The sequence below is a fragment of the Heterocephalus glaber genome, unplaced genomic scaffold (assembly GCF_053883595.1).
Source record: "Heterocephalus glaber isolate CG9 unplaced genomic scaffold, H.glaber_assembly_v1.0 deba00001532, whole genome shotgun sequence".
In the NCBI taxonomy this organism is placed as follows: domain Eukaryota; kingdom Metazoa; phylum Chordata; class Mammalia; order Rodentia; family Bathyergidae; genus Heterocephalus; species Heterocephalus glaber.
In genome coordinates this window covers 21,447,106-21,591,284 of record NW_028258330.1, presented here as the reverse complement: position 1 = coordinate 21,591,284, position 144,179 = coordinate 21,447,106, and the positions used below count along the sequence as shown (strand labels likewise).

Below are 144,179 nucleotides of genomic sequence, written 5' to 3'. Positions count from 1 at the left end.
TCCCTGATTGCATGATGCTATGAACTGAGAGAAGAACTGTAAGTTTACCAGCAGCTTTTCCATGAAAAAAGAAAGGCTTCCCACATTAAATTGTAAGACTTGTTCTGATTTGGGGAACACAACTCTGAGAAGAGAAAGGAAGATACCTTAGAACCAAGGAAATACATTTCTAATCATGTCATCAAAGTAGTGGTTTGGTGGGGAGGAGGCTAATAAAATATTTTAGTTTTAAAAAGTATTTTATTTATTCGCTTATTTTTTAAATTTATTTGCAGCAATAAAATCCAGAGCTCTGTGTACGCCAGGCATGTGCTCTACCACTGAGGACCAGCTCCAGACTTCAAAAATATCTTTTGAAAGAAGGACAAGGATATAAGCAACCTTATTGCTCTCAAACCTGGATGTCAGAGGAATCCAGCCATCCCACCTGACCCATTCTGGGTACTTGAAAATAAGTAGACCCTGTCCCGAGATCAGTGACCAAGAATCCAGAGATGCTGGGACCTGGAAATCTGTGTTTAAATTGACACGGCAAGTCCTGAGAATTGCATTGGGAAAAAACTTCCTCATGCACCCTCCCCCTCCATCATATAGGTGAGGAATCTGTGGTCCCCAGAGAAGAGTAGTGACCAGGACCCTCCTACCTGATGGTGTGAGCAGTCTTCGCCCATCTTCCCAGTGGCAGCTCTGTGCCTGGCTTTGCTTGTCAGCCTGGAGTTGTCCCTACCCTATCTCCCTAAGGGAAATAGCCCCTGTGCCTCATTGTAAGACTAAATATTTGTGTTTCTCTGAGTACTATATTCTAGTGCCAGCAAATAACTTTAAATAGAAAAACATGCCCAAAATTATACTGGAAAATAGAAAATAAATAGGAAGGGGTGGGCTGTCAGTGACAGGTGAGGGGCTCTGAGACTCCTGTCCCACATCCCCATGTCACTCACCTCCCGGGGCACTGCAAGGACTAGCAGAGAAAATACATGTACTGCACTTTGCACAAATCACTGAAGTATCTTTCACTGTTTGGAATCACTGGCCTGCTGCAGCTTGGAGACAATTGTGTAGATCGAGTGTTAAGGGATGCAGTGCCCCCCGAAATGACCTTTCCCAGCCAAGAGCTGCTTTGCAACATGCTGTCAGATGTCACTTCACTATAGGGATAACTTTAAGAGCACCTCTCCACCTCCTTCTCCACCCTGACCCAACTGCTCACAACTAAATGAGTAACTTTCCAAAGGCCCAATTCAGATCCTATACTTCCCAGCTTCTTCTGAAACTTTCCTAAGATCCTCATTGTCTACACCCTCTGCCTCAGAGCTCTCCAGGATAGGAGACATGTAGGAACTTAAATATCACCTTTATCTACCTTCCCTTAATCCCTGCACCCCAGCCACATGGACCTGTCTCTTGGTCCCCACATAAGGAGTCCCATTTCCTGTTTTTTCCTATTAGAAACCAAGTGTAGAGAATTAATCACATGCCTTCACTCCAGCCACACTTGTGTCACCAGAGTGAGACCCTTCCCTTATTATTATTAATAATTTGTACAGGTCCCGCGGAAGACACCGAATCAGCCCACTGAAGACAGGCAGGTCTGTGCACGCCCTGCCAAGGTGCTGAGTCGCGCGGAACACGCTGAATCAGCCTGCACCCCGGCAGCAATCCACTGTACTGCCCCCCACACCACTCCTCTGTACAGCCACCTGGTTCCACACTACAAAGACGCAGAGGACACCGGGCCACCAGATCATGGTACTGTGTACCACTGCTCCTGGTCCAGAGGAAGGGGCTTCCCGGCCACCATCCCTCCCACTGCTCCCAGCCCAGAAGAAAGGGCTTTTGGGCCACCTTCTGTCCTACCGCTCCTGGCCCAGAGGAAGGGATTTCCGGGCCACCAGCCCTCCCACCGCTCCCGGCCCAGAGGTAGGGGCTACTGAGCCACCATCCCACTGCTCCTGGACCAGAGGAAGGGGCTTCCCAGCCACCATCCCTCCCGTTGCTCCCAGCCCACAGGAAAGGGCTTTTGGGCCACCATCCCTACCGCTTCTCCCAGCCCCTGTCCCACCTCTCCAAACTCAGAGGAGGTAATCCATGCAGGCGCCAACAGGCCCCCCCAGTCGAAAGGAGAAAACATGTAAATAAGTCTCAAAACCAGATTCCCAGATCACCTACAGCAACCCCAAAGGGAAATGAGATGGAACACACTGATACTCAACCACCTGGACCCACTGAACTGGCAACAAAAGGGGATCTGGAAAAAATGAAATCAGAAATAATTTCTCAGATAACAGGAGAAATTGTGCCCCTAGTGCAAGACATGATTAATAAATCTAGAGAGGAACTCAGGAACATGATGGAATCCCAACATAGGAAACAAATGGAATCCATAAAACAGATGCAAATAGATTTCCAGGAGATGAAAAATTCCACTGAAAGTCTGCACAGCAGAAGGAGCCAATGTGAGGACAGAATTTCACATATGGAAGATAAGATTGCAATTAATGACCAGGAAAAGAAAAATTGTTTCAAAATTATAAGGGAACATGAGAAATCAATCCAGCAGCTGCTAGATGATGCAAAGAAGAATAACATAAGACTGATTGGAATCAATGAAGAAACAGGAGAGAGTACAGATGACATAAAAAAATCTCTTCACAGAAATAATGGCAGAAAACTTCCCAAGCAGGGGAAAAGAGCTTGACATACAGAAAAGTGAAGCATATAGGACTCCAACTAGCCTTCATCAAAAAGAATCCACACATAGGCATATAATTGTTAAGATTCCAGAAACTCAACAGAAGAACAAAGTTCTCCAAGCACTTAGAGAAAAGAAACAAATCACATACAAAGGAAAGCCCATCAGAATCACAGCAGACTTCTCAACACAAACCCTCAAGGTAAGAAGAGCTTGGAGTGACATATTCCAAGCCCTAAAAGAAAACAGCCTCCAACCCAGATTGGTGTACCCTCCAAAACTATCTTTCAAAACGGATGGAGAAATAAGATAATTTCATGACAAAGAGCACCTTAGGAACTTCGTGAATACCAAACCAGCACTGCAAAGAATTTTACACAATACCCTAGGAACAGACATTGAGGGTCACAACCCCAGGAAGCAAAGCAGAATGAACCCATCTGGCATGACAAGAAATTAAATGTAAAGGGGGAAAACCCAACAAAAAGAAAAAGTCATGGCAATGATAAGTCAATACGTTTCAGTTATAACCATCAACCTCAATGGTCTCAATTCACCAATCAAAAGAAATAGACTGGCAGAATGGGTCAAGAAGCAAAATCCAGCAATATGCCGCATACAAAAAACACACTTAATTCAAAAAGAAACTCATAGACTGAAAGTTAAAGGGTGGAAAACAATACTCCATGTAACAGGAACCCCCAAAAAAGCAGGAGTAGCTAACCTCTTTGCAGATCAAGTAGATTTCAGATCAACACTGATTAAGAGAGACAAAGAAGGACACTACATCCTTGAAAAGGGAACAATCCAAGAGGAAGAGATGACAATCATAAATATCTATGCACCAAACACTAGTGCGCCTAACTATATAAAACAAATATTAACGGACATGAGAAGTCATATATGCACTAATACAATTGTAGTGGGGGACCTCAACACCACACTGTCACAAATAGATAGATCAACTAGACAAAAAATGAGTAATGAAATACTAGAACTCAATCAAACTCTTGAACAAATGAATTTAACAGACATTTACAGAGTCTTCCACCCCACAAAATCAGAATACACATTCTTCTCAGCTGCACATGGGTCATTCTCCAAAATACACCACATACTCACACATAGAACATGTTTAAGTAAGTGCAAAGGAATTGAAGTTATCCCCTGTATATTATCAGACCATAGTGTGATGAAATTGGAGATCCATAGCAAAAGAAAGTGGAAAAATTTCATAAACACATGGAAATTGAACAACACACTACTGAATGACCAATGGGTCACAGAGGAAATTAAAGAAGAGATCAGACAGTTCCTTCAATTAAATGACAATGACAATACAACATATTGAAATCTATGGGACACAATGAAAGCAGCCTTACGAGGGAAATTCACAGCAGTGAATACGCATATTAGGAAAACAGAATGAACTCAATTAAACAACCTGATGCTGAACCTCAAGCTTCTAGAAAAAGAAGAACAGGACAATCCCCGAGCTCATTCAAGGGAGGAAATTATAAAGATCAGAGGAGAAATCAATGCAATGGAGACTAAGAGAATGATACAAAAAAATCAATGAAGCCAAGAGTTGGTTCTTTGAAAGAATCAACAAAATTGACAAACCCTTAGCCAACCTTGTCAGAAAAAGGACAGAAAAGGCCCAAATCCATGTAATTAGGAATGAAAGGGGTGAAATTACAACAGACCCAGCAGAAATCCAGAGGATCATCAATACCTACTTCCAGAACCTATACACCAATAAGATGGTCAACACAGAAGAAATGGACAGATTCCTAGATACATATGAAGTACCAAAGTTGAACGAAGAAGACCTAAAAATTCTGAACAACCCAATATCAACAATTGAAATTGAAAATGTAATTAAAACTTATCAACTAAGAAAAGCCCGGGCCCTGATGGCTTCACTGCTGAATTCTACAAGACATTTAGAGAGGAACTGCTGCCACTACTGTTTAAACTCTTCAATGAAATTGAAAGGCAAGCAATACTCCCAAATTCATTCCTCGAAGCAAGTATCACCTTCATCCCCAAAGCAGAGAAAGACCCGACCAAAAAGGAGTACTATAGGCCAATCTCACTAATGAACATAGATACAAAAATCCTTAATAAGATACTGGCAAACAGAATGCAGAACATCATCAAGAAGATCATACACCCTGATCAAGTGGGATTCATCCCAGGGATGCAGGGATGGTTCAATATATGCAAATCAATCAATGTAATACACTATATCAATAGAGCCAAGGACAAAAACCATATGATTATCTCCATAGATGCAGAAAAAGCATTTGACAAAATCCAACATGCATTTATGATAAAAACCCTACAAAAAATTGGAATAGATGGTCTCTAGCTCAAACTGATAGAAGCCATCTATGAAAAACCAACAGCCAGTATCATACTAAATGGTCAAAAACTGAAATCCTTCACACTAAAATCAGGAACAAGACAAGGATGTCCACTATCACCACTCTTGTTTAATATAGTTCTGGAAACATTAGCCACAGCAATTAGACAAGAGAAAGAAATAAAAGGAATAAAGATAGGTAATGAAGAAGTCAAATTGTCATTATTTGCAGATGACATGATACTCTATATAGAAGACCCCAAGAACTCCACCAAAAGTCTTCTAGATTTAATAACCAAATTCAGTCAAGTAGCTGGTTACAAGGTCAACACACAAAAATCAATAGCTTTCCTCTACACCAATGACAGACTCACGGAGAGAGAAATAGGGCAAATAATTCCTTTCACAATAGCATCCAAAAAACCTGAAACACCTGGAATCAACCTAATGAAAGAAATCAAAGACCTCTTCTCTGAAAACTATGGCACTCTGAAAAGAGAGATTGAAGATGATATCAGAAAATGGACAGACATCCCCTACTCCTGGGTAGGAAGGATTAATATAGTGAAAATGGTCATACTTCCAAAACTGCTATATAGATTTAATGCAACTCCAATTGAGATCCCAGCAACATGCTTCATGGACCTTGAGAAAACAATCCAAAAATTCATTTGGAGCAAGAAGAGACCCAGAATAGCAAAAGCAATTCTAGGTAACAGAGACATGGCAGGGGGTATCACAATCCCCAACCTGCAACTATACTACAAAACTATGGTGATAAAAACAGCATGGTACTGGCAAAGAAACAGACCTGAGGACCAGTGGAACAGATTAGAGGATGCAGAAACAATGCCAGACACACTCAGCCATCTCATCTTCGATAAAGGAGCCAAACACCCTCACTGGAAGAAAGATAGCCTCTTTAATAAATGGTGCTGGAAAAATTGGGCTTCAACTTGCCAAAGATTAAAACTAGACCTGTATCTCTCACCATGCACTAAACTAAAATCAAAATGGATTAAAGATCTAAACATTAAAATACAAACTCTGAACCAGTTGGAACAGAGGTTAGGTAGAACTCTTGAAGACATCAGTGTAGAAAAAGATTTTATGAACAAAACCTCAGTTGCCTGTGAACTAGCACAAACAATCAACAAGTGGGATCTCTTCTTATTAAAAGGCTTCTGCACAGCAAGAAAAACCACCAGCAGTGTGAAGAGACAACCCACAATGTGGGAAAAAATCTTCACCTGCTCTTCCTCAGACAAAGGTCTACTATCTCAAATCTATAAAGAACTTAAAAAGATCAGACCTCCCAAATTTAAAGACTCAATCCAAAAATGGGCATATGAAATGAACAGGCATTTCTCACACAAAGAAGTAGAAATAGTAAATAAATACATGAAAAACTGTTCAACATCACTGGTCATTCGAGAGATGCAAATGAAAACAACGCTGAGATTCCACTTCACTCCAGAAAGAATGGCTGATATCATGAAATCAACCAATAACAAATGCTGGTGGGCTGTGGGGGAAAGAGGAACCCTGTTCCACTGCTGGTGGGAGTGTAGACTGATTCAACCACTGTGGAAATCAGTATGGAGATACCTCAAAGAACTAGGACTGGAAGTCCCATTTGACCCCGCTATTCCACTGCTGGGGATCTTCCCCAAAGAATTAAAAGAATCATACCGCAGTGATGTATGTGCATCCATGTTCATAGCAGCACAGTTTGTAATAGCTAAAACTTGGAAACAGCCCAAATGCCCATCAACTGGAGACTGGATAAAGAAAATGTGGTTTTTTTTATAAAATGGAGTACTACTCAGCCATAAAATTGAGAAACTGGAGACATTTATAGCTAAGTCGATGCACATTGAGGCAATACTCTTAAGTGAAATAAATAGGACACACATGAATAAATTCCGAATAGTTTCTCTGGTGTGAGAAACTGAAAGTGCAAATCAGGACTACAATGTATAAGAGGTAATGTGAAATAGGAATAAAAGGGGCAAAGGGGAAGGAAGTGGGAGGGCTAGGGGAAAGGATAGAAGGGAATGGGATTAATATGAGAAAATGGAATAATAGGAAGAAAATCTTTGTAAATAGGGAGGACTGGAGGGGTTGAAGGGAGGGCTGGACAAGGGTGAAAAATAAGAACCAAGAGAGACTATGTAAAGGTGCAAATTTCCAATGATGAATGTCATTATATTGTATACTTAAAATGTGCCAATGAGTAGAATGAATAATGGATAGTGCAAAATAGGAAGAAAAGGTCCAAAGGCGTAAGGGTAGTGGGAGGGGCAGGGGAAAGGAAAGAAGGGAAAGGAAAAATGCTGAGAAATGGAAAAAATGGAAATAAAGTCTTTGTAAATAGAGAAGGGTGGAGGGCATGAAGGGAGGGCTAGGAATGGGGAAAAAATAAGAACCAAGATGCATTATGTAAAGGTACAATTCCCAATGAGAAATGTAATTGTGTTGTATACCTACAATGTACCAATAAAAATATTTAATAAAAAAAAAATAATTTGTACATTGTGTGTCTCCATTATTTCTCTTTCTTTCTCATTCATACTTTCATTCCTCCCCCACCCCAGCACCCCCCCCCACACAACATGTTTGACATGTCTTAAGTACGCATGCGCCTTGGGAAAAAATGCACTAGTATTTTCTGTGTGCATGATTTTAATTTACATATATGCCATTAATGTCATTGTTTCTTAGCCTTTTCACTCAACACTATGTTTTGGTTTTGTTTTTTGTTTTGTTTTTGGTACCAGGGATTGAACCCAGGACCCTGCACTTGCAAGGCAGGCCGCAGAACCACTGAGCCAAACCCCTGGCCCAACACTATGTTTTAACATCTAGCCTACATACAGGGACAACCACCACTTCCAGCTACAGAGAAGTCTACCCTGGTAAGCATCCTCCTAGCTTTAGCTCCTACTTCTAAATCCCACAGTAAAACTCTGGCCCATTTGTCATGTAAGAGAACATAAGGACACTCCTGCTTTTTGCCTGAACTAGGCAGTTGCCTTAGGAACTAGATGGATACCTTACTCAAACATACTGAAACATAAAGTGTAGAGAGATGTCTGATCATTCCAAGGGACCTACAACCTCCCTCCCAGCAACTCCAAGATCCCAGCCACCCACATTGGCAGTTCCAGGGGAGAAGAGGTCTCTGTAACAGCCATAGGTGACTCCCTAGGTCCCTTTTCTTGAGGGTATAGTCCTAGTTTTGTACTGCCTCCAACTCACCTCCCCAGTCCACATATTTTAGAGGAGGTGTTCTCTAGTCCCAGGAGTGTTATGGACTGTATTTTGTTCCCCTCCAGACTCACATTTTGAAGCCCTAAGCGACAGTATGGCTGTATTAAAAGATAGGGTCTTATTGGCATAGGAAAAAATTTTATGAAAAAATCCTCAGTAGCAGGGTACTAGCGCAAAGAATCAACAACTGGGGTGGCACCTTGTTAAAAAGCTTCTGCACTGCAAGAGAAACCACCAACAGAGCTAAGAGACAACCTACAATGTGGGGAAAAAATTTTACCAGCTGTTCCTCAGACAAAGTTCTACTATCTAGAATATATAAAGAAGTAAAAAAATCAGACCCCCCCCTGCCAAATATAAAGACCCAATTCAAAAATGGGCATCTGGGGGCCAGAGATTTAGCTCACTGGTTCTGGTGCTGGTCTCACAAGCGCAAGGTCCTGAGTTCCATCCCCAGTACCAAAAACAACAACAACAACAACAAAAATGGGCATCTGAAATGAACAGACAATTCTCAGACAAAGAAGTAAAAGCAGCAAATAAACCTATGAAAGAAATGTTCAACATCACTAGCCATTCAAGAGATGCAGATGAAAACAACACTGAGATTCCACCTCACCCCAGGAAGAATGGCTGCTATCAAGAAATCAATCAATAATAAATACTGGCGGGGGTGTGGGGAGAAAGGAACCCTTCTCCATTGTTGGTGGCAGTGCAGACTGGTGCAACCACTGTGGAAATCAGTATGGAGATACCTCAAAGAACTAGGACTAGAGGTCCATTTGACCCAGCTATTCCCTGCTGGGGATCTTCCAAAAAGAATTAAAAGAATCATACCACAGAGATATATGAACACCCATGTTTACAGTGGCACAGTTTGTAATAGCTAAAACTTGGAAACAGCCCAATTGCCCATCAACTGGAGACTGGATAAAGAAGATGTGGGGTTTTTTTATAAAATGGAATACTACTGAGCCATAAAGAACAAGAAACTAGAGACATTTATAGCTAAGTGGATGCACATTGAGGCCATACTCTTAAGTGAAATTAGTAGGACACACATGTAAATACCAAATAGTTTCTCTGGTGTGAAAAATTAAAACTATAAATAAGGATAAAAATGTATAATTGATATTGTGAAATAGGAAGAAAAGGTCTAAAGGAGTAGGGGAAGTGGGAGAGTAGGGGAAAGGAAAGGGAAAAGAAAAAAATACAAGAAAAGGAAAAAAAAGGAAACAAAGTCTTTGTAAATAGGGAAGGGTGGAGGGGTTGAAGGGAAGGCAGGGGAATGGGGAAAAAATAAGAACCAAAATACATCACATAAAGGTACAAGATACCAATGATGAATGTAACTGTATTCTATACCTAAAATGTGCTGATAAGCTTAATGGAAGAAAAGGTAGAGTCTTAGAGCAATTGAATTAAATGAGGTCAAAAGAGTGGGACTCTAATTTAATAGGATTGGTGTCCTTGTGAGAGGAAGAGACACCAAAGGATGTTCTTTCCATCTGTATGTGCTGACAGGAATCCATGTGAGCACAGGGTGAGGAAATGACCATCAACAAGCCAGGAAGAGGGGCCTCACTGGAAATCAAATCTGTGGATACCTTGATCTTGGACATCTAGCTTTTAGAACTGTGTGAAATAAATTTCTATTGTTTAAGCTACCTCATCTGCATGATTTAGTTATGGCAGCCTGAGCAGACTAATATGAGGGCTGAGCCATGATTGGTAGTGTTTCTTATCTTTTTTTCCCATTATTGCCACCTGTATTAGCTTTCTCATTGCTAGGACACAATACCTGATATCCACAACTTTAAAAAAGAGAGTTTTATTTAGTTCACATTTCAGAGAATTCAGTCTATGGTTATTTGGCTCAAAGATAGAAATATTATGGTGGAAAGACATGGGGAGGAAAGGTGCTTGCTTCATGGCAGCCAGGCAGTAGAAAGGTAGAAGATGAGCCAGGAAAGTACATACCATCCAAAAGCTTGCTCCCTGGGACACCCATCTTCTACCATGCCTCATCACCTAATAGCACATTTACTTATGAACTAAATCAGTGGATCAATCCACTGATGAATATAGTCCCCCCATGATCCAATCACCTTCCAAAACCCCTACCTCTCAACACATGAGACTTTGGGGGGGGGACAATTCTTGATCTAAACCATAACACTTCTACTACTGAAAGCAAGGATTGTGGATTGCTCCCTCAAAGTGTCTCAAAAGGGGCTACCTGGACTCCAACCCAGACAGCTTACTCATTCACCAGATGCAGGTTAACCAGGAAGATGCCCTCTGGGATGGAGCCACACTCCAGAGCCATGGCAACCCTAATACCTGATAGCAAGGTTCTCTACTGACCATATGCCCCCTCAACCTTCTGCTATAAGGCTCTTCAGCTCATCTCAGCTCATGTGCCACTTTACTTAGGTCACATCTTTAAAAAGGACTTTAGGAGTTGGGATGGTGGGTTCAATGGTGAAGGCTCTGGACCAATCAAGGGAACTGGCTACCACCATTCTGCATGGGACAGTGCTCCACAAAACCATCATGTGGTTGCACAAAGCAGTGACAGCTGTGGACAGAGCTGTAAGAGTTCTCTTGACAAAGCTGAACGAAGAAGACCTAAGAATTCTAAACAAATTCTATCAATCAATGAAATTGAAAATGTAATTAAAAACGTATCAACTAAGAAAAGCCCAGGTCCTGATGGTTTCATTGCTGAATTCTACAAAACATTTAGAGAGGAACTGCTGCCACTACAGTTTAATCTCTTAAATGAAATTGAAAGGGAAGCAATACTCCCAAATTCATTCCTGGAAGCAAGCATCACCTTCATCCCCAAAGCAGAGAAAGACCCAACCAAAAAAGAGAACTATAGGCCAATCTCACTAATGAAAATAGTTGCAAAAATCCTTAATAAGATACTGGCAAATAGAATGCAGAAGATCATCAAGAAGATCATACACCCTGATCAAGTGGGATTCATCCCAGGGATTGTAGGGATGGTTCAATATATGCAAATCAATCAATGTAATACACTATATCAATAGAGCCAAGGACAAAAACCATATGATCATCTCCATAGACGCAGAAAAAGCATTTGACAAAATCCAACATGCATTTATGATAAAAACTCTACAAAAAATTGGAATAGTTGGTCTCTACTTCAATCTGATAACAGCCATCTATGAAAAACCAACAGCCAATATCATACTAAATGGTCAAAAGCTGAAATCCTTTACACTAAAATCGGGAACAAGACAAGGATGTCCACTATCACCACACCTGTTCAGTATAGTTTTGGAAACATTGGCCACAGCAATTAGACAAGAGAAAGAAATAAAAAGAATAAAGATAGGAAATGAAGAAGTCAAATTGTCATTATTTGCAGATGACATGATACTCTATATAGAAGACCCCAAGAACTCCACCAAAAGTCTTCTAGACTTAATAACCACATTCAGTAGAGTAGCCGGATACAAGGTCAACACACAAAAATCAATAGCTTTCCTCTATACGAACAACAGACTCACTGAGACAGAAATAGGTCAAACAATTCCTTTCACAATAGCATCCAAAAAAATGAAATACCTAGGAATCAACCTAATGAAAGAAATCAAAGACCTCTTCTCTGAAAACTATGGCACTCTGAAAAGAGAGATTGAAGATGATATCAGAAAATGGACAGACATCCCCTGCTCCTGGGTAGGAAGGATCAACATAGGGAAAATGGTCATACTTCCAAAACTGCTATATAGATTTAATGCAATCCTAATTGAAATCCCAGCAGCATACTTCATGGACCTTGAGAAAAAATCCAAAAATTCATTTGGAACAAGAAGAGGCCCAGAATAGCAAAAGCAATTCTAGGTAACAGAGACATGCCAGGGGTATCACAATCCCCAACCTGCAACTATACTACAAAGCTACTGTGATAAAAACTGCATGGTACTGGCAAAGAAACAGACCTGAGGACCAGTGGAACAGATTAGAAGATGCAGAAACAACGCCAGACACACTCAGCCATCTCATCTTGGACAAAGAAGGCAAAAACCCTCACTGGAGGAAAGATAGCCTCTTTAATAAATGGTGCTGGAAAAATTGGGTTTCAGCTTCCCAAAGATTAAAACTAGACCTATATCTCTCACCATGCACTAAACTAAATTCAAAATGGATTAAAGATCTAAATATTAAAATAGAAAAGCTGAACCGGCTGGAACAGAGGTTAGGTAGAACTCTTGAAGACATTGGTGTAGGAAAAGATTTTATGAACAAAACCTCAGTTGCTCATGAACTAGCAAAATCAACAAGTGGGATCTCTTCTTATTAAAAAGCTTCTGCACAGCAAGAGAAACCACCAGCAGTGTGAGGAGACAAACCATAATGGGAAATAATTTTCACCTGCTGTTCCTCAGACAAAGGTCTACTATCTCAAATCTATAAAGAACTTAAAGCAATCAGACCTCCCAAATTGAAAGACCCAATCTGAAAATGGACATCTGAAATGAACAGACATTTCTGAGACAAAGAAGTAGAAATAGCAAATAAATACATGAAAAAATGTTCAACATCGCTGGTCATTTGAGAGATGCAAATAAAAACAATGCTGAGATTCCACCTCACTCCAGAATGAATGGCTGCTATCATGAAATCAACCAGTAACAAATGCTGGTGGGGCTGTGGGGAAAGAGGAACCCTGCTCCACTGCTGGTGGGAGTGTAGATTGGTGCCACCACTGTGGAAATCAGTATGGAGATACCTCAAAGAACTAGGACTAGAAGTCCCATTTGACCCAGCTATTCCCCTGCTGGGTATCTTCCCCAAAGAATTAAAAGAATCATACCACAGTGATATATGTGCACCCATGTTCATAGCAGCACAATTTGTAATAGCTAAAACTTGGAAACAGCCCAAATGCTCATCAACTGGAGACTGGATAAAGAAAATGTGGTTTTTTATAAAATGGAGTATTAGTCAGCCATAAAAAATGACAAGTTAGAGACATTTATAGCTAAATGGAGGCACATTGAGGCCATACTTTTAAGTGAAATAAATAGGATATACATGTGTAAATACCAAATAGTTTCTCTAGTGTGAGAAATTGAAAGTGTAAATAAGGACTAAAAGGTAAAATAGATAATGTGAAATAGGAAGAAAAGGGGCAAAGGGGAAGAAAGTGGGAGGGGTATGGGAAAGGAAAGAAGGGAATGGAATTAATATGAGAAAATGGAAAAATGGAAACAACGTCTTTGTAAATAGGGAGGGATGGAGGGGCTGAAGGGAGGGCAGGGGAAGGGGGAAAAATAAGAACCAAGAGAGATCATGTAAAAGTGCAAATTTCTAATGATGAATGTGATTATATTGTGTACCTAAAATGTACCAATAAAATACAAATTTTTTTAAAAAAGAGTTCTCAGTTGATTTTCTGATTCTTCATTTATTTCTCTCAGACCTCTGAGTTCATCCTGTGGCCCCCAATTGCTCACTGAAAATCTCCACTGGGATCACTGATAAGGGCATCTGAGTCTACACGTTCATGTCCAAAGATACTATTCTCCCTTTCTCATTCCAGCAAGTGGCAGCTCCACTCATTTATTTCTTCAGGCTGAGACCTTGGAGTTGTGCTTGGCATCTCTCTCCCTTTCGGGTCCCATGTACAACCATTGGGCATATTCTGTCTGTTCTGCCTCCAAAACACACTCTTAAGTTCTCCTTTGTACCTGCACTGTTAGCAACTGCATTAGAATGCCACCAACTCTTGACTGGATGGATCTGCAGCACCCTGACCTTCTCTCCTCTTACAGTCTTTCTTCCCTCACCAAAGCAACCTCCTTATTAGCCAGATGACCTCTTACAGTGACAGAACCGACTGTGATGCACCTGTTTTTAAGTCCTGCAAAATCCCCACCGCACCCCTGGCATAAGATCCCAGCTCTTACTCATAGCCAACAAGGTCCTTAATCTTTCTCAACTTTACCAGGTCCCCTCTCTCCCTAACTGAGGTGCTCCAAGCACCCTGGCCTTCCCTCTGTCCCTTAAACATTATCTAGTTACTTCTCACACTGGCTGTTGCACATGCTTGATTTCTGTTCTCCTGGAGCTTTGCTTGGCTAGTCCCCACCCCATCTGTTAATTTTTATCATAACATGCTATATATCCCATTGCCTTTCAGGGTCTCTGATCATTTGATTTGCTCATTTACTGGTCTGTGTCTGACTTTCTCACTAGATTGTGAGCTCAATGAGGGCACCCATGAGATACATTAGGGCTCCAAAAATACTTGGGGAAGGGAGAGTGGGGGAAAGACAGGAAGAAGAGAGAAAGAAGGAAGGGAGGAGAAAGGAAGGTCTGGCAATACTCAGAGCCTATGAACTCCCCACCAGACACTCTGTGCTTCTGCTCAAGAGGTGCTCAAGCTAGAGATTAGATCCCAAGTCTATGTCCTGCAAGCTTAGAGCTGCTCCTACAGTAGACGGACAGAATATCTAGGCAACAGGACCAAACTGGGAAATGCTCCAAGTTGCTTGAGAGAAGCAGCTATGGCTCATTCATTCTTCCACCCTTGGCATTTGTACAGTGCCCAGCACTGAACAGGACTTCTACAAATGTTTCATGAAGGATTTGAATAATGTGAAATAGAAATGGGAATTCCCTTTGCCTGAAAGAAATCTAAGAAAGGCTTGCCTCACTCTCTCCATTAAATGTGGCAAGCAGTTCCTATATTCCCTTCCACAGATCTGCTGTCACCATGAAGAAGCCCCCCGATTGACCTCCCTCAGCAGCTCTGTTCTTGCCACGTCTGCAGCCCTGGGCTGTCCAGGTGACACCAGTGGCCCAGCCATTTTAGCGGCCAGAGCATACATAACACACTCTGCAAGAGGACATTTAAGCATCTTTGCTAGCACACAGAAAATATCCCAGGGCCTCCTAATTAAAACCAAAACTGCAATTACAGTGGTGCCAAAGCATATGCACATGGTGCCACTTAAAGGAACAGATTTACAAAGTGTTAACAACTCCAAAGACAGCTCTGCCCTAGCACCAGGTGCTACAAATCATAAAAGTTAGAACCAAATGTGTCACTGGGGCTCAAGATACCAAACCAGTGAGGCCTGATGGGTGATTCTAAGAAACTTATGAAGATCATTTGAAACACATTATGCTCTCACCACAGGGTCTTTGCACTTACTGTTCCCACTACTTTTTCTTCCCTGATTCAGATCTCTGCACACACATCACCTGTTCAGACATGCTTCCTCAATCATATAAGTCTGTACCCTCCCATAATTTTCTTCATAACACTTATTATCATTTGATAGTACATACTTGTTTGTATTGGAAACTATAGCTCAATATTATTTTTATAAATTTAAAACATACGTACACAGAATTTTTATGATTTTCAGGAATATACATGTGCCAAAGAGATATCATACAATCTAGAGTGGGTGCTTCCTTAGGAGGGGGTAGGGTGAGACAGGGAATAGAAATATTGGTGCAGAAAGAAAAAGAAAAAGAAAAGAAAACAAATGAGAATAATTATACATCCAGATGACAATAGTTAGCCAATATTTGAGGGACATGAAAAATCTGAATTTTTCCTCCTATTCCTTTTTTTATTACTCCCTGAAGTTCTGTGCTTTAGAATCATTTTCTTTTGGCCTGGGCTCTCACTTCATGTTTTTAGTTTAATGAATGTCTCTGGTGATGAACTCTTTCAGCACCCCTTTTATTGTCTAAAAAGATCTTTATTTTCCTTCATTTTTCACTGGATGTAGAATTCTAGGTTAACCTTCATTTTCTTTCAGCATTTTATACATGATATTTCGTTGTATTCTGGCTTTCATCATTTGTGCTGAAGGGTCTGCTGTCAGTCCTACTGTTGCTCTTTTGTATGCAATGTGTCATTTACCTCTGGCTACTTTTAAGATGTGTCTTTGTCTTTGCTTTTCAGCAGTCTTACTATCATGTTACAATGCATAACTATCTTTGGGTTTATCCTGTTCAGGATTACAGAGCTTCTTGAGTTTGTGAGTTGATATCTTTCATCAGTTTTAGAAAAATTCTCAATTCTATTTTTTTTTCCGGTACTGGGGATCAAACTCGGGACCTTGTGCTTCCAAGGCAGGTGGCGGCACCACTGAGCTAAATCCCCGGCCCCATCAATCCTATTTCTGTAAAAATTGTTTATTCCTAATTTTCTCATCTCCTTTCTTTTTAGGACTCCAAATACGTATATTTGTAACCCACATATAAATGACACACTTGTGTTTTCTATCATTTTTTTCTATCTACTTCAGTTTGGCCATTTTATTTTAAGCTCCCTAGTCCTGCCTGCTATTATATCTAATTTGCTGTTAGCTCATCTAATGTATTTTTAATTTTAGTTATTACATTTTTCCATTGTAGTGCTACCATTTGATTCTTTTTATGTAGATTCCAATTCTTTGGTGAAATTCTCCATGTTTTCAATTATATATATATATATATATATATATATATATATATATATATAACACATTAATGTTAGTATTTTAAAATCATTATTGTGTATCTGTTTCTATTGTCTATTGTTTTCTCCTCATTTTCAGATATGTGGTTTTCATTATGGAATGAAATCATTTTAATCAAGCACCACTCATTATGCACAATGTAGAGACTCCAGATGGTACAGTCCTCCAAAAAAGGTTTGCCCTTCTCTAGGCAAAGAGTGGAACTTATCTCCTTAATCCAGCCAGTGACTTGCTGAGTCAGGATGGTGTAGTAACCCGGTGCTATGGTTTGCATAAGGGCATTGTCACCCGAAGCTCATATGTTAAAGGCCTCTTTCCCTGGGTAGTGCTGCTGGGAAGTACTGTGGACTTTTGAAAGGAAGGATCTAGGTGGAGATCCTTAGATGATTGGGAGTGTGGCCTCAAAATGGATTGTGGGACACCCTCCACCTCACTCTGGCTCAAGATATGACTGCATCCTCTGACACACACTCTCTTCATGATTTGCTGCCATCCACCCTGCCCAGACACCAGTGGGGTTTGCCCAACCTTGGACTTCGAAACCCCAAAAGTGTAAGATAAATAAGGTTTTCTCTTTATAAAGTCAGTTGCTTCTGCTACTTTATTGTAGTAATGTAAAGCTGCCTAATATACCCTGGGAAGGTCTGTCTCCCTATGGGGAGACAGCCAGTCACACACTGGACTCTTCTCAGAGGCTTTGTGCTTCAGCTTATAGCCTCCCATATCATGTGGCTGTAGATTCCACCAAGTGTCCTGAGAACCCACTGGTGGGTGCTGGAACCCCCATCTGCCAAAGGTTTCTTTGACTTCTCCCATAGTGGTCCCCTGCTGCATAAAGCCTGGGTTCTTCACAACCTGTTTTTGCTTCTAGTTGGCAAATGAAATGGCATAAAAGTGGATCCATAATTCAGTTCCCTCCTCTGCTATTCAGTTCCCTACTCTGCTTTCCTCAAATGTAGCATATTATATATTTTTCCAGTCCATGCTACTAGGCATCATTGCTATATTTCTCTAGGCAGTTCACACTTCCACTCCCCTAGGCAAGCATTTCACACCTGCTCTCACTTCCTCACATCCTCACTTCCTCTCTTTCTTTCTTTCTTTTTCTTTCTTTCTTTCTTTTCTTTCTTTCTTTCTCTTTCTTTCTGTTTTTTTGTTATTATTGTTGTTATTGTTTCTTAAACAACAGAAATTTGTTGTCTCACAGTTCTAAAGGCTGAAAGCCTGGAATTGAGGGCTTGGCAAGGGTGATTCCTTCCAAAGGTTATGTGGGACGTTCTCTGTTCTGGACCTCGATCCTTGGCTTATAGACAACTTTTCCTCATACCTCTTTACATTATCTTCCTTCAGGATTGTGTCTCTGTCCAGATTTCTTCTTTTTTAAGTTAGCGTATGTTTATAATACACAATAGTTATGCTCATATTGGGAAATTGGTACATATATGTACCATTTTCAGTCCCTTTACTCCCCTGATCCCCTTCCCATCTCCAAAATGTCTGACTTTTTGTTTACCATCATCTGTCCTTTATTATACTCTTTTACTTTAGGTTTCTCACATAAGATAAATCACGTGATACTATACATTCTTTGTCTGATTTATTTTACTTAACGTTATGGTCTCAAGTTCCATCCATTTTCCTGCAAATGACATGATTTCATTCTGCCTTGTGGCTGAATAATTATCACAATATGGCTGAATGATATATATTATATGTCATATTTTTTATTTATTCATCTGCTAATAGGCATCTAGGCTGTTTCTAGAGCTTAGCTTTTGTGAACTGTGCTGCTATAAATATGGGGGAAAACATATATATGTATTACTTTTCACTGAGCTGCATCCAAGACCCTTTTTGCATTTAAGACAGGGCCTCATTAAGAGGCCCAGGCTGGGCTTGAATTTTCAATCTTTTTGCCTCAACCTCCCAAAGTGCTGAGATTACAGGTGTGTGCCACATGCCCAGATATTTTTCTACTTACCATATTTCCAGTTCTCTATGGGTTTATCTGATAAAAGCCCCATTGTAGGCCAAGGACTATGTGCATATACCACAGGCTGAATCTACTTTATGGACACATCTTTCTGAAGCACTTTTATCATTCATAGAGAGGTTATGCTCCATTTTCTCCTTTTTTATATAATTTTGTAAGGAATTTGGCCTTGATTCTTTTCTGAGGTTTGTTTCTGTGTTAAATAAGTTTATCTGAACAATTTAGATAGTGGTTATTTAGAATAAGGTCATACTTTAGGGGAGCTCTTCCAAATTTCTAGCACCTTGTTTTGTCAGTTTTAACAATGTTCAAAAATACAGGAGCTTGCTCCTTGAGGTGTTCTGGAATCCAAGAGCACACACACCTTCCAGGTGGCTCTGACCCATTGTCGAAGGCTGAAAAGCACTGATAATAAATATACATTTAGGTATGAATGTAAAAATTTATTTAGAGTGAGAAAAGGAAATAAAAATAAATCACGGATTTTTAAAAGTTGACAAAATCCACAAGCAATACAGTCCTGGCTAACAGTCCTGACTGAGAATCAGGATGAGGAGGGCAGGAGCTGCTAGTGCCAAGGATGATTTATAGGACTAGATACTCCCTCTCATGCTGGGATTATGGAGGCCCCTCAGAATTAGACGGAACCTGGTGAGAAAGAAGAATCTTAAAGTGACTGATTTCAAACTTGATCTTTATATTTTGGCCCCTCTCCCACCTCATCCAGCCATGTAGGCCCTCCTACTTTTTAAAGATGGGCTAGGTAGCCTCCAGCCTTAGAGCCTTTGCACATCCAGTTCCCTTACCGGGTGAACTCTTCCTCCCTGGGGCTCCCTGGACTTCATTCTCTTACATCTTACAGGTGCTTATATAAATGTTATTCCACTGGGGTGCTTTCTCTGACCATTTGCCTTATTTAGTTATTCTTCAGAACATTTATCACTATTTATTTGCTTTTTTATCTTTCACCTGTCTCATTCACTGAATTTTGAATTAAATTCCATAGTGGCAGAGATTTTTATCCATCATGTCTATTGTTAGATTTCTATTCCACCCCACCCTCTTCAAAACTCCTTCTACACAGAAGCCCTTGATAAACATCTGTTGAATTAACTAATTGTCTCTGCTACCTCTATGAATAGAAGCTTATATAATAAATTACATTTGTGTGAGAAAAAGTAAGGAAAATTACATTTATCAGAATGTGTACCTGGCTTGTCAATCCTTGGTGTTAAGATAGATTGATTGTTTTTTTTAAGTTTTGCAATATGTGTCTATAATTTGCTCTGTTTTTGCTTCTAAGTTTCTGTAACATTGTGATATATGTCAAGGATCATATAAGTAAGGCCTTGGTGGCTTTACCCATTCACCCTGAAATATAAAGCTGGATCTTAATGACTCCAACATGCACAGGATAAGCCAAGGGCATCCAGCTTGATTTCACAGAGCAGTTTCAGCTTGGGAAGATAATTGAAAAGATTATCACCAGGAAATTGTTTACAGGACAGGCAAGTTCCAGAAACAGCCATTGCCTCTCCCAGCCCCCACCTGGTTTTTATTTCACATAAGCAATTTCCTAAGCAAAGAGAGGAGAGGAATCCTGTATGATTTGGAAGGCTTCTGTCACTCCAGGAATAAAGGAAGGGGGCACCTACAGAGGTCAGAGATGGCCTAGTCATTAAGAAGAGGAAATGGTCTTGAGAACTCAGGTCCCCCTTGAAGGGATAGAATGGCTACGCATTGAATGCCCAGAGGGACCAGGCAAACAACTTAAATAACAGTCAATTGGGGGACAAGGCAGACAAGCCATCCACTTCCCTCCTCAAGGGGATAGCCTTGACCAAATTTTATGAAATAGTGATTCAGGCCCAGTGTACAGATTTTCTGATTTCTCATGTCAGATTTTCTGATTTCTCATTAAAAGTCAGAAATCCAAATGTGCATATGAATCTCACAATTTTAAATGTTGGCAACACAATCAAAAATTGTAGAAGCACTATTTTCCAGTTAATATTTCCATGTAACAAACCACCCCAGCTTTAATGACGTAAAGAGACAATTTTATTATGTCCATGGCTTTCTTTGTGTCAGAAGTTTGGACAGAGCAAGTGGGGATGGCTTGACTCAGCTCCATGGTGTCTGGGGCTGCAGCTGGGAAGACTCAAAAGGCTGGCACTAAAATCATTTGGAGGCTTCTCTACTCACATTTCTGGAGCTTGAGCTGGGATGACCCGAAGGCCGGGCTCAGCTTGGAGCCCCTACACATGGCTGTCCATGTGGCCCGAGGTTTTGTGCATGACACTGGCTTCTGAAACAGCATATCCTGCTAGTGGGCACTACAGGAGAACAGGCAGACATTGGGTGGTCTTTTATGATCTGGCCTTAGGTCTCATAGTGTCACATCTTCTGTACTGTACTTGTCAAAGCAGCCACAAACCCACCTGGATTGAAAGAAAAAGGACACAGTCCATATCTCTTCATGGAAAAGCATCAGCAAATCTGCAGCAATCTAGGAAGGCACCACACACCTTGTGGTCTATGCCAAAGGGTCTGCAGCCTAGATTTGGCCAGAGTGTTGCCATCAGCATCTCCAAAGAACACAAGCAGATGGAAATCCAACTCACCTTCTGAAGGTAAGCAGCAACATCCCCAGAGCACAGACAAGGGTGTGGAGCCTAGAGCAGAGGATACCCTCTTGAGTGGGCTTCCCCTGCAGCACATGTCCATGTGGGACCTCTAGTCCAAGCCCCGTGCCATGCACCAGCATGCTGCCCACACACAGCCTCCTTTCCTCTGACCAGAGACTCAAAGCCATCCTGAGCCTCTGCCTGACTACAGAACACATACTTACATAGGCCTAACACATCCTCTTCTTCATGGACAAGAGTTCCATTTTCCCTTCCTTTACTTTTCTAGAAGAATCTTTCTTTAAAAACTTGGACCTAAGGTCTTGATCCCATCCTTATTCTAAGTGCCATAGACTGAATGTGACCTGCCCTGTAAATCCATATGTTGAAACCTAACCCCCCATATGGTGGTTGGAGGTGGGTACAGTGAGTGCTTCTATGAAAGAGACCCTGGAGGTCACCCTTGCTCCTTCCATCATGTGAGAATGCAGTGAAAGAGGATTCAACATGGCTAAAAGGAGGAGGAGTCACATTGGACCTACTCAGAGAAAAATCAACTAAAAACACAGGAAATTGGAAGAAAGAGAGGGACATACATCCTGTTGCCAAAACCAATCTGAAATAAGAGACTAGTAGATCAAATAAAACATAGGCATGGGACTACCAGCGCCTCAGACAGTGCTGAGCAAGAATCATCATACTGGGAAGTTCCCAAGAAACATGGACTGAAAAGGTTCAGCTAACTCAAGCCACACAGGATAGATTTGGGAGAGAAGGACTCTTGTCTCTTTAGTCCACCTCTGCACAAAGGACACTACAGCCTGGCAGCAGATGTCAATGTCACTGGCAAACACAGAGCCGACCAGAACTCTACTCCCTCTCTGATGGAAGGGCTGCCCGCTGCCCCACCCCCTTTTCTTTTTCTTTTTCTTTTTTTTCTTTCTTGCTTTTTTTTTTCTTTGTTGTGTGCTCCAAGGTTGGGGCCACAGCTCAGCTGAAAAAAGTGAGTTGTGACCAGCAGCTTGAGAGAAAGACATAGATGAGTACAAGATTTTAGCAACAGCAATTAACCCCCTGGAGAGGAGATCCAAGATGGAACAGAACCCAGAAGCACAGCCCTGCACCTCTACCCCCACCCTCCGTCCCATCACCCCAGAACCCCCCAACCCAACACCATATTCCCACACACACACACGCTACAAGAGCATCAGGACAGGATAGAGAAGTGCCAGTGGAGGTGAAACAGAGGAGGTTGTGCAAAGACCGAGTGACCAAGTGGAGCCAATGGTATACAGGACTGAGAACAGCCCTGGGCTGCCCCTGCCTGAGGACGCCACAGCAATCCACAGCAAGGAGACTTAGGTGGGCCAGAGAGGGACATTCGAAAAGCTGCTGGCTGAAGACTGGCCCCACCCAGCTCCCACAAGATCAAATTTGTACCCAGACTTGGTGGGGATACACAGTACAGTTCTGAGATACTATCTGCCTTGGGCACTACCATAGAAATGTGGACTCCAGAGGAATTTTCTTTTTTATTTTTTTTTCCTTTCTTTGTTGGTTTTGTTTCCACTTTCTGTCTGCGTTTTAATTTTTTTAGGTTTTTCCTTTATGTTTATCTTGTTCTACTCATCTTCTTTCTCTCTTTCCTCAACTATCTCTCTTGAGTTAATGATATTTTCATATGAATGAAAATCATCTCTTGTCTTTCTGGTTCACGTTGATATTCTTTTGCTTTATCCTTCACATTTTCTCTCCAGCTCTCTTGTGCAGTTACCTTAGGTACTAATCTTGCAACTAATCTCTTGTCCTCCAGTCTTGCCTCTACTACATTTCTCTTCATTTATCTCTGTTTTGCATCCCATCTCTCTTAAATTTCACCCCAAGAGGGTAAAATCACCCTACTGAGGGGAAACTCATTGCATATAAACTCCTTGTTTATGTTGGATTGGGTTATATAACTGTAGATCTTGCTCCTATGATTAAAAGTACAAAATTAATAGTTACCACAATTTGTCAGTTTCAAGGCTGTGCTTGAGGCTATTGATATTGCTAAGTGTACTACTTTAGCCAAGATATCCTAACTGTTGTAATTAGTTGTTCTCCTTTGTATGACAACACTGAGACTGTCTGGGACCATAACGATCAATATAGTCCAGTACCAAAGGACTGGGTGCTGAGCCAAATAGCAACTTCTGATCCTTAATAAATTGGGAAGGTAGGATCTTGGGACAGACACAAACACCAAGAAACATATATACCTAGAAGACATCTCTGAGACATAGACATTTCCTAGGGAAGCCTTGATAGTAGTGATAAAGCTGCCTGCCATAAGAAATTTATAACCATCAACACAGAAAACAAAACAAAATTTAAAAATAGAAAATATTGGGGCCGGGAGTTCAGTCCCCAGTACAAAAAGAAAGAAAGAAAGAAAATATCAAGACACAGAAGCAAAATTCAATCCCAAACCTCAAGACCACCTAGGACAAGTCCAGGAAACAATGAGATAGTGGAAATCTGAAGTCACCCACCAGAATTTTCTGAGATGATAGAAGCAGAAGGAAGAAAACAAGATACATGAGGTTATAAAGAAAATAACCCCTCATGTAAAAATACAGTGATCAAAATGAAAGCCATGCTCACTGAATCTAGAATAGATACAGATTTTGAAAAAGAGAGAGGAGTTTAGGAAAATGCTGGAAATCATGAATTCCCAACATAGGAAAGAAATAGAATTCATGAAACAGATTGAAACACATATCCAAGAGATTAAATATTCCATTGAGGGGCTGGGGATTTAGCTCAGTGGTGCCACCGCCTGCTTCACAAGCGCAAGGTTCTGAGTTTGATCCCTGGTACCAAAAGAAAAAAATTCCATTGAAAGCATACACAATAGATTGAATGAAGGTGAAGACAGAATTTTGGCACTAGAAGACAGGAATGCAGTTAACCACCATGAAAAGAAAGATATCTTTAAAATGCCAAAGAGCCATGGAAAATCAATCCAACAATTTCAAGATCATGCAAAGAACAATATTAGATTGATTGGGGTCAATGAGAGAATTGGAGATAGTGCAAATGCCGTACAAAGCCTACTGAAAGAAGTAATGACAGGAAAATTCCCAAAAATGGAAAAAGAATTTGACATTGAAATAAGTGAGGCATATAGAATTCCAATTAACCATGACCAAAATAAATCTATACCAAGTCAGATAATTATCATTATAATGCCCAGAAATTCAGCACAAAAATAGAATATTAAAAGCTGTTAGAGAAAAGAAACAAATCACCTGCAAAGGAAAGCCCATCAGAATCACAGCAGACTTCTCAATGCAAACCCTTAAGTCAAGGAGAGCTTGGAGTGAAGTGTTTCAGGTTCTGAAAGAAAGCAACCTCCAACCCAAATTGATGTTCCCTGCAAAACCATCTTTCAAATTCAATGGAGAAATAAGATACTTCTTTGACAAAGGACAATTGAAGAAATTCATGACGTCTAAACCAGCTCTACAAAATGCCCTGAAGGATATTTTAGAAAGAGATAATGAAAACCACACCTCCAAAAACACCAATAGAAAGAAGCCACCAGGCAGGGCAAGCAAGTAAACAGGGGAAAGACAGAGAATCACAGCAGGAAAATAACATGACAAGGACAAGTCAATACATTTCAGTTATACCCATCAATGTAAATGGGCTCAACTTACAAATCTGAAAAAAAAAAAAACCCAGCAGACTGGTGGCAGAATGGATCAAGAAACAAGATCCAACAGTTTGCTGCATATGAGAAACACATTTAACTCAAAAAGAAATTCATAGACTGAAAGTCAAAAGATGGAAAACAATACTCCATGCAACAGGAAACCAGAAAAAAAGCAGAGATAGCTGTACTATTTGCAGACAAAGTGGATTTCAAGCCAAGACTGATTAAGAGAGACAAAGAAGGTCACTGCATCCCTGTAAAGGGAACAATCCAAGAGGAAGATATATCAATTATAAGTATATATGCACCAAATACCAGTGCACCCGACTATTTAAAACAAATATTAATGGACATGAAAAAAATCAAATAAACACTAACACAATTGTAATGGGGTTCCCGGTACTCCACTGTCACAAATAGATCAACTAGACAAAAACATGAACAAAGAAATATAAGAACTGAACAAAACCTGTGAACAAATAGATTTAGTGGATGTCTATTGAGTGTCCCACCCCACAACATCAGAATACACATTCTTCTCAGCTGCACATGGGAAGTTCTCCAAAATAGACCACATACTAGCCTATAGAACATGCTTAAGTAAATGCAAAGGAATTGAAATCATCCTATGCATATTATCTGACCACAGTGCAATGAAATTGGAAATCAACAACAAAAGAAACCACAAAAACTGCGTAAACACATGAAAATTTAAAACACCCTGTGGAACAACCAATGGATGAAATTAAAGAAGAAATTAAACACTATGTATAATTAAATGATAATGCCAATGCAACATGCCAGAACCTATGGGAGGCAATGAAGGGAGTCCTAAGAGGAAAATTTATGGCAGTAAATTCTCATATCAGGAAAACAGAACAAACTGAAATGAACAACTTAATATTGACCTCAAACATCTAGAAAAAGAAGAACAAGTCAAGCCCAAAGCTCATACAAGGGAAGAAATTATAGAGATCAAGCAAAAATTAAAGCAACCAAGACTAATAAAACAATACAAAGAATCAATAAATTGAAGAGTTGGTTCTTTGAAAGATTAAATAAAATTGATAAACCCTCAGCCAATCTTATCAAAAAAGGAAAGAAAAGACTCAAATTCATGCAATTAAGAATGAAAAGGGTAGAGTATGTAAAGGTGCATATCTCCAATGATGAATGTCATTATATTGTATACCTAAAATGTACCAATAAAAGGATATTAAAAAAAAGAATGAAAAGGGTAAAATCACAGTGGATCTTGTAGAAATCCAGAAGACCATAAATATCTACTTCAAGAACTTGTATTCTAATAAGATGGAAAACACAGAAGAAATTGAAAGATTCCTAGATAAATGTGAAATACCAAAGCCGAATCAAGAAGACATAAAAATTCTAAATAACCTAACATTAGTCAAAAAGTTGAAAATGTAATTGAAAAATTACCAACAAAGAAAAGCCCAGGTCCTGACAGTTCCAGTGCTGAACTCTACAAGAAATTTAGAGAATATTTAATGCTACTACTCTTCAAACTCTTCAGTAGAATTGAAAAGAAAGCAATACTCCCAAAATCATTCCTGGAAGCAAGTATTACCCTGATATCAAAACCAGAGAAAGACCCAACCAAAAAAGAGAACTACAGGCCAGTCTCCCTAATGAACATAGATGCAAAAATCCTCAGTAAGAATACTGCCAAACAAAACACAGCAAATAACCAAAAAGATTATATACCATGACCAACTGGATTCATCCAAGGGATACAGGGATGGTTCAACATGTGCAAATCAATAAATGTCATATCAGCAGAGACAAAGACAAAATCACATGATTACCTCAATAGATGCAGAAAAAGCATTTGACAAAATCCAACACCCATTCATGATTTTTGAAAAGCCTACAGAAAATAGGAATAGATGGTCTTTATCTCAATCTGATAAAAGCCATCTATGAAAAACCAACAGCCAACATCATACTAAATGGTCAAAAACTGAAAGCTTTCACTCTAAACTCCGGAACAAAACAAGGATCTCCACTATCACCACTCCTATTCAATAAAGTTCTGGAAACATTAGCCAGAGCAATCAGAAAAGAGAAAGAAATGAAAGGAATTAAGATAGGAAAAGAAGAAATTAAACTATCATTATTTGCAGAAGACCCCCAGCTCAGAGGAGGAGGCTTAGGAGGCTTCCGGGCTGCCGTAGCACCACTCCCAGGGCAGAGGAGATTAGCACAGGTGCCAGCAGCTCCCCTTGTCCCGTTGAAATAAGAAGACAGGTAAGCAAGTCTCAAAACCAGACTTCCAGATCACCTACAGCAACCCCAAAGGGAAACGAGATGGAACACTGCGACTCAACCACCTGGACTCCCGGAACCAGCAACAAAAGAGGATCTGGAAAAAATGAAATCAGAAATAATTTCTCAGATAACAGAAGAGATTGTGCTCATAGTGCAAGACATAATTAATAAATCTAGAGAGGAACTGAGGATTATGATGGAATCTCAACATAGGAAACAAATGGAATCCATAAAACGGATGCAAACAGATTTCCAGGAGATTAAAAACTCCACTGAAAGTCTACACAGCAGAATGAACCAATGTGAGGACAGAATTTCAGATATAGAAGATAAGATTGCAATTAATGACCAGGAAAAGAAAAATTCCTTTAAAATTGTAAGGAACCATGAGAAATCAATCCAGCAGCTGCTAGATGATGCAAAGAAGAATAACATAAGATTGATTGGAGTCAATGAAGAAACAGGAGAGAATGCAGATAACATAAAAAAACTCTTCACAGAAGTAATGACAGAAAACTTCCCAAGCAGGGAAAAAGAACTTGACATACAGATAAGGGAGGCATATAGGACTCCAGCTAGCCTTGATCAAAAAAAAAATCTACACTTAGGGATATAATTGTTAAGATTCCAGAAACCCAACAGAAGAACAAATTTCTACAAGCAGTGACAGAAAAGAAACAAATCACATACCAAGGAAAGCCCATCAGAATCACAGCAGACTTCTCAACACAAACCTTCAAGGCAAGAAGAGCTTGGAGTGACATATTTCAAGCCCTAAAGGAAAACAGCCTCCAACCCAGAGTGATGTACCCTGTAAAACTGTCTTTCAAAATTGATGGAGAAATAAGATTCTTTCGTGACAAAGAGCACCTCAGGAACTTCATGAATACCAAACCAGCACTCCAAAAAATTTTAGACAATATCCTAGGAAAAGACAACGAGGATCACAACCCCAGGAAGCCCTGCAAAATGAATCTGTCAGGCGAGACAAGAAATTAAATAGAAAGGGGGAGAATCCAACAAAAAGAAAAAGTCATGACAATAAGTCAATACGTATCAGCTATAACCATCAATGTTAATGGTCTCAATTCACCAATCAAAAGAAATAGACTGGCAGAATGGGTCAAGAAGCAAGATCCAACAATATGCTACATACAAGAACTACCCTTAATTCAAAAAGAAACTCATAGACTGAAAGTTAAAGGGTGGAAAACAATACTCCATGTGACAGGAACCTGAAAAAAAGCATGAGTAGTTATCCTCTTTGCAGATCAAGTGGATTTCAAACCGACACTAATTCAGAGAGACAAAGAAAGACACTACATCCTATTAAAGGGAACAATCCAAGAGAAAGAAATGACAATCACTAATATCTATGCACCAAACACTAGTGCACCCAACTATATAAAACAAATACTAACGGACATGAAAAGTCATATATGCACTAATACAATAGTAGTGGGGGACCTCAACACCCCACTGTCACAAATAGATAGATCAAATAGACAAAAAATAAACAACAAAATACTAGAACTCAATCAAACTTTTGAATAAATGAACTTAACAGATGTTTACAGAGTGTTCACCCCACAAAATGAGAATACACCTTCTTTTCAGCTGCATATGGGTTGTTCTCCAAAATAGACCACACGCTCACTCATAGACCATGTTTAATTAAATGCAAAAGAATTGAAGTTATCCCCTGCATATTATCAGACCATAGTGCGATGAAATTGGAGATCAACAGCAAAAGAAACTGCAAAAACTTCATAAACACATGGAAATTGAACAACACACTTCTGAATAACCAATGGGTCACAGAGGAAATTAAAGAAGAAATCAGACAGTTCCTTCAATTAAATGACAATGACAATACAACATATCGGAATCTCTCCGCCTGCTGCACAAGCTCAAGGACCTGAGTTCGATCCCCAGTACCAAAAAAAAAAAAAAAGAAGATTAAAATAGGGCTGGGGATTTAGCTCAGTGGTTCTGGCGCCTGCCTCACAAGCACAAGGTCCTGAGTTCAATCCCTGGTACCAAAAAAATATATATCAGAATCTATGGAACACAATGAAAGCAGTCTTATGAGGGAAATTCATAGCAGTGAATACTCATATTAGGAAAACAGTGCAGAAGACATGATGCTTTACATAGAAGACCACCAAAATTCTACCCAAAGACTTCTAGATTTAATAACCAAATTCATTAACATAGCTGGACACAAAGTCAGTGCTCAAAACTCAATAGCATTCCTGTACACAAATAGCAAACTCACTGAGAGAGAAATTAGGGAAACAATATCTTTCACAATAGCAACAAATGAAATACTAAGAAATTAATATCACAAAGGAAGTAAAAGATCTTTACACTGAAAATTCCACTACTCTGGAAAAGGAGATCGAAGAGGATATCAGAAAATGGAAAAATATTACTTGTGCCTGGGTAGGAAGAATCAACATATTGAAAATGGCCATACTCCCAAAATTGTTATACAGATTTAATGCAATCCCAATCAGATCTAGAAGATCTTCAGGCTACAACAGACTAGAAGATGCAGAAAGAACCCTAAACACACTCAGCCACCTTATCTTCGACAAAAGGGCTAAACAACTTCACTGGAAGAAAGATAGCCTCTTTAATAAATGGTGCTAGAAGAACTGGCTTTCCACATGCCAAAGACTAAAACTAGACCCATGTCTCTCACCAGGCATTAAACTAAAATCAAAGTACATCAAAGATCTAAATATTAAAACAGAAACACTAAATCTGCTAAAAGAGAAAATGAGTAGAATGCTTGGGAAAATAAGAGCAGAGAAAGACTTCATGAACAATACCAAGACTACACAAAAAATATTACAAAGAATCAACAACTGGGACCTCATCTTATTAAAAGGCTTTTCCACAGCAAGAGAAATCACCACAAATGCTAGTGAGGATGTGGGGAAAGAGGAACCCTTCTCCACTATTGGTGGGAATGCAGATTGGTGCAACTGCTGTGGAAATCAGTGTGGAGATTCCTAAAAAAACTAGGATTAGGGCCGGGGATTTAGCTCAGTGGTTTTGCAGCCTGCTAAGCAAGCGCAAGGACCCGAGTTCGATCCCCAGTGCCAAAAAAAAGGTAAAAACTAGAATTAGAGGTCCTAATTAACCCAGCTACTCCCATTCTGGGTATCTTCCCAAAAGAATTAAAAGCATCATACAATGGTGATATATGTGCACCCATGTTTATAGCAGCACAGTTTGTAATAGCTAAATCTTGGAAACAACTCAAATGCCCATCAACTATGAGAGGACAAAAAGTGTGAGTTTTTTCTATAATGGAGTACTATTCAGCCATAAAGAAGGACAAACCTGAAACATTTCTAGGAAAATGGATGCACTTTGAGAATATACTCTTAAGTGAAATAAATCAAACAAATGTTTAAATATCGCATTGTCTTTGGTGTGAGAAACTGAAAGTGTGAATAAGGACTAAACAGAATAGTAGATATTGTGAATTAGGAAGAACTTGTTCAAAATTATACAGAGTGTGATATACTTTGTTAATAATTAAAATGTTTTATGCAAAAAAGTTATAGTATTACTAGAAAATGAGCTGAGAGATAGATTAGCATATGAAAATATATTCTTTTAAGATCATGATACATAGTGTGTTTATCATTGTTAAATTCTCTAATAATTCTTGTTATGAAAAAATTTTTTTCATAGAATGGCTTTTATATTTTCTTTGTTAACATCTACTTGCATTACATTAAAATAAAATTTTTTAAAAAAATAATAAACAAACAAATAAAATAAAATTTTGACAAAGAGAATGCAGTGAGACACCATCTATGAACCAAGAAGCAGTTCCCTACCAAACACCAAATCTGGCAGCATCTCAATGTTTACTCTCGGCCCCCAGAATGGTGAGAAATAAGTTTTTGCTAATTTTAAGCACCTTCTTCTAGCCCATGGTAATTTGTTAGAGCGGTCAAAACAGATCAAGACTCTAGGCAGTCTACCTCATCTTCAACAAAGGAGCCAAACCCCTTCACTGGAGGAAAGATAACCTCTTTAATAAATGGTGCTGGAAAAATTGGGTTTCAACTTCCCAAAGATTAAAACTAGACCTATATCTTTCACCATGCACTAAATTAAAATCGAAATGGATTAAAGATCTAAATATTAAAGTAGAAAAGCTGAACCGGCTGGAACAGAGGTGAGGTAGAACTCTTGAAGACATTGGTGTAGGAAAAGATTTTATTAACAAAGTCTCAGATGCCCATGAACTAGCACAAACAATCAACAACTGGGATCTCTTCTTATTAAAAGGCTTCTGCATAGCAAGAGAAACCACCAGCAGTGTGAAGAGACAACCAACCCACAATGTGGGAAAAATCTTCACCTGCTGTTCCTCAGACAAAGGTCTACTATCTAGAACCTATACAGAACTTACAAAAATCAGAGCTCCCAAATTTAAAGACCCAATCCAAAAATGGGCATCTGAAATGAACAGATATTTCTCAGACAAAGAAGTAGAAATAGCAAATAAACATATGAAAAAATGTTCAACATCACTGGTCATTTGAGAGATACAAATGAAAACAACGCTGAGATTCCATCTCACTCCAGAAAGAATGGCTGCTCTCATGAAATCAACCAATAACAAATGCTGGTGGGGCTGTGGGGAAAGAGGAACCCTGCTCCACTGCTGGTGGGAGGATAGACTGGTGCAACCACTGTGGAAATCAGTATGGAGATACCTCAAAGAACTAGGACTGGAAAGTCCCCTCTGACCCCGCTATTCCACTGCTGGGGATCTTCCCCAGAGAATTAAAAGAATCATACCACAGAGATATACGTGCACCCATGTTCATAGCAGCACTATTTGTAATAGCTAAAACTTTAAAGCAGCCCAAATGCCCATCAACTGGAGACTGGATAAAGAAAATGTGGATTTTTTAAGAAAATGGAGTACTATTCAGCCATAAAAAATGAGAAATTAGAGACATTTAAACGAATGCACATTGAGGCCATACTCTTAAGTGAAATAAACAGGACACACATGTGTAAATACCGAATAGTTTCTCTAGTGTGAGAAACTGAAAGTATAAGTAAGGACTAAAAGGTATAATAGGTAATGTGACATAGGAAGAAAAGGGCCAAAGGGGAAGGGGAAGTGATAGGGGTAGGGAAAAGGAAAGAAGGGAGTGGAATTAATATGAGAAAGTGAAAAAATAGAAACAACGTCTTTGTAAATAGGGAGGGATGGAGGGGTTGAAGGGAGGGCAGGGGAAGGGGAAAAAATAAGAACCAAGAGAGACTATGTAAAGGTGCAGATTTCCAATGATGAATGTCATTATATTGTAGACCTAAAATGTACCAGTAAAATACAATTTAAAAAAAAAGACACTAGGCAGTCTGATGTTAAGTGCTTCAGGTGGGCCCAACTATTCTGTGTAGGAAATAAGTATCTTCTTCCTTGAGGTGATCCCAAAGGATTGTGCTGGAGAAAACTTCTGGGAAACAAGCCTTGCTCATCTACAGACGAGGAGCTGGCATGGACATGGTGCCAGGCATGATGCCGGCCTTCTTGCATCTGTTCTTTTCACCTCATACTCACAGTGAGCCTGTGGAGTAGTTGTGCCCACTTAAGAGATGAACAAACTGAGTCTCACAGAACATATAGAAAAGTGGGTGTGTTCATGAATAGAACCATGTGATTGGCTCTGAAGCACAAGTGGTAATTCTATTTTTTTTCCTTCCTTCAGTACCAGGGATCGAACTCAGGACCTTGCACTTGCCAGGCAGGTGTGGCACCACTGGACTAAATCCCCAGCCCCTCTGAACCACAAATGGGCAGGACAAGAAAAGGTCAGCCTGTGTAGATGAAAGAGGTGAGTTAGGGAGAACTGTGCTCAGCCAGTTTCGACCAATTATGAGGAGACTTGCAGGCTCCATAAAGAGTCATAAACTTAATGAGTCAGGCAGTAGAAAGCCACTCAAGGTCCTTAAGATGAGGGATGACTCCAATAATCAAACCCAGTAATGATGCAAAAAAATTCTTATAGAGTTTTATTCTACAGATTTTTGTAAAGGCTTGGTGCTATTGGGAAGTGGTGGAAACTGTAAGAGGTGGGGACTTATAGGACAATTCTGTTAATTGAGGGCATGCCTTTGAAGGGAATAGTGGGTCCCTGCCCTCCTCTCTCTTTTTTTGGAGTCCTAGCCATGAGGTGAACAGCTTTGCCATGTGCAGCCACCATGACATTCTGCTTCACTACGGGCAATGGGGTCAACAAATCATGGACTGAAACCTCCAAAACTGTGAGCCAGAATAAACTTTCTCTTGCTATAAACTGATTATCTCAGGTATTTGCCATAGTAATTGGAAGCTATCACAGAGATCTTCTTTTCTATACATTTCCCTATCTGATTCCCACCTGTGCAGCTGAGCTTCTGCATTTGCCATATAAGCAAAGTAAGAGTACCAGAAGTCACAATATGTAAAGTACTAATGGCAAAGACCAACATGGAGTTAGGCTCCTGACTCCATTGCCCAGTCAGTGAGGGGAAGTGGGGACTGCATGATACAGGGCACATATGCTATTCATTCTGGCTATCTAACATCACTCTCATTCATATCCTCTTTTACTTGGGAACTCTCTCATATCTTTGATTCTCAGTGATTCTAATGGGGTTATCAATCATGTAGATCTATGTGGGGTGAGCACAAGCCATATTAACCAAAAATTGACATGTAATTGACATGGGTGTTGGAGGAGAGAAGGTCTCAGGCTCTCTCTAGGGCTGCTATGGAAGGAGCCTTTGGTGACCAACTTTACTGTCATATGGAGAGTGTGTGCCTGAAAAGGAAGCCAAAGAACAAGATAGCTGAGTAAAGAAATGAAGGCAGAATTACCCTGACACCAAGGAGATGCCAAGATTCAGCCATGCCCAGGCATTTCAGTTTTGAGAGCCACTTTGATTTTGTTTTCATCACTTGTTCCTGAAGCAGCCCTTACGCTAGCCTCAAAATTTGAATCCCAGGAGTAAATCTAATAAAATATATGTAAAACCTCTGTGGAGAAACATATAAATCTGTATTGAGGGACATAAACGAAGACCTAGGCATATGGTAAGACATAGCAGATTCACAAATGAAAAGGCTCAATATAATAAATGTAGCAATTTCTCTCTCAGTTTAATTTATAATACAATGCAATTTTTGACAAAATTCCAACAGCAGTTTTCATTGAACTTTAAAATTTGATCCTAAAGTTCATGTTGGAGAATAAAGGTGTAGAAATACCAAGCCTACAAAAGTACTCAATCCTACAAAATATCAAGACCCACTCTCTGAGGCTGTAATAATGAAATTATGAGTAACAAATGCAAAGTCATTGTTAAGTCCCAATGTAAAGAAGTGCCTTTCTGGGCTGGTAAACAAACCATATTAGGCAGTATTTTAAAACAAAGTGGCTGCTTTCAAAATGATGGTGCTAATTTTTTTTTTAATTGGGCTGATATGACTCCAGGGCTTTAAGTACCTCTGCAGGTAAACACCCAATAAACAGTAAATCAAAATTAGAGACTTAACCAACCAGAAACTCCCAACTAATGTCTAAGTAGGAACTTTCCACCAGACCAAACCTAAATAAAGCCAAGGCCTAGTGTAGCCAATCACATGATTTCTTTACTTTGCTTCTGCATTCAGCCAATAAAAGCACACTGCTCTCACCACTGATGTCCAGCTCTCTGAGTCCCTTTCCATTCCCAGTGCTGTCTGATTCATGAATTCTTTGCTTAATTAAAATCTGCTAAATTTAATTTGTTTAAAGTTTTTTCTTTTAACAATAAAATGAACTTTAATTTTTGTTCCCACTGCTCTCTCCCTCTGTAGGAGGAGTCTACTTCCTATGCTGCTGGAGAGCAGGTCTGACCATGTGACCTACTTTGGCCAATGATGTATGAGCAGGATAAAAGGCCACTTCTGGGCAGAAGCTTTAAGAGCCATGTGTTTCCACCATAGCTTTTCCTCCTCTTGCACCAGAGTACCATATCCCAAATAAAGCCATCCCATTGGCTGGGTCCCAGAAGGAAGAGGATTTGGCCAGATGTATGGTGAATACAAGGTGTAGGATAAGCAACAAATAAACATTTAGGGTAGTAAACCAATGAGCTTGATTAAGTTTGTTATGTGAACATAACTTAGGGAATCCGACTAATAAGAAATATTACCTAATAAATTGATTAAATGTTGCCATCTATGTGCTTCATTAGAGGAAAAATGACAACTTTTAGTAGGAAGTACATCGATACTTCACATTCATTTCTCACTGATCTGCTAAACATAAGCTTTCTTTAAAATATTTAGAAGGGTTTATATTTTTATGAAAAGAATTTTGTGAGCAAACCAAGCTTAAGGGAGCTCTGCTGGCACTGTGTTTCTCATGAGCTCCATCCCCGACATGAGCATGTTAAAGACAGTCAAGTCCTGCAGTAAAGAAAACTTTGTTAATTTAGTAGTTCCTAAAATTGTTTGATGATAGGGCCCTTAGGCTACCTATTAACATATTATGAGAATTTGGGACACAGGTTTCTAATAATTTTTTCTGAGATGTCGGACCATGGAAAATTAGTGGGCAGGTTTAAAAGACAAAGCTAAATTTTCCAATTAGCACATCAATCATTTCCACATACACCAGCATCATTGCAAGCCTGAAAGTAGTACCCTTGAGAATGGAGGGAAGGAGATGCCCTGCTTCTCAGTCCCTTTATCAGAAGATTAAGCCCATTCAGGGAGAAGAGGTCAGTGACACCATCCCCCACTCCAGGATTGAGGTGGCTAGTATTCCTAGCTGCCCCCTGCATTTCCTGACATTTGTGGTTTAATCAAGCCCCATTAATCCCTCCTAGTTTCAAAGCCCAGCACAGGAACCGCAAACTCCCACAGCCTCTGACGGGAATCGGGAATTGTGTGGCTAAAGCCAAGGGGAACTCTTTGAAAGGTAATTAGCATCCTTTGAATCCAGGGCCTTTGATTTTGCTTCCTGGCTTTAAACAGTCACAGGAGATTTTGCAGAAAGGGAAAAAAAATTAAAAGGCAGAAGTCAAAGCCCCTTACCCTGGGCCTTCTGCCGCTTTTCAAATTGAGCTATGGACTGAGGGAGGATGCTTGCAAATGTGATCAAGGGTGGGTGAGCTGTAGAGTTATGCCAGAAGCCATTTATTCATTCACTCATTCATTCATTCAAGCTTATGCATTATGTTTCAGGCATCATGCTAAGCACTGACTGTACAATTTTCATCGATGATTCATTCATCCAATAATGGATTTATCAATATCTCTATGCCAGCAGTAAGCTAGGCTTGACGGTGATAAACTTATTGTTTAGAAGAAGAAGCAGATAATGAGCCAGTAAATAAATACTGCCACTGTTGGGAATACAGTGCCAAGAAGTGGACAATAAACTGAGACCAATATTCATCTGGGGAAGAGCAATGGGTGATCTTTACAAAAGATACCAGGAGGGGGAAGATACTGGGTGAGCACTCTGAGGAGAGAATAGGCCCCATGAGTACCAAGATAAACATAAGCCAGTTATTTAATACAGAACAGAAGAGAACAATGTATCAATAGAGGTTGCAATGTTTGGGAAGATGACAGAAAGAAGAGAAGCAGGAAATGCCATAGGCTGTTTTAAACTACTAAAGTGGATTTTTCTTGCTCAATACATCTAACATGGCTGAACTGTGTCTCTGCTCACATCATCATCCTCCTCACTCCAGATCCCATTTGCTAGGCAGAGGGAAGAAAGAATTCTGGAGAATTCTGATATTAAATGCTTCTTCCTGGAAAAGACATGTTGTTTGTATCCACAATTCATGGACCAGATCTTGTCACATAGTCCCAACCCAATCACAAGGGCACCAAAGAGCACTATCCCATATTTTGCCCAGGAGAAGCAGATATTTTGGTGAATGGAATTGAGGACAACCTTAGTGGGCCACTGTGAACTAAACCCTGCTGTTAAAAAACAGAACATGTGGTTTGCAGTCAGAGGGAGTAGAATATACAAAGACAAAGAGGTCTACAATGGTTTGAAGTGTTCAGGTGGCTGAAGTGCTGACGGGGCTGGAAACAGGGCTAGGGGTCACACATCCCTATGTGATGGCTACTGTTATCTCCATTTTTGAGATGGGAATGTTGAGGGCACAACTGGTACTTGGTAGAGCTAATATTTAAAACAATGTGCTCTGATGCCAGCATCTGAACTTTTGATCTCTGTGCCATATTGTCTTTAAGGTAGGAAAGATTCCAAAAGAATTTCAATGCCAAGCCAAGATGGTTATACTCCACAGGCTCGGCAGTAATATTTAAAAGCTGTGGTTATAGTTGTTTAAAATATGCCTACTTTATATAAATATTAAATTACAGAATTATATTTTCCTCGTAATAAAAATGGGGTTCCAGGGCCAGGGATATAACTCAGTGGCACCACACCTGCCTGGCAAGCACAAGGTCCTGAGTTTGATTCCTGGTACCTGAAAAAAATGGGGTTCCCTGATTATTCTCAAAATGGGAGCCCTCTTACTGTGTCTATTTTTCTCTTTCTTTTGATGCAGATAAAGCTGGAGGGAAATATTGTTAATGATCACTTAAATTCATTTTCCTCACCAAGGATATAGTAAGGAAAGCTGGGGACTGTGGCAAACTGGAAGAGTCATGCCCCATGCAAAGATGGCAGATTTTGTTTACTTTCATCCTACCAGTGCATTTGAAAATATGGAATAATGGTGTGAAATCTCCCAATTTTAAAATATTGCTTTAAAACATGGTACAAGATCAAACAAACACATCTGTGAGCCAAAATGCTCTGCATCTTACATATGGTGGATTCTAACTGTCTCATCTCCTGGTATTTATTCCTTGTGGGGAGACTCTGGCCAGAGGAGTGATTGAAATGAGTACAAAGAGGCAGGGACCCCTTGGGCAACAGTCCAAGGCTCCTGGAATATATGGTTAAAAATTAGAGCAGATCTTCAGAGGCAACAGCCTCTGTATGGACTCATTTCCTGGCAACCCAGGTAGCTATAGCTACTGGATTCCAAAGTTATACAAAGTGGTAACAATCTTCCAGCAATCTCCACAGGAATTTTGATATGTACTCCATTGGTTCTCAGTTCAAATGTCTACAGACCTGAACCAATCGTGGTGGTCCAGGAATAACTGTTATATTTAGATTTTAAAAATCCCCAAAAAATCTAACATTGGGAGATAGGGCCTGGTTAGAAGGGCATGACTTGGAAGGGTATATTCTTGTCCCTGGATCCTCATTCCTCTTTCTGTTTTCTGGTTGCCATGTGGTGAACAGCTTTCCTCTGCCATGCTTGTTCTCCTATGCTATTTTTACATTGGAGCCAGCTGATCATAGACTGAATCCACTGAAACTGTGAGACAAAATAAAATTCTCTAAGGTGCAGATGTCTGGTATTTTTTTTTCCCCAGCAATTTTTTTTTCCCCATACCTATAGACCTGAATTAATCATGGTGTTCAGGAAATATCTAACTGATTGGCTTAGGTCTAGTACTCTACACTTGCTCTATTAGACAGAAGGAAGCGAAGAGATGGATCCTCACAAGAAACTCAGGACTTTTTCCAGAAGAAAGGAGAATGGATGTTGAGTAAGATGTAGTCACAATTCATAAATGAACCCTTTAGAGTTCATCCCCTACTCCCTCCTAAAACTTCTGGGAAAATAATTTATCGAGCATCTTCAGTCTGAATCAACCATTTGAGGCTGTGATTATTAGACACCCACTGTAAGAGCTAGAATGGTTGGTTGAAAATTACCTTTCAGATTCCTTCCTCTGATCAGACCCAAGGATGAAAGATGTGCCTAGGCACAATTATAAGCCTTGAGGTACTGAGCCCAAGTCCTTCTGGAAATTGCTCCTCAGAGATCAGGTTGCATAAGCCATGTTCCAAAGGAGTCAATGGGAGTGCTCAGACCGTTAGAGAGAATTTATAGAGTGTGTTGGGAAGTATGGAGCTATTTGAGGTATGGTATTTGAGCAAGAGCTTGAGTTAGAGTTTACCCGTGTGGAGAGCAGAGAGGACAGGGCTCTTCTCAAGCAAAGTTCTCCCTCTCTGGTTCTCTTTCTGTAGAAACTGACTGTCTGTGGAAGAATGAGAAAGGTAGACTGAGTGTGACCTTAGCATTATAGAGGGAAGCATTATATAGGGTTGTAGGTTCCAAGCACAGGCCCTTGTCCAGCTTGGGGAAGTCAAGGGGCCTGCCTGGTAAGGATGATGTTTGAGCTGAGTTTGTTTGTTTTTTTTCCAGTACCGGGGATCAAACTCAGGGCCTCAGGACCTTGTACTTTCGAAGCAGGCACAGTGCCACTGAGCTAAATCTCTGGCCCTGAGCTGAGTTTTGAAAGATGGGCATAGCTAGGAAAAGAGGGATGGCCTTCTCAGTGATGGGAACAATATAACAGTCCCTGTTGTGCTGTTAGAACAGTAAATGGCTCCATATAACTGGATATGCCAGTGAGAATGGGCAATTGCTATGGTTTGAATGTCCCCACCAAAATTCACATTGAAATTTCATCCTCATTAGAAAGTATTAAGAGGGCCAGGGATTTAGCTCAGTGGTTTTGCCACCTGCTGCGAAAGCACAAGGACCCGAGTTCGATCCCTGGTACCAAAAAAAAAAAAGAAAGTATTAAGAGATGGAGCTGCACAGGACCTTTCATTTTTTTCCCAATTCTTATTTTTTATTAGTACATGTTTGCAATGTGCAGTGATTATATTCTTCATGGGAAGATGGTACATGTACGTAACACATCTCAATTCTTTCTTCACTCTCTTCCTCTGCCTCCTTGCTCCCTCCCTTCCCCTCTCTCCATTTCTTGGTCCCCTTCCCATTTGCAAAAGATTGATCTCCCTAATTCCTATTAGCTACCTTTTATTTAGCTCCTTATTTGTATTTTGAGTTTCCCGTGTAAGAGAAATCATGATATTTAAACTTGTGTGTCTGATTTATTTCATTTATTTCCCCATAGATGACTCAAGTTTATTCTTTTTTTTTTTTGATACCAGGGCTCGAACTCGGGACCTTGCACTTGTGAGGCAAGCATCAGAACCACTGAGCTAAATCCCCAGCCCTCAAATTTATTCTTTTTATGACAGAGTCATACTCCATTGTGCATAAACTGTCTTTATACATTTTCTCTATCCATTCATCTGTTGATAGATGTTATAGGCCATTTCCAAGACTTAGCTCTTATGAATTGTGCTGGTATAAACATGGATATGTATGTATCACTGTAATATGATGTCTTTGACTCTTTGGGGAAAATATCTATAAAGGGAATAGCTGAGTCAAATGGAATTTTTATTTTTAGTTTGTGAGGAATCTCCATACTGATTTCCATAGTGGTTGTACTTGTTTACATTCCTACCAACGATGTAGAAGGGTTCCTTTTCCCTTCAGCCTCACTAGCGTTTGTAATTGTTTGATTTCTTGATGACAGCCATTCTTTTTGGAATAAGATGGAATTTCAGTACTGTCTTAATTTGCATTTTTCCAACGGTTAGTGATGTTGAATATTTTCTCACATATTTATTGGTCATTTGTACTACTTCTTTGAAAAGCATCTATTCCTGTCAGTTGCCCACTTTTTGACTGGGTCTTTTTTGTGGGAGGGGGGCTACTTTTTTGACTTCTTTATATATCCTAGATAATAGTCCTCTGTTTGAGGAATAGTTGGCAAAATTTTTTTCTCATTCTGTAGGTTGTCTCTTCACTCTGTTGGTTGTTTCCTTTGCTGGGTGGAAGCTTTTTAATTTGATACACTTGCATTTGTTGATTCTTGATGTTATTTCTTGTGTAATTAGGGTTCTGTTCAGAAATTTTTTGTCTATGCTGATAGTTGGGACCTTTGAGAGGTGACTAGGTTATAAGGGCTCTGTCCTCTTGATTAGATTAATTCATTAATGGATTAATGGGTTCTCTTAAAAGTGGGTCTGTTCCCAATTCAAAAATGGGCATCTGAAATGAACAGACATTTCTCAGACAAGGAAGTAAAAGCAGCAAACAAATATATGAAAAAATGTTCAACATCACTTGTCATTCGAGTGATGAAGATGAAAACAACACTGAAATTCCACCTCACCCCAGAAAGAATGGCTGCTATCAAGAAATCAACAAATAACAAATGCTGGCAGGGTTGTGGGGAGAAAGGAGCCCTTCTCCATTGTTGGTGGGAGTGCAGACTGGTGCAACCACTGTGAAAGTCAGTATGGAGATACCTCGAAGAACTAGGACTACAGGTCCCATTTGACCCAGCTATTCCCCTGCTGGGGATCTTCCCAAAAGAATTAAAAGAATCATACCACAGTGATATATGTGCGCCCATGTTCATAGTGGCACAGTTTGTAATAGCTAAAGCATGGAAACAGCCCAAGTGCCCATCAACTGGAAACTGGATAAAGAAAAAGTGGTTTTTTTATAAAATGGAGTACTACTCAGCCATAAAGAAAGAAAAACTAGAGTCATTTATAGCTAAATGGATACATATAGAAGCCATACTATTAAGTGAAATAAATAGGACACACATGGGTAAATACCAAATAGTTTCTCTAGTGTGAGAAACTGATGGTGTAAACAAGGGTTAAAATGATTAAAATGAATAATTGATAATTTGAAATAGGAAAAAAAGTCCAAAGATGAAGGAGTGAAGGGAGGGGAAGGGGAAAGGAAAAACTATGAGAAAAGAAAAAAATATGGAAATGAAATCTATGTAAATAGGGAAGGGCGGAGGGGGTGAAGGGTGCACAGGTAATGGCGAAAAAAAATAAGAACCAAGATATATCATGTACAGGTACAAACACCCAATGATAAATGTAAACAAATTGTATACCTAAAATGTACCAATAAAAGAACTAAAAAAAAAAAGTGGATCTGTTATAAAAATCAATTTGGCTCTGTGTTTTGTGTGCACAATCTTGCCTTATGATGACCCATGCCATTGTAGGCACTTCAGAGAGTACCCACCAGAAAGAAGGCTTTCATCAGATATGGCCCTCTAACCTCACTCTTTCTGTGCCAGTCTGTGGCTCTCAGTTATAGCAACAGAAAAGAGATGAAAATAGCAATGAAGCTGAGGTTGTCAGTAGGCCCTGATGACATAGCCCTGCTGCTGACGCTAAGTAGAATTTCAACTGTTAGCTCTGGGAGAAGAGGAGGCAGAAATGATTTTAGGATTATGAATAACCACTTGTAAATATATCACTGGCTTTGATATTGGAGAGCTGGAGGGTGGCATCTGTGTACGGAGCAGGACTTCTGATTTTAGTAGACAGAAGCCAGTCAGCTCAAACTGCATGCACCCAAACTGAAGTCTAGGCAGGATCTTGGGCAACTCATCTTACCAATCTAAGTTGCACACACATCTGTGAGGAGATGACAATAGTGTTAGTTGATATTTTCTTTCTGGAAGGCAGATGGCAAGATGAAAAAAGCCTAAAACATACATTTTCAACATAGAAATTCCACTTCTAGAAATTTAGTCAAAGAAAATCAAGAAAGATGAGGCAAAGGCTTAGTTTTGGGGATGTGCCTAGCAACTCTGTTGATAAGTAAATAATTGGAACAACCTGAATCTTCACAGCAGGACTCTGTGCTGTGTAACGACTAACAGTCTAACAATGGGGATATTTTAGTTTATTTGCTATTCTGTTAAAGATCTATGAGTTCCAGACACTTTCGTCCATGGGTTTAGGCTGCTTTCTGAAAAAGTTTTTGCTAGTTTATGGCAAAATCAGAAAAACAAAGACAAGAGTAAGATGTTTATAAAACTTTGTTTTTTCTGTAACATTATCTCTTCTCTACTCCTTTGGCTTAATTATGACAATGGATGTTAATTTTTTCTTCTTTCCAAGAGCCAAATAAAAAAAATCTAACAGTGACATTAAGAAATAGAAGCACTTTTTTCACATAACAGAAGTTTGGAGACAGAGACTGCTAAGGAAGTGTCACTATTCACCAATGCTGGGTTCCTGGGGGTCACTGTAATTCTTTCGGCCTCTCTTTCATGATTCCAAGATGGCTGGCACTGCTCTTGGTATAGTACTCACATTCAAGATAGGAAGAGGGAGGAAGAGATGGTGCCAATTACATTTTCTCTTTTACAGGGAAGCAAAAACTTTACCAGAAGATTTCAACAGATTTTTTCCTATGACCCCATTGGCTACATGAGTTCTCAAGGCCACACTTAGCTGCAAGGGAGCCCAGGAAATCAAGAATCTGGCAAAAAGAATGGGATTGCATTGGGTTTCCTGAGGATGATTAATTGCCCAAGACAAGGTATATAGCCCTCTTAAATTAAAAGAAAGGACTAAAGTAATGGGAAACAGCTGTGGAGAGACCGACTCATTATACCTGCTACACCTGAGGAAAAGAAAGTCTGCAACCAGTTCTCCTTAATTTTTGGAAAGTGGAATTTACTGGCACATAAAAAAAACACTGGAGTCTGAAAACTTCTAGAATAGATAACTAATTTTCAAACAAGATTCCTGTGTTGAGCAGGGTGATTTAGGGGATGTTTTTATGGTGAGAAGATGGGAGAAAGGGTGGAAGTATGGGCCTTCAATTTTTCTTCAACACAAATGCCTCTATTTTTATTTATTATATTTATATTATATTGAGTATATACAGAAAATTCCATTCATACTTCTATACGTGTGTTTATCTGTTATATGTGTGTATGTATATTTGTATATACATATGTAAATACAAACATATATATGTGCATGCACACAAACACACACACACACACACACACAAGACCTAGTAGAGATTTCAAAGTGGTAGCCCTTAGAGTCTAAATCAGTATTTAAAATCTCTTTGACTTTTGAAGGCTATTATGCTGACTACTTAATCTATTACTTACAGATTCAGATGATACTCGAGATTTTTTAATATCAGAATTCTCACACTTATAATTTTATATAAATTAAGTCATCCTATGTAGATAGATAGATAGATAGATAGATAGATAGATAGATAGATAAATTTTAATAAGACCCAATTCACATTTGCATTAACTGCCTGGCCCTGAAGGCATTTAGTTCATGACCTCCAAACATATTTAGGCAATAGCAATAGTTCTCTCTGGGTCATGAGTCATTTTTAATTTTTTCTTGTTCCTGGTCTATCCTTTCTAATTTTGCTAAAATAAACAGAGGTGGCTTTTGTAATGAGGGGAATAGATGCCTTTTTAATTAAAAAGTAATAACCATGTGGCCGGTTGACCCTCTGGGCTGTTTGGGCCATGCTCCATTGGCCCCCACTGTGCCTGGCTCTTCTGGGCTGCTTCTCTTCCTGCCTGCCTAGCCTGCCTCAAATATGTCACAAAGAAAGTGGTTTGGGTCCCTGCTGTGCCCTATGAGTGAGGTAGGAGTGGAAGTTGGGGATTGGATGCTCTAGAACAGGCTTTTCCTGGAAGAGTTGGAAGCTCAGGCCCTGAGGTCCTCTCAAATGCCAAAACCAAATGGGGGATACAGTTCCTGCAAATGCCAATGGCTTTGCTCTGACCAGGGCTGTTGATAGATATATTGCTTCATGCTAATATGGTATTATAACATCTCAGTTCCACTATTGGCTACTGCAAGTCACTAGGACAACATCTGGTTTAAATCTTTTCTCATTACGGCCTAAAAAAATAAAAGCTGAAAACTGAACTGCCCCTTTAACACTTGTCTCTCTTTCTCCTTTCTTCCTTTCTGCTTTTCTTTTTTCTCTTGCACTCCAGAAACTTCAAACCCATTTGGAGGAAGAGTTTAGAAATTGTCCAGCCTAAGTGCTCTTGTCTCCATTTTACAGATGGGGACGACAAGAAGCAGTAACTTGCTATGTCACAGATCTTACTAATTTGCTAAGTAACCTGTGGCAAACAGCTCAAATCACTCAGGTTCTTTATGTACAAGACAGAATGGTACTGCTATGGTTTGTCCTCCAAATGTCCTGGTGTTGAAGGCTTACTCCCCAGGGTGGTGCTCTTGGGAGGTGGTGGAACCTTCAGACGGTGGAGCCTCGTGGGAGAGTCTTAGGTCATTGGGGTGCACTCTTGAAGGGGATTATGAGACCTTGGACTCTTCCTCTTCTCTCTTCTTCCTGGATCATAGCATACTTGGTTTGCTCTGCTGTACACTTTGTATCATGATAGGCTGACCTGACTAGAGGCCCAAAGCAATGGAGATACCAGCCTTAGACTGGAACCTCCAGAGCCATGAGTTAAAATAAAATTTATTTCTTTGTAAGTTAATTGCCCCAGGTATTTCAGAATAGTAACAGAAAGCTAAGGTGCTGACCCCTCTGTCATCTGCAAGGGCTCCCTTCAAGAAGCAGACAGGACTATGGGCAAGAGAGAACCAAGTGGCCAGTAAGGAAACTATGCAAGCATTAGCTTTTGTCACTGTCACTCAAAGCCTTCTTGTTTGCTGATAGGAGAATTAAGTCTTTCAGAAATCAAGTCTTCTGATTTCTAATTATAATGTCCTTGATAGTTTATGTGGGAGCAAGGACTGAGAAGACAATAACAATAATATTTCCTAACATAGTAGGTGCTACATTGAAGTCATTTATGATTAGTGCAGCATCACATAGTAGAGCAATGTGCTAATCAGACAATGACCCCCAGCAAGTACATCACTCTCCAACCTTCAGTGTCCACATGTGAGAGATGGGAGTGACAGTAAGTAATGAGCTTGTGAAGAGAAGGTAATGAATGCACTTGTGACGAGAACAAGATGAGAGTGTTTGTATAGGGTTGGGATTCACACAGACAATACCGTCTTTACTTCCCCTAACTGATCTCTACGCCTCTGTCTGGTCACTGTGCCTGCCTTGCTGTTTATTGGTGTGTGTGTCCGTATGTGTGTAGCAAGATCCTGGGGATCTTGCTTCTTCTACTTCTTCTGCTTTGCTTTCTTTCCCTCTGCCCTGCTATTCCCTCCCCTCTGCCCTGCTATTCCCTCCTGGGCAGATGGGACAGCCTCCAGATTTTTTTTCTACTTTTATAGTCATGATCTAGCTTCCTACTCACCTAGCCAGGCCCTTCATATATTAATGGGACCCTAAAAAGTTGAGAAAATTGGTTTCTTTCTAAACAATTTGGGCTTATGGAAGACTTAAATTTCTATTTTGAGAATCTGAAGTTAAACATAAGCTTTTTTTCTCTTGAGCTCCTGCTCCTCATCCTCACTGAAAGGAAATAGAGGCTTCTGGCTCTCTGGGAGTAAAGTCTTGGACAAAGACAGAAGAAAAGAAAATCTCATAGAGATACTTCAAGATGTTCACCTTTGTTACACTTCTATGGAGCATTTATTCAGTGTCTGGCACTTAAGCAGACCCCAATGATCTTAACTACTACTACTTTCACTTAATCCTCCCAATACTAGGTATGTCATCATACCCCATTTTCAAAAATAAACCATTTTATTCAAGCCTAATGTATATCCAGAAAAATATACACATCTTATCTGTACAGCTTGCTGTCACAGAGTGAATGCACTATGTCCCTGTCACCCCTCAGGTTTCCTCCAAGCCACTACCCCTTCCTCCTTCAAACAGCAACCTCTGCCATGACTTCTACCACCATGGATTATCTTTCCCTGTGTTGGTACTTTAAGTACACAGAGTTCTGCAGGACATATTTATGCGTGTCCTATTTCACTTAAAGTTATGATTGTGAAATCCATCTGTGTCACTGGATGAAGCAGAATCTCATTTATTTGTGTGGATCTTTGGTTTTCTATCATATGAATATACTGTAGTTTATTCATTCCACTGGCAATGGGTTCTGGACTTGTTCCCAGTTTGAGACTAGTGCATATAACAATTCTATGTACACTTAGTACTGCATGTATCTTCTGGTGCACATAGGAACTCATTCATGTTGGGTATAATTCTGGAAGTAGAATTGCTAGGCCATCCGTGTGCATGTGTTTAATCTTGGTAGACACTATCAAGTTTCCAAAGTTGATCTGCCAATTTTTTTCACAAAGCCAAACATTATTATTAATTTTATTCTTCTCCTAGGATAAATCAAGAAGTTATACGTCGTTTTAACTGTGCTTAGAACATTTCTCATTGTTATTGCTTATTTTGCATTTTAAAATTATTTTTAAAATGCAAAATGATTTATTACCTTTTGTTAATACAAAATGAAAATTGCTTACATGATTTACAAGAGCTATGTTTCCATTTTATCTTTCTTTTCTCATTTTTTTCTTTTCCCTTCCTAACTTTCCCTCTCCCTCCTCCCTTGTGCCCCTTCCCATTTGAACATTTTCTTCCTATTTCACAATATCTATTATACATTTTGCTACTTATTTTCCCTTTCAGTTTCTCACACCAGAGAAACAATGTGATATTTACACATATGTGTCCAATTTATTTCACTTAAGAGAATGGTCTCAAAGTACATCCATTTAGCTATAAATGTCTCAAGTTTATCCTTCTTTATGGCTGAACAGTTTTCCATTGAATAAAAAAAACCACATCTTCTTTATTCATTCATCAGTTGATGGGCATTTGGGTTGTTTCTATGATTTAGCTATTACAAACTGTGCTGCTATGAACATGGGTGTGCATATATCATTGTGGTATAATGCTTTTCATTCTTTTGGGAAGATATTGAGAAAGGAGATAGTTGGGTCAAATGGAATCTCTAGTCTTAGTTTTTTAAGGAATCTCGACACTGATTTCTACAGTTGTTGCACCAGTCTACACTCCCACCAACAGTGGAGAAAGGTCCTTTTTTCCCCTAGAGCCCTGCCAGCATTTGTTGTTGGTTGATTTCTTGATAATAGCTATTCTTTCTGGAGTGAGATGGAATCTTAGGGTTGATTGATTGATTGATTGATTGATTCGTGGTACCAGGGATCGAACTTGGGACCTTGTGCTTGTGAGGCAGGTGGCAGAACCACTGAGCTAAATCCCCAGCCCTGTTAGGGTTGTTTTAATGTGCATCTCTCAAATGACCAATGACGTTGAACATTTTTTCATATATTTATTTGCTATTTTTACTTCTTCATCTAAGAAGCATGTATTCATCTGAGATGCCAATTTTTTGATTGAATCTTTAAATTTGGAGGGTTTGATTTTTTTTTCAGTTTTTTATCTGTTCTAGATATCAGTCTTTTGTCTGAGGAATAGCTGGCTAAAATTTTTTCCCACAATGGGGGTTATTGTTTTACTCTGTTGGTGATTTCTTTTGCTGTACAAAAGCTTTTTAGTAAGATGAGATCCTGGTTGTTGATTCTTTGTAATATTTTCCATGTGATCATGGTTTTGTTCATAAAATCTCTGCCTATACCTATGTCTTCAAGAGTTCCACCTATTCCCTCTTCCAGCAGAATTAGTGTTTCTGTTTTAATATTTAGATTTTGATGCATTTTGATTTTAGTTTAGTAAATGATGAGAGACACGGGTCTAGTTTTAATCTTTGGCATGTGGAAAGCCAGTTTTTCCAGTACCATTTACTAAAGAGTCTATCTTTCTTCCAGTGAAGGTGTTTGGCCCCTTTGTCGAAGATAAGGTATCTGAGTGTGTTTGGAGTTGTTTCTGCATATTCTATTTTGTTCCATTTGATCTTCCAATGTAAATCACATGAGAGTTTCAGTTGCTCTCTATTCTTATCTGCACTGTCAGACTTTTGGCCATTCTGGTGAGTGTGAAAAGATAACTCATTACTTTTTATTTCCCTCATAACTTGTGAGACTGTGCAATTTCTTGTCCTTATTGGATATTTAGATGTTCTCTCCTGTCTATGCATATCTGTGGATTGTCCCTTTCTAAAGTGTTTCTTTGGCTGTTTCTTAGTGACTAGAGATGCTTTTTCCTACGTTCTGGTTAATAGATCTTTTGTTGGTTACTCATATAGCAAATGTGTTCTCTCACTTTGTAGCTTACCTTTTCATTTTCTAGGGCTCTAACTATACTTGATCTTTTATATGAATATAATATGTGGCTTTTCAGTCTGGCTTCTTTAATTTAGCATGCTTTCAAAGCCCATCCATGCTGTAACACATATCAGCATTTCATTCTTTTGATCCCTGAGTAATATTCTATTGTATGGATATAGCCCATTTTGTTTATCCATTTATCATTGATGGACATTTGTGTTGCTTCCACTTTTTGGTTATTATGAGTAAATCTAGCAATAACACTTATATACATGTTTTTGTATGAATATATGTTTTCTATTTTCTTGAGTATATATTTAGGATTAAAATTATGGGTTATATGGTAACTCTACTTAATTTTTTGAGGAACTGCCAAATCATTTTCCAAAGGGGCTGTATCATTTTACATTTCCACTAGCAACATACAAGAGTTCCCACTTGACCACATTCTCACCAACATTTTTCATTGTCTCTTTTTTATTATATCCATCCTAGTGGATAGAAAGAGGTTTCTTACTGCGGTTTTGATTTGAATTTCCATAAGAACTAATGATGTTGAGCATCTTTTCATGAACATATTGGCCATTTGTACGTCTTCTTTGGAGAAATGTTTACTCAAATCCTTTGCCTATTTTTCAATTGTGTTACTCTTTTATTGTTGAGTTGTAAGTATTCTGTATATATTCTAGGTACTAGAATTTTATCCGTTATATGATTTGAAATACTTTTTCCATTTCTTTGTGTTGTATTTTTATTTTTTGGTAATATATTTTGACTTTTAAAAAAGTTTTAAGTTTTTCTTCAGTTACTTGTGCTTTACATGTCATATCTAAGACATCAGGTAATAAATACTTGCTCCTAAGTTTTATTCTAAGAGATTTATAGCATTAGATCTTAGATTTAAGACTTTGATCTATTTTGGTTAATATGTATGACTAATATATGTATACATATATGATATATAGATTAAAATAGGCATCTGCTTCAATCTTTTGCACACTGTTTTCCCAGTACCATTTTTGAACAGCTTATTTTTTCTCCACTGAATTATCTTGTCAAAAATTGATTGCCCATAAATGTACAGATTTATTTCTGTATTCTAAATTCTATTCCAGTGATTTATATATCTATTCTTAGGTCAGTACCACACAGTCTTGATTACTGTAACTTTGCAGTAAACTCTGAAAAAAGGTCTTATGAGTCCTTTAAAATTGTCTTTATTTTTAAGATTATTTTGACTATTCTGGGTCCCTTGTATTTCCACTTGAATTTTAGGATCAGCTTATTTGTATCTGCAAAATTGTCAGCTGAAATTTTGATAGGAATTGCTTTTTAAATTCATAGATCAATTTTGGGAATATTCCCGATATTACACCTTCCAGTCCAAAAATACAGATATCTTCCCATTTATTTAGATCTTTAATTTCTTGCAATGTCTTCTCATTTTCAGTATGCAAATCTTGGACTCATTTTGCTCAATTTATTCCTAAGCATTTTATTCTTTTTTATATTATTATAAATAGAATTGGTTCTTTATTTCATTTTCAGTGTTCAGAGGTGTAATTGAATTTTTCATGTTGGTCTTGTATCCTGCAATCTTGGTGAACTCTTTTATTCACTGTGTGTGCGCGTGTGTGTGTGTGTGTGTGTGTGTGTATGTGAGTGCACGTGCATGTGTGTGCATGTGCATATGTGTATGTGTGGATGTAATACTTAGGATTATCTACAAGATCACTAGCATGTTTTCTGTAAATAGAAATACTTTTACATCTTCATTTTCAATCTGTGTGCCTTTATTTCTTTTGTGTTGTTTTTGTCACACAAAATGTATTTTTACAGATTTATGACCATAAACACACATTTATAATTATGGGGGTTTTTTTAAAGTATTGGGGAGTGAACCCAGGGAGGATCTACACTGAGCTACATCTCCAGCTTATTTTATTTTACTTGTTTTGTTTTTGTTTTAGACAGAGTTTCACTAATTATCCATGTTGGCTTTGAACCAGCAATCCTTCTGCCTCAGCCTCCTGAGTAGCTGGAGTTTCAGCATGCGCCATCTAATTACTTATTTAGATGGTCATTTAAGTCAAATAAGAGAAAAAAGGCCTATAAACAAAAATATATTTATACTACATGTATTTATTATGTATATCTTTATTGCAGTTCTTTATTTCTTCATGTAGGTTTGAGTCACATCTGATGTTCACTCACTTCAGCCTTGAGGAATTCTGTTTAGTATTTCTTAAAGGGCAAGTTTGCCAACAACAAATCTCCATATTTATATATCTGGGAAAGCCTTAATTTCTCACTCATTTTTAAGGATAGTTCATCTGTATGTAGAGTTCTTTCTTGATAGTCTTTCTTTCAGTACTTTGAATATGTCATCCCACTGCCTTCTGGCCTCCACAGTTTCTAATGAAAAATCAGCTGTTAATCTTATTGACTCATCTTTTGTACCAGATGAGTCATTTCTTTCTTGCTGTCTTCAAGATTCTTTCCTTGTCTTTGACTTTCAGCAGCTTGATTATGATGTGTCCATATGTGGATTTCTGCGTTTATACTACTTAGAGTTTGTTAAGTTGCTTGGATGTGTATATTAAGATTTTAAATAAATTACTTCTTCAAATATTTTGACTTTCTCCTTTCCAGGAAATGGTATTTCATAGGTCTTTGAGGTTTTATTCATTTTTTTTCACTTTTTCTGTTCTCCGGACTAATTATCTCAATTGACCTACTTCAAGTTTGCCAATTCTCTTTCCGCCTACTCTAATTTGCTGTTGTGCCAGAAATAAGCTAGGATTAATAAGCTTTTTGGTTAGCCTATTGTTTTCTCCAAATATCATCTGTCTACCAAAGCAGTCCCAAAGTTAAACTATAGCCTCTAAATGTTTTTGACAAATTTCCCCCAGTAAAAAGAAAGGGGGAGAAAAAGGCTTTTTGTTGTGGGTGAGCTCTGAGTCAGATAAAATGGACAGCTTTGCAAGTGTGGTCTTCCTAGCCACCATCAGACAGTCCAAATAAGGATAATTCTCAGAATGTGTGGCTTTGAAAGATTTTCAGTTCTTTTCTATGCCCTCTAGTGGCTGCCAGGCTATTTTCACCATGAATTTGGGCTGCTGATTTCCAAAAGTGCCACAGAGTTGAAAAGAGGAAGACATGAATAGGGCAAGTGAGAATGCCACAAAGGTCATCATTTTAACTAAGACTTTGTTTTCTTTCTTGCATAAATGCCCCCTCAAGTGTCACAACCCTTTGATTAACCTCAAGTGTCTGAAAAGTTGATTTGACCATTGTTGTCAGTTTTCTAATTGCTTCTATGGATGAGAATTTTCAAAAGTCAAACTCCACCATTTTCACTGATATCAACACTTTTGCTGGCATTCCCTTATTTAATTTACAACCACAACTCTATGAGGTGGATATTATTTTGGTCATTATCACCATTTTACGGTGAGAAGTCTGAAACCAAGAGAGGTAAAGTAACTTGCCCAAGGTTATATAGCCAACAGTGATAGAGCTAAGATTCAAATACAGAGTTTGACTCTAGGACTGTTACACTCACTGGGATCTTTTGTCCCCCTAGAGTGGAGATAGAGTCACAGGCTTTAGAAATCAAGAAAGTTTTTTTCACATTACTGGGGATTGAGCCCAGGGCCTTATGCATAGTAGGCAAATGTTATACCACTGAACTTCATCCCCATTCCTTCTCATTTTTATGCTTTTGAGACAAGGTCTTGCTGAGTTGTCCAGGCTGAGTTCAAACTTATGATCCTCCTGCCTCAGCCTCTTGAGTAACTGAGGTTATAGGTATGCACCGCTGCACCAGGGTATCAAAAATTCTGAATTGAAGTCCTAAATTTGCTGCTGTCTCATTAAATGAGCCTTAGTACATTGTTACCACTCTCTCTGCCTCAGTTTTCTCATATGTAAATTGAAATGGTTGGCTGATATTTCCTAGTCTTTCTCAATATTTTAATTTCCCCAGAGCCCACCACATACTCTCTTCTGTGAAGTTGTGGACTCTGGCTGGAGCCAAGGCTGGGCACTGCTGCTACAGAGTGTGCCCTTTCCACCCAGAGCCCTTCTTTGGTGGGCAGAAGTAGCAATCAGACTGCTCTGGTCCAGCTCAGTTACCTGGGCTTTAGATGACTGTGGAGGGGGCATTTGCTTGCCAGGGATTGTCACTGGTGACAGTGTTTTTTATCAGCCATGCTGTGGAGCACAGACCATGAATTCCTCTTCTGGCTCCCCCTGAGGCTGCAGAGGGTCACAACTTCTGCTCCTTGCATCAGTCTCTGTCCCCAACAAAGTCTGTAGGAAACTGATCCTGCAGTCAAGCCAAGGGACAAAGTGCTGTATGTTTAAAAATCTTTTTCTTTCTTTCTTTCTTTCTTTCTTTCTTTCTTTCTTTCTTTCTTTCTTTCTTTCTTTCTTTCCTTCCTTCCTTCCTTCCTTCTTTCTTTCTTTCTTTCTTTCCTTCCTTCCTTCCTTCCTTCCTTCCTTCTCTCTTCCCTTCTCTCTTTCTTTTTCAGTATGGGGGACTGAACACAGGGCCTTTGCACTGCACTACACCACCAGTCATTTTTATTTATTTACTTTTTTATTTTGAGACAGGAGCTTGCTAAGTCACTAAATTACCCAGGCTGGGGCTCAAATTTACAATCCTCCTGCCTCAGCAGCCCAGAGTGCTGGGATTATTTTTCCATTCCTTTCCTTGACTTGACCCTGCTAAAATTTGGCTTCTCTTTTACTCCTCTGATCTCATCATGAATCCCTTGCCTCCATCTCTGAGTTCTGGATGCACACACCAGGCATACTTCTACCTCAGGGCCTTTGCACTTGCTATTCTCTCTTTCTGGACATCACCTGACTCTATCCCTCACTATCTTCATATCTTTGCTCAAATATCCCTTGTCAGTGAAGCCTTCTCTGGCTTTCCCCATTAAAATGTGCCTTCCCCAGTCCCAACCTGCCTGTTCCTTCCCTGCTTTGCTTTTTTCCTTAGGACAATTTTGTTACATAAACCAATAAATTGCTTTTTTGCCCAAACTAGTTTGTTTTGCCCCTCCTTTGTAAAACAAATTTCTGTGAAGACAAGGGCTCCTCCTTTGTGCCACCAAAGGGTTTGGCACAAAGCTGAGTGCATTGGAGGCCCTGAGCCAAAGCAAGAGGATGTGCCTTGCTGCTGCAGTTGGGACAGGGATGCTCTGAGATGATGGCTGTGTGCAGGATGACAGCTTGGTCACAGACATGGCCAGGGAAATACTGATGCAGACAGAACCAGCCTCTGCCCCATCTTGCCCATCCTCGCCAGCAGCTTGGGGTCCACCCCGCAATTGGGAAATGCCTTTTCCTTTTCTCATGTTAAAGTCCAGTCAGGCCTACTGGCCCTTTCCACCAGGCCAAGTTAGCAAGGCAGAAACTATGGCGGTTCTGGACAGGCTGGGGTTTGCACTCTGGAAGCCGGCATCATCCCTGCCACATCCCTGCAAGCCAATGGCTCTGACCTGCCACACCCATGCCACCTGCTGCCAGGCCATTCCCAGAGTTGTTCTGTCCCAGCTAGTTTGGCAGCTGTGAAGTGCCCCGTGGAGTGGTAGGAACAAGAGGAGATGGCATTTAGGGCATCAGCTGACCCACTCCTCCTGGAGCAATGGGCAAGAGGCCCATCCAGGGAGGAGACCATTAAGGTCACATGGGGAGCATTCAACGAAATCATGTGGCTTGTGAGACTGGATAGACCTGGGATTTAGCTCTGTTTTTCAGGGTGGCCTTCCTGGGTTTTTCAGGGTAGCCTTGATTGAGTGCAACCACCATTGTGACTGGGTTCCCTACTCACAGACTCTTTCATTCTAGGTTGTGGGGAGGTTTCTGTGAGGTAACACACACCAGACCTGGCGACTCTTGGTAATGAGCAGGACGAGGTGCAGTCCTAGTAGAGAGGGTACAGCACTCCTCTCTACTGCCTCATTTCATCTTCCCAACAACCCTAGGAGACAGTGCAATTAGTAACCCCATTTCACAGATGAGAAAACTGAGACCCAAAAAGCTGAGAAGGTCTAGACATCCTCGGGATAAGAAGCTGGGGGCCTTCAGGCCCTGCTCCTCCTCTTTCAGTTATTTCACACTGATTGTAAATTCCACGTAACTGATACCCAATGTCTTTCTTGTCTGGTAGAATCACTTCCCTCCCCTTTGTGGAAAAACGGGCTTTGTGGGCTGAGGATTTAGCTCAATGGTTTCGCCGCCTGCTGCGCAAGCTCAAGGACCCAAGTTCGAGCCCCAGTACCAAAAAAACAAAACAAAACAAAATAAAGCAAAAAACAGGCTTTGTCTTTATTTATAATCCAATTTTTTATCCATATATATAAATTTGTGTTTTTATTACTTTCCCTTTGAACCAGTCAAAACATCTGCGTGGTTCCCTCATTGTTTAAATAATCTTTAAAATCTTTAAAATGTGGTCATTTTCATAGCTGTATGAAAGTCATGATTTTAGCTTTTTTCTGAAAATTATTTTTAACAGGGCCTTAGAAACCAATGCCTGATTCTTCCTGTAGTAGTCCTGAAACCAGCCCTCCTATTCCTTATGCACTTTCAGGGAGGGTGTGTGCTGCAGAGTCAGACCCCTGTGCCCCTGGACTTGGCTTCTCTGAGGACTGTCTCTCCCTGAGGTCAATGATGCCCAGAGCTAAAAACAGACAGTATTCCCAGGTGTGAAGACTAGTGTGGACATAGCCTTTCATCCTGCTCTTCCTTTGTGGGCATTTGGGTGGGTCCAGGCGCCCTCTTGTAGCCCCACCTGTCTCTGCATGGACCCTCCCTCTTGCCCTGTGGTTGGAAGGGCATCCCATGCCCTCACCATATCTGTCCCCAGCCTGAACCTTTTCTTCTATTACCACTCTGTCCCACTCCCAGGTGAGGCTTTAACACTGGCCTCCAGTAATAGACTTCCCTCTCCTTACTGAGCAGAACTAGGACTCAGTCCCCAGTGATGCTGCTACAGGTGGGCCGCAGTGGGGGAGAGAAATGAAGCCTGAGGACCCAAGGTAGCTCACCTGGCACAGCTGTACAGCCTTCATGTGCCTTGCTTTTCTCATCTTAAAAATGAGGGCCATGGGCTGGGGATTTAGCTCAGTGACTTCGCCTCCTGCTGCGCAAGCACAAGCACCCGAGTTCGATCCCCAGTGCCAAAAAAAAAAAAAATGACTAAAAATGAGGGCCATGATGGTTTCCACCTTAAAGACTTACTGTGGGAGTTAAAGGAGATGGTGCACATGGGGCAAAGTAGGCCCTCTTTCTGGGGGCTGGGGCCAACGGGAGGTGGAAGCAGAGGCACATCACTGCTTCACCAACAGCAGTGGCAGAATCTGGAGGTACAGAATTCAATTTGGCAGCAGCCTCTGGAGAATTTTCCTGCCTTCTGCCACAGGCCTGGGGCAACTCTGACTCTGACTCTGACGCTCTGGTTTCTTGTTCCTGCAATTTCCAGCCTCTGAAAGCTGGTGGTAGCTTTCCCTAATCCTTATGTTCTAACCATCTGGTGGTTTTGTAAGCACACTTTTCACATTAAATCCTTTCCTGCTTGATGTGGAGTAACTAGGGCTCTCATTCATTGGTGCAAAGAGAATGGTACAACCATTTTAGAAATCTGTTCAGCAGTTTCTTATAAACACCTTAGTAATCTTGCTCCTGGGAATTTATGCAAGATTAAGGAAAATATATGTCCTGTAAGTAAATGTTCATAACAGTATGATTCATAATCACTCAAGACTGGAAATAGAGCACATGTCTATCAGTCAGGGAATGAATACGCTGTGATACAGACTGTGATACAATAGACTATTACTCAGAAATTAAAGGGAAATGACTAATACATACAACATGGATGAATCTCAGACATGCTGATGAGTGAAAAATCCAGGCACAAAGGAGTATATTTTTATGTCTTAGTCATGGAAACATGGTGTTCTCTCTTCAAGAAAGAGATTAACAAGTAGTGGTGAGGAGTGTTTTATTGGTCACCTTTCCCATTGCTGGGACAAAATGTCTCACACCCATTATTTAAAGGAGGAGAAGTTTATTTTGTCTTTCAATTTCAAAGATTTCAGTCCATGGTCAGCTGGATCCAAGGCAGAAACATTATGGTAGAAGGGCATTGTGGTACAAACCTGCTTTGTTCTGCCAGGAAACAGAGCACAAGGGAAGAGCACCAGTAAGAGATACACCCCCAAAGGGTCACCACCCCCAGTGACCTACCCTACTCCAATTGGGCCCCACCTCCTAACAGCACATTCAGTTATGAACATCAGTGGATTAATCCACTAATGAATATAGTACCCCATGATTCAATCACCTTCCCAAGAGTCATTTAATCCAATCAACTTGACAATTAAGATTAACTGACCCCAGTGTGGTTTGCTAAGTCATTGAGACAGCACTGACACTGTGCTCTTCACAGGCAGCCCACTGAGCATGAACTTTAAGAAAATTAAGAGCTTTTGCCACCAACAGAGCTAAGAGACAATGTACAATGTGGGAAAAAAAATTTACCAGCTGTTCCTCAGACAAAGGTCTGCTATCTAGAATATATAAAGAACTAAAAAAAATCAGATCCCCCAAATATAAAGACCCAATTCAAAAACGGGCATCTGAAATGAACAGACATTTCTCAGACAAAGAAGTAAAAGCAGCAAATAAATATTTGAAAAAATGTTCAACATCACTGGTCATTTGAGAGATCCAGATGAAAACAACACTAAGATTCCACCTCACCCCAGAAAGAATGGCTTCTATCAAGAAATCAACCAATAACAAATTCTGGTGTGGTTGTGGGGAGAAAGGAACCCTTCTTCATTCTTGATGGGAGTGCAGACTGGTGCAACCACTGTGGGAATCAATATGAAGATGCTTCAAAAAACTAGGATTAGAAGTCCCATTTGACCCAGCTATTCCTCTCCTGGGTATCTTCCCAAAAGAATTAAAAGAACCATACCACAGTGATATATGCACACCCATGTTTATAGTGGCACAGTTTGTAATAGCTAAAACTTGGACAGCCCAATTGCCTATCAACTGGAGACTGGATAAAGAAGATGTGGGTTTTTTATAAATGGAGTACTACTCAGCCATAAAGGATGAGAAACTAGAGATGTTTCAGAAATCTTGGAAAGAAATACACAGAGACACAGAATTTGGGTAAAATAATAAAATTTCTACTTGCAAGTGGGCAGGACCACCAGAAACCGGTCTGGTTAACAACGGCACACATCTTTGTTCAGCATTTCCCTTTTTATATTCTTTTTAGCCATTTCTCATCCCTAGTGGTCTTTGATGCATAAATACAATTCCAGTTCCTATTTATAAGTCACAGACACAAGATAGGTACATATACATTGTGAATTCACCCAGCCATTGCAACTTTGTTAGGTTAATGAAGTTACTGGTTAAAGAGTCAGATTACCATCACCTTAAACAACGAGAGGTACAGGAAAAGCAAATCTTAAAGGAACACGTTAGTTATTTTGCTTCTACAACTACCTTAATATTCAATCTACTAAGTTATCTAAAACTTTTCCCTATCAGAGACATTTATAGCTAAGTGGATACACATTGAGGCCATACTCTTAAGTGAAATAAATAGGACACACATGTAAATACCAAGTAGTTTCTCTGTTGTGAAAAACTAAAAGTGTAAATAAGGATAAAAATGTATAATTGATATTGTGAAATAGGAAGAAAAGGTCTAAAGGAGTAGGGGAAGTGGGAGGGGTAGGGGAAAGGAAAGAAGGGAAAAGAAAAAATATGAGAAAAGGAAAAACATGGAAACAAAGTCTTTGTAAATAGGGAAGGGTAAAGGGGGTGAAGGGAGGGCAGGGAATGGGGAATGGGGAAAAAATAAGAACTAAGATACATCATGTAAAGGTACAAGATCCCAATGATGAATGTAACTGTATTGTATAACTAAAATGTACCAATAAACTTAATGGGAAAAAAAGAGCTTTTGTGCATCAAAAAACACTTATCTACACTGGTGCAACCACTGTGGAAATCAGTATGGAGATACTTCAAAGAACTAGGACTGGAAATCCCATTTGACCCCACTATTCCACCACTGGGGATCTTCCCCAAAGAATTAAAAGAATCATACCACAGTGATATATGTGCACCCATGTTCATAGCAGCACAGTTTGTGATAGCTAAAACTTGGAAACAGCCCAAATGCCCATCAACTGGAGACTGGATAAAGAAAATGTGGGTTTTTTATAAAATGGAGTACTACTCAGCCATAAAAAATGAGAAATTAGAGACATTTATAGCTAAGTGGATGCACATTGAGGCGATACTCTTAGGTGCAATAAATAGGACACACATGTATAAATACCGAATAGTTTCTCTAGTGTGAGAAACTGAAAGTGTAAATCAGGACTACAATGTATAATAGGTAATGTGAAATAGGAAGAAAAGAGGCAAAGGGGAAGGAAGTAGGAGGGCTAGGGGAAAGGATAGGAGGGAATGGGATTAATATGAGAAAATGGAAAAATAGGAACAAAATCCTTGTAAATAGGGAGGGATGGAGGGGTTGAAGGGAGGGTTGGGCAAGGGTGAAAAATAAGAACCAAGAGAGATTATGTGAAGGTGCAAATTTCCAATGACGAATGTCATTATATTGTATACCCTAACAATGATTAGAATGAATAATTGATAATGCAAAATAGGAAGAAAAGGTCCAAAGGGGTAGGGGTAGTGGGAGGGGCAGGGGAAAGGAAAGAAGGGAAAGGAAAAATGCTGAGAAATGGAAAAAATGGAAATAAAGTCTTTGTAAATAGGGAAGGGAGGGCTAAGAATTGGAAAAAAATAAGAACCAAGATGCATTATGTAAAGGTATAATTCCCTATGAGAAATGTAATTGTGCTGTATACCTAAAATGTACCAATAAAAGAATTTAACAACAAAAAAAAGATACTATCTATAGAGTAAAATTCCATAGGAAGGGAGAAAATCTTTGCAAATAATGTATCTGATAAAGGAATTATGTCCAGAATATAGAAAGAATATAAGAAACAATGAGAAAAAAACGAGTAGACATTTCTTCAAAGAAGATTTACAAATGGGTAATAAATACATGAAAAATGCTCAACATCACTAACCATTAGGGAAATCCAAATCAAAACCACAATGAGATACAACCTCATACCCATTAGGGTGACTACTATTTAAAAAAAAAACAACTGAAAAAACGTGTTGGCCAGGTGGAGAAATGGAAGCCTTTGTGTACTGTTTATGAGAATGAAAAATGGTACAGGCTCTGTGGAAAATAATATGGTGGTTCTTCAAAAATATTAAAAATAGAATTACCATATGACTCAGCAATTCCACTTCTATGTATATAAATCCCCAAAATAGAAATAGGATCTTGAAAAGAGAAATTTGTACAGGCATGTTCCTAGCAGCATTATCCATCATAGCCAAAATGCAGAAGCAACCCACATGTCCTTTGATGGATGAATGAACAAATTGTGATACATGCATACAATGGAATATTATTCAGTCTTTAAAAGAAGAGGAATTCTGATATATTCTGCAATACTGATGAATCTTGAAGAAATTATGCTAAATGAAATAAGCCAATCACAAAAGAACAAATACTGTATGATTCCACTTATATGAGATACATAGAGTAGTCAAATTCATGGAGATAAAAAATAGAATGGTGGTTTCCATGGGTTCAAGAGGGAGGGAAATGGGGAGTTGGTGGTTAATGAGTACTGTACAGAGTTTCAGTTTTGCAGGATGAGACAAGTCATGGAGATGGATAGGGTGATGCTTGCATGCTATGAGTGTTCTTAGTGCCACTGAACTGCACACTTAAAAATGGTTAAGATGATAAGCTTTATGTTAGTTATATACATTTTACCACAATACAAAATCTTTTGCAAAATGAATATGAATACGTTAAAATTTCATTTTAAACATTATCTGCTCTGAGTGTTAAGTATGTTAGGTACTTCAAGGGAAGGGGAATAGAATGTCTTAGCTAGCAGTTAGCAGAAACAAAGAATGATATTAATTATGGAGGGCTTCCTGGAAGAGGTGAGGAAGTTTCGCTGATGCTAGGTCAAAGAAGAAAAATCCAGTAGTGAATGATTTCACCTCAGTGTCCATCTGGCTCACTTAACCATTTCCAGGGAGACAAGGAGCTTGGAACACCCCATTGCTGTCACTTGGCAACCAGAAATTGGTGGCTGTGGCCACCTACAAAGTTATTTCCATCATCCTGGGCCCTTATCTTTGACATGGGATCTGTTCTTCCCAGGTAGTGGGGGCCCAGCCAGGGAGGCACCTACCACCTGCCTTCTTCTCAGACACTCACAGGCCTCACCAGGCAGAAGGGACTCTCACTGATGTCGGTAAGTCCACAGAAAGTGCTTGATAGCCTTGTGCAAAATACAAATGTCTTCCAGCTCCTGAACATCCTCTCATTTGTTTCCATTCATGGAAGACCCTGGGGTTCAGGATGCACAGAACACAGTCCTGGTTCTCAGTTTCTAGGTGTCAATGCCTCTGCCTTGTTGGCTGCTGGGACAAAGACTTTCTGAGGCCTGGCCACTCTTACATTGCCAATGCCACTGCAATGCCCTACCTCCCCCTGCTGTAACTTGTAAGCACCAAAGCTGCTTTCTCTAAATTCTGCAACTCTGCTGAGGATTTTTCATGACCCCAGAAGCAGCTCTCATCTGTAACAAATGAGCATGGGAGTGAAAATAAATCACCCTAGTTCCCCTGACCTCACCTGGACATGTCTGAGCACATCCTATACTGTCTCCCAGAATTTGGGCTGGGGATTTAGCTCAGTGGTTTCACTGCCTGCTGTGCAAGTGCAAGGACCCGAGTTCGATCCCCGGCACCAAAAAAAAAAACAACAACAGAATTCCCCAGCTGCTCATGCAGGTGCCTGGCCTACTCATACACTCTCCTTCTCTGCTCCATGTACTTCCAGCCATTTCCTGGAATCAGCTCCCAAATAAACCACTGGAGTCCTTCTCTCAGCATTGGCTAAGACAGAGCAATGCTGTATAACCAGGAGCCAAAGTTCTGTGAGATGCACATAATGACTAATCCCATGTAAAGTGGTATAGAAAGAATGAAGAGTAGCTGTCTTCTCAGGAGCAGGCAGCAAGGAGATGCATTGTCAGTAAAAAACTGAAAAATGGTAAAAAAAACTGATCAAGAGCTGGTCAGCTTTTCATTATCATAAACCAGAAATTCTAATCAATTTTAATTATAAAATTCTCCTTTCCATGGGGGCTAATAGCTCTCATTGTCACATGCCTGCCCCTTGGCACCCACTGACACCCAGTACACTGCAGATAGAGTAACTAATAGTGGCCAAGAGAGGAGAGAAGTCCTCCTAGGAGACTGGGCTGACAGAATGAGCTGCATTTCATATCTCCACCCATGCTTTTGCCTTTGCTCTTCCCTTCTACTGGAACACTTTTTGTTTCTTAACCTACTCTCAATCAACCATACAGTTCTGTGCAGTCAACCTTCTCTTCCTGCAAAAAGCTCTCCTTGGCCCACAGGCTGACTTAGATACTTCCTGCTTGCAGAGATCTCTAAATGCTTCTCTAGCATGGCAGTTTTCATTACCTTTGTCTGTGCTTTTTTAAAACTATTAGACATTCAGCTCCATAAGGATAAGAATTATGGTTTGTTCATTAGGCCTAACTTGCAGTAGCCATTTAGCAATGGGGCTGACACTGAGTGGACACTTATGCATAGTGCACAGCCTACAACACCATCCATGGCATCTTCACCTATGGATATTCTTTGAAGGAATGAATGAATCTGGGATTTTTCCATTACTGGGGATGGATATTAGAAGCAGAAGGGGCTAAGTAAGCAGTATCAGGGAAGACTGAATCTGGAGGGCTTCTTGGTGGAAACAAAATACCTTTACGCCACAGGAGGTGCTCTGTGGCCACAAGCTTTAGCATCACCTGGAGTGTAGTCAGTATCCCAAAAGTCCTTCTCTGACATTTTCCTCTAGTCTTTGCAGATGGGATTCAGGAGTCTGGACATCATAGGAAAATCTTAGGAGTATAGAGTTTTGAGAGGCAAAGGGCCAGATGACAAAGTGGATAGTGGTAAAGGTTGAAACAGCCCAACTGGGTTGGGCATAGGCCAAGAACTGACTCAATCATTCATGTAATTTTTCTCTCAGTCTCTTTTTTTAATTTTTATTTTATTTACTTATTTTTGGTACTGGGGATCCAACTTGGGTCCTTGCACTTGTGGGGCAGGCGACAGAACCACTGAGCTAAATCCCCGGCCCAATTTTTCTCTCATTCTTTCTTTCAAGTGTGTATTGAGCCCAGATGGCATTCAGGTACAGCCATACACAATACAGACATAGGCCCTACTCCCTTGTCACAGTCATTAAATAAATGAGCAAACAAATGATGTAGTGTGAATAATTTGTAGAAAAAAAAACATGGTACAAGGATGAAGAGTGGAAAATGTTATTTTGGATGGGTTAGTCAAGGAAGCCCTCTTCTGAAGCTGGTAAATGAGGTAAGGAACTATTTAAAATGAAGGAGCAAACCACAAAGATGTTTGGAAAAAGACCACTCTAGGCAAAGAGAGCAGTACAGTTATCCCTTGCTTTCCACAGGTTCCATATGTATGGATTCAAGCAATAGTGAACTGAAAACACTCAGAAAAAAAAAAATAGATTGTTTTCTTGTCTCTAGTCCCTAAAGGATATGTACATCCCCAAAGGAGACATCCAGGGGTGGACAACTCACCTCTCACCATGCCGTGTCATGCTATTGCAGATAGGTAAGTTAATTAGGTATCTTGTAGGCAGTTAGACAGGGCCAGCCCAGGAGGAGCCAACATGCAGGACAATTAATACACATTCACTGAAGGCCAGAATTGTAAAAGGTGAGAAACTACCACACCCTATAGGATGAATAGTAGTGATTAATATTCTAAATAGGTATCAATCACCTAGGTGGGGGACAAAGATCTTCCCAAAAAGATCCCTGACCCACCCCTTTCCACCAAAAAATCCTTGCTCATTCCTTGTATGCCTGCTACATGACTTGTTTCCCCGTTGAATCCCCATTTAATCAATATTACCTAAGCAACTATACTTGTCATAATCTTATGGGTTATTCATAATTTTGTCCACCTTGTGATTTGTCATTGGATCAATATTACCTAAGAGACTGTACTTGTAATCTTACTAGTTGACTACAGTTTTGTCCCACCTTAAACCCACCACACCTCATGGCTTTGTCCCATAAAACACATTTGAGAAGCTGGGTGACCGGGCAACCCACTTTCAGGATCCCCCTTTTGTCTCTCTTAGGCAGAAGCTATCTTTCTCCCAATAAATTTTCCTACTCTTTAATCTCCATTGTTCCTAGAATTCATTCTTTGATTTTAGAGAACAGGAACTCAAGTTTCAGATACCTAGCAGGTTTGGGAGTTACATCTTTCCCCCCATATCAACACCATGCCACTGCTCTGCTGAAAACGTAGCTCCCAGCAATCCTAAACATGGTGCCAGTGATATAGGGGGAAGAGGTGTAACTCCCAAACCTGCTAGATATCTGAAACTCAAGGTCATGTTCTCTAAAATCAAAGAATGAATTCTGGGTACAATGAAAGCTAAGAGTAGGAAAAATTTATTGGGAGAAAGCAGGCTTCTGCCTAAGAGAGACAGAAGGGGGACCAGAAAGTGGGTTGCCTGGGACCCTATTTCCCAAGGGATATTTATGGAGCAAAGCCACGAGGTGAGGCTGGTTTAAAGTGGGGCAAAACTATAAGACCCAATGGAAAATTATAAGGTGGGCATGAGGTGGGGCAAAACCATGACCAACCAATAAGATTACAAATACAGTCACCCAGGTAGTATTGATTAAATGTGGGTCAAATGGGGAAGCAAGTCATGTAGCAAGTTTACAAGGATTTTCGGTAAGGGTAGGTTAGGGATATTTCCTGGAAAGGCTGGGTTAAGATGTTGGGCCCCCATCCAAGTGATTGATACCTATTTAGAATATCAATTATTGTTATTCATCCCCAGGGAAAGCACGAGGGTATAATAATCGCTCTTCTTTTATAATGTTGGCCTTCAGTGGATGTGTCTTGATTGTTCTCCATATTGGCTCTTTGATTGTCCTCCATGTTGGCTTCTCAAGGGCCAGCCCTGTCTAACTGTGTACAAGAATCTAATTAACTTATCTATCTGCAATACCAGTAAAGGCAAAGTTTAGTACAACAAAAGCCAGTTTATTTGGGAAAAGATCAAAAAGAAAGAAGATGGACAGCTACGATGAGGTAGTAGGGGGCCTCAGAGCTGAAAGCCCAGGAACTCTTATCCTTGGCTCCTTCTGTTGGGGACTAGTGTCTATCCCATCTCACAGGTGGACACTTGTTCACATCTGACCTTGTTTTCTTGACTGTCCTTGATCCTAACCTCAGCAAGTCTGCCTACGTTCTTTCTGGCCATTTGATTTCTTTTCTTTTTCTTTCTTTTTTTTTTATTTTTTGTGTTGTACTGGGGATCAAACTCATGACCTTGCACTTTCAAGACAGGTGCAGTGCCACTGAGCTAAATCCCCAGCCCTGGCCATTTGATTTCTTCCTGTCCCTTTGTGATGAATAAGTGGAGGGGGTAGGGGTTACCGGGAGGCAGTTTAACGATTTAGTAAAGGGGACGTGTACATGTGCATGTGTATGTGGTACAATACTATATTCATGTTAAAGTGAGAACATACGTGCATGTGTATATATGTAGGAGTGTGTGCGCATGTGGGCATGTCCTACTTATTAAATAGGAGTCCCTAAGGACTAAGGGGCTGCCTCTTATATCCCCTGCATTTTGTCAAGGGGGTGAGGGGAGCTGGCCCTCCACTTCCCTCATGTCTCTGGCTTCCCCAGTGTCTAACTGCTAAATTCTTTTTTTTTTTTTTTTGGTACCAGGGATTGAACTAAGGACCTTGGGCTTGCGAGGCAGGCAGTGGAACCACTGAGCTAAATCCCCGGCACCCCTAACTGCTAAATTCTTATGGTAAATTGTATTACCTGGTGCCTCTCTCAAGTCTAGCTTCTCTCTCCCTTCTTTGTCTTTGTTTTGGTACTCGGGATTGAACTTGGGACCTTGTGCTCAGGAGGCACTCGGTGGCACCACTGAGCTAAATCCCTGGCCCCCTTCTTTGTCTTTCTAATTGGCCTCCCTGCAGAGTCTACCTATGAAGGCAGAAACTGCTTTTAGTAAGTTTCCCTATTGATGTTAATAAAGCTCAGTGAGGCCTTTATCCTCTTTTGCCTACATACAGGGCCTCCTGTCCGTACAGATACAGGAGTACAAATATTTGCAAAGCATTTACACTGTATTAAGTAGCACAAGTAATCTAAAGATGATTTAAAGTATAGTACAGAGGAGGATGTACATAGGTTACATACAAATACTACAACATTTTATACAAAGAACTTGAACATCTGTAGACAAGGGAATCTGATGGGCTCCTAGAACCAGTTCTCTATAAAATACTGAGAGACAACTGTATATCCAAAGGCCTGAAGAACAGAACATGTGTAAGAGGGAGACTGGTAATAAACTACTGCAATAGTGCAAGCATGAGATGCTGGTGGATCTGACAAAGGGGAGGCAGTGGAGACAGTGTGAAACGGTCAAATTCAGAATATATTTTGCGGGTAGAGCCATCTAGCTCTACTGTTAGATCAGATGTGGGCAAGAGGTCATTGCAGTCAGAAGCACAGGAGATGAGAGGATGGTGTCAGGTAAAAGGGCTGAAGACCAAGACCAGACCAGGGCACAACAAGCCTTTATTAGGGGAATAGATCTGCCGGGCTATCTCTGAACAAAGGAGAGACAAAAAAGCAACATGGCTGGGGCAGGGAGAGTCTTTTATACAGACAGGGGTGGGGCTTGTAGGGGCTGAGGTGGGGTTGAGTGAGGTAGTGATCAGGGAGTGGAGGAGCTGGTGACATCACTAGATGGTAGGAGGTGAGCGAGTATTAGGTTACTCTGTAGGTGGGACTAGGGGCATGCTGGGAAGAAGGGTTTGTTCTTTGGTGGGAGCAACCATCTTGGCATGACGTCACACAGGGGAGGGGGCAAGGCACCATAGGAAGAGGGCAGCTACTATACATAATAGCTGCTGAGGTGGTGGGAGACCTATCAGATAGTTGAAAATGATGGCTACCAGGGGGAGGGACAGAAAGACCATAGTTAATGTTCCTGCATACCATGGAGAGAACTTTCCTGTTGAGTATGCTGATGATATAGGGCACCAAGTAATCCAAATAAGGGAAATATTATAACTCCCAATCTGCTAGATATCGAAATGCTGAGTTCCTGTTCTCTAAAATCAAAGAATGAATTCTAGCAACAACAGAGGTTAAGAGTAGGAAAAATTTATTGGAAGATAGTTTCTAAGAGACAGAAGAGGGACCAGAAAGTGGGTGCACGCCCACCTTGCTTCTCAAAGGAATTTTCTTGAGCAAACCCATGAGGTGAGGCAGGTACAAGGTGGGACAAAACTACAGTCAACTAATAAGATTACAAGTATCATCTCTTAGGTAATATTGATCCAATGGGAAATCATGAGATGGGACAAAACTATGATCAACCAATAAAATTACAACAAGTATAGTTACTTAGGTAATATTGATTAAATGGCAATCAAATGGGGAAAGATTTCCTGGAATGAATGAGCTAAGAGGTTTGGTCCATGTCCAAGGTCATTGATACCTATTTAGAATATCAATCACTGCTATTCATCCCTAAGGGAAGTATGTGGGTGTAGTAGTTCTTCCGGTTTAAATCCTGACCTTTTAGCAAATGCGTCTCAATTGTTTTCTGTGCTGGGGTCCCAGCGCTGCCTAACAGCCTTACAATATTTTTTAACTAACTTAGCTGTCTATAATACTGGCAACACGCAAGGTTTGGAGAGGAAGGACAAGATCTGACTTGTGTTCTAATGGGATCTCTTTGGTTGCAGGGTGCAGAACAGATATAGGCAGACAGGATGGAGCTCACAGGCTACTGCCTGGCATCCAAGTGACAGAGGACAGTTGCATGGGCTACGGTACTGCCTAGGATAGGAAAACTAAATTTATTTGAGTAAAAACAATAACAACTTCAAGAAACTTGTTAAATAAATAATGGGTATTAAAAATCATAAAGGAGAGGCAAATAAATGGCTGGAATCTGATCAGAAGTTTTGTCTTCTTGGGTAAGTGGCTTCAACTCTGCTTTCCTTTGATTTTCCCTTTAAGATTTGTTGAGAGGGTGGTGTAAAGCTTTGGGCACAAGATGTAACACACAATAAACACATAATGCTGTCTTAGGAGCTAGACAGCTAGGATCTAGTACCATCTCTGCCACTCACTGGCTAGCTGTATCATCTTGCTCAAATTATTCCTCCGTACATCTGTGAAATGATACTACCATTAATACCAACTGTACGAGTGGATGGGAAAATGAGCGGTCCTGCCGGATTTGGGCCAGATGCGTATGCCAGGCCTAGCGGAACCTTTCAGGATCGCGCTCGCGTTTCCAGCCCGATGGGCAAAGCAAAGTTGCGCCGGCGCTTGGAGGTACTTCCGGTGGCCAAGCCACACTCCTCGGGCTGCTCCATTTTGGTTCGGGGTGGAGACCCGGCACCTGCGGTAGAACCCTACAAAGTTAGACTTACTACGAGGGCGGAGCCAGCTCACTTCCCCACCACACTTTCTTCCGCCCACAGAAGCTGCGGGTGTTCATGGCGGGCTTGGAGGTACTTTTCGCTTCGGCGGCGCCGGTGATCACCTGCGCGCAGGACGCGCTCGTCTGCTTCCTGCACTGGGAGGTGGTGACACACGGCTACTGTGGCTTGGGTGCCGGCGATCAGGTACGTCACGGAGCCAGCCGGGGGAGGGAGTGGGGCCTGTCCTCTGCCCTGAATCAGATGGCCAGAGGCCTGATCTCCCCAGCCCCCACCCTCAAGTCCTTGCCCTGGGGGCCCTGATCTGGTTTGTAAAAACAAGGCGTAGAGTTAAGTTAGCTCCCAGCCCTGGCCCGAGGCCTTCGCAATACAGCTGGTAAAACGCGATTTGTAAACAAAACCCAAGGACCGAAAGCTGTGTTAGCACAATCCTGTAGTCTCTCAGGACAAGATTGTGTGAATGGGTCACGGAAACCCATCCCCTCCCCCTCAAAGCTCCTGACCACACACCGGAGTGGGTTTGGGGAGACTGTACTCAGTACTGCCCTATACCCAGCTCGAGCCTCCACCAGACATCTGGATCTAAGCGCGGGCATAGGAGTGAGGTTTGAGCTCACCCCGAGTCCAAAGAACCGTCTTCACCCCTCAGCATAGGCCCCGAGAACCCACACATCCTTCACCTGTTACTGAAGGACCCAGTGAAGTCCACTCACCACTGTCATCCGCAGCTCAGGCTCTAGGGAACTACCACCTCCCACACACCCACTTCAGGACCCTCGGTGTGAGAGTCTTCCCCATACCTGTCACCACCTGGCCAGTCTCTCCCACTTTACCATCCCCATTTTCTGCCTCTCAAGAACTGGGGCTTTGTTACATCTCTACAGATCCCCAGGGCTACTGGGTCCAGCCTACCTTGCTAATTCTTTGCTGTAGTATTCTCCTGTCTTCCCTGTCCTTTCCTGTGACCCTTAACCTCCACATCAGCTTCCTGAGAGAACTGGGTCTGGCCTCCTAATTGGTCCTTTGGTTCTTACCTGCTCTGTCAGAGACAGTACCCTCCCAGCCATGCTCCCCACATACACATGAGCACTCAGCACTGCAGACCTGCTCTTCAAGGTCACCATCCTTGAACTCTCAGGACCAAGACCAGCTCCAGAGGGCAGGCCACCCCACCTCTTGCCTCTTGCAATGAGATTTTTAAACTTCCTCTCATTTCTAACTGCTTCAATTCTCACATCACCATCTTATTAATTTTCCTCTCTTGACTCAGCCTTAAGAATCCCTCCTCAAACACACCTTATACATTCTCAGCACTTATCCCCAGGTATATCCCCTTCCCCTCACCACTATTTCTATTCCTTCTCCCCCATAAAACTAAGGACTAAGACCACTATACCCCTTTCACACATTACACGCATCAATAGGAATCAGAGCACAAGAACTATCATTGCTTTCTGGTTCTTCTTTTTTTTTTTTTTTTTCCAAAACTGGTGTCTTCCTGGGACCCCAGACTCACATTCAGCATCTCCATTACCATCTCCACACTCATCCTTCATCCCTTGAATGGGCTCTAGGACTGGGATTGGGGCACAGTGGGAAAATGGCTGGCCTTACACACATACCTATGGAAGCAAGAACCATTTCCTCCTCCCAGATTTCTCTCCCTGGATTTCCTTTTACAGTGTACTTCATACCTTGCTTTTCAGCATTTCAGACTTCGGGACCAAATAAAGAAACCCTCCTCTCTCTATTCCCAGGTTTCAGGCTCCCCTTTCATTGCGTAGTCCTTCCATCCCTACAGCAGAGGTCTTAAGTCTCCTTGCTTGGCCCATTTGTCCAGTTTTCTAATTTTTAATGACTTTTTCTTGCCCCAATCATTTTATTTCAATTTTTCCTGGAAAGTTCTACCAGAAAGCTGTTGTGTAGGATGGTGTAAGTGGTGATAGGTTGGAGAGAGGAGTAAAACTTGATTTTAACCTTGGAGCTTCTCCCCATTGGCCACATCTCATAGATGGAATAGGTCTGCCCTGCCCTCTACCCCCTCAACATCCTCCTCCCTCCCTTTACTCTCATCCTGTGGGAGCTAGTTACTGGGGACCCTTGTAGTGGGTTCTGATCTCTTGCTCAGTGTTATGATGCAAGAGTTAAAGAAAAACTCAAAAGACAGAATTAAATAGACAGAGAAATAGGGAGCCAGGATGGCCAGTGCTGAGCAACCAGCAAAGAACCTGGCCAGTCCAAGCTAGTGCTATTTATTGATGACATTATGGTCATCATGGTAAAGGGGCTACGTGAGGGGACGTGTAGTTATTATGGACATGTTACTGATGCAGGCAAGGCTTGTAAAGGAAAAGACAAAGCATTTTAGAATTAGAAACAGGACAGACAAAATATAGGGTTGTAGTTGGCAAATAACCTTGTCCTTGTAGTGAAGAAGGTTTTGTGGGAATGGTATTTTGGGTAAGAGTCACTTTGACCTTGGTACATAGGCTTTGGCCAGACTCCCTTCTCAAACAAGCAAGCCAGTTGTAGGGTTAACTTTATAGCCTGCACTGCTCACAGCCTGCTTTGGACATAACCAGCAATTTCTGCTCTGCCTCACTGTCAGAGCTCCTTCCTCTTTCCCAGGACTAGGAGCTTGTTACAGAGACATACATTAACACTGCAGGCTTGCTGCCACCACTCATTCCTTCACACATCCTGTGACCACCTCTAAGGCACTTTGGCAGGTTAGGACATCATTTTAGATAGGTCAGTGCCTTTCAGTTGGTGTCACTCTAGACCAGCGATGGCGAACCTTTTAGAGACTGAGTGCCCAAACTACAACCCAAAACCTACTTATTTATCACAGAGTGCCAACACTGTAATTAAACCTGAATATTCGGCTCCTGGGGCAATGCTTGGGGGACTTGGCTTGCAGACCCTCAAATTTTCAAGTGAAATGTACAGAAAGAATATACTGTATTCTCCTTTTAATGCTGATTTGTAAAAATAAAGAAAGAAGTCCCTGACACATTCCCAAAGGTGTTTCTGCTCATGGTGCCCCTTGCTCAGCTCCTCTAGATCAAAAAGTGATCCTGGCTCCAGATATCTTTGGGGAGATCAATGAGCCTGTGGAATAGGAGTTTTGGGAGGCATTGCCCACTGTCTCTCTGTCCACCTCAGTGCTAAATATTGCACACCTGAGAGGGAACAAATGTTTGCATTGCAAACTGGAGTGTAATTCATTTGCACTTCTCTCAACCTTTTCTCCTGAAGAGGCTTTGGGGCTTCGATTGCTCTCACTTCTGCTGAGTCTGCTGTGGTTCACAATAAAAGACCTTTGGAATGGCATCTTTCCTGTTAGTTTATTTAAGAGGGAGTTTAGTTTTTGCAGCATGGGGCCAGCAGATTCAGCTGAAACCAAGTGTTTTCCAAGCTTGGAAGATGTTTGCATTCCTCCAGCCACCTCCTGCTCCCTACCCTTGTAAGTGATAAGAGAGAAACAAGGGTCCCAAGACTTGACTGTATAATACATGAACATTTGAATAGAAAGCTAGGTTGTCTGCTTTCTCTTTTGATTTGTCTACACTGGCCCAGCAGAATTGTGTGTGTGAAAGTTGATTAGAAGAGCAGTATCTGTTGACTTGAATAAAAATTAACATTTGAATTTCCTTCTTGAAGACAGCCCCAGTGCTCTGCGAGCTATGTAGCTGTGTCAAGTGGTTTAGGTGGCAAGGAGACTTAAGCTGTGGCCATAAACAGGTTAGAGAAATTGGTTTTCTGCTGTGGGAATCTAAGGATTATGTAGAAAGAGAAAATGCCCAAAATGGAGTTTCTTTGGGTATATTTTAGCTCAGAGGCATTGAGATGAATTCATGCCCATTAAGGAATACTTCTAGCCTCAGGATTTTGCCAAAGAAAATTATCTTTACTTTCTTGGGGCTAGTCTGATGGACCTGTGTGGGAACCTGGGCAGCCAGGAGCTCTGAATTTCAAACCTAGCTCTGCATCTAACTTGTTATGATCTTGGGCAAGTCTCAGCTCCTCTAAGTCCTTACAGTTTTCATCTGAGAACGTTACACTAGAAGACTGCACTTTGGCTACTTTCCAGCAGTGGCTTCTGCAGTACTTGATATTTAATCTCAGGGCCCAGAAGGCAATCCATTGCCAGGTTTGGCCTGATAATACTAGGGCTGTCCTGTCAATCCTACCTTGGTTGTCTGGGGAACATCAGTCCCACCACAGTGAGAGCTATCAGCCTTACCTGACCTCAAAAATCCTGCCTTACTCTGGAAGCCAAGGGGATGGAGTGATGAACAGACCAAATTATCTATTTCAAGAGAGAATCCTGGTAGATTGAGTGCTGTACATGAAGGATATATTAGAAATTAAAGGCCCTTGACAGAACAAAGATAATGCATATCCTCACATCCCTGGCTTCCAAAGTAAATCCACAACACTCAGCATGTCATAGGAAATTTACCCTTTGGGGTTAGAGAACAGTTTCTCTTTCCCACTTAGAAGAATGGTTTGATAGTTTCACTTTTGTTTTTTGCCACTCTCATTTCTCTGCTTCGGGCCTGTGCCATTGTCATCCAGGTGGATTTAAACCATGCCATTTGCAACATCTTCAGTTTTCTTAGTGGATTCCTGATCACCAGAGGTGACCAAAGAGGACAGCTAGCAATTTTAAATTCCTGGCCTACCTTTGTCCTTGGTATATGGAAATTCCTGCGCTGCTAGACCTTTGTGTTTTGCTGGTGTTCTTTATGTCTGGTCCCACGCCTTCCCACTGTATTCTCCTGAATACAGACCTCCTTGCTCCACTTGGTCTGGTCCATGTTGAGTAATATAAATAAGTACCCATGAAAAAGTATGTAGTATTTTCTGTGTGCTTTTAATTTTTTTTTTTTTTGCATAAATAGTACTTGACTGTAAACCTCATTTTTTCTGAACTTTTATTTAAACCTTTTTTTTTTTAACTTTTGTCCATAATGCTACAATTCGATCTAGTTTGTTTATTCTGGCTGCTGTATAGCACTCCACTATAAGTATATTTGCATTTTGCCTGTACTCTGGCTGCCCTACTCAAGGCTGTGCTGAAGATGCCCTGTTATATCTCCTGTATATCTATCTGTACATAGGATTTCTTCTAAAGTAGGGAATCTGGATCATGGTGTTTTAGCTCCCCCAATTGTACTTAATATTGCCGGATTGCTCCTGAAAGTAGCTGGATAAGTTTGAATGCCCACCAGCAGTGCCTGGAGGTCTCCCCATACCCACACAAACATCTGGCAAAAAGTAGAAAAATGGCAATATCAGTCTGATGGATGTAACCCAATGTCTCATTATTTTAGCCGTCACTTTTCAGATTGCTAGTAAAGTTGAACAAGCTTTTTGGTATAATATTAGGTGCTCTTTTGCTCATTCCTATCTTTTTTTTTTTTTTTTTTTTTTTTTTTTTTTTTTTTTGGTACTGGGGATCGAACTCAGGACCTCGTGCTTGCAAGGTAGGTGGCGGAACCACTGAGCTAAATCCCCGGCCCTGCTCATTCCTATCTTTTTGCCAGTGTGTTGGGTTCCCAATTTTTATTGTTCATTTTCCAGGCATTCGCTTTATGTGGCAGTTACTTTTTTATTGGTAGGTGTGGCAAATACTCTCCTAGCCTGTGCCTGTTAGCTTTGTCTGTAGCATCTGTCTTTGAACATATGAATAGTCTCAAAGGTGGCATCTTTTACTTTTATGGATCTTGTTTAAGAAATCTTACCCACCTAGAAATCACTGGATCTTTTTAGTAGCAAAACATTTATTGGTACATTTTACACATACATAATAATACTCATCATAGGAAATTTGCACCTGTATATGATACTTCCCACTTCTTTTTTCCCATTCCCTCTCTCCTGATCCCCCTTCCCCTTGTCTATGTACAAAAGCTTTGTTTCCATTTTTTGCTTCTGTTTTCACTTTTTTACTTGTCCCTTCCCCCCCAATTTGTTTTTAAATATAGAAAAAATTTGAAAAGTATGTCTTAAACTTTAGTGTCTTAAGATTATTAAAAAGGAAGAGAAAAGAAAACATCACAATTCACAGAGGATGCATTTTAGATCCATCAGGCTGGCAAGAATAGAAAGGTTGGATAATAGCAGTGTTGCTGACTACATAGAGCAACAGGAGCTCTCACACATTGCTAGTTGGTGTGTATGTCAGTAGTTATTTGCAAACAATTTCCCTTTTTCTTATAATTTACAAATCTCTTAAGTTTTTCCACCAGGCATACTATATAGAAATGCATCTACATGTGTACAAGAGTATTCATAAGAGCATTGTTTATAAAGCAAAACAAACTGGAAACACATCTAATCTTTTTTTTAACACTTCTAATCATCAGTAAGTGGACATGTAAATTGCAGCACAGTCATACTAGTGAATGCTTTATAGTTGTGAATGTGAGTCAGCTGCAGCTGAATGCATCAACCTTGATGCATCTCTACAAACACTATTGAATATAAAAGGCAACTAGCAGAACTGATGTCATTTATACAGAATTCAAAAACAATTGAAACTGAATTTTTATGATTGTTAGCACAATAAAACAACTTGAAAGAAAAGTTTTTAAGAATATAGAGTAGTGGTTACTGTTGAGAGGGGTTGAGGGAGGTTAGTTGGAGTATGCTCCCCAAGGCTTTAGTGATGACATTCACTGACTGGTGATGCTGTTTTCTCTTTTTTTTTTTGGTACTGGGGATCGAACTCGGGATGTTGCACTTGCGAGGCAGGCAGCGGAACTACTGAGCTAAATCCCCAGCCCACGGATGCTGTTTTCTAAGCTGGTGGTTGTTACATAAATCTACACTAGGCTAGATTTTGAGTATATATGAATATTGCACATAGTTTTTGTTAAACTATTGAAGTTCGTTGGTGGAGGGTACATTAGGGTCTGTGTTTTTAGCCAACATTTTGGTGATCCTATTGCAAATGGACCAATGTTCAAACTTTGAAAATCACTGCTGCAGAAGTTCATGCTATCCTTTGAGATGATTGGCCTTATTCTTGGCAGGGGAATGGAGAGATGATTATTAAGCCAAAGCTGCAGATTCTTGACAGGGTCCAGTTGTGTCATAAAGGTAGCCAGATAGGGGAGAACATTTCAGAAACCCAGATCTTAGACCTCTAACTTGCTTTATGACCTTGGTCAAGTTGCTTCTCTTTACCTTCATAACTTCATCTGTCAATTGAGGAGTGGGATTAGATTATTTGTAAGGTCCTTTGTAGCTCCATTTCTGAGGTCATGGTTTTTCTTCTCTCAACCCTGGTGTTTTCTCAGCCAGGTCCCAGTGATAAGAAGTCAGAACTGCTACCAGCTGGGTGGAGCGATAATAAAGACCTGTATGTCCTCCGTTATGAGTCCAAGGATGGGTCCAGAAAGCTCCTGATGAAAGCTGTCCCTGTGGAGAACAGCATGATCATCAATGTGCTGGTGAGTTTCTGAGACGAAGGGGTCTGCTAAAGGTAGCTACTCTGAAACGCTTTTAACACTGTGGATCCAGATCTGTATCCAGCGACTCTACTTCTGGAACTTTATCCTGAGTTGAGAACCTCAAATATAGAAAAGCTTTGTGCGTGAAGATGTTCAATGCCTATATGATGAAGGAGGGACTTCCATCCACAGGAGAATAGCTAAATAATTAAGGTAAATCCATTCAGTGACAACACAGGAGAGAAAAGCTTATTGTAGTCCCAGATAGTTATTTTTAGTTTCTAAAACAAGCTGAGATTTTGCTGCCTTGGAGCTTCATTTTTCTTATGCTGGAACTCTCCTCCCCAATCTCCCATCACACACATGCACACACACAACATTCTTTCAAGCCTATCTGACATCCTTTCTTTTTTCACTTGCCAAAAGTTTAGGTCTAACTATCTACTCCCACCAGAAAAATCGAAACTATACCTCTCCATCATTTTATTTTCCTTCCTAGTACTTATCACATATTGTGACGGAAAAATACAGTGAATGGTTAAGTTTTTAAAAAAATTATTACAGCAAAAACACATAGCCATTAATCTACCTCAAAATACTCCCCCTCACTTCAAACACACTTATCCCATCATTTTTCCACTTTCTGAAGTAGTTTTGAAAGTCCTTTGTGAGTGTCTTTCGTTTCACTTGTCATGGCTAGCTCTGTGTCTTGAATCAATTCAAAATATTTGCCTTTCTGTTAGGGTAAACTGAGGCATGGCAGAGACCACCAGAGTCAAAAATGAAGCAATAGGCGAGGTTTTATTTTGGGTGCAGCTAGTCAAGAGCAACAAAGCTGTTGACCCTGGGGGCTTGGGCAAGGGGAGATTTTATAGGGGAGTTTGGGTAGGGGAGGGGTAGTGCCAAGAGGAGTGGGAAATTTTTGTACTGGAGTGGAGGAAGTCTGGTGGTCTCCAGGGCTATTTGGATCTGTAGGTGTTGCTGCATGGGGCAGGAACCTTGGGCTCCTGTCATCCTTTGTGTCTTGCAGGATGTATGACTGTGTTTCCTGGGAAGTTTTTTTCTGTTTTGCCTGGGTGGAGATATGACACTTTCATGATCAGTTTAACTTTAGGGAAGAGCCAGAAGTCATACAGTGCCATATCTGGTGAAGAAGGTGTAATGTTCTTACTAGTTTGCCTTTCTGTTGGATGGCATTCAGCGGCAACATTCACTACATTTTTTTATGAGACTTCATAAAAACAGTTACAGAAGAGGTCTTCCAGAACTGCTCCAGAAAGTGGAAAGAACATGGGATAAGTGTGTTTGAAGTGAAGAGAGTATTTTGAGGAGGTTAATTGTAATGTGTCTTTTACCATAATAAATGTTTTAAACTTAAAACATTCACTGTATATTGTGATCACACCTTGTATTTATTTGTGCTCTGCTTTAATATCTGTAATCTTCCACTGAACTAAAAGCACCTTGAGGACAATGGCTTTTGTTTTGGTTTTCTATGTGTTATAAGGTATCCTGCTGTAATTGTACAGCACTTAGCTTTTTTCACTCAGTATGGAGGTCTTTACATGGGAACACGTATAGGTTACACCTCATTTGTTTTGATTATTATATTCCATTATCTCTTCCTTTATGGATGAACATTTAGATCTTGTGTCAAATAGGATTCTTAGGTGCAAACAACAAAAGCCCTCCAGGTTGGCTTAAACAGAAGTGCTTATTAAAAGAACTAGGGGGCTGGGGATTTAGCTCAGTGGTTTTGCCGCCTGCTGCGCAAGTGCAAGGACCCAAGTTCAATACCCGGTACCAAAAAAAAGAACTAGGATAGCTCACTGAAACAGGTTCAACGCTGGCTTCCAGGAGCAGTGCCCCAAACCTTGGAAAATACTGCTGCTTCCCATACTCTCACCCTTAGGTACTGGCCAGTATTGCCAGCCTGGTGCCCCTTCTCATCAGCTACTAATGTTGTGGCCCTGCAGCCTTTGTTGCTACTCTCATTAACAAGATTTCTCTTCCTGCTGGGCTTGCTGCAGGTCACAGTTGTGCATCCATTTGGTACCTTGGTTGCATGCCTGTGCCAAGCCAGAGCCTGGGAAGTAGGTTTCCTAATATGGGAAAAGAAGTATTCCTAAATCAGAAAAGTGCCTAAGCATCAGAAAAGTATTTCATACATTGCAAAGAGTCCTAACATATTTCTCTTTGTGAGCATGAGTGTTTCATTAGGTTGTATACTGTTGTTCTCCCCACCCATATACTCAGCCCAGAAATATCCCCCATCTTTCATTCTGTTTTCATTTTTCTAGGAATATGGCTCACAGCAAGTGACAGACTTGACTCTGAACTTAGATGATTTTATCAGTGCAGAAGACCTGGGTGACTTCCACAGGTACTCCTAAATGATGTCTTTTCCCTGGGAAAAGGAAGAGAGAACCAAAAGGAAGAAATAAGGCATGAGGTTTTGATGCCCAGAGAATCAAGGACAGTTAACAGGAGAATTTTTCACTCCTGGGCATAGTCACTTTTGACTTTTCTTTTTTATTTATTTGAAGAGAAGACTCATGTAGAAGCTCCTCCCAAGAAATAAAATGATGCTCCAGTGGCTACAGAGAGGAGCTGGGGCCATGTGAGTTCGTTCCCTATCCCAGTTTTTTTTTTAAATAGACTTTTTTGGAATAATTTAAGATTTACAGCAAAACAACCAGAAGTACAGAATGCTCTCATGTATCAGCCTCCCCTATTGTCATCCAGCACTAAAGTGGTACCTCTGTTACTATTGGAGAACCTACATTGACATTATCACCCAAAGACTGTAGTATACATTAAGGTTGATGCTATTGTTGTGCCTTCTGTGGGTTTGGACAAATGTGTAATGACATGTGTCCACCATTATAGTACCATGTGGATTTATTTCAACTCTAAAAATCCTCTGAGCTTCATTCCCATTCCCCTCTTTGTGGTCTTTTTTTTATTGATCTTTTTACTGTCTTCATAGTTTTGCCTTTTCAGAGTGTCCAGTAGTTGGAAATGATTCCATATAGACTATCTTCCAGAGTAGCTGTATCTTGTATTCCCACCAATAGTGAATGAGAGTTACAGTGGACCCTCAAGTTACGACTGGGCTGACATACAAACAACTTGGGTTACAACCGTAATTTTAGTTTTAACTTACAACCAAAGTCTTGAGTTATAACCCAAATGCCAGGCACTTATGCTTCCAGATAATCTCAGATACACATTTAACCCTTAAAGAGTTCTGGAATGAACATTACAACATCCTTTCCTGTGTGGGGTTAATTGAGAAATCCTGGGCCAATGTCTCCTCTGAGGACACTGAGATCTGCCTGGAAGAAAGTGTGGCCTACAGGAGAGAGTTTGAAGGCAGTTGACCAACTTGAGTTACAACCATTCCTTAAAAATGAATTGAGTTCAACTGTCAAAGGTCCACTGTACTGTTGTTCTGTTGTCTGTGCTTTGGAATTAGGCCATTCTAATAGTGGTATTTCATTGTTTTAATTTGCAGTTCCCTAGAGATGTCATGTGGAGCATCTTATGCTTATTTGCCATTTTATATTTCTTCTTCGGTGAAGTGTCTATTTAGATCTTTTTGCTCAAGTTAAAATAGGTGATGCATTTCCTTAATGAGTTTTAACAGTTTATTGTACATTTTGGATAACTATCATTTGATAGTTGTTTTTTAAATACTTTCTCCCAGTGTGGCTTGTCTTCTCATTCTGTTGGCATCCTAAGCTTTTTATTTTGAACTTTGCAAACCATCCCCCCTGAAGAGATGACTTGAAAAAAAAATACAGTAAACACCCAATTAATTGCCTATCACCTAGATTCACCAATTTTTAATATTTTGCCACTTTTACTTAATTTTTCTATATTCTTTTTGTTCTTAAACTATCTGACAAATAATTTCCAGGCTTTATAAACTTTCATCTCTAAATACTACAGCATGGGTATCACAAGGGTATCCTCCTGCCTGACCTTAATATAGTTATCACACTTAGGAAATGTAGTATTGATACAATAATATCTAATGTACAGCTCATGTTCTAATTTCTGTAGTCTTCCCAATGATGTCCTCTTTTCGTTATCCATCCAAAAATCACACATTGAATTAATTTTGGATCTCTTTGATTCTCTTTAATCTGACACAATTTCCTAAACTTTAATTTTATTGTTTTTCAAGACATTGGGAATTGTGTGTGTGTATCTCATTCATGGTAGGTAAGCACTCTACCACTGAGACACTTACTCCACCTCCAACATTGGTATCTCTATAAAGACTCAAGGTCAGTTGTGCAGAATGTTCAGATTGTTTCCCTGTGATTGGGTTCATCAGATTTGTTTCCTCCTTTGAGTCAGGTTGAACATTTCTGACAAGAACACTACAAAGAAGAGCCATTGTCCTCCTCACTGCTTCATAGCCAGGACATGATGCCTGTCTTTTTTTTATTTTGGTACCAGGGATCGAACTTGGGCCCTTGCACTTACAAGGCAGGCGACAGAACCACTGAGCTAAATCCCCGGCCCTTATGATGCCTGTCTTAACATTGATGCTCATAAATTTGATCCCTTGGTTAACACAGTTCTTCCAGATTTTTGTATAGTAAAGGCAGCTATTTTCTTTTTTCTTTTTTTTTTGGTACCAGGGATTGAACTTGAGACCTTGTATTTACGAGGCCAGCAGGCCTGCAGCGGAACCACTGAGCCAAATCCCTGGCCCAAGGCAGCTGTTTTCTATTGGAGGGCGATCAATCCTCCAACTGCCTATAAAGGGGGATGGTGAGGGCTAAAGAAAAAAAAAAGACAATAGAGACTTGCATAATTTCAAAGTATATGGGGGGCTGGGAGGTCAGTGCCTCAGAGCAGGCAAAGACAAGACACTGCCACTATTTATTGGGTTTATACAGTAATTGAAGGGAGTATCCGGTGACTCAGGGCTGTGGTAATCCTGAATTATGAGGATCTTATGCTGAGGAGGGTCTTAGGTCAATGAAGAGCTTATGTGGATAAGGATGGTGAGATGAGGAAAGCTTTCTTACAACAGTGGGTGGTACCTGTTAAGCTGGTAAGGAATTTTTCCTTCCCTAGGTGAAACCTTTCTCTTTATTACTACCTGGTTCTCAAAGAACCAGGATGTCTTCAGCTGATGTAATCTTGCCCTTGAGCATCACAGTGTTATAGGACAGACCATTGAGGCCTCAGCTGTGACCAGAGGCAAAAAACAGTTAGGTTTCTGCATGCCGTAGTCCACTTGCAAGCAAGAAGACTAGGCTTCAGACCGCCCTAATCATAATTTAATTATGAAATGATTTTTCCCTAAAATTATGTAGAATGGCTCCCGACAGTTTTCCTTTGTGTTTAAAAAATAATCTGTGGAGTTATGCTAGGAGACTGAATGTTCTGTTTCCTAATAGTTTTTTGCCCAGTGATTTTAGTATCTATTGATGATTTTTGGCTGAATCAGTTTTTGTAAGACAGTAATTTTCTATGTCTGTCGTTCTTTCTTCACTTTTTCAGTTAGAATTTTTTAATATAAAAGAATTTGCTATTCCTGTCCTTATTTTTAATGTGTTATACATACTTTACATGTATAGACTTGTGGGTTTGGATTCTTTTTTTATTTGGAATTATAGTCTATTTACATCATTCATTGAATGTTCAAGTTGTCCTAGAGTTGACCAGTAGGAGGCCATATGAGCTGGTTCTTTTGTCCTTTTGATGGCATCTTGGAGCATTTCCTTATTTTCTGGCACTACAAGATGTTTTAGGCATTCTTTGTACTTTCCTTACCTCTGCCTTGAAATCAGCCATTTCTCTAAAGAGCTATGATTTCTAATTGTGGAGAACCATATTTAAAAACCAAAATCTGGACCCTAGACGTTCTCATTAATACTGAGATGTCGTGGCTTCTAGGCCTTTTTAGTGTACAGAGCTAGGAATCTTTTTATTAAGTTACAAGAAGTAAAAACTGATTCCTCTGTTTTTTAATCTAACACAATATTCTTCTTTTGTTCCAAACTTACATTCCCTTTCTCCTTAAGCAAGAACTCTGATCCCCAACAGCATCCATATATACTCATTGCTTGATCCTCAAATGTGCACAAATAGTTTGTGAGTCAGCGCCTACCAAAAACAAAGCTAAAGTTCCAAGTGTGATTTCTTTCCAGTTGTTTCTTTCTTGTCCTTTGTGTCTCACTGAGGATATATATGGTCACAAGAATTACGATGCTTAGATTAATCAGTGCAGTGAATTTTTCTGTTTGATATATGGTTAGTGTCATAAAGAATCCACTTGTCAAAAACAGGCTTTTGAAAGTTTGTTCCAGTAAACAGAGACTAAAATCTGAAACCAAAATCAGGAGATTCTAGCAGCTAGCTGGAAAAAGCCGAGTTTATCACATCCATGTGTGGATGGGCTGAGATTGGGAAGGAGAGCTAGTGGTAGCTAGCTGGGAGAGATTTCATCCATGAGAGGATGGGCTAACACTGGGGAGAGAGAGATTAGCAATTAACTGGGAAAGGAATGAGGCTTATATAGGTATTGAAGGGGCTAAGGAATCTGGGGTGAAATATTTATGACTTGGATGCCCAAGGACGGCCTGCTCAGGTATGTATGCAATTACTGGACTTCTCAGCACCAGGGGGGTTGTATACTTCCTTTAAGTCCATTTGCCCTGTTTACTGAGAAGCTGCTGTTGTTTACTAAAAGCAGTCTGTTTGCTTTGTCACATTTATTTGTGAAGGACTCACTTAAGTCTGATCAGGCCTGACAGGCCCCTATTTATGCTTTATCCCATTTTGGGGCCTTTTTCTCCCTCTTACTGACCTCAGGATTTCGGAGGGAGGGAAGCAGGGAATGTGGAAAAACCAGAATGCTTGTGCAGTGTTAATGAGAATGTGAGGTACAGCCACTGTGGAAAATAGAATGGCAGTTTCTCAAAAAACAATTAAAATCCAACAATTCCCTTGGGCATACACCCAAAAGAATTGAAAGCAGAATCTTGAAGAGATGTTTGTACACCTATATTCATAGCAATATTATTCATAATAGCCAAAAAGTGAAAGCAACCCAAGTCCCAAGTTTCCTTTAATTGGTGAATGGAAAAATAAAATGGTTGTGTGTGTTGGTATATGTGTGTGTGTGTGTGTGTGTGTGTGTTTGTGTGTGTATGTATCACAGAGTAGGATATTATCCAACCTTAAAAAGGAAGGAAATTTTCAGACATGATACAACATGGACTGTAGCTTTGAGAGCATTGTGCTAACTAAAATAAGCCAGTCACCAAAAAAAAATGTATGATTGTACATACTTATATGAGGTACCTAGAACTGTCAAATCCATGGAGATGAAGATAGAATGGTTGTTGCCCAGGGCAGGGGGAGAAGAGAATGGGAAATTAATGTTTAATGAGCATAAAGTTTTAGATTAGAAAGAAAATGTTCTGGAGATGGATGGTGATGATAGTAAAACAATGTAAATATACTTAATTCCCCTGAGCTATATGCTTAAAGATGGTTAAGATGATAGTTTCACGTTAATGTGTATTTTATCACAATTAAAATTTTTATTCCTTTAAAAGAATTTTCCACCAATGAATATTCATAGCTTTGGGGACAAAGAACTAAATCCTCAATGGGGCCTTAAAGCCTACTGCTCACCATCCAACCTTACCCTCTACCACTTTCCCTTTAGTTGCTCTGCCTCAGCCACATGCCATTTCCTTCTCTCCCTTTAGACCTCATCCCTCTGCCTAGAGCACTCTTCCCCACCTCTCATGGCCTACTTCTGTCCATCCTTGAGTTCCAGTTTAAGTGTTAATTCTCAGAGGGGCCTCCCCAGACCCCTGCATTTGGCATTTCAGAAACCTCCTTTTAGACATTTCAAAATGGGTATTTTCTGAGTAGCTGCTTGGAGATCTTGAGGATAGGGCTTGGGTCTGTTTCACATGTTGTAGACTAATGGGTGTCCAACCCTTTGGCTTGCCTGGGCCACACTGAATAAAAAGGAATTGTTTTAGGCCATATATTTTTATATATATATATATATATATATATATATATATATATATATATATTTATATTTAATACATTTATATTTAAACAAAAAATTTTTTTTTTTTGGTACCAGGGATTGAACTCAGGTTCTTCCACTTGTGAGGCAGGCGGTGGAACCACTGAGCTAAATCCCTGGCCCTACAAAATATATATATAACAAAATTTCCTTTTTTAAGAAATGTTTTTTTTATAACATTAAAATGAAATAACGGAAGCCTGCTAGTGGCAGGTTGGATGCACTGTGTGTAGATGAAGGAAGGAGGAGGGCAAATGAGCCCAGGCCTAGCTTTGCAGAGACCACTGCTCTTCTGGGTGTTGTACACACTGCAACAGGAACAGGGAAAGGAGCTTGGAGTATGGTCTTTAGTACCATCCTGGAATTCTACTGGGAGAGAAATGGAAGAACCCAGGCATTTACCAGGCAGTTTATGCTCATTAGAGTATTTAGTGCCCCCAGCAGTGATGAAAGAAGGTTGTGATAGTGTCTCCATTTGTTTTTTTAAATGCATTTGTTATTGGGGCTTGCATATATATGAGGGGAGGATATTTTGTTTTTCATTTTGATTACCATGAAGTGAGGGGCAAAAAAGTACTGCCACAGAGTGTTGTTCTGGGAACCCATTGGGATGTCAGCCCGTAGACTGTTTAGTACTGAGCCCAGCTCTTAGTAATACACAAAGGAGAAAACAAGCTAATTGGCAGGAATCATCTCTATGGAAACTGAGTCTCTGAGAGCAGGGCTATGGATTGCCTCCTGTGCTTCCAGGCAGCAGCACTATGCTGCCTGCTTTTAGCTACCTACCTCTCCCAGGCCCTTCCCTGTTAGGTCACTTGCCCTGTGTAGGAACACTGGATTTGCTAAGGAATTTAAACCTGTTTTGTTCCTTCCTGCGAAGCCCTTTTTATGTCAGACAGGGTAAAAGGCTTTTGCCACTACCAAAATGACAGTTGTTCTACCAAAGCTTAGAAATTATGTAAGAACTTATGTTATAGGACTTGGCGGTTCTTGAATCAGGGCCAAGTTCTACAAGTAAACATCTACCTGGATGGTCTTAGAGACCTCCCACCTGTATCACTCCTAGCTCATCTGATTGAAAGGGAAGGGGAGTTACATTTCTCCCCACCTAGCTTGGGCAAGGAGGCAACAGAGTCTCCCAGGTTCTGTGTGCCAGATAGGAGCATGATCTGTGCAGGGTTCATATGGGCCACAGGCTCATAGGACTTCCAAGCCATTGAAGTGATGGTTGTGCATCTGTGGGACTCTTTCTTCATGTATAGCATTCTTCAAGATTGACATATCAAGCTAGTAAGAATGGAGTTGCTCTTGTTCAAAGGGTCAGGGCAGAAATAGAGGTCCCTGTGCCTCATCCACCTTGCTTCTCTACTTGTCCTCCTTGGGTCCCAGTTTATTTTATGGTGATACATAAAAGTATTTTTAAATTAAACTTAATTTTGAGATCCTGTAATTGGAGCCTTAGCATGCAGTTGTAAGAAATAATACACCCTTTTGTAGCCTTTATACATTTAACCCCAATGGTAACATCTTACAAAACCATACTACAACATTACAGCCAGTTACTAACTTAGCTATAATGATACAAAATATTTTTATTACCACAAGGATCCCTCCTGATGCTCTTTGCTAACTATACCTATCCTAGTTCTCTAACCTGGTGGCAATTTGTTTTGTTTTGTTTTTGTTGGTACTAGGGATCGAACTCATGTCCTTGCACTTGCACAGGAGTCAGCGAAACCACTGAGCTAAATCCCCAGCCCCTGGTGGCAATTTATTTACATAATCAGATTACATAATATGTTACCTTTGGAGATTGACTTTTCTCACTCAGCATAACTTTTGTGATCCATCTGAGTTATGGTATATGTTAATAATTTGTATCTTTTGTTGGCTCTAGTATTTTCATGCTATGTATGTCCCACTGTTTAACCATTCACTAGTTAAAGGACATTTGGGTTGTTTCCAGTTTTTGACTATTACAAATAAAGGCACTGTGAACTTTGATGTACAAGCTTTTGTGTCAACTTAATTTTCATTTACCCAGACTGCAGTGGCAATTTCATGTTTAGTTTTATAAGAAATTAAAATCATGTCTTTACCACTTTCTACCCACTACTAGTGAATGAGTGGTTCAGTTTCTCTGTATCTTATATTATTGTTAATATATTAATTTTTATTATTTTGATAGATGTGCAGTGATATCTTATGGTTTTAATTTACATTTCCCTAATACCCAATGAGTTTTTTGGGTAGATTTCCTTGGAAATGTCAAGGTAGACTATCACGTCATAAGCAAATAGAGACAATTTTATTCCGCACTTTCTGATATCTGTGCCTCTTGTTTATCTTGCCTTATGTGATGCCTATAACTTCTAGTGTTATGTTAAATAAGTGTGGTGAAAGAGAACATCCTTGCCTTGTTCCCAGTTATTAAAGACAAAGTATTCAGTGTTTCACCATTAAATATATTTTTAGAGGTAGGATTTTTTGTAGATATGTTTTATTAAGCTGAGGAAATTCTGTATTCTTCCCTCTATTGTTAGTTTTTGTGAATATTTAAAAATTATAAATAGAGTTACCATGTTGGATTTTGTGGGGTTTTTTCTGTATCAATGGATATGAGGTTTTTCCCTTATTGATATAGATTGTATTGATTTGTAAATGTTAGACCAGCCTAGAGTAAATACTGCTTGGTTGTGGGGTTTTTTGTTTGTTGTTTTTTGGATTTTTTTGAGACAAGGTCTCATATAATTCATGCTGGCTTGAACTTACTGTGTAGCCCAGACTGGCCTCAAACTCAAGGCAGTCCTTCTGCCTCAGCTTCCTGAGTACTGGGATTACCAGTGTGCACCACCATGCCCGGCTTTGTTCATGGCTTATAATTGTTTATGCAATTTTTATTCAATTTGTTAATATTTTACTGAGAGTGTTAGTACTATTCAGATTATGTATTTGACTGAGTTATTTATAGTTTTTAAAGAATTAATTATTCTAAGTTGTTGAATTAAGTCATTAGCATTCTCTTGCCATCTCTTCAGTGGTTACAAATCTTTTGTCTTTTTTCTTTTTACATTTGTCAGTCTTACTAGAAGTTTATTAATCTTATTCACTTTTTAAGGACTAGCGTTTTGTTTCCTTAGTTTCTTCTATTTTCCTCTTTTTAGTACTATTGATTTCTCATCTTATTTCCCTACTTCTACGTGCTTTGGGTTTGATTGGCTCTTCTTTCTAGGTTCTTGAGGTCAGAATTCTTTTTTTTTTTTTTTTTTTTGGTACCAAGGATCGAACTCAGGTCCTTGTGCTTGCAAGGCAAGCAACGGAACCACTGAGCTAAATCCCTGGCCCATTGAGGTCAGAATTCTGTTGATTGATTTGAGATCTTTCTTCTTTTTTTTTTTGTACTGGGGATCGAACTCAGGACCTTGTGATTTCAAGGCAGGCACAAGGCAGCACAGAGCTAAACCCCCAGCTCTTTTCTAATATAAGCATTTAGCGCTATAAAGTTTCTTCTGGACAGTGGTTTAGCTGTATTCCACATATTCTAATATGTGAATTTCTATTTTAATTTAGTACTGTGGATGTTTTTTCAGAACTTCCCTCTTTGACCCTTGGATTATCTACAAATGTGTTAATTTACATTTTTTCAGAGACTTCCTTTCTGTTATGATTCCTAGTATGACTCCCTGTGGTCAAGGAACATTCTGTATCATTTTATTTGTGAAGTTTGCTTTATGGCCCAGGATGTGGCTCATTTTAAAATACCACATTTTTAGGAGCTCTAGAGTTCTGCCCACTCCTTGCTACTTTAGCTAAACCTCATATTGCATGTCTTGCATGGGCAGAGGAAAAAGGCCTTGGCAGGATGGGACAAATAGTAGGGTCCACTTTCCAAAGACCCCTGGATTATTGACAGAACTGATGTTGAGCCCTGCCTACCCCAACCAGGAACCTGGTTCATCCTCCCAACAGACCCTTTGTTTTCCATGACCCTTCCCATGACACGTGATGAGCACACAATGGAGCTGAGAGAGGGTTGGGGACAGAGGAGCAGCCAGTCCAGCCCTGTGCCCCTACACCCTTACCTCTTTCTAATGGGGTGGTAAATGAGGAGGGGCAACTCAGATGCCTAAGAAGCTTAGGCCCAAATCAAGGAGACAGCGCCGGGCTATTGTCCCCCCACACCTAGGTCCACCACTGGACAGCCTGTTCCCACCCTTACAGACAGGCCAAGCACAGGCTGAGAGCTGTCGGGGCCACCACCCAGGTCGCCGCCCTCAGAATACTGTATCCAAGGTTGACCGCCAACAGCAAACAGTTGATTCCTCCTCTACTTCCTATAGGACCTACAAGAACAGCAAGGAGCTTCGTTCTCGCATCCTATCTGGAATCATCACACCCATCCATGAGCAGTGGGACAAGGCCAGTGAAAGCAGTGCCCAACGTGAGTTCCCCCCTGCCACCGCCAGAGAAGTAGACCCTCTCCGGATTCCTCCACACCATCCGCACACCAGCCGGCAGCCTCCCTGGTGAGTACAGAGAGCCTCAGTGGGCAGCCCATCCTTCTGCAGACCCACATCCATCCCTCATCCTGCCACTTGGTTCCTCCTCAACCCCCATGTGTCTTCAACAGAATCACCAAACTTTTGGTGTGTGGCAGGAGAAAATGGAGACATAAGTGGATCAGTGAGCTCTTCTCTGCTGCTAGTCACCCTGCTACCCAGCATCTCAGGCTACCTGTCTCCCTTCCCAGGGCCAGTTCTCTGGGCCTGTGTAAAATAGTAGAGAGTTGCTGTCCAGGTGACTCACAGTAACTGTGGAGCTCTCTGCCCAAAGTTTTTGCGTATTAGGATGGCAGCATTAGGACTAGAAGTTTCTGCTTTGAAGGAAGGAACAAAGACCACAAACATTAATCAGTAGTTGAGATGATACATCCCAGTGTAAGACCGACAATGTGGGTAAATGTAGGGTTGACAAGGTTAGAGAAAAGGGTTCACTGTGGGGCAAATAAGCACTCGGTAAATGTTAACTACCATTGTTCTTTTTTATTTACTCTGGTTTGCAATTATATACTTTTGGTTAGTAAAAATAGGGAAACAATTATTATAAGTAATAGTTGTCAATTCTATTTGGCAAAATCTTTGAAAATATCAAAGAGAGAGTTGATAACGATAAAAAGTGGTTGAGGGCCGGGGATTTAGCTCAGTGGTTTTGCTGCCTGCTGCGCAAGCACAAGGACCCGAGTTCCATCCCCGGTACCAAAAAAAAAAAGTGGTTGGAAAGGTTGAGAACAGAGGTAAGATGACCTGCCTACAGGTCACCAGCCACTAATAAAGAGGCAGAACCAGGGCTGGGGTCTAGGTATCCTCACTTCCTTTGAAATGCTCAGGCTCTGGCCTAATCAGAATATGGCTAAGCCCTGGATAGCCCTGGAAAAATTGGGGAAGACTTTTAGACCTGAAATAAATTACTCCATGCCCAAACAGTTAGGTTTTATGAGCCAAGCAGCAGGATCAACCTCTGCCCCTTCCCACAGGATGCAGACTTGTGTCTCACCTATACACTTGTATTTTACCTGCATATGTGTATTAATTTTCTATTACTGCATAATAAATTGGCACAACCTTAGTGATTTAAAATTATATCCATTTATCTCATATTTTTTTAGGTCAGTAGTATAGATACATTCAGCTGGACTCTGCTGAGGGTATCTTAAGACCAAAACCAAAGTTTCAGCAAGGCTACAATCTTTTCTGGAGATTCTAGGAAACAGTTTACTTCTAAGTTCATTTGGATCACTGGCAGAATTCATTTCATTTGGTTCTAAGACTAAGGTCACATTCATTTCCCTTAACTCCTTAAGACCTCCCACATTTCTTCTCGTGTGGCCTCTTCCATCTTCAGAACCAGCAATGATGTTTCAAGACCTTCTCATAACCCAAGTCCCCTCTTCTGCCACCAGCCTGAGAAAGTTTTCTGCTGTTACAGACTCCAGATAATTACTCCTTTTTTAGGTCAGCTGTGCCATATAACAAAGCAATCTCAAGAGTGCTTTCACATCACTTCCACAGGTTCCAGAGATTAGTAGGTTTAGAATCTTGAGAGGGGCCAAATTCTGCCTACCACAGTCTACCATTTGGCCTCCAAATGCAAACATTTCCTCTCCCAAGATTCCCAAGACTCAGCCCACTACTGTGCCAACTCAGTTGAAAATCCTCTCTAAACTTTATTAGTGTGAAGGACCCAATCTCACATCAAAATCAGGTACAGTGAGGCTCCTGAGCAGGATTTCTTTTTTTCTTTTAAGAACTATAGTCTTTTGTTTTTTGGGGTTTTTTTGGTTTTTGTTTTTTTGTTTTTTTGGGGTTTTTTTTGGTACCAGAGATCGAACTCGGGACCTTCTGCTTGCGAGGCAGGCGGTGGAACCACTGAGCTAAATCCCCAGCCCCATGAGCAGGATTTCTTTGTGTCTGTTGACCAAGGAAATAAGTTATCTGCTTCTAGTGCTGTATCATATAACCATGGGGCAGCAGATGGTGACAGTTAATTTCCAACACAGCAAAAAGTCCATGAAAGTTATTAGTGACAGCGTTGTTTATAGTTACACATTTGAACACTCATGTCAGAAACAGTATCAGGGGCCGGGGATTTAGCTCCGCCTGCCTCGAAAGCCTAAAGTCCTGAGTTCCATCCCTGGTACAAAAAAAAAGAAACAATAGAAAAAAGTAAATTTTAGAGATTTGCTTCACAAAAGTGAATATCACTTTGCTATTAAAAAAGTTTATAGCACTTAGGGAAGAGGTCAGGGCAAGAGGGTGATGGGGGGTGAAAATGATCAAAGTATGTTATGTGTGTGTGTGAATCTGCCAAAAATGAAACTTATTAATCTGTATAAACAATATGCACTAATTTAAAAAAAGAATAAAGTACTTATACATTCTATTTTTTTAAAAAAGTTAGTAGCAAAGATAACTTAAGAAATGTAGTCCTACATGAAGAAAATCACTAGGACCTGAAATTATAATTGGATAAAAACATACTTAATGAAAGAAGACTGAGATAGAGTAGCAAAAATAAAAATTACGGTGAAGTCAAATTATGCTAATATTTGTATTTTCTGAATGATTTATAATTTTTTACTATATGATTTATGCACATTTTATTTCTTCTAAAAATCTTTGCTTATTTAACCTACTTGCAGTATTTCTGAGCCCTACACAGCCCCTGGCTTGCCTTTGAACTGAGGATATCCTCAGGGTAGGGAGGAGGAAAGGGTGATTTCCCTGCTTGCTCAGGGTGCTGTGGCAGATGCTATACATGTATATGTACTCATACTCTTCTCCAGTTATAAGCATCTCCACTTTCCTGATCCCACATTTCCATACTTGACAGAACAAGGTAAATAAACTCAGACTTCCATAATTTCACAGCTAATCTTGTACCTTGATTAAGAAGGAGCCTAGAAGGTTATAATGTCCAGACAAGTGATGTCCCATTACGCGTGAGATGGGAAATGCAGACTCAGGTCCCACCCTTGATCTTCTGAGTTAGAACTCACATTTTAGCAAGATAGATCCTCCTTGGATTCATGTGCACATGGCAGTTTGAGCAGCAATCCTAGGTGAGTCAGTGCTGTAGGGTGAGGAATTAGATCTGGGTATAACTCAGGTCATTGCTGCAGAGTCCTCCATGAAATCACAGCCACTATGTCTAGAGAAACCTGGAGGGCACACATAGTGCTGAGCTTGCCCCCAGTGATCATCTTTAGGTAAAGACCAGCAGCCATATTGTGGTCTGCACTGATTAAGGTGAATCTGGTCTACAATAAGCACACTCCATCCTAGCTTTCATACCAAATGTGTGAGATATCCGTCTAAAAAGTCTTCAGACAGGAAGCATATTGGAGAAGACCAGAGCTTGAAGTACCACCAAATAGGTGGTAAATACACCACTATATCCCTCTAATGTCCTCCAGTCTGAACTCAAGGAAGGAGCCATTGGCATGGGTGGGTGCTGGGTAACTGTACTTCAAGCTAAAGGAATACAAAAGGGGTCAGTTAATGCCCAGAGAGACTGGGAAAGACCGCCTGTGTTTGTTTTCTTTTTCCTCAGCCTGTGGCAATGTGCAGACACTACTACTAAGGTAGACAGGCCCTCCTTTCCAATAAGAGGACTTGTGGTCTCAAGAGCAACCCACTGTAGGTTTTTTTCCTCCCTTTATGCTCATTCCACTTGATTCTGGACACAAGAAGTCATGGAAAACACATAGATGGGCCAGGTAAATAAATTTGCTTTTTGGCAAAGGACCAGAAATGGGACCACCACCCCACCACCCCGTGTCTTAAGGGAAATAGTACCAAGGAGATCATAGAGAGGGAGGTCCTCAGAAGGAATCTCAGAAAGTTGTCTAGGGACACCTAACCTTACTCAAAAGCTGTTTGGGAGAAAATGTGCCTAAGTGGATCTGATCCCAAATAGTATATCAAACACTTTGAGAATGGAACTGCAGGGTAGCCCATTGTCTGGGTCTCAGATTGGCCATTGGATAGCACATACATGGTACAGTTCTTAATACTACTGCAAAGCCTTTAGAAGCAGAACTGACCTTGAAACAAGAACTTAGAGGTCAAATTCAACTGAGTTGATTGCCTGCTAAAACAAAAATACCAGGATTCTCCATATGCTTTACAATGAAATGTTCCATGTAGCTGGGATAAAGTCCAAAATTACTGAACATAAAAGAACCAAGAAAATTTCAGCTCACAAAAAGACAATCAATGGATGCCAATACCAACATGACACAGATGTTGGAATTATCTGACAAAAACCTTAGATATTATAAAAATAGTATACAAGAAATGAGGGCAAACATGTTGAAATTAATTGAATGATAGAACATCTCAGCAAATAAACAAGATACGAAGAAGAACTAAATGGAAATGGAAATTCATTCAGTCAGGTGTCAACTTTTGATTGAATCTATAGTACAATTTATTTTACCGAAGAGTCTGGTAACTTAAAGATAGATCAATAAAAATTACCCAACTGAATAACTGAGAAAAAAGATTTAGAAATAAAGTCTTGGGAACCCGTGGATCAGTTACAAAAGGTCTAACATTGGTGCTATTGGAGCCTAGAAGGAAAGGAGAAAGAGTACAATACAGAAGAAATATTTAAATATGGCTGACTTCATTGATTTGGCAGATGAAATCAACCAACAGATCCAGAACGCTTGGCAAATCCTAAATAGGATAAACCTAAAGACATCCATGCCTAAACATATCAACTGCCAACAATTAAAGACAAAGCCTTGAACACAGCTAGAAAAAACATATTGCTCATAGAGGAATAAGAATGTAATTGCAACTTTCTCATCAGAAACCATGGAGACCAAAAAGAAGTAAAACAATATTCTTATGGAGAAGAAAAGAATTACCAACCCAGAATTCTATCCAATGAATATTTCACTTTCATTTCTGAAGGTTATTAAGATTATCTTAGTGAAAAGATACTAAGAGAATTGAACAGATTTCCTAAAAAATTATAAAGGGTCGTTCTTCAGAGGGGAGATGATATGAGATAGAAGCATGTATCAGGAATAAAAGAAGAGCAACAAATGGGAAATACATGGGTGAATATAGTAAACTGTTCCCTTGAGTTCTCTAAAATATGTTTTATAGTTAAAAGCAAAAGTTATGAGTGTGTGGTGGGATTCTCAAAGCACTACAGTATGTAACAGCTGTAACACAAAAAGGAAAAACTGAGGGGATCTATGTGCACTGGTAAGGTTTCTACATTACACATGAAATGGCAAAATGTTATTTCTAAGGAGAATGAAAAATTACATATATTTAAATCTCTTGAGCACCACTACAAAATATGTATAAACAAATAGTGAAAAACACATTAAATTTACTTTTTTTTTTTTTATACCGGAGATCGAACTCGGGTCCCTGCGCTTGCTCAGCAGGCGGCGAAACCACTGAGCTAAATCCCCAGCCTAAAACACATTAAATTTAAATTGGGTAATAAGAAGAAGGAAAAAACAGGAATAAGAAATAGAGGAAACAATTGGAAAACCATTAATAAAATGATAAATGTAAACATAATAAAAATCACATTAAAGGTAAAGTCTCAACACACCCACGTAAAAGAATATGGATGAATTTTGGAGTTATAGGCAGGTATGGCGTGATTCCTGTCTTTGCTATTTACAGATATCTGTGGCTTTGTGTAAGAAACCTTGCCTCTCTGAGCCCTGCTATCCTTGTCTTTAAAATAGAGAAGATAATGAAACTTATTCAGGGCAGCTGCCAAGATGAAATAAGATAACATGTGTGAGGAGCTCAGCACATCCATTTATTTAAAAAGTAGAAGACATAATATTTGCTCCTGTCTGCAGAGTATCTTTGAAAGAAGATACAAGAAACTTTTGTCATTTGTCTAATGGACTGGGGGACAAGGACTGGAGATTTTTTGACAGTTACATATTCACATTCTTTTGTCTGCAATTTCAAAATCAAAAGAGCTCTGAAAACCTAATGTTTCATAAGGTTGGTGCCAGAACTTACTGGTGGCAGACCTAACCTGACATGGCAGGAAGCTCTTTGTATCTTTAGCTATCCTATGAATGTGAATATTCATGCATTTTGCAGAAATATTAGGATATTGATTGCAGCTTGGTCTTGCTTGGAAGTGTTAAAATATGTTGATGAAAGGGATAAATTTTCCAAACTAAAATGAAAACCTCTAAGTTCCAAAACATACCTGGCCCAAGACTATGGATTTGTGTATCCTTTTTCACTCATGAAACTTGAAACTGGGGAATGGATTACCTTCAGAAAATTGCATTTTAAAAATTAATCTTTTAAAAAGTAAATTTAAAATAAAACTAAATTTGACATGTCTGGCAAAGCAACCTATTGGTAAATGGCAGTTGCTGTTTGTCCATTCTTTTTGGCATTTCCTGTCAGCCAGTCTTTTCATGATCAAAACTGTGGTTCAACATCACAGCAGCCCCTGTGAGTGCTGCTGTTAAATTTTACATCTTGGTTTTTTGTGTTTTTTTTTCAAATTTTACATCTTAAAAGACTCTGAAGTGCAGAGATTTTATGACAGGCCCCTGCCATCCAGCTAGAAAATCCCAAACCCGTATCTGGAACACACTTTCTGCCTTTCATCCCTGAGACCTTTCGAGTTTGCCTGCCTACCTCCACTATTAGAAGATTATCAGTTGAATTTCTGTGCCTAGGTGTCATTTAATGTAAGACAAAAGGGGCATGCCTAAGGAAGGAACACTGTGTGATCAAGGTCACCCTCTAGTCCTTTAGTGGGGCTACTTTTTCAGCAGGGACATTCTGCCCCAGTGGGCCCAGCCTTGCAGTTTTCCTCAAGGGTTAGAATGGATTCCTCTTCCCTTCAATTGATTACCAGATGATGGAGTGGAGCTGAAGTTTAGAAATTATTTTTGAAATCCCTAGAGCCCTTATTCAGTACATCCAAGACTGATACTTGGTCAACAAACAGCTATGGAGAGGAAGACAGAACCTCTGGGCTCTTTATTTTAAATGAGTTCTAAGCATGTGCATAATAAGTTCCCAAAAGTGTTTGTATGTTGCAGTGAATCTGTGTTGAGAGCCTACAGAAATATGCTGTGACAGCTTGAAGTATACAAATTGTTGATGTGGGCCTTGTAGCTGCCTTTGTAGTCTTCTTGTTCTATTTCCTCTCACTCACTACACAAGCTGGCATCCAACGAGAAAAGTAGAAATGGCTGCACATTTCAGTAACAGTCAGGCTGTTCATTCTCAGGCATTTTAACAGCCAGTAGAAGCCCCTGTGTCTGCTGCTTTGCCAGGGGCACTTCATGAAGTTTGGTAAAATGCTCACTGCCCTCAGGTACCACCTGGCCTGTCTCCAGAGGCCAGATGTTGGCAGACACTAGAAACAGTGACTCCTGGCTCCATGAACCATGGCTAAAGGATGATAACCCAGGTCAGAAAAAATTTCCTTCCCTTGGCAGCCTGTCCTTGTCCACCTAAATTGCATTATCTTTTCCAGCCTATTAAATGGAACTGTCTGGAGAAGCGCTTACTTCTGGATTTCTTCCCATTTCTCTAATTAATGACTTCCTACCTGTAAGCTCACATTAACTGCTGCATATGAGGCTTTCCTAGTCTGGCAGGACCCTGCCTGTGCCCTAAAACTGTCATGTTTGCGTTGCTTGCCAGGGCTCCAAGCAGATTCCAAAGCATGCATTTTAAAATACTAAGTCTTTCTTATTTTGCTGCATTCATATCCCTTTTGTAAAGTTTAAAAAGGAAACTCCCCAGGAGTAACTATCACTGTTTACACTTCTAGTATTGTTCTGTCTAATTTTATTCATACATACATGCCCCACCCCCACACATACACCCACATCTTTACAGCTGATTTCCCTAGGCTCTTGGTAATACCCCTTTTCCCACACTTATACTAGAGCATAAGCAGTTTTTAAAGCACTCTTAGACTTTTGTTTCTGTTGTTTTTATGGCTGTTCATAGTGATATACCACATTGTACCTATCTGGTCTCCTTTTGGGCAGATTCCATTTTCCCCAATAGAAGTCTTTGTGGTATATTTTAATTTGATTTCTGTATACTTTGAAGAAAGCTACCTAGGCATAAATTTATTAGGCCAGAATATGAAGGTATATAAGATTTTTGAAAAATAGATTATATCTTATATGTATACCTTAGAAAGAATACAGAATTTCTTGTCAGAAAACATACACTCATTTGTACTCCTTTTAGCTCAGGCATTCTCAATGAAGGAAAAATCTCTTAAATATTCTCCTTTAAAGAGAATCTTAGAGATTTGTGGCCTGTAGCCATCTAGCAGGCTAGAGTGATAAACATATACACAGTGTACAGTGGTCCTAAAACTCCAGGCCAGCACTGTAATGAAACCAGAAGCTGAGAACACTGTTCTAGTGCATGTGACTTCATGCCTCTTACTCCACCTAGGAGGCTTTTAAATCTTAGTTTTGTGATTTTGGCTTTGGTTTAAGAGTAGTATTTTTCTGATGTAAAATTCTTGGGTCTTTTTACAAAGTTTCAGAACTTGTGTGAAGAATAGAATACAATTTATCTGAAGTTTACCACTGTTGATATTTTTGACTTTCTGTAGAACTGGGATTCTCCATGTGTTTGTAATATAGTCAGTGTTGATCTGTACCAAGGACCACTGTGAAACATCCCTTGTATTGTGTTCTCATGCAGGTATCTCCCCTGTCCGCATGCCTGGGAGTGCACTCATGACCCCACAGGCGTCAGGTTTGGGCCCCTGGAAACCTGGGTGCCCAGCTGCTCTGAGACTTGCAGTAATTGTCCCTTATTTGTTTCAGGTCTGATCCCCTGGGCCCCTTTGCTGTCGGGGGAGAAGACCTAGACCCCTTCGGGTGAGTATTTCTGGAGAGGTGACAGCAACATAACTTACTCTGTGGCTTTCAACCATAGCTCATCTTCTAATTTTAGAGCTTTCGTCAGTCTTCCTTGAAGCTGGAGGAGGGGAGTGTTGCTGAGCAGCTGGGAAGTCACTGACACTTTCTGTGCTCTGCCATACGCAGAGCAGCGAACAGGACACTCAGTGCCCGGGGTGGCGGGGGCCGGGGGGCGGTCAGCTCTAGTGTCATTTCTCAGTCTCCCACACCAGGTCAAGGATGGCAGCCTCCCTGGATGAAGGATATGCATAAGGATTTACTGAAGTGCAGGTTAAAGAGCACACGGGGTTGGACAACACAGACTCAAGGCAGCTCAGGGGTTACCTCACTTGACTAAGATTCTCAGTGCCCCATTAGTCCCTGTGACTCCTGTCATTGCAACCAGCAAAGTTATTACACAGCCTTAGCTGTGCCCTATGATCTCTGAATGATTTAAACTTGTTTTAACCTCTGCTGCAAAGTGACCCCAGCATTTATCATCTCATTTTTAGCCAGTGGAGAAATCACTTAAATTTCCATTGCATCTCAAATAGTGACCTCACAGTTTTAGGAAATAGAACTCTGTGAGGGATAGATGTTGTCAGGAGCCCAGTTTGGGCATTCCCAGAGACAGTCTGAAACCAGCCCGTGGCCCTGGGAACAGTGGAAGAACTAGCCTGCTGAGTTGTTGCCATGCTATTGTTAGTCCTTAGGCCTGAGGTAGTGCCCCACAGAGCCAGAGCCTGTGACAGTTCGCATTGACTCTGACCAGCTCTAGCTCCTGTTCTTGATCAGCTTTCCTTCTTGTATGTAGCACATGGCAGAGATCTCAATTTTGCAGGCTTAAGGAGCCCTAGCGAACCCAAAGCACAGGCCCCCACCAGTGAAAATGTTATTTGCATGCTCTTGTTCTTGCTCTCTTCCTGCTGGCTGTCTGCTTGGACCATCCAGAATAGATCTCCTGGTCATTCTTAGTCCTTTCCCACCTTCCTCACCAATTCTTCAAGAGCAGTCCCTGCCACAGCTGCTTATTCATCTTCTTTCTTGCCTCAGGTTCCGGAGAGGTGGCATGATTGTGGACCCCTTGAGATCTGGCTTCCCAAGAGCACTTATTGACCCATCTTCAGGTCTCCCAAACCAGCTTCCTCCAGGTGCAGTTCCCCCAGGAGCTCGCTTTGACCCCTTTGGACCCATTGGGACCAGCCCCTCTGGGTAGGTATCCACTCAGATGGTGGAGAAGTAGGACTTGATGACAGCTCAGCTTACCTTGGCATTGCAACAGCAAAAGTGTCTGATACCCAGTGCAGAGTTACCACTGCCAGCACCTGTGACTGCTTAGAGAAAGGAATATCCTCTGGGCCCTGCCTGCTGCCTCCCTGGACCCTTCAGGAAGCTCCTTATCCTTCCATTCCTCCCTTCCCCCAATTCTCCTCCAGGGAGGACTCATAGGAGGAGGAGGAACTACCACAGAGTTAATATGTCAGAAACGCATTGGATAGATGGTACCATCCACATCAAATAGATGTGAAAATTGAGGCCCCAAGCATTAGGTAACTTAGCCAAAGTGTGAAAGTCACGAGTCAAACCCTGATAGTGTGTGGTTGTAAGCCCCATAGGCCACGTGCCCTGTGTGCCCTGCCTTCCATCACCCCAGCTCACAGCCCCTCTTTCCATTCCAGGCCCAACCCAGACCATCTCCCTCCGCCGGGTTTCGATGACATGTACCTGTGAAAGCCTCAAGAATGTAACATCCCAGCCTCCTTTCTACTCTCCCACAGCTGCCACCACTGGCCCCACCAGCAGCCGTGGTCTTATAGGCTGGGGGCAAGGGACTCTGCCCATGTGTTTGCAGACCAGCTGGGATTGCCTCCTTGCCCCTTCTCTAACACAAGGCACCTGCTGCACCTCCCCACCTGGCTGTACCTAGGTCCCAAAGAGAACTTGGTGTGTGTTTCAACAACAACTCCTCCCTGGTTCTTGCAGGAAACTCTGGCAAAGCACACCTTTCACCCAGTACAGCCCCAGTTGCAGCACTATAAGAACAGAACGCATTTTGGATGTTATTAAGAACCAAATGTCAATACAAAATTCATGTTGCCGGTTTCCCACTTTTCTTCTTTATTAACACACTGCTCCTTCCAGTTATGGAACTTCAAAATTTGAGTCTTTGTTGGGCTAAATGATTATTTTTCTATTCAAGGCCCACTCTTATTTCTCAGACTTTCCTTTCATAAGTTGTTGTTGATCCTGACATCACTAAAATGGACCTTAGTCAAGTTATGTAGATGGAAATGTGTGACTGGAAATGCCATAGGCCACACAGTGACTTTGACCAGAACAGGCACACTGTGGAAGACTGCAGTATTCTGGTGAGCGCAAAATACCTATATTGCTCCTGTTCTGGACCCATCCTCTTGGGACTGTCTGTGCCTGGGCAGCCATGGCCTATAAAAAGGAATAAACAGGGCAGACCCAGAGGCCAGTTTTGCCCCATAACTTGCTGAGCAACCCTAAGGAAATCGTGGGACATAGGAGGTGCCTTTCCTGCTCTAAAGCACTTTGGGGCTTCTTCCTGTGGAAGGCAACATCCCTGAGGACCTGGAGCAAGAGGAAAAGAGTGAAAGTTCAGGGCTTTATGTAGTACTTAAGCTACAGAGTCAGTAACTGTTTCTTGGCCTTTTTGGGGCTTGGACAGGAACACAAGCTCCATCTGAGTGGAGTGTGGTACTGAACTTCAGGAGCAGAGTCCAGCCTCTTGTGGATATGTCCTGTGTCCAGAACCCTCTGGCCTTTGGCATTCTCCAGGTCCTTTGCAGCCTGAGTCTATCAAGTATGAGCAATGCTGAGCTCCAGGGCTGCAGTGGAGAGAGTACCAGGCCAGGAGGCACAAGATTGAAGCACTTGGCAGTCCACATTTCAGCCATGTGTGGGTCCTTTACTCCTCAGCTCCCTGGATTCCATTCCCCAAATTAGGACATACCATCTACCTGTAGGCAGCAGCAGGCTACCATGGTCATTTTGAGATAACCATTAGGGGGGTTTCTGTAACTGAGAACTGCCTGTCCAGCAGGGCCAGGCCCAAGGGGGCTCACTAAGCACATACCTGGCAGTCCCCTGCAGTAACTGACTCCAGAAATGGGACTAGCCACTCTGAAGCTTTTCTGGAGAAAGACTTAGAGAATGGGCAAAGATACTAATGCCATCACTACTCATAACCTTCTCAAGGGACGGCAGGCGGATAGAATGTTGCTTTTGTTTTGAAATTGGACTAACCTGCAACCAAAAGGGTCTGGAGCAATTTGCTCATGAAAACTTTTTTAAGCATTTAAAGGAACATCAGATTAAACACTGTCAGAAATAGATACACGAAAGTTAGGTAACTTTGGGGAGTTTGACTCAAGGAAAAGAACATTTAAACAATAAATTTGCCATTTAGATTTCCTAATAACAAAGGTTAAAAAGATACATATGTGTGATATGACAAAAAATACACTGAATTTTTTTTAAAAATTGATACAGAAAGACATTGCCATTAAGTCCCCTCAAAATACTCCCCTGTGAAAAATTACGGTGATTTGTGTCAGGGAGAAATGAGATAGGAGATTAGGGTTTGGCAAAGCTGGCTGGGGAAGTAGGCATGACCTATTAATTACAAAACCTAGAAAATCTGCTCAGAACAGTTTCCACAGTCCTGCATGAGGACTTCTCACAGGAACTCGAGTAGGTTTTCAATAGGATGCCTAGATTTGACGTCAGCCTGAGGCGTGGGATCCCATTACCACCTGTCAGGATCCATATGTAGAAGTTTCACGGGTTTCTTTGAGATTTGAACGGTGTAAAAGGACACAGATACCAAGAAAAACTTGTTATTGTGGCTTTCTTCATGGTAGGTGACCCTGCTTTCTCCAGGCTGTTCTTTTATCTTGCTTTTCCTCTTCCTCTGCCCAAGCTTCCTCTGCAGAGCCAGTTTCTCTCTCTTCACTTTTACTTTTTCTTTCTTTTCTTTCTTTTTTTTTTTTTTGTACCAAACTTAGGACCTTGGGCTTGCACAGCAGGCACCAGAACTACTGAGCTAAATCCCCAGCCCTAAAAATAGTTTTATAGAAAGAGAATTCACACATCCATAAAGTTCACCCTTTTAAAATGTACAACCCACTGGGTTGTAATATATTTAGTGTTGTTCACCCATCACCGTATCTAATTCCTGAACATTTTTACCACCCCCAAAAGAAACTCCATATCCATTAGTAGTCACCTCCATTTTCCCTCTCCCAGACCCAGGCAACCCCTAGTCTATCTCTAAAAATTTTCCTATGCTAAACAATTCTCATAAATGGAATCACTCAATATGTGGCCTTTTGTGTCTAGTTTTTTTCACTTAGCATATTGTTTTCAGGATTCATTGATATTACAGCATATCTGTACTTCATTCCCTTTTTATGGCCAAATAATTCATTGATTGGGTATATCATATTTGTTTCTCCATTTGTCTTGATGGATAGTTGGGTTATTTCTACTTTTTGTCTGTGAATATGAATATATGAATGATGCTGTTTGTGAACATTCATGTACAAGTTTTTGTGTGGGCACATGTTTTCACTTGGGTATACACTAATGAGTGGACTAGCTGGTCCACATGGTAATGCAGTTTATCTTTCTGAGGAACTGCCAGAGTGTTTTCCACAGCACCCACCCCATTTCACATTCCCATCAGTAATGTATATTCCAGTTTCTCTACATCCATGCCATCTCTTGTTAATCTTCATCTTCTTACTTATACCTATTGGGTATCAAGTCATATTTCATTGTGGTTTTGTCCATTTAAAAAAATCTTTTGACCTAAGCCAAGTAAGGCATAACCAGAGCCACTCACCCTGGGGGAGCAGATCATGGCTTTGATGGTAGCCATGGCCAGCAAGTTACAGAAGAAGGGTTTGACTTAGGGATGTGGGCTTGATGTGATACAGGACAGATCCTTTCTCTAGGGAAGTTCCTGTGTGACCTTTTCAGATCTAGTGAGACTCACTTGCTCAGTTTGAAATTTCATTTGTTTATTGAGTGACTTACAAGTACAATAAAGGTCTAATTGTAAATCCTTGCCTTTTGGTGCTGAATTGTCATAGACCACTCATACTATTCCTGGGATGCACTGGCCTACATCCCTCGTAGCTTCTCCTTCCAAATCCTTAAAGCTGGCTGTGTTTCTCATTGTGTTTATCTACACAGTCTTGAACTTCTCTGAGCCGCCATTGTAAGTCATGAGTCTCTTAAGACCTTGACTCAAAGAATGTATGTTGCTCAAAATGAAGGCTGTGTTTCTGTGCTGGATGTCCAGCCCCTGTGGGCACATGGCTGAAAATTGGGTAGCAAATCCCACGCAGCGTCACTCTTTGGAACCCAGCTTTTCTTGTGACCTGTCATTAATGACATTTTGTTACTGATCCATGTCTCTCTTCACAGGAGGAAAAGTAGAATCTGTGGTGCAGTTCATATTCTCTGCTACCTAATCTTGTCCACTTTGGTGCAGTTCCAATATAGGCAGGTCCCATCATCAAAGAATTTCCCACATGCATATCCCCAACTTTCTGTGCCCTAAACCTTCCGTGCTTGGGGGCCACTGTTGACTTTTTGTTTCAAAGGAGAGGTTCACAAGCAGGGATCTCAGCGCCATCCTTCTTTGACACAATTCACTCCAGCTATGCTTTGCCCTGAATCTGTCCCTGAAGGTGGATCAAAAGGCAAAGGTGGTTTGGTTGGTGGTGAGGGGTAGTGAGGGCAGAGCCTACGATGCAAAAAACACCAGTTCCAGGAAGTCTTGAATACTCTCCACTGGTGGCAGTGCTGATGGGTGTGCAAAGTAAAAAGTCAGGCCTGGCATAGAGGTTCATGAGGCTGGCAGCTCAGTATAATGACACTAGGTGGCCAGGTGGCGGCTATGTTCAAGATGAGCACATACTGTATGTGCTGTGAGTCGCAGTATGACGGGGTCAGAGGAATGAGGGAGTGGGAGGCTCCTGCTGAAGTATTAGTTCTGGGGTTCAACTGTAGTAAATATTTTAGCCAAAAAAGATTAGGGTCCAGAGAATAGTGCAATCATGTCATTATCTGAGGAGTAGGAACTCCGAGTCACAGAGCAACTACCTACATGTGCACTAACTAGAAAGTGGATGCCCTTCATTTTGTCACTTCGACCTCCTTCAGCTCAGGTCTAAGTCCAAGGCTCAGTTAAATGCAATTGATTGTCTGCATCATCTCTCAAACCCTAAGATCCTGGGAAAATGTCTTTGTTCTCTTTTTCCCACCCTTGCCTTCAGGAAGGTATATTGAGACAGTGGTCTGGTAAACCAGTCTCCTGTTTCTGCATCATGGCCCACTATATAGATGGGTACCACACCCCTACTTGCCCAAGCCTCTCCTCAGATGCTTGCTCTAAGTGCACATTAGCACATCTTGGGCCCCAATCTATATCCACAAACAGCCTTCAAATCCATTTTTTTATGAGTTCCTCTTGTGATTCATAGGCTCACACAAGTTTGTGAATTTAGAAGGGAAGACTGCATGCTTATGACTGAGATCATGAGTGGTCCCACCACCTGGGATCTTGTTAGAAATGCAGAATCTCAGGCCCATCCCCAGTTTATTGAATGAGAATCTACACTTCAACAAATTCTCCGTGAGATTAATCTATATGTTAAAGTTTGAGAAACTGTCCTTTTCCTTCACCTGGATATCAGAGGCAAATAATTGAGCCAATCAGTCTCCTTGGTTGATGGTACATATGATTAGTGCATGCAAGAACCTTCTCATTTTAAGATTGCCCTGACTGAACCCCCAGTATCCACTCCATTCCCTTACCCCTGGAGATCACTCACATGTGTCTTGTGTGTGTCTTTAAATATCATACATTGTCTCTTCAAATCATAACAATAATGAGATATTACCTCTATTTTCTAGACCAGAAAGAGTTTGAAAAGATCTGATAATTTGCTCAGTCAGGTAGGCATGGGTTGACTGTGAGCACTCATTTGTCAGTATGTGGCCTTCACCTGTAAAATGACCATCACCCCTGTCTACAGGATTGGTGCAGGCTCCCACCAAACAATGTGACTTAATAGCAGGTAGTGGGGGAAAAAAGATTTAAAAAAAAATAGCAGGTAGTGGAGGGCTCAGTGGGTGCCAGCTGCTATTATTACTGACTTCATATTACTGAGGTAAGGATGGGGCTCAAGGAGAGACTTGGGCCAACCTCAGAGCAGGAAATAAGCATTTACCTGGTGCCCACAGTATGCTTCTTATCTCATATAGACCTCACAAACTAAAGATAAACACTGCTGGCAGCCTTACTCAAGGTGCTGAACATACCCCTGAAGAGTGTTAGAACTGGGTCAGCGTCTTCATTCCAAAGTCAATGCTCTTTTTAGTAGAACTGCTGTGCCCAGGCCTCACACCCTGGTCCAGTGAAGATCATGGGTTGCTGGGCAAAACCTATGCCAGAAGCTGAAAATGAGTCAGGACTTGTGTGAGAAAGGAAAGGTGCTGAGTAATCCCCAAGATGGTCTTAGACTCCGAAGTTGATCCTATTCACAGTGTTTCCCAGATTCTGGAACACTTCTGCTGGCAGCCCCCAGGTAATGAGCATTTGAAACCACCAGCAGACCTTCATTTTGCAGGGAAGGAAACATCCTGGAAACCCTCTATGAGATTGAGCTTCTAAGAGGCTAGTTTGGGCTGCATGGTTGGGGTGCAGGGCTCTGTCACCTGGGCCCTGTGCTGCTCACTTTGGCTTTCTGAGTAAACAGGATGAAATCTACTTTTTCCCACTGAACAAGTGAAAACGCAAGCCCAAGCAGATGAATGAGAGTGAGTTTCCCAGGGCAACATAGACGACATAAATCCTGGCTCTAAGTCCCAAGGCTTTCCCAGTGAACGGTGAGCAAAACGGTCATGGAGGCTCTGAGTGACAAAAATATGAGGATTCCCTTCCCTTCCAGTTCTTTGTTCCCTCAGTGAGGCCATTAGGAAAGCAGCATATCGGTTCAGCACCCTGGTCAGCGCCCATCTGTGACACCTCACAGAAGAGGGTTTACCCAGACTGCTGGTTCCAATCCAGGATGGCCCACACGTCGGACAAGAAGAATCCCCGCTTGCAATACAAAGCCCTACTCTCTCCCCTCCCTTCAGATTCACAGCAGCAGTCTCATCCTTCAAGCTGCTTGGTTCCCAGAATGTAAATTCAAGTGAGAATCCATTGAGAGCAATGGGCAAGAGGCCTGAACCACATTAACCATGGCAAGTCTTTAGCTCTCCTATCTATAAAGTAAAGGCAAGGGTGGACCTGACTGAGATCCTGCCCATCTATGAGATTCCATGAATAAATTGACCATGGACTGCTTCAGTCTGCACAGAGTGGAGTGGAGAGTCCACTGTTGAGTTCTCCACAGGGTTACCAATTCATAGGCAAGTCATGGGCCTCAAAGTGGCCCATTATGCTCCAACCAGCCTGCATGTTACTAAACTTGCTAACACATATGATGGCATATTATTAAATTTGAGTCTTGACTCTGCTGTTCACCAGCTGTGTGACATTTGACAAGTCACTTAACCTGCCCATGCCAAAGCTTCCTCATCTGTAAAACAGGTAATGATAGGAACTTCTTTGTAGGCTTGAGTTTTATTCTTTTTTTTTTTTTTTTTTTTTTGGTACTGGGGATCGAACTTGGGACCTTGCACTTGCAAGGCAGGCGCGGTGCCACTGAGCCATGTCCCCAGCCCAGGCTTGAGTTTTAAATGAACTAGTAGATGTAAAGACATAGAAGAGGGCCTAATACCCAGAGAACACTGTATATTGTTTTTAAAAATGAATGATCTAAGGTTTACGTAGTTCGTTGCAATGTAGAAACATGAAATGTTTTTATCTAACTGACCTGTCAAATCCTCCTTTCTCATCTCAACGACTAAGGCCCAGCCAGTAACAAGCTTGTCAGTTTGATTTCAAACTTGATTTCAGTCAGTTGAAACTTTCCAATTCATACCCAGTCCCAAGCAGTCTACCCTGCCCTCTTCTGGGCCCTTACTCTTGCAGGGTGTGGATGGGCAGGAGGAAGGAGAAAAGCCAAGTGTCTTTGCTGCCCTCTCATGATGATGCGGATGAGAAGAGGTTGGCTTACTCTTACTCATACTAGGTTTTGGGGATTTGTTGGTTTTTTGTTTTGATGCTGAGTCTGTATTGGGCTCTACACATAATTGGTGAGAGCTTCATCCTGGACCATCAGAGACCGTGGGAGTTTCTGTCCAGTCCACTAGAGGCTCAGAGTTTTTGCTGGGCTGCGAAGTCACCTGTGCCACTCCAGAGCCTCCTCTCTCCTTCCTACATCAGCAGCTGGAGCCCCTAAAACACCAGGGTCCTCCACCTACCTTTTCAGACCTCAGACACTGGGAGGGAGCACAGGACTTCCTCATCCCTCCACCCCAACACCACCACCCTTTCAAGCTGGCATAAGTGGTCTCCATGGGCCTCCCACCCCAGGAATTCTCCAGGTCAGAAAGGGACCTTGATTCCCTGTTCACAGACACCTCTGAGCTTCAGAAGATACAGTCAATCCTCTCAGGAATATTCTTGTATTTTTACCTATTCGGTGCTGAATTTCTGAACCCTGGCACTGAGTAGCTGCTTGAATCTTCATTGAAGGAATGAATGAAGGATACTTGGATGAGCAACTCTCAAGTGATCTCACAGCTCAGCAGTTCTCTAGCCAGGAGGCAAGAGGTCAATCTGGGGTGTCCTCATGTATACAAGTGATTGAGTAAGCTCTGGAGGAGGGATGCAGATGTCTGATCCAGCAGCTGGCTGGGCCCTCCTTTGACCCCAGGCAGGGGATAATCCCTTGCAGGATCTCTGTCCCCACACCAAGTCCAACTGTTTGGCTGTTTGTGAAAAACCAGAGCCTATAACCACAGGGCAACAGCCAGCCAGAGCCGAAGCAGGCACCCCCTTTAATCCTACCACTGCCTTCCACAGCCACCACTGTGTTCACTGTCATCACCTGCTGAGCCCTGCAGGCATTTGCACTTGGGCCTCTGCTTTCATCTCTGATGGGGGAGCATGAGGACTCCTAGAAGAACTTACCTCCAGGTGCCTAGCCCCCATGAGTAGCTTCAAGGAAAGGAGATATGGACACAGGGGAATAAAAAAGAAGAGGAAAGGAAGAGTTTAGAAGAAGAAAAGATGGGGAGGGAGAGATGGTGTTTTCTGAATGTCATTGGCCCTAAGTCAGGACTTGCTCACACTGGGCTACCTGGGAAGAGGTTGGCATGGCAGCCACCTTCTTCCCTAGCCTCCTTGCTCCCCTGGGGCCAGCTTTCCTACCAGGAAAGCAGGTTGATGAGTTTCCTTTCCCTCACTAACCTCATAAGCCCAAGAGACCGGCAGACACCACCTTGACCTTGGTGTTTTATAGGCCAAGTGGGAATAAGCCATAGAGATGGAGCTCTGGAGCCCAAGGTCATGTCTTCTTGCCTGCATCAGGAGTCCTGAGAAGAGGGCAGGGGATGCTTGAGCACACAGTGTCAGTGTCATCTGTACAATGCCTTAGACATCCAAAGACTCTTCCTGCCCCACACAGCTGCAAGCGATCACAGGGTGAACAGAAACCTCACCCCATGTGCCATGCACAGTAGCTGTCTTCACAGTTACCCTATGACTTACACATTGTGGCTGTCCCCCTCCTGCAGACAATGAAACACAAGTGCTCACTACAGCCTCTGCACTGCTGCATGCCCCTCTCACACTCCTGCACACCTCCCTTCCGCCTGCCCCAGCACAGGACACACCTAGCTGCCAAGGCCTCTGACTTCTGCTCATGCTGTTCCTCTTTGCCCAAACACTGTTCTTTCTCCCTACTCTCACCCCACCCCAGATTTTGCCTAAGTGTTTCGGAGTCCTCTTAGACATACCTTCCAGGAATGCCTTTCTGACACCAGCTCCATCAGGTGTTTTCTCTCCATAATCGCAAAGACATACAACCCCTGGGCATCATCCTTTCCAGGAGCATTCATACTGCCCCACTTCCCCAGATAGCCTGGACACCAAAAGGGCAGGAGCTGTGTGCCCACAGTGCCTGGGCCAGAGAATCTAGAGCAGGTGTGAATGAATGAGCCAACATTTACCATGTAATTAGGAAGTGCCAGGCCCTATGCTAAGAGCTTAACAGGCCTCATCTCCAGCCTGTTATTAGCAGTGCATTTATAGATGAGGAAATGGGCTAAGAGGCATGAAGCACCATCAAGCACACATGCAGTACATCCCTCAAGGCAGTGGCTCACACTCATCTGATGGACAATTGCAATGGACTTCTCCATGGGCCTCTGCCTACCATCCCTCTGAGGTTCAAGTAGGGGTAAAGCACAGAAGTTTTTGGCCCCCTGGGAGGTGGAGGGAGGCAATCCTGGTACCCTCTGGACCATGAGGTGACCTGGTGCTGGCCATCTGTTTGTGGACAACTCAGTCCAAGAAGAGGAAGAATCTGGGGAAAAGGATGTTTGGGACAAAGACAAGAAGATACAACAGGGCCAGAGTTGTTACTGTCTCTCTAGGCTCTGGCCACTGGGGCATTGGCTCCTCAAAGAAGAGGTTTGGAAATTTGGGACCCTCTTGGCTAAATCCAGATCTAATCCAACTCCACTATAGTCTATCACTAAAGGTACCCAACACCTGACCAATAAATGCTAACATGTCTCCGCTGACAAGGTGCTCCTTACCACTCCAAAGCAGGCAAGATCTCAACATCTCTTTCCTCTGGCTGAATCTACCTCCTGGGGGGCAATAGAGGGTGTCTGCTCTCAAGAAGAAACAAACAGGTCCAGCATGAGGGCATCTCCCTGCCTTTGCAGTGCTCCTGACACCCTACATTCCTCCTGACAGAACCCCACCTGTGGATTCTTCCTAATGCCCCCTTCTTCCTCCTCCTGTCCTGACAGAAGACACCATGGTGTCAATTTTGGCAAGTCAATTTTGAAAGCAGGAAGGTTTCCAGTTTTCCTCTGGAAGACCAGAGAGGTAGATCCATTTACCCAAAGGCCCACAAGAAATGAGTGACCACCAGGACCTGGCTTGCCTGGTTTCCAGCCCAGGACTACTGTCCCTTCCTGAAATGCTAGAGTGGAAACCCTCCTGGACATCCCTCTTCCTGCCCCTAAAGGAGGGAGTGGAAAGGACAGACAGTTGCCTGGCTTGGGGAGGGGACAAGAGGCTGCTGCTGTGAGGTCACCATGCTGGGAACTGCATGGCCCATGGCTGAGGAGAAAAAGAAAACATCATCACTCATCCAGAGGATTCCCTGGCTTGGCGCCACTTCTTCAGGGTATGTGTCCTTGGCTTCTGAGCAAGGTCAGATAGGAGAGAGCTATATGTGTGTGGAGAGGGTGTGTGCATGTGAGGATATGCATCACAGTGTGTCCTTATGCATGTGTGCAGGCGTGACCAAGTGTCTATGTGCAGGGAGGAGGACATTCTGGGAGAAAAATCTCAGGAAAAGCAATGCTTATTCCCAAGAGGGAGCGATACTGGGAAGGTCTCAGGCAGCAGACACTGTCAGCAGGGAGACTCACAGGATACCTGCTGAAAAATCGAGCAGAGGTGACAATAGGTACTGGGGTTCCAAAGGTCCAGGCTTGGGTGCTTCAAGCCCTCAGATAGGGGAGAATCAGGCTTCTAAGCACCGAGCAACTGTCTCACAGGTCTAGCTGGCACCTGGCTGCGTCCTGACAACTCCTCCACATAAAGATGTACCAAGCCCCAGGGAGAAGAGGGCAAATGGGCTGCAGCAACAGGGTCCAAGAACAAAATAAGCCCCTCAACACCTCCTGGTATATGATCTTCCATATCACTGATTCCCACCCCAAGCCAGGGTTCTAGGAGGACAACTCAGTCTCCAAGCAGGGTCTGTGAGGCTCTAGGACCCCGAATAAGGCCCAGCTACCCTGGAAGCCATAAGAAACTTGTGACATTCATTCACTCATAAAAACAAACAAACAAACAAATACCTACTGTGTGCGTCAACCACTGTTTCTTGAACTAGGAGAGCAGCTTGAACCAGTGAGACCAAATGGTTAGCCCCAATGGAGCTTGCAATCCAATGGGGGAGGCAGTGGGAAAGACACACAATAAGTAAGTAAAGGGCACAGCTTGCTGGTGGTGATTAGCAGGTAAGGAGAAGAGGGAGTGAGGTTGAGGGTGTGGCTTTAAAGAGAGTGGTCAGCAAAGGCTTCAGTGAGATTATGTTTGAATAAGGCCCCGAGGTGGTGAGGGAGTGGGCCTTAAAGACAGTAAGGGGACCAGCCTTCCGCATGAAGGAAATCGCTTGTGCAAAGGCTTTGAGGCTGGAGTGTGCCAGGCAAGGCTGAGGAATGGCAGAGTGTGAGTGTGGCTGGTGCAGAGTGAGTGAGAGACCAGAGGTGGGAAATGAAGTCAGAGAAGCTCAGGAGTCAGACAGTGCAGGGCATTGTAGGCCACTGTGAGGGGTGGACCCAGATTTGGGGAAAACCTAAAGCTTAAGAAATATGAGGGGAAATCCTTAAAAATGAAGTAGGATTGCAAATACCAGACTACTTAGTACCACAAAAGGAGCTTGAGGGATCCAGACATATGTGTGACACTTGTCTTGCTGTAAATCCACCTCTGGCTGCAGTGAGAATGTAGCTTTTCCTTGGAGTGAGAAGGACACTCAAGAGTTTTGAGCAGATGAGCAACATGAGCTGTCCTCTCAACAGGCTTGGAGAGCAGAGGACTCTGGTTAACTGGGGACAGGAGCTGGGCAGGAAGCAAGTCAGGACACCAGTGAGAGACTAGCCAGGCAGTGGCAGGCAAGGAGTGAACAGTGATCAGATTCTGAAAACACAAGTGACAAGATCTGTGAATGGGTCGGATGTGAGCTGTGAGAAGAGGCAGAAGGGCTCACCCTGAGATTCAGGCCTAATCAAGTTAGCCCAACTGAGATGGGAAGGAGAATACCATCTTCCTGAATCCCAATCTCAAAGAGGCAGAGTAACTTGCCCCAGGTCACAGAGCCAGTAAATGGCAGAGCCTGATTCAAACCCAGGTCTTCCCAACTGTGAAATCAGTATCTGCTCAGATACATGGGGAAAAGCCTGGGTTTGGGGCCCTAGTAGCAGCTCGTGGGTGTGAGGCATGTTCTGGTAGCCACAGGAGCCCCCAGGACAGTTCCATACCTAACCCCAAAGAACTGTAAATACAAAGAAAGTTCTCAGTGCTCCTTGCTTTTGCCAGACTCCTTCATAAAGCTGTTTCTTATCCACCAGCTGGGAGATCTCAGCTGCACACTTGGGGAAATGTTTTTGGAATCTCTCAAGTTTTGTTAATTCACTGACAAGGTAATGACTGCCTTGATCCATTACACACATTTTCTAAAGGAGTTTCTACATTAGAATGCAAAGCAGGACTTTCTGGCTTGGAGAAAACCTGAGATTCCTGGGATTTAATCTCCTAACAAACTTATCCCCTAAATACAATTCATTGCATTTAAACTGGTAAGAATTGATGGTCCCAGATGCACTCTCTCCACAGATTTAGTATCCAAATAAGTTTCCCACCGTCACAGTAATCCAAATGGCTCGGATTGATATCTTTATTATCATCATTATGGACTTAAAAAGCCTTAGCCCATCATTTGGGATGCTCAGTTCCCCTGGAGTTCAACTAGAAGGGGTCATGCCATCTCTGCTGCTGTCTTTGCTTGGAGCCTGCAATAACTGCACACATCTACCCATCTAGAAACCCAGGACCTGTGCATCATTCATCTTCTTGGGCTTTGTTCTTTTCTAACCATACCCTTTCCACACCATGACAGAACCCAGGAGGCCAAGCTAAACAATCTCAGTCCTTTCAGCCCTCCCCCAACTCTGCTCCCAACAAAAACTACCAGCAGGAGCAGATATTTGATCTGTCTCAGAAGCTGTGAGCCCAGATGTTCAGCTCAGTGGATCGAAGGCTCATGTTACTGGTAATGACAGCCTATAGACCCCATGTCCACCCCAGCCTCCCACCCTGGAGATAGTTAGGATCCATTCCCACGTGGACAGCCTCGAGGATGTACGTGGGACCTGCTTAGAAGCAAAGTCTCAGTGAAATGGGCCCTTCAGAGCCTTTATACCAGTGGCCCAGAAGGCATTCCAAGCCCTCTAGGGATGCCTGGACTGGACAGTGCCTCCTCCCAGTCCCCAAATGCCTGCCTACATGTCCTTGCCACCAAGAACCTCCCTTGTCAGAAGCTGAAAGAGAGTTTGGAAGGAGCCTGGAAACATTCCACAAGAGAAAGAGAACAAATGATAATCAACATGGCCAGAGTGTCCAGGCCACCTCAATATACCTGATTTCTCTCCAAATAAATTGTGGCTGTACTTTACTACTAAGAGAGGAAGCAGGAAGCTACAAATTCAGTGTTTTAAGTTTTTTTTTTCTACTAGCAGAATGAGGTCAGGCCCAAGAAATACTACTGAGAAGGGAAGATGATAAAGGCCTGTGTCACACCCACAAAAATACAACAAAGTCCTCAAATACAACAAAGTGCTCATACTTTCTTGTATAAAAGATCTTTCATGCCCAGAGGATGGGTGAAAACTGTGCACCTAGCTCCGTAAAATATGCCACTGCAGAAAAATAGTCACTCCCAGAAACTAGACCTCAAAACCAAAACCAGCCTGTGGCAAACTGAATAGAACCCATCCAGCCTCTTAGGCTTTTTAGCAGGACTGTGAGAGTAGCTGGCTTCCTCACAGTGGTGGTCACCAAGGTGGGGCCAGAAAATGGCATGAAGAATGACCAGTGCCTAGAAGATACCTCTTCTTTTGAAGGGGTAGCCACAGGTGGAGACTGGGTTCCTATTCCTAGGGCAGAACCAGCGTGAGCGATCATCAGTCCAACCCTCTTGCTTGACAGAGAAGAGCAACTAAGGCTTGAAGAGGGGAGGGTTGCAGTTCAGTCAGTGGGGTGCCACAGGAGGTCACCCCAGTGCTGCCCTCTCCCTTACTATGAAGCTACTTCCCAGACGGTCAGGGCTGAAGGGTGCCCCTCAAGTCACCTAATACCATCACTTAGCCAGTGAGGATACAGAGGTCCTGGAATTCCCTATGGCAGGAGGAACAGGATAGACAATCTTTCAAACAGCTCCCAACCCTCAAAAATGCCAAGAAACCTCTTCTAAGAGCAGCAGTTTCCAAACTTTGTATTTTTAGCAGCAGAAGCCATCTTCCAAACAAAATCTTATGCAAAACCTCAAGCTACAAAACAGATCAGCAGGCGCTTGCCTGAGTGGGGCCTGGGCCAGGCCCCAGGCTCCCCCTCCAGCACCCTAGACTCCTTCTACTGGGCCCTGTGCGGAGCTGTTTGGAACCCCAGGCCTTTCTGGGGCCCTCAGAGCTCTGGAGCTAATGCATCCAGATAGAGTGGGCTTTTATTTAAGACCCCTGGAGGGTATGGCTGGCCTCCGAGACTTGGATAAGTTCGTTCTCCACCAGTGCTTGGCCCCTATCCCCATTTAGCTGTCTCATGCGAAGGTTAATGGAGCCATAGGTCTTCCTGGGGCCTCTGCCAGGGACGAAGGTCCTCCTGCGGTACAGCTCACCCTTGCACAGGGAGATCATGAGCAGCACTGACAAGAGCATGCCGCCCACTGTGAGCAGCCCCAGGCCCGCGATGATGCACTTGTCCAGGTGGGAGCCCAGGCGGGCATAGTACATCTCTAGTCGCTCCATCTCCCTTGCAGTCACTGTGTCCGGGTTTACGCGGGCCTCACGGGGGATGGCATATGCTGTTACCACCAGGAGGATCCCACTCACCAGGAAAACCAGAGCAGAAACGAAGCCATAATCCACAGGGCGGCTCACGGGCTCCAAACCTGGCCCTTCCTCTGAATATAGGGACAGATCGTCCCGCTGGGACCGGGGCAGTGAGGAAACACTCCCCAGGGGACTGGGGGAGCTGCCCAGTCTGGCATCCCCAGGGTTCTGGAAATTAGTCTCATGCTCCTCTGAGGTGAAACAGGCATTCTCCACCCCAGCCCTCGGTGGGGCCACTGGGCCCAGTGGGGCCGGTCTCCTTGGGACCTGAGGACCATTGCTCAGTGTCTTCAGTTCCAGACCAGGGGGAGATGCCATTGAAGAGGAAGACCCCAGCTCATCCCTTGGCCCCTTGACAGCTAGAAGAGAAAACAGAAAGCCAGTTGAATTGAATAAACCTCTACCAAGTACTGCTGGCACGGGACATTGCATTTGTCCCTGGGCACACTTGCAACCTGGAGTGCTATGCATGCCAGGCTCTAGCTCCACCACTGATTAGCATATAGTTTTGGGCAATCCATTTATCTTCTCTGGGCCTCAGTTTTCCCATACATAAATTATAATAATACCACTACTTCCTACTGCACAAGGCTGATATAGGGGTTGTGACAACCTATGTAGAGTACTCAGCAGCGTAAGTGTCCAGTAAGTATTAGTGGCAAGATATTATTATGCTGGAGTAATTTGGACAGAGTCCCTGTCAGGTTCAAATCCAAGTTTCCCCAGTTGAGCCTAGGCAAGTGATGGGAGTTCCTCTTCAGACTCAATATTTTCATCTGTAAAACAAGAAATAAACAAAATGCCTTCCTCATGAGGTTGTTGTAAAAATTTCATAAATTAATGTACACAAGGCCCTGACCAGTTAAACCAATGGACATTGTTGTACAAGGAGAGGATGATGTGGCAGGGAGAGCGGTGTTAGAGATGACTAAGGTGTTATGTGAAGAAAGAAGGGAAAGCAGGGGAGCTTCTGGGAGTTGATGTCATTTGAGCCAGACCTCAGAAGAAGAGTGGGAAATTCCCCAGCAGTCAAGGGGATGAGGGTATTCTGGAAGGATCAAGGGTGATTCCAAGGCTGGCTGGAGCCAGCTCACAAAGGACTAGGATAGCCAGGCATTAGAGCAGGGAGTGTGGGGATCGGCTGGGTCAGAAGGTGGGACAGATGGTTTAGAAGAGACAGAATAGAGAACAAGGTCCAAAAACGAAGCCAACAGGTTGGGGTGGCCTGGTAGATTAGGCTACAGGAAAGGCGCAGTCTGAGGTCAAACCACATGCCTTTATGTAAACAGTGGGGCTGGAGGCCTGGACCTGGAGGGCTGGGAGGGGAATGAGAAAAGGGTATTCTCTGTGCTGCAAAGCAGATCTCCTCCACCCCGCACCTACATCCACACCACAGAACCAGACACACAGCATGTGTGTGGCTTGCCATCAGAGGGCACCGACTCAGTCCATGGGCCAGACTCGCCCCCCACAGCTTTGTTTTGCTTTGCTTCTGGCCTATTCATTTGTTTTTGATGAATTCATTGCCAATATATACAGAGCAAAAGATTTTACAATTTAAACTTTGGATCCCTGGATTCTCTTGTAAAATGGAAGAATATGATCACACTGGGCTCCCCTCCCCTCCCAACACTCAGCAGGACTTGGCCATCTGACCCTCCCTTAGCTAGGTCTAGACTCTTCCCTACTGCCCCACCTCAGCCCCCCTCCCCACCTAGCATGTGTCATTCTTGCTCCTACACCAGCACCATAAACACTCTGATGCCCTGAAGGCACATACATCCTGGGCTCCTGGCACAGGAATACAACACCACCTACCCACTCACACACCCTCACACTCCAGGCACAGAGACTTTCAGGTGAAGAAAGGCTCCCATGGTCTGGTTCTCTAGTGTTTATACTCAATGTGGATTCTGTGCATTTTCTAGAGCTCTGTGTGTGTGTGTGTGTGTGTGTGTGTGTGTGTGAAAGAGAGAGAGAGAGAGAGACAGAGAGAGACAGAGAGAGCTGAATATGAGCACATGAATGAAGTGAGAATGAATGAAACTCCAAAAGGCTTAGGGCAAGAAGGTATATTTTCCAATCTTTCTGAACTTTCTTCCAATATGAATTTGCAGCAGACATCTTCTCTTAGCACACATAGGGCCTTTTACCTGAGCACAAGGCTTGTTTCTGACAACTCTTTTCTGTCACTACATCCCTCTTTCCAGAGTTCCCATGTAATAAATATTCCCTGAGGACCTACTACCTGCTGGCCCTGTTTGGGGCCCCTCAGTCAGGAATATCTTGTATAACCCTCACCACCCCCATGATGTCAGGAACCATAGTTTTATAAAACAGAGCCAAGATCTCATGGGATGGATGTGGGGACCAGGAGTTCTCTAAGAATTACTAGCTCCTACAAACTTGCAAACCCACACGCTCCTGTGCTCCTCCAGTCCTGCAAGCTGGGAGATATCTAAATTCCACTTAGGTGCCCAGGCCCCTGCCCAGACTGCTCACTTCTCAGTAACTAGACAGGAAGGTGGAGAGGGCTGGTTGGCTTTTCATTCTTAGGACCTCAAGTCAAAAACAGGGCACAGCAATGAGTGCTACTTGGGCAATCAGATGTACCACCCCTGCCAGGCCCTTGGCACCTTCCACAGAACACAGCTCCTAGTGTGGACCCCTTCCCCAGACTGACACATTGGGGCCTCCATATCCCAGAGGAGATCTAGGACACCCAAATTCTTAGAGGGGAGCTCTCTTTCACCCTGCAGAACTCAAAACTTTTTCCTTAGGATGCCTGAATGAGGGGGCAGAGAAAAAGGAGCTCTCCCCACTCCAGCATTATAATGTTTCCCTGCCAAGGGTTCCCATGTCCACCAGTTCCACAAGGCCATGCCCATCAATTACCCAAGAATAAGCAGAGGCAAAGTGACACAGATGCCCCTGCTCACTATTCACACCCCACAACTGTATCAGTTACTCCAGTTCCATCTGCAGGGGGCAGGTCCTGAAAGATTCACTCCAGTACTTCAGTTCTACTCTCACCCCGCCCCCTCATTTCTACAGCACTATCCACAGACTGGGGAAGCCAGCAGTGTGCCACTCTGGTAACCAGGAGAGGGTATAGCTGGTTACAGAGAGATGAGGCGGGAAGAGAATAAATTACCCCCAAGGACTGCTAAGATCCAAGCCAGATCCACCAAACCCCGCCGAGGCCCAACACCCCACCCATGGCGCACACTGGCACCTGGGGAGACAAGGGACGCGCAGCGAGGATGGATGAAGCCTCACAAAACCCAATCGATAGACACACGCGCGAGTTGTACACAAAGCCTCGGGGTGCGCAGAAACGCACGGGCAGTTCCACGCAGTCATATCCAAAGTTCTGCGCGGAAACCTCAGCATCCGGGCCGCCCACTGCACCTGCGCGCCCGTGGGCCCGCAGTTCACACCCTCTGCTCCTGCCCTTGACCACAAACGCCACGGCCCCGACCAGGCCGGCCTCGGCCCCGCAGCGCCCACAAAAGGGCGGCCGGGAAAGGCCGGGCTCCGGGGGGGGGCCCGGCGTGCGCCTGGGTCCCCTCACCGCGTGTCCTTCGGCGGGTTGCTAGGTCAGGCTACTGTCCTTCGCTGCCACTCCCCGCCTCCGGCCCTCTGCCTGAAGCCCCCCTACCCGCCGCAGCTGCCTCTCCGAGCCAGTACCTGTGCGGGGCCTGCCTGCCTCCCCATGCAGGGCGAAGGGACCGGGCGACCAACGAGCGAGGGCGCGTCCTCCCGGGCATCCGCCACCTCCCACAGCCCCCACCCGTCCGCTCTGGTCTTTGCTGCGGCTTGGCCCAGCCGCCGTTGCCTCGCCCTCCCCGCTCCCGCCCCCTGCTCGGCCCCGCCTGGCTGCCGAGACGCACGTACCTGCTAGCGCCACACGGGGCTACACCGCGGCGGTGGCTGCCGTTGGGGGCCTCCGCGGAGGGAGGGAGCGAGGGAGAGACAGACCGGGAAGGGGCGGGAGCCGGGATCCTCCAGCGCCGCGAATCGAGCTCCGCCCGCGGCCGGCGAGGGCGCTCGGAGAGTTAGCGCGGGGAGGGACCGGGAGTGGGTGAGGGACTAGGGTGAGGGCGGAGGGATGCGTGTCCCTCCTCGTCTCCCTCCCCTCGGAGCGCATCTATCTCGCCTGCGCCCGGCTGGTGGAACCCGGGCTCCGAACCCGCGGCCCCGGGGCTCGGGAACTGGGAGGGGGGAGGGGCTGAAGACTCCTCCTCCTCCCTGGGGAGGCCCTGAGGCGCCGAGCCCAGGTGCCCGCCCTCCCCCTACACCTACCCCCCCACACACACACACCCACGCACACGCACACGCAGACACACACAATCCCGGGTAGGATCTAGGTCCCCTCTGAGATACACACGTCCAGAATCTCCTCTGGCGAGTCGGGCTCCATAGCCCAAGGGCGCCACCTGAAGGCTGAAAGGAAGCGTGTGGGGGAGCCCCTGACTCTTGGCTGTGGGACGAGGATGTTCTGGGAGTTAGCCGGTGGCCACACTCGCCGATCTCCAAGGGCCGGCTGCAGCGCCTCCTCTGTTGAGAAGCTCACCGGCCGCCACGCACACACCTGCACCCCAGCGGCCCCTCCATCTGGGCTTTCCCGTCGCCTGCATTAGTGCCCTTATCTCTATTGTGATTTTCTGTTGAAGGGCAGCCTCCTCCATCAGACTGGCAGCCTGGAGAACAGGCCCCAAGCCCCATCCCACAGACCCCAGAATGGAGGTGTGGTGAACAGGCAGTGTGTAGGATAACTGCCTCTTCTTCTTTCCTGGAAAAGGCAGAGAGGAAAGGTGTGTTAAAGCGAGGAAAGCGAGGGGCCAGGAGCAAAGAACTCAGGGAGACCTAGAGGTTTGGGATAACCAAACCTTTCCTTTTTTGCAAGTAAATTTGACGTTTGGTTACTTGTCAATATCAGCAGATATACAAAATGAGCCTGGAGCATCTTACAGTGCCAGGAAATTTTTAAAAGTTCAACACACACACGCATGCCGCACGCACACAGTCTCATGGTGGGTATCAAAGGACATAAGGCAATTTAAAGACCTCTCAATGGCCATAATGAGAAGTTTGAATAACAAAATAAAGTAATATTGGATTGTAACAAAATATAAATATCCACGGGTTCATACTGATATAAATAACTGAACAAATAAATGAGTAAATGAAGAGAAGAGATAAATTTCCCATGCAGAATTCCAAATAGGTACCTATTTGGTCCCCAAGGAAGGAGGCCATAACCCCTGAATCCTTAAGTGTGGCTTGCATAGTAACTTCCTTTCCAAGTGTACAAGAAAGAGTGGAAATTGAATTTGCAGTGGAGAACCCTGACATACCTGGTTACCTCAGCCAGGTGGCCATGCTCAACATCAAGAGTCAAGTCATGTTGACAGTGTCTACACTTGATATGACTTGGTACAAATGGTGCATTCTTTCTGAGGCCTTCAATCCCCAACCCATGACCCCAATCTAACCATGAGATAAACATCAGACTAATGCCAACTGAAAGATACTCTTTTGTTTGTTTGTTTGTTTTGGTACCAGGGATCGAACTGGGGTCCTTGTGCTTGCGAGGCAGGCATCAGAACCACTGAGCTAAATCCCCAGCCCCCAACTGAAAGATATTCTATAAAATTCATACTAGTTTTCCTCAAAGATATCAAGATCATTAAAAGCAAGGAAAGTCTGAGAAACTGCCACAAACAAGAGAAGCCTAAGGAAACATTATAGTGAAATATAGTATGATATACTTAATGAGCTCCTGGGACAGAAAAAGTATAGCACATATAAACTGGGGAAATCTGAATACAATATGAGCTTTAGTTAATGATAATGTGTCAACATTGGGCCATTAATTGACACAAATGTACCACATTAATGTAAGATGCTAATGATAGGGAACATTGGCAGTGGGATACATAGGAACTCCCTGTACTACTCCTCCCTTTATAAATCTAAAATTGTTCTAAAAAATTATGTTGCCATTTTTAACAACAATGGGAAAGAATTATAAATATCTGGCTGGAAATTATGCCTTGGGCTTCCTGAGCATGGTGATGCATATACCTGGGCAGATCCAAAATCTTGGCTTCCATGGACATGAATAAACCAAGACTGGTCCTGCACCTACCCAGTGGGACTTCCATTTTGCACCTGAACAGTTCTGCTCCACTGAAAGCAGCAAGGACTTCTACTCTGAGGAGCACCTAATGGCACTGAGTGCCATGTTGAAAAACTGAAGTCCCTGTCCTACATACTCTGGAACAGGTCAGTGCAAGAGTGGCTTATGGTCATCTGTTAAGTCTGAATGTGTACTTGAACCTAAGAAGATCCCCTTTGGACTTTGCAGTGGGTAATACACCTGAGAATGATGTGACCAGATTTGCACTGTGAAAATCTTCTCCTGTCAGCTCTCAGGTACAGAGGAACATGAGAGAAAACAGATCATGTTAGAGGTTATTGTGGTCATGTTAGCACACAGTCAGTCCTCAAAAATTAGCTGCAATTATGTACCAAATGTATTGTGTAATCTGTGAAAGGAAGAATGGGGACCTCTTATTAGAGCATACTCTGAATCCAGAATATTCCAAAGGGTAGAGGTACATAACATGATTTTAGGTGTTACATAGATAAATATGTTCTCGGCTATCTATTGCTATGTAACAAACCACCCCATAACTTAGCAGCTTAGTAGGAAATCATCATTTATTTGCTCACAGTTTTGCAGTGTGTGCTGGTCTCAGTGAGGGCAGCTCAGTTCTCTTCCATACAGTGTCAACTAGGTGGCATGAATAGCTAGGTCACCATGTATCTGTAGACTTGATGATCCCTGTCAGCTGGGGGTTTGTGTCCTCTTCCATATGGGCCCTTCATGTGGCTAGCTTGGGCTTCCTTACACAATGCTGGTCTCCAGGTCATCAGAATGTGCACATCGCACTCAATGGTCGATTTCCCAGAGCACTAAAGAGGAAGCTGCTAGGCCGTCTTAAGATTGAAGCCTGGAACTGGCCGAGCACTTTCTTCACTGAATTTCGCTGCTTACTATAGGTCACAGGCCAGCCTGATTTCAAGAGGAGGGATCCATATAGAGTTATGAACACCAGCAGATATGGATCATTAAGGATCACCATGTAACAATCTTCTTTCACCTATACTTTAGCTACACACATGTGATTATCTTCAGTGGCTAAGTATTCATTTTAAATTATTTCAGGAAAATCTTTAACAAGCTCATGAAGCCACAGTTATCATGGGTAATATTACTTATGGTAGTGGCAGAAAAAAAATGAGTCTCTATGAAGTTGATGCAATAGAAACTGCTGTTTTCCTCCAATACTCACTCACATCCCCCTCTGTTTTTACACTGGGATAAAATCCTTGGTTTGTGCAAGCATAGTGTGTCCAGAACAAAGATTCCATTTCTCAGTCACCCTTGTAGCTAGGTATGTCCAAGTGGATGATAAGACATTAGGATATCAAAGGAGGTGGTATAGGAAAAAATGCATCGTATTGTGAAAGGAAGGAATCCTTCCTTCTTCTCTCTTTGTCTTTTATGCTGTCACAATGTAGACCTGATATTTGGCACTTAAGCAGCCATTTTGGACCATGAGATAGAAGCCCATTAAGGTGGGAGAGCAATAAAACTGAAGTTTTATTGGTACCTTGGTACCTGATGACCAGATGGAAATAATAGCCTGGAATAATTTCTCATATTTTTATGCTTGAGAGAAATAAACTTCTGCTTTACTGTTACTATTACTTGGGATTATCTATCACTCTGAAGGAGTATTCTTATCTAATATAGTCCATTTAAAGATAAACATAAGTATATCTAAGTCGAAGTGGTAGGAAACATTGAAAAGAAGGCATATGAGTGGCTGAATGTTGGAAAGTACAGATCCAGTCCAGCCTCATGTGTTCCAAATGAGAAAACCATGAAGCCAGGCTCAAGAAAGCCCTGTGGGTGATAGGAAAGAATAACCCAAGTTAGACTGAGGTTCACTGGGCAAAGAGGCGACAAGGAAAGTATTCCTGGAAGAGGAAACAACTGTACAAAGCTCAGAGATGAATAGCAACAAATTCCTTCTATGTTTATTTTATTTGATAAGTATTCATATAGTACTTCCCACCTCCACATATGCCAGGCTTGTTTTACAAATATCAATGCAATCATCTTAGTTACCAATCACCTAGCCACTATTATTATCTCCATTTTAGGAAAATTGAAGTACAAAGTGGTTAATGATTCTGTGTCCAAAGTCACACAGCTGATATCGAAACCAGACCTCGGCTTGGTGCTCTGAACCACTATGCCAGGTTTCATCATTTTTTTCATAGCAGTTACAAAATTCTCAAGAGTTTGTTAATATTCATCATATTTCCACATTTGGGAAAGTCAAGTACTAAGGAGAGAAGAGACTATGCTATGACCATACTGCCACACTGAAGTAGCAAAAGTCCAATCACATCTAAGGGCCTCTATCTCCCAGGTTGATTTGGGGACCTAGATAGACCTAAAATCCCAGGGCCCCTTCCCCCTCAGTGTGTACCTGTGTCCAAATCTGGCTGAACTCTAGTGTTTGGGTTTGTTTGTTTCCTCTTTACCCCTGGCCCTAGCCTGGCTCATCTGGATTCCCTAAAGTTGTAATGCTTTTGTGAAGCAATTCTGATCTCTCAGTAATAGGACCTGGCTCAGGGATTTAAGAGAATAAATCAGGGGCCATACTCCAGCCTCTGGAGGAGTGTCTACCTACCCACCCGTGCACACACATCTTCCATCTGTCCTACCAGCTTCCTCCTTCCACCTGGTCTGTCTAGCACTCTCAGCCTTGGGGAATTAAAAACTGAGGTCCTGTTTTCTCTCCCTGATGAGGAAGAGGGGAGGAGAGAGGAAATTGATACCCACATCCTCAGCCTCTGTGAGAGCAAATGTCCCCACTTGCAGTCCCTTGAAGGCAGAGACCATGTCATCTCTCATTCATGTGCCAGCACAAGGCCTAGTGCCCCAGAAGCACTAGATTAGCCACATTCAAGCCACTCCTTTGAGAGAGGCTAGGCCCAGGAGGAGAGAAGGGGATGGAGGTGCTTGATAGAGCTGCTCCTGTGTGATGGTCCCTGTGTGTTTTCTTACTTGACCCTCAGTGCTCAGACAGGTTGGCAACACAGAGCTCACTCACTGGAGGAGGGAACTGAGATTCCTGTTAGCGCAGCCACTGGCATCAGTCCAGCCAAGGCCAGCTTGAGGCCAAGGATACTCTTCTCAATGTCCCAGCTGCTTCACTAAAGGCTCCATGACTCATCAGGGTCAAGCTGCCCTTTGCCTCTGACAGAAATGTGTAGGAGAGTGTAATGGATACATGGACATGTGACAGGAGTGTATAGGCCACATGTACACAGGGACCATGGGTACAGAGCAGAAGGACTTGAATACCTGCATAGGGAACACTCATGTTGTTATGGTTTGTGTTTAGATGTCCCCCCAAAGCCTCATGCAGATGAGGTGGGACTTTCTTTTTCAGAAGTAATTGTATCTGGAATTTGTGATGCTGGGGTTAAGGGCATGTGATTACTAAACTACTACAATGTGAGTGATTAGTTTGGCACCACGCTAATCCCAGTAGTCTGAATAAGATAAAATGGGCAGAAAGATGCTTATAAACTTCTCTTTTTACCTTTGTTACCTTGTGTGAGACCAGGAAGGAAGGGCAGCCAGTACCCCACAGGTGCATCAGTGGGTAGATGACTGCCATGAGCAGTTGGGGCTCAGTCCTGCTGGGTTGAGTGTCATACTGCCAGGGAGCTGTGGGAATCGAGATATTTATCCCCCAGCCTCTGTCTGCTGTAGGCTGTTCTCTGTGCTTGAAGTCCATATTCTGCTCAGGTCAAGCACATCCCCTAAGCAGAGTCACATATGCCTGCAGTAGGAAGCCAGAGGCACATGTGGAGAAGGTGAGTAATGAGAGACCATGCAAGGGGCCCAACAGCATTTGCTATGGGACACAGGAGCCCAGAGAATATGTGTTCAGAACCCACAAGAACACAAATACAGGCATAGGCAGAAGCCTGCTGGATCAAGGCAAGGAGCCATAGAAGAGGTGGGGCCAGGACCTGGGCACCCTGGGTGCTTTGTCCCCACACTCCCTCTGGTTGGCATGATGGCACTAGCTTGCATGGTAGGAAGGGAGGGTGGGAGGGCTCAGAGGCTGTTACAGTGTGAAGTTTCTCTCTGTTAGACTTCACCTAGTTTGTATTTTGCAAAGTAAACAAGGTGCCCAAAATAGAAAAGGAGCCAGCTCCAAAGGTGGGAAGAGCCCCGGAGTAGGGGTTGAACATAGAGAAAGAGCTAAGTGACATCTCTGAGCCCACCTACTCCATCTGAGAGAGGGGAGTGACTCTGCCCCTGTGTGTCCACCTGCCACCCTTGGATCTGGGTCTCCCTCTCTACCCAGTGAGGGTCACAGAAGTCCTCTCTCTACTATGGATGTCACAGAGCTATTGGAAGGATCATTTTCAGTCATAAGAAAATACTTGAAGAGAATGAACCTTTAAATATATAAGTAGGGGTATTATGGAAAAGTATTGAGTGGGGAAGTCAGGAACTCAACTTCAGCTCTAGCTTTGCTGCTATATTGTTAGGATATTTGTTTGATTCCTGTAACAAGAAAAAGTGAAAATAATTATGTCATCAATAAAACAGAACTCATTTCTCTCTCCTAAAAAGTTTCCTTGAGGGTTGATGCTGACATGGTGGCTAACCAATTGCAAGGGTTCCTTCTATCTTGTTCTGTCATCCTCATCTTGTGGGTTTCTTGTTGTAGGGACAACATACACAAGACCCACAACTTGAAGGAGAAGAGGTTTTTCTGGCTCACGCTTTTAGTTCATGGTTAGCTGGCTCAAAGACAGGAACAGGATGACAAATGGACATGGTGGAGGAAAATGTGCTCAACTCATGGCATTCAGGAAGCAGAGAGGAGGGGCTGAGGACAAGAATATACCTTTCCACATCATGCTTCTGGTGACTCACCTCCAGCTAGGCCCACTTCCTAACACTGCATTTAGCTACCGAACTCAACAATCACTTTCCACACACATGAGAATATGGGGAGACATTTTAGATCTAATTCATAACATGCCCAAGATGGCTGCTCCAGCTCCAACTCTTATTGCTGCTTTGAAGTCCACAGATGGAGCACAGTGGGATGGGGGATTATGAATGTATAATCTCCATTGGTGTCCCATTGGCCAGGATTTAATTATAGGCCACATTTATCCACAAGGGAGCCTGGGAAATATTAGTATTTTGCCCTGTAAGAAAGGAAGACGGTACTGAAGAATATCCTGTAATCCTTGTTATAGCTGCTTATTTGCTTGAGGAACTCACAACCCCATCTGAGACATAGTTTCTTCATTTGCAAATTCATTCATTAATTTTATATATATACAAATTCATTTGATTCATACCTGCATACATGCATACATAAACACACACATATATATCAGGCATATGGGGCAGAAAGTAAGATTTTTGAACCAGTTGATTGCTAATGGACCATAAGCTCTGTGAGGTCCCTCTTGCTCACCACTGTGTCCCCAGTTGCATTGCAGGGTCTGGCCCATGGAAACTATACTTTTGACTGTCCATGGATGAAGAATGAATGGCCACTCTGGCTTTCATATTTGGTGGTGCATTTTTCCTCATTGAAGGGTTGAAGTTCTTTCCCTGTCCAGGTCTCCTGGCTCTATAACCCCACATCACCATGTGCCAAAGCGTTTCTGAGCCTTTGAAGTAAAATGTGCTCTGAGACAGAATCCTGAGTGGGATTATTAAAAATAAATGAATGTGCATCAGAACAAGTTAACCACAGAAAGAGTATTCCAGGATAATTAGTCATCAGGGCTGGAGGCCAGGTGGAGAGCAGCAGACACTAACTATTGAGCCTTCCTGTTCAGGCCACTCCTGGGTAGAGCAGAGAACACACAGGGTGGCTCGAGCCCCTGCCTGCCCTTTATATTTTATAATTGGCAAGACTCTCCTCACTCTGGGCAAGGGGAGCAATTTTAATTCCAGCTCTGTTGCCCATCTGCTAGAGTAACCCTAGGAAAATCTATGCCTCTCTAAGCCTCAGTTTCCTCACCTATAAAAAGTGGCTAATAATAGGATCCATTGATAGTCATCTATAAAATGCAGATAATGATGATACTTACCTCAGAGGGACAGGTTCCTAAATCTTCTCAGTTTGCCATACCCTTACCATCTCAGTACTTTTTCAATGTGCCATGCCCAAAGGAATACTTAACATTTTCTAAATACTGTAGTTTCAGATAACTTAATAATAGCTGTTTTTACTGCATCTGGTGGTTGTTATTGTATTTCTCTCAAACTTTTAACTGTTTTTGCGCTGCTGTGCAGAATTTTCTGCTGTGCCTGAGAGTGCCTCAGCACACAGTTTGGGAACTGCAGTCCCAATAAAGTTTTGAAGATGTAATGAGGTTGTGTATGTCAAGGTTTAGCATGACAGAGTAGGAGATCAATACTGTAAGTGTTTGGGCCAGGGATTTAGCTCAGTGGTTCCGGCGCCTGCCTCACAAGTGCAAGGTCCCGAGTTCAATCCCTGGTACCAAAAAAAAAAAAAAAAAAAAAAAATACTCTAAGTGTTAGCAGTCCCAAATTATCCTCCAAGTCTCATTCTGAGATTACCTTCTCTTTAGTTCTTTCTGTGTCTCTCTCCATCGTCATGCATCCATACCTCCTGCTTCTGAATCTTGCCATCATGTGGCCTCAGCTTGCCACCTCCCTCTGGGCCCCTCTAAGCCTGTGGCCTCATTTTTTTTAACTGACTGCCAGTTCCACTTCTCCTTCTCCCTGACTCTCCCCTCTTGCCTGATCTCCTTGTAGATAGGTGTCCATCCTTGCCCCTTATAAGGCTCAGTGTTGGTCATGTGATTCACTTTGCCCAGAGGTGGGTAGAAAAAGGGACAATGTTACAGTTCTGTACTTAGGTATTAAGTGGCATCACATGGTTCCATTTGCTCCCTTATTTTTTTCCACTGTCAAGAGAAGAGTATGTCCCAGCAACCCAGCAATGCCAGGAGGCCACCAGGAGACCATGAGGCTGGAGACCTGAAGATGTGCAACCTGAAGACCATCCCACCAACTCACAAACTCATGTGCAAAAATAGATGATTGCTTTTGTTTGGATAGGTGTCCCCAAAGACCCAAGTGTTGTTAAAGGCTTGGTCTAGGCCCCATGGTGCCATTGAGAGGTGTTGAAACCTTTAAGAGGTGGTATTAGAGGGAGGTCTTCCAGTTTCTATGAAGGGGACATTGGAACCTCACTTATGGGAGTGGTTTTTCTGTGTGTGCTGTCATTTTGGATTATGAATTCATCTAAGCTTTATCTGTGGGGATCTTGTGCAGCCAAGGCTGAGAACAAATCCCTCCAACAAGAAATGAGCTTGTTTTGCTGGTCACTTCAGATCTTTACGTGAGATCACTATGCTAATTCTCGGTTTAGGGTTCCTAGTTTACATGAATAAAATAAAAAAAATTTTTTTTTTTGGTACCGGGAATCAAACTTGGGTCCTTGCGCTTGCGCAGCAGGCGGTGAAACCACTGAGCTAAATCCCTGGCTAAAATAAATTTTTTTAAAACCCTAAATGAGAGTAGATTGTATTGTTTGTTTCCATCTGCTAGGATATTAGTTCCATGAAAACAAGGTCATTGTCTTTCTGGTTTGGGATACACACCCAGTGCCTGGAGTAGAACTTGGCACATAGTAAACATTCAATAAGTGTTTATTGGAAGGGATAATTAAAGAATATCCACTTCATAGTGTGTTGTAAAGAATAAATGAGGGGAGCTCATTAGAACTGTGGTTGCCTGCAAATAGCAGGGTGCCCAATTACACAGGGAGTCTGTTGTCTCACCTAACAGGCAGATGCTGCTACTGATTCTGTGACTCGATGATTTCAAATCTCTTTAATTTTTTTGGCCTTTGTCTTATGGTTGCATGATGGTTGCTGTAGTTCCAAGCATCACATCCACATTCAAGGCAGAAGGGAAGGGAAAGTAGGAGTGAAGGAAATACATTTGTAACATTTTCCCTTTTATTAGGAAGGTAAATGATTTTTTTAAAGTGCAACAGCAAATTTTTTCTTTGATCTCATTTGATAGAAATGGGTCACAGGGCATTCTGGAAGTGAGAGAACTTAAAAAGTAAGACTTTCCTTTTATCTAGATGCCTTAGATAAGTGAGGGAGGAAAGAGAGGCTCTGGGGCCACAGGTGGAATATCTACCCCAAAGAAGGCATATATACACTTTATATGTAAAGTACAGAACAACTCTTAGAAAGGGACACACAGCTCATGATAACCGTTATTGGCATCATTTAAAGCTTTGTGGTCCCTGATCCTATTGACATCAGATCTTCTTGGCTTCTGAAACTGGTAGGCACTGAGGTCCCCATGCTAATGTTCTCCCTCCCCTCTTCTTTGTTCTGCTCAAAGCACTGAAGCCTGTTTTTAAAAAAAAATCAAATTACATTTTCTAATGTGAGCTACTTCCTGCCCTCATTAACTCCATCCTCAGTGACTTGCCTGGAACCTGCAGGCAGCCTAAAGGAGGTCCAGGACTGTACAGTCAAAGGCCCTTCAGGCCCATAGCAGGTCATTGTCAGGGTCTCTATCTCAAGGACACTGAGATGAAAACAGCAGGAGAGCCAGTCCTGAATCTTGGGCAGACCCTGGAGTGGCTGAGGAGGGAGCTGGTAAGTCTTGGCATTTCTTTTTCCTCATATTTCCCAAGGTCTCCTGGTCCCCCTGACAGGTGCTCTATTGGCTGGACAGAGGTGGCAGGCTGAAGTGTGGCCCTGTAGGTGCCCCTCTGGGACCAGCCATACAATACAGGGTCACTATCTCAGGTTCTGGGATAAGTAGGCCATGACCTACACTGAAGGCGCTGGATGCTGTGCTCGCCAGACTGGTTTTAGAATGATACTGGATCCTGGGAATGTGCCCAGCTCTGCTTCTGTGTGACCTCCCCTGGGTAGCTTTATGTCATCTAGCCTCAGTTTCTTCATCACAAAATGAGGATAACAATAGCACCAACCTTGGAGAGGTTATCAGAAGTATTCCAAGAGAAGGGCTTGTCATTCACCTAGTATATGCTTGGCACCAGATGTTATAACCCAGACTCTAGTGGACAAGGAGCACTTCATGTCTTAGCCTAGATCCTCCAGAAAACAGAGGCTTGGGCAAGGATGAAGGAGCTAACAATGCACATGGTTCTACCATGTGCCACGGGCATAGAATGGGCATTTTCCTCCACTCCCTATTCTTTCTCTTTCAGCACTTTGGGTTTGTACCCCATATGCATTGTTAGCTAAGCCTAAGTGGAGATCGACTAGTGCCCAGATTGCCTATTTCCCCATAGAAGAAGACCAGGCAGCAAGGGAGCCAGGGTCCTATCCAGAGCTCAGCTACCAAAGCCCAAGCACCTGTATCGTCGAAAGACCCTAGAACTTTCTAACAGATCCCTGACTTTTTGATTAATTTACACAATTCCCTAAGGGCCCCCCTGGAGGCCACACAAGATGCTCCCTTGACTGTTGTCAGGGGAGGACCCCTACTAGACAATCACTTTATGCAGCAAAGGGACACAATAAATCAGGAAGGCCAGTGACCACCATGGGCAAAAGTAAGGTGCTCTCCCTCTTTTCCTGGCATCCTGTGAGCCCCCAAATCTTGGTGGGTCCATAAGAGGGGAAGCAGCTGCAGCCATCTATGGCAACTATGCTCACCAACCTGATGTCTGAGTTCCTAGTTCGTACAGAGGGAAGTAGAGCTGTGCAGTGAGAAGGTTGAAAGCACTTCCCTGCTGCAGAAGCCAGTTTGGTCAGGAATTCTGGCCTTCCAAGTCAGAGGCATCAGGCCTACCACCTCCCTTAACACTGCTGTGGTGCTCATACTCCATCATGTTCTCACCAACACGTATTCAGAGGTGGTGCTAAAAGTTGGACAAAAAGATATATAGGAAAACCGTAGAAAACACAGGCTCAATGTTTGCCTGGGATGAGATGGCCCAACCCTCTCCAGGTAAGCCAGAAGAATCCTCATCCTCAGGGAGGCAGTCTGCACTGCCCCTTCCCCTTTCCAGATTCTCTTCCCAGTCTCTCTGGGCAGTGCTACTAATGCTCAAGGGAGGACACAGACTTGGCCTTTTCATTTGTAAAGCAGTTGGTATGAAAATCAAAGTACTTTTGTATGTGTGTGTGTGTGTATGTGTGTGTGTGTGTGTGTTAGTTCTGAAAATCAAACCACAGGGCCTTGCAAATGCTACACAGAACTACTACCACTGAGCTATACCCTAGCCACTACCCCCACCCCCACCCCGATGCTATTTTTAAGAGAGAAGTAATATTTATCATTTTCTCTTGTAAAGTTAGACAGAGTATGAGAGAAGTTGAAAATCTGCTTGTATGATCGTGGATTCTGCCTTGACCACAGTCAGAAGGGAAAACTGAGACTCTTTCACAGTGATCACCTCTGGGAAGAAAGAGGTTGAGTTGTGAGGTTGGAGTGAGCTGGGACAGCTTTTAGCTGCAACTGGCCTCGTTTCTTCAGGTTCCACATCGGAAGAGTTGACCAACCATAGATTGAAAGCATTGTATTTGTGTGAAAAAAAATGTGTCTCTATTAAACATGTACAGACTTTTCTTCCTTGTCCTTGTTCCACACACATAGCATTAAAATTGTAGTTGATACTCTAAGAAACCTATAGAGGAGGATTGTGTTAGGTTATATGCAAATACTACATTTCATATAAGGGACTTGGATATTCTTGGATTTTGGGATCCACAGGGGTGCTGGTACCCATCCCCCTACACACAGAGGTAACTGGATATGCCATTTTGTGCTTTTTAAATGTTGTATCATGTGTAAAAATTACCTAGTGAGAAACCAAAGTTTTAACATTTTAAAAGAGGACTTAAAACAGAAAATGCATGAAAAAATTGCAACAGGAAAGAAGGATTACAGTGGGTAACTGATGATAGCAGAGTTCTTACGCAGCAATTCACAAAACTTTTGGTCTTAGGATCCCTTTATGTGTCTCAAAATTACTAAGCAAATCAAATCTCTTGTTATGTGAATTGCAGCTATCAATACTGACTGAATTAGAAATCAGAGCTGATAAATTTATTTATTAATGGAGTTTAAAAATAAATTCTTTACATGTTTTTGTTTGTTTTGTTTGTTTTTGACAGTGAGGGTCTCACTATGGAGTTTAGACTGGCCTTGAACTCACTATATAGTCCAAGCTGGCCTCAAACTCATGGCAATCATCCTGCCTCAGCCTCCTGAGTGCCAGGATTACAGGCATGTGCCACCACACTTGGCTCTTTAGATGTTAATAAAACAGTATTTATTTAAAATTTAAAATAACTATTTTTCAAAGCAAATATTTAGTGAGAAGAGTGGCACTGTGTCACATTGTTGCAAATCACTTTAAGTCCTTTGCCCATTTTTTTTTTGGTACTGGGAATCAAACTCAGGACCTTGCGTTTGCGAGGCAGGCACAGTGCCACTGAGCTAAATCCCCGGCCTGCAAATCACTTTAGTATCTGGTTTAACAGAAGACAGCTGCATTCTCCTATCTGCTTCTGCATTCAATTTATTGAGATATTACATGTCATTAGCTTCTAGAAAACACCACTGTATACTAACAAGAAAATGAGAGTGCAAAAGGAAAATACTGAGTATTGTAATGAAAGTAGGTTTTATTTTGGTACCAGGGATCGAACTCGGGTCCCTGCACCTGCACAGCAGGTGGCAAAACCACTGAGCTAAATCCCTGGCCATGAAAGTAGTTTTAACCTTACTGATCCTATAAAGACCTTTTGGTACCCAAGTATTCCCAGACCATGTGTCAGGAACCACTGTTCTAAAGGGCTCAGCCTGCCTAGTTTACTTCACTTTGTTTTAATATGAAAGGAGCCACTATCACCTTAATGCCAGTAAAATTATTTGTTTCAGTGAGGATTAAAGAATATAATGGAGTTATGCCTGTCACATTTTAGAGTGTATATTCCAGTGGGCTAATTCATTTGTTCCTCCTAAGGACCCTGAAAGGTAAGTTATTTGCTTTGTACCTTTCAGATAAAGAATGTGAGGCTTGTGCTGTGTGGTGTGGCTCCCAGAAAGCTTGTCTCTGCCAAGGAGAGGCTTGACAAGGCAGAGGGGGAACCAGAGCTTTTCATGCCCCTCACCGACTCTTTTTGTCTCCCAGTCTGAGATGCAGATCCAGGACCAGCATCTCCTGCTTACACTGAGGCATCTCCACGGTGTTCTGGAGGAGCTTCGCACACAGACCGCCCAATGGGAGGATGGCAGGTCCAGCGAGGGGACATCCCCCATCAGAGGAAGAGCAGGCTCTGAAAGCAGGGGCTGCCAGACAGTCACTTCCAGGCGGCTGGCCCAGCTCCTGAAAGGGGAAGAAAGCAGAAGAAGCTCACTTCCTTAATTGGCCAGAGATGACACTGGCCCCAGCCCTGCCACCTCTAATCTAAACTTTGTGATTCTTGGGAGGAGAGAGCGTTGTTATAGGAGTCATGAAGTCAGGGCTCAAGGTTCATCTCTGCTGTGTCCCTGGATCCGTCACTCAACTTCTCTATGTCTTTGGTTCCCTTTCTGTCACTTATCAGAGAGTTTTTTTGTGAGGCATAAATAAAGTAGCAGATGTGAACATGCTTTTTACTGGGGATTGAACATGCTTTTTACTGGACTTTATGGTTTTGAGGCAGGTGGCGGCATCACTGAGCTAAATCCCTGGCCCAGATGTGAACATGCTTTAAAAGCACAAATGTGTTACATAGCTTCTCACAAGCACCCATGGCTATAATCCTATGCTTGAAAATTTCATACAAAGCAATTACTAAAAAAAAGAGAAAGATTTGATGTGGAAGAATGGTCCTAGCACTGCCATGGTGAAAAAATCGGAATCTTATGCAGTGATCCTTCCCCAGAGATCCTCCTCTGGGTCTTCTGTCTTCTCCCCCAGCCTTCTCAACCTCCTTCATCTGTTAACAAAAGGCCCTGGTCCCACCCTGGCCATGGGACGGGCACATGACCAGGCCTGGCCAATTAGATAACTCAAGGTTGTCCTAAGAACAGGATTGGCTTAATAGGTGGGCATATGTCTCAGCAAATCTCCCTGGGATTGCTGTCTGAATGCTCTTTTTACTATAGTTACAAAGCAGAGGCAGCCAGTGGTCATGTTTACTGCTAGGTAGAAAAGACACGCTTATAGCAGGAAAGAAAAAGACAAATCTTTAAAGAGAATAAAGAGAGGGCCGCACAAGAGATGGACAGAGAAGAAGAGCACTGGTTCTTTTTAGATCCTAGTTTTGTGCTCTAGTTTGAGTTACCTCTGCATTTTTTTCAATACATGCATTGTATTTTTATTAGTACATGTTTGCAGTACATAATGATTACATTCATTGTGAGGTGTCAGTACATGTACATAACACATTTTAGTTCTTTTTTTTATATCCCTTTTCTCTCCCAGCTGTCTCTGTGTTTCCCTCCCCCCCCTCCTTGACTTTTGCATTCTTATTCTTTCTGGTAAATTCTACCACCCACAGCCACACACACACTCAGGTTTGTGTCTGCTGAAGCTTATTTGAGTAGGCTTTCCCTCATTTGCAACCAAAACACTCCCAAGAAACACAATCCAGATGTTCAAAAAAGCAAAGGAGAAATCAGTAAGAGAGTGGCCTAGCATTCATTCAGGGTTTGTGGCAATGACCTCCTCCATAACAGCAGGCAGCAAGGCTCATGTACAGCAGGACACTCAATTGTGTGGGGTGTTGTAATCATAACCATGAAAATCATGTCTGCCTCTAAGAAGGATTAAAACAAAAAGTTGAAAATAAAAATCATGGTATGGGGACGTTCAAGTTACAGTAGGCCTTTTGGTTTTTGAAAATCTGCTTGCAAGTTAGAATATTGTTCTTAGAATTTTGAAAAAGTAAGTTCATTGCTTGCAGAGTCCGAGTGGAAGGGTGCATTGTAAGTACTATGTTTACAATCAGATTAATTTGGGATTTTTATATAATATTTGATAATATAAAAAGTACCCGCTCTGTGATGTAGGGGCTGGGACCTTGCCACCCACATTTCTCCTTCTTAGACTCTGTTAGTCTTTGCCAATAAACAAATAAGGTTGAACTCCAAAGCTAGAGTAAAGAGAAGGGGCTCCATGTCCTGCAGGCTTCTTGCTGCTCTGAGCATTCCCTGCAAAGCTGTTTACCTCACAACAGAGGTCTCTTCTATGCCACCAGCTCCTTCTCTAGGACCTAGCCTTCTAGGACCTGGCTTCTAGGACCCTTTGCTGAAGCTCAGAGACACCAGCCCAGCTGAGCACAGCTCCACAGAGCTCTTCCTTTGAGTTTTTAGGTTTTAATAGTTTTAGCTTCTTTTCTTTGTTCCTTCAGCCCTCGGGGTGGTAGATGCTTCCTGTAATTGCTTCCTTATTCTTTTTATAACCTTACAGTCACCCAGTTAACAACTATACCTAGTTAACAATTCTTTATATTACATTCTTTGTGTTAAAAGAAAACTGGTGTGGTTTCTGTCTCCTACCTGTCCCTGACTGACAATCTTTTGCTATTCTTACCAGTGCCACCGTAACTACACTTGTTCATGTCTCTTGATGCACAAGTACATGATCGTCTAAAATACATATCTAGAGTTGAATTGAGGGAATGTGAACTCTCAAGTTTACAAGAAACCTGTTTCACAACATAGGTCATCCACCTGCACCCTACGAGTAGCATAAAAGAGTTTCATGGGTCCCCCATCTGGCCAACTCTTGATGTTAGCAATCTTAGTTTTGCCAATGTAATGGACACAAAATGGTAGTATTAGATTGTCATCCTAGAACTGGAGATATAGCTCAGTTGTAGAGCATTTGCCTAGCAACTGCAAAGTCCTGGGTTCAATCCCCAGACCCCCCCAAAATGAACACACATTTTGAGGTGAGAATGTAGCTCAGTGTTAGTTTGCCTAAGATCGTCATCTTGATCTTAATTTGCATGATCCTAATTACAAGCATGGTTGTTAACCTGAGTTTTAATTCCAGCTCTACCTTCACTTACTTTTTGATCTCAGGTAAATTGTTCAGCCTCTCTGAGCCTCAATTACCTAATCTATATAAAGGAGATAATATTTACACATAGGATCTTTGTGCATATTAAATGGGATAATACATATAAATCATTTTATACAACACTTGGCCCTGGAAAGGCTAATAAATGGCAGCTTGTTATTATTGCCATGTGAGTAGAGGCTGATTTGTGAAACTGACAATTACAAATAGGTGTATTAGTGACCATCACCTAGAGAACTCTTGGTCTGGCCATGCAATGTAGAAATGGCATTGGTCTCTCCCAGTGCCAACCACTAGCACCCTCCACCTCTTCCTGCTTCCCACAGCTGGGCTCACAGACCAAAAGCTCCTGCCAATCTCCATCCACACCCCAGTCTGGGAAGTTAGACCTAGAGCCTACAAGCTGACCCTCTGGTGGGTATTTGAGCTTCTCCAAGATTTCACCTCCGGAATGAATGTTCAGTTCTCGATCCCAGATCAGAACAAGCTCACACCAAGCCCAGATGCTGGGCACAGGGGCTGGTAGTGGCAGCCTGAGTGACATCCTGAGCATGGGTCCTGGAAGGCCAGGTTAGAAATTGTGTCCCATTCCGGGGAGCCACTGAGCACTGCAGGAGAATGTCAATCAGGGTCTCAGAAAGGAAAATCCAAGATTTTCTCTGCTAAGGCAGCAAAACCAGAACTGCATACCCAAGCCTGATGACATCTGGAGTGAGGAGAAGAAGGGACACAGATGGCAAAAGGATTAATGAGGTCACAGGCTAAAAACTTAAGAGGAAGAACAATTTAGTATGTGAAACTCAGAGTGAGTTAGGGCAGAACTCGCACTGTGACTGATGAGAAATGATCAAGCTGCATCCTGGGATGGCTGTGCCACCTGAAAGAGTGTATAATTGCTGTGTAACAAAGTGCCCCAAACTTAAAACAACAACAATCACTTTATTATTGCGACAGCTATTTATGATTGTTGTGAGTCCTCTTTCCCATGGGTCTGAGGGTTGCCTGGGCTCAGCTCGTGCTTAGATTCTCAAGTAGTTATACTCAGGTGGTGCTTATGACTCAATTCATCTCCAAGGCTGATTCATTTACACAGCTGGCTATGACACTGGGACACTGGCTGTTGCCTCGGATCTTAGCTGAAGCTGTCAGCTGGAACAACTGCACATATGGCCTGGGCTTCATCACAGCATGTGGCTGGGTTTCTTTAACTCACTTCCGCTCTTTACTTTCTGGTCTTCTATTTGCAACTTTTTAATTCCAGTCTCACTGCTAACAATTTCATTCTCCTGCTACTTTTTCTCCCTGCAGTGTGCAGGATTGAACCTAGGGCTTCATATATACTAGGCAAGCACTCTCCTTAAGCATTTTAGTTTGAGATGGTGTTTTGATAAGCTCCCCAGTCTAGCTTTGAACTTATGATCCTCCTGCCTCTCAAGCAGCTGGTATAACAGACATGCACTATTATGCCCAGCTTCCTGATGCTTCTTTAATTCAGAGTCTACAGAGAAGGATTTCTGGTTGGTCAGCTCAGCTCTTGACACATGTACACATGATAAGTTGCTGACATAAAATAGATTTTTATTTCTTCTTCTCTTCCTCCTCTTTTTCATCAACACATGGATTATAAAATATAGTGGGCATTGACCCCTGCTGCCTGGTTTTGAATCCTAGGTCTTCTGTTTATCAGCTCTGTGACCTTAAATAAATAACATACCTTTTCTGTGCTTTTTTGCTGTTCTAAAAAGTGGGGGTAATAAAAGAAATGACCTCATAGGGCTCTGAGTCAACGCAGTGAGTCAACATGTTCCCAGCACACAAGAAGAATAATATACAAAGAGGACAAGGAATAAAGAATAAAGAACAATAGTGTTTTTATTTGGGGGGGGCGGGAATTGATCTTAACTCTCTCCTGGCTAAAGACCATGAGCTCTGGATTAGTCAGTATTTATGATTATACAACACAGCAAGGGGGTGTGAAGGCAGATGTAGAGAATAGCAGAACTACTGCACTAATGAACCAGGCTTGGAAAAGGAGAGTAACTGTGTATACTTGTGAAGGACAGGTCACAGTTAACAAGCCACCTGCATTATCTTTAGCTAATATTTGATCTTGGAAAGTGGCTGCACAGAATCATACATAATTCCTCCGCTGTGGTGTTTTCTTGCTATTAGAGACATCACAATCTCATCGATTGTTGAGATCTCAGTTGTGACCACTGGCATAGGGAAGTCTGTCTCCATACATCAGCTGAAAGCTCAATTAGCAAGTCACACTTAGGCCTGGGAATGACTCAAAATTTTAATCAATAGCCAAATTCATAAGCCAAATCAATAATATCTAAAGCCTGATGAGTGTGGTTTCAAGCTGGCCCTTAAGGTATTGCCTATTGTCTGGATTTGCCATGAGGAAAAATTGAGTTAATAGGGTGCCTGTCAGCTAACGAGGTCTATATCCGTGTCATGTAAACTATTCTTTTGACTGTTAATCATCTGCTGTAACCTCAGCACCATATGAAGCACTGTAAAAATATTATTGCAGTCAACATCTTGGCAAGGGTGATTTTTATCTCCATTATTTTGGATGAAGAAACTGAGGTTTAGTGGAGCAAAGTTGCCCAGAATACCTGATGAGTAAAAGACAGTGGTGACTTTAAGTGTTGGGTCCTTCTCCTGCCTAAGCAGGGCTCTTAGCAGGACAGTGTTGCTGTTCTGGTTACCCACAATGGTAAGAGGTATGCTTGGGAGAGAAGAGGCAGAGATCCCAGGCTCTTGTAGCCCCTTCGCTCTCCTTCTGGAGGTGTCTGGGTAAGAGTGTCTCTGTGTGTGTGAGTGAGACTCTAGGACAACAATTGTGGAGTCCTCCTGGGTAGTAGGCAGACCCAAAATCTAGTGTCCCCAGTACAGTACATCCTTCCCTGCTCCCAGAAGATCCTGAGCCCTACTTCTTAGGTAGGATTTCTGCCCCACTCTTCCACCCTGTTCTGTTGTGCCCAAACCCTCCCAGGCCACAGTTCTTCTCCTGTCTCACTGGACTAAAGTCAGTGTTTTGGGGGTTTTTTTTGTTATCAGGGATTGAATTCTGGTCCTTGTGCTTGCGCAGCAGGCGATGAAACCACTGAGCTAAATCCCCAGCCCTAAAGTCAGCTTTACTGGGCCAACAGCAAGGTGTTGGCCATGCTGGACTCCCTCTGGAAGCTCTAAAGAGGAGCCTCTCCTTGCTTTTTCCAGTTTCCGGTGTCTGCAAACACTCTAACTTGAGGCTGCATCAGCACTCCAGTCTCTGTAGCTGTCTTCTGACAGTCTTCTACTCTGTGTGTAAGATCTCCCTTCATCTACTTCTTATGAAGATTAAAGTGATTGCTTTCAGGGCCCATCAGGTAACCCAGGATAATCTCTTATACCAAGATCCTTACTTATTATTATTATTTTTTTTTGGTACCAGGGATCGAACTTGGGTACTTGCGCTTGCGGAGCAGGCAGCGGAACCACTGAGCTAAATCCCCGGCCCTAGATCCTTACTTATTGTCATCCTCAAAGGACTTCCCCCATTTTTTCCCATGTAACATTCAGAGGTTCCAGTGATTAGGATGTTAGGACCACAGATGAATACCAACAAAATAGAATTTCTCTCTCGTTCTTCTTGGAAATCATTCTCTGGACCTTGTGTAGGACTAAGAATCTTACACATGATCCTCCATCTGCATCAATGGATCCAAGCAACCAAGCATAGAAAATATTCAGAAAAGAAAATTGTACCTGTACTAAACACATACAGACATTTTTTCCTTGTCAGTATTCTTTAAATATTAGACTGTAACAACTATTTACATATAATTTACATTGTTTTAGGTATTATACGTAGTCTAGAGATAATATAAACATGATTTATATGCAAATACTACATCATTTTATGTAAGAGACTTGAACACTGTAGGATTTGGCATCTGTCGAGGTCCTGAAACCAAATGCCCCAAGGATAATGAGGAATGACTGTAACTGTCAGAACTCCTGTTTGTTGAACACCTACTATGCACAAGCATATCATCGTAACACATCATCTTGAAGGACCCTAGTTAGCAAGACAAACTCCATATTGCTGCTTGACCCACCTGCCTGTTCTTTAGATGAACTCAGAAGGAGGAAGCTTAGAAACCTCCTCCCCTTAGAAAGTCCCTTTAGAAATAACAATTAATCAACTATTGTTTTACAACTATTCTAACAGCAGGACGTTCCACTTCTGTACCTTTCGCTTGCTTTGCTAGTTCTATCCCATAGGGGGGCCTAGAAACTGTTGCCCTCAAAGGTGTATGAAACATGTTTGTCTCCCCCGAGTCGGGGCTCAAGTCCGATGCTTGGCTCAGGTCCCGCCCGGTAATAAACTCCTGTGTGGAATTAATATCGGTCTCTGGTTGGTTCTTTCTCACTGGGTCTAACATTCTGACTGGTGGATATTCCCATTAGACAGAAGACAGACCCAAAGACCAATTACCAAGGAAGGAAATGCAAGACTCTGAGAACAAATGAAACTGGCATACAAGGTTGGGCCTCTGACAAATTTTACTTCTTACCATGTGCCATTAAAGATGAGGGTAACTGCTGTACACTGTAGTGAGGGGGCGCCACCTAGTGTCCGTGTACAGTCATCCTTCAGGGAATCCACTGCCCTGTTCTCTTTCTTATTGTGGAGCATTCTTGTGGGAAGGTTATGGAGGAGAATTCCTGGTCCCAGAGAGAGCTAGGTTTAAACTTCATCTCTGTCACTGACTGAGTGACCTGGGGCAAATTACTTCTCTTCTGACCTTCCATTTAGCCTTACCTAAAATGAAAATGAGGCCTCTCAGAGATGTGGGGAGGATCTTGATGAAGCGCCCCACTATGACTGCAAACTGGGAATAATTAAGGGGCAGGGGAAAGAAGCATTGTCTGTAGTTCAATAGGCCTGGATTTGTTTTTTAAAAAAACCAAAAAACTACTGTACACTTGCTGTGTACCAAAGGCATTGTTTGTTCGAGGGATGGAGATTTGGCAGTAAAATAAAACAGACAACATTCATGGTTTCATGCAGTTAATGGTATCTAGTATCTAGTATCCTAGATTTTGAGTCAATAATTCATTCATTTACAAATATGTTTCTGATACTATATGCTCCAGGAACTTCCTAAGCCATGACCACAGAAGTTATCCATTCTTGCTGGAGTCTATGGAGCAGAAGGGAGAGAGTTGAGAGGAACAGATCCAACTTGGTGGGGCCTAAAGCTTATACAACTTATTGTACTCCTTAAGAGAAAGAACATAACTGAGTATGTGGTGCATGTCTGAAATCCCAGGGGTTGGGGGTGGGGCACTGAGGCAGAAGGATCACAAGTTCAAGGCCAGCCTGGGCAACTTAGCAAGACCTTGCCTCAAAATAAAATTGAAAAGGTCAATGATAAAGCTTAGTGGTAGAGAGCTTGTCAGGCATGTTTCAAGCCAGGGTTCAATCCCCAGTCCCAGGGGAAAATATACAAAGTCACAAATACAAGGATTAAGTTAGGAAGAGAATTATTTTAGAATGAGAAAAATAACAAATTATGAATTTTTAAAAGCTTACAAATATCACAAACCTCATAACAATCCAGAAATGAAGCATCATATTTTACCAATAAACTGTGTGATATGGCTCTATAATATTTTTCTCTACATTTTTTGTTGTATATTTTTTGTTTTTCAGTCATACGCCAATGATCGTGTGATTGTGAGACCAGGGAGATAATTCAGTCTTTCTACCAGGTTGATTAACTTTTTAAGTGGGTATGTTAAACAACTCTTTAAGTTGTAAAGCTTAATGCCATGTAAATTTTTAGGATTATTTATCAAATTTGGGGAAAACTTCTTAGTTTTTTTATATACAACCTCTAAGTCTTACTGTACAGGGATTAATTTTAAATATTCTTTAAGTTGACAGCACATTAGGCAGTTCATTATTGATAATGCTTTATGCGTTGTATATCTTATTATAGTGCTGTTTTATGAGCTCTATATTTTATTAATCAATTGTATTTAATATAAAATAATAGGGAAAATAAAAAATTTTCCAATTCATTTATATGATTCATTGCTGTTTTACCAGGTGATCCAAGAGTCTATTCAGGATTTTGTTTCAAAGCACATATGTTCCTCTTAATGAATTATTACTTTTGTTATGATCTACAGGACATTTCTGCAATAGGCACCAGAAATCACTAAAGCAGATATACTAAGTAAGACATGACCCAATACAATGAGATCCTGCAACATGCACCTTCCCACATGGATGTACTAGCTTTTTATAGTAGTACCATATGTTTGTGCTCTACACACACAAGACTGATATCTTCTGGTTTGTGCAATTCCTGTGAGAAAGGAAGAAAAAACACAGAGTGCATTTATAACCATATATCCTGCACCACCAGAGATTTCAGGGAAAGCTGCTTAAACCAAGCTTCGATGAGAACCAAATCCTCTGTTTACACTTAATATGCCTGATGACTGGAAGAATTTTCAATAAAGTAGCTTCTGATTCTGTATGTTGTAAATATTGTTTCCTATTCCTGTGTGCATTATATGTATTTCTGAAGCTGAATACTAACAAAATTGATGGCTCTGCCTCTTCAGTCACATGGAAGGTTAGTCAGCTCAGGGGCAGTAGCCATGTTCCTGGAAGCCTTTCTGCACTGACATGGATAGCAATGACTTAAGCATACAAGGAAGTGACCATGGATCACATAAATAGATCTCTCTAAACTTAAACACACACTTAACTCTGCCTTAGCTGCATCCTTCAGGTAATTCATTGCCACCAACACAATGTGATAGATGGAGTGGAAAGAGATATCAATCTTAAAGGATCACAGTGAAATATCATTTCTGCAAAGTTTACAGAGACATATGGCCATGTGAACTCATTGGTATGTTTCTCCCAGCCCCTTAGATGAGTTCACAGAAAAAGGGTTGTGAAACCGAAGATTTATTATTCTTAAGGTAAATGCACCTATATGAAATGAAGCCATAATAGCAAGTATGGGGGAAGCCATATGGGGCCTTGTAGTTGTTGAGAGGGGGTTTAAGTCTTATTCAAAGAGCAACAGGAAGGCTTTAAAGGGGTTTTATAGAGAACGGTTGGGAGTATAATGATTTATTTCTTATTTTTTAAAAACCCCTCTGACTTCAGTAGAGAATGGGTTTTCAGGAGGCAAGTGACTTGAAAATGGCCACTTAAAAGGCTATTAGAGCTTTCCGAGGAGAGGGGTGGCTTGGGCTAGGGTGGAATGGGAAAGATAGTGAGAAGTAAAAGGATTAAAATCACTTTTTTTTTTTTTTGGTACCAGGGATCTAACTCAGGACCTTGCGATTGCGAGGCAGGTGAAGTGCCACTGAGCTAAATTCCCGGCCCTAAAATCACTTTTGAAGATGGAATGATGGGCTTGCTGACAGATCGACATTAAAATAGATGTCTGTGTGAGTAGCCACTGAGACATCAACCTCTGAGGAGGAAAAATGGGAGCTAAACTTGAGTTTGAATACTGTCTTTACCATGTTCAGCTACACAACCTTGAGCAGGATGCTTTTCTTCTCTACACCCTTTCCCTATACCCAAAGAGGAAAAAGTCATCACGATTTTGTGAGGTTGTTTAAAAAGTGAAAGAGGCAGCCTACTAAAATGCCCAGCAAGCAGTTTGGACTTCTCAAAAACCTTAAATTGGATATCATTACTATTCCAAGATTTATTAGTATTTATTACAAAGCTAAAGGGGACAAATTGCCCTTGGAACCTTGTGCTCTGGTATGATTTTTCTCAGATCCTAGCAGTTGATTTCTGCTACTGAAAGCTGTGATATGCCAGGCTGGAAAATGTTTGCTGTCTCCCAAAAGGCTGGTCTTTAAAAAAATAACAAAAATGGCTAAATTTATTAAATACATATTAAATACATATTGTAAATTTATTAAAT

The 144,179-nt window shown here is 42.0% G+C and overlaps 3 protein-coding genes across 9 annotated transcripts; 2 read left to right on the top strand and 1 right to left on the bottom strand.

Moving 5' to 3' along the window:
• The first annotated feature begins 61,661 nt into the window (after positions 1-61,661).
• Positions 61,662-103,267, top strand: Psmf1 (proteasome inhibitor subunit 1). Of its 6 annotated transcripts, none has more exons than XM_021254947.2 (8): positions 61,662-61,839; positions 69,214-69,357; positions 76,482-76,634; positions 78,935-79,017; positions 89,055-89,240; positions 98,096-98,149; positions 99,224-99,321; positions 99,850-103,267. In XM_021254947.2, the coding sequence occupies exons 1-8, from the start codon at positions 61,834-61,836 to the stop codon at positions 100,095-100,097; spliced, it is 972 nt and encodes a 323-aa protein (XP_021110606.1). In that variant the 5' UTR covers positions 61,662-61,833; the 3' UTR covers positions 100,098-103,267. The 6 variants fall into 6 exon arrangements, with proteins under 6 accessions (XP_021110606.1, XP_012926129.1, XP_004840703.1 ...); XM_004840646.4 differs by having other exon boundaries at positions 61,675-61,839; positions 99,224-99,382; XM_013070675.3 differs by lacking the exon at positions 99,224-99,321 and having other exon boundaries at positions 61,666-61,839; positions 99,850-99,963.
• Positions 102,169-119,305, bottom strand: Tmem74b (transmembrane protein 74B). Of its 2 annotated transcripts, none has more exons than XM_004840647.3 (2): positions 118,919-119,305; positions 102,169-115,380 (listed from the first exon to the last, which is right to left on the bottom strand). In XM_004840647.3, the coding sequence occupies exon 2, from the start codon at positions 115,337-115,339 to the stop codon at positions 114,641-114,643; it is 699 nt and encodes a 232-aa protein (XP_004840704.1). In that variant the 5' UTR covers positions 115,340-115,380; positions 118,919-119,305; the 3' UTR covers positions 102,169-114,640. The 2 variants fall into 2 exon arrangements, with proteins under 2 accessions (XP_004840704.1, XP_004840705.1); XM_004840648.4 differs by lacking the exon at positions 118,919-119,305 and adding an exon at positions 118,712-118,856.
• A 9,649-nt stretch (positions 119,306-128,954) lies between these two features.
• On the top strand, positions 128,955-134,350 carry CUNH20orf202 (chromosome unknown C20orf202 homolog). The gene is made up of 2 exons (XM_087188763.1): positions 128,955-129,814; positions 133,333-134,350. Exons 1-2 carry the CDS (start codon positions 129,749-129,751, stop codon positions 133,564-133,566), a joined length of 300 nt encoding a protein of 99 aa, XP_087044889.1. The 5' UTR covers positions 128,955-129,748; the 3' UTR covers positions 133,567-134,350.
• Positions 134,351-144,179: the final 9,829 nt, after the last annotated feature.

What these genes read in the sequence shown, in the direction of transcription:
- Psmf1 (XM_021254947.2), top strand. An exon ending in GAAGACCTAGACCCCTTCGG is followed by an intron (nt 98,150 to 99,223) that starts GTGAGTATTTCT and finishes TTCTTGCCTCAG; the next exon opens with GTTCCGGAGAGGTGGCATGA. An exon ending in CCCAAACCAGCTTCCTCCAG is followed by an intron (nt 99,322 to 99,849) that starts GTGCAGTTCCCC and finishes TTTCCATTCCAG; the next exon opens with GCCCAACCCAGACCATCTCC.
- CUNH20orf202 (XM_087188763.1), top strand. Translation starts at nt 129,749, where the DNA reads ATGAAAACAGCAGGAGAGCCAGTCCTGAATCTTGGGCAGACCCTGGAG. An exon ending in AGTGGCTGAGGAGGGAGCTG is followed by an intron (nt 129,815 to 133,332) that starts GTAAGTCTTGGC and finishes TTTGTCTCCCAG; the next exon opens with TCTGAGATGCAGATCCAGGA.
- Tmem74b (XM_004840647.3), bottom strand. Translation starts at nt 115,339, where the DNA reads ATGGCATCTCCCCCTGGTCTGGAACTGAAGACACTGAGCAATGGTCCT.